This window comes from Dermacentor silvarum, chromosome 6 (genome assembly GCF_013339745.2).
Source record: "Dermacentor silvarum isolate Dsil-2018 chromosome 6, BIME_Dsil_1.4, whole genome shotgun sequence".
Taxonomy (NCBI): Eukaryota; Metazoa; Arthropoda; class Arachnida; order Ixodida; family Ixodidae; genus Dermacentor; species Dermacentor silvarum.
Window position 1 is genome coordinate 109064821 of NC_051159.1, and position 144179 is coordinate 109208999.

Sequence of the window (144179 nt, forward strand, 5' to 3'; positions counted from 1 at the left end):
TGCTGAGTGACAAGGAAGAGCCGCCGCAGACAATGGGGCGCCGCTGCGTTGACTGACAGACGACCCGGCGTGGCGCTCTCGGCGGAGGCCGCCCGCTGGCGGCCCCGAATGCCACGTCTTTCTTATACCTGCGCGCGTCTCGAGCGAGAAAGAGTTGCGTGCAGCGGAGCACGTGCCAACGCGCTCTAAATAATGTGTGCCAGCAATAGTGACAACGAATGTGTCTGCGCTCATTTTCGCTCCAGCGCACGTATACGGCTCAGCAGGTCATTGGAAATTGAAACATTTCTACGCATGGTCTACTTAAGCTGTTGGGCGATATGCTGTTAAGCGATTGTGCGCAGCATTGCAGGTATCAGAGCAACGTAAACAAATGTGGGCTAGTAAGTGAACCAACGGGCATGTCTGAGCTGATGTACGCACCTATCTATGTAAATACTGCCTCATGTACTCACATATCTACGTAAACTGCATAAGGCTTAACGAGCAAATCGAGAATGTATGTTTTTGGGTGGCCCATGGTAGTATGTCATGGCTCAGTTACGCTGATTAGGTTCACTCATTGCACAACCATGTTCAACAACCATGTTTTCGCTTGTAGCAAATTCACGACTATTAAGCTGTATCAAAGCATCCATTCAGAATTATCCAGCGCGAAAGACAGAATCGTAAAGCAGGCCGAATTTCGTCACTGACACTGCGTGCACTTTCGGCCGAATGGTGCATTTCGTGTCTCTGTGTGCGGTACTGCCACGCTTACGTGTAGGACAGTTAGTTTTCCCAAACTGTAAGGACCGCGGATAGTGCGCAAGGAAGAGCCACGCGTTCTCTTCATATTTCTCCGAAAGACTGTACTGATCGATTTGTTGTGACATATTCATAACACGGAAATAGACGCTCAGGCGGAGCAATTGCCGGCCAAGTGTGTACGCGGCTAACCGCGGCTATAGCAACATCACTAACAACCACGCAACGCTAGCGTTTGATATTTTGCACTTTTGGTTAATATAAACAGCTAACTACAACACGATAATATATGTCTTTTACGTATAAACAAGTGACTAGGCTTTTAAAAACGGATATTAGTACCTATACCAGCTGACCCGTACAGCATTTGTGTACCAACCTTGCAGATCATTACTAGGACCGGAGAGTCAACAAAATGTGAACTCGATATCTTTATTTGTCCTACACGTTACGTTGTTCTTGTTGCTGAAATCGTTTTGTTATTTCAGTACAAGGGGAGCAGAAGAGGGGATTCATGACTTTAATACCTGCAAAAATATTAAAATGTCACCTACTTCATTGCCGTACCTTGCTGAAGTTGATAATAAGGAGGTAGTTTTTTTTAAAACCGGATCCACTGAAGACACCCAGACACCGTGGAACAATGTGTCCGCTATGTCTAGAAGAAATCGGAGTGGGCCTGCAGGACTAACTGCGCTGTCTAGCAACAAACAGACAGACAAAAAGAAGATTAAATGTTTACTTACAAGAATCCTCTGAACCAGGAATCCAACCCGTCATAAGTGATGGCTTAAGTCTACAACTTCTGCATGTTGTGGTCGAGTCCTTCTACCTTTTGTTGTCATTGAAACCAATAAGGAAGCTAAAAGGAAAAAAAGAATACTGTGCAAAACTTTGTTAGTTCCCGCATAGTTACAGGAAAACGTTTCTCTCACTTTTCTGTCACCTGTGGCTTGGTACAACTGTGAATGGCCGTAAGAATTCATAGTAGACGACGGTGATCACCTTCGTTCTATCGCATTGGCCGTTAAGTATTCATTGACATAAAGGCCTTCTTTCTTCGCCAAACCAACAATTAATAACCGAAATGCGCCCTTGAGCAGCAGTTCTGGAGCAAATTTCCCTTGAATTGTCGTAAATGCGATTATGTTTCGGTCGTATTGTAGACGGACCGAGAGAAGCTTCATTGGCTGTTAGTCGTAGTTTGACTTGGGGAAAAAGACATTTGTAGGGCAAAACAGCTTATTGCCAAGGTAACCGCTACCAATCACTTAAAATATCCAAATCTCGAGGCCAACTCCGATTTCCCCGTTCAAGTAGATGTATAACGACATAATTGCTTTTATGAGGCAACCGCTGGACCGATTTGAATCACATTCGTTACATTTTAGAGAGAAAGGTAACCTCTGGCAATTCCAGGAAGCCGGGTATTGATTTAAGAGATCGAATGTTCTGAAAAAAATTACCGAAAATTGATAAGGGCATAAAAAATAGGAGCATGATGATTATAAATCAGTAAATCTGCACCAAAAACTTACATCGCAGTGCTGTAAACTGCATCTGTTATAAAATACGTTGGCGGAGACTCCCTCCTTTCTTACGTCTCGCTTGCGGGCTCTACTTTGGCAACTCTGACGAAGCTGAATAAACGATGTAGCCGCGGTATCGTGAAAGCAATTGGCTCGAAGTTTATGGCTGAGGGATAGAAAATTTCTTAACGTTAAGGACGTATCCAGGAATTCTTTGAGGGCACATTAGCAGTGCGCGTCTTGCTAAACACGACACAACTTGTTCGCGTGAGCCTTGCTTTTTGGCACGCCAATATTCTGCATAAGAATGGGTATCAAAGAGCTTTGGAAAACCATTCGGAGTACTCTATACATGGAATAAGAAAGAACTTGCGTGTTTTAGTTAAACGTCTATTTCTCGTCGCTTTCCCTTTCCTGTGTATATGTTTTCAAATCAAATAATAATTATTTGTATGCGTTCCTCAGAGGTGGGCTTCCTTGATGTGTACGCTCGCAGTAATTGCAGGTGTTAATTGTAGGCGTATCGTACATGCGTGAAGAATATGAACAATTGTTTGTTCAATGTACACCAGGAACTTCAGTGTTTCAAGAGCAAAAGAAAGCCTTGGTTGGGAACCACGATAGCAACGCAGGAAATATCTCAGAATGAAACTCTTTCACAGCATGCTCCACTCTCGAACAGGTATAAACCCCGGGAAATATTTTTTCAAGCATGATTACGTTTCACAACGACTTGACCATGAAAATAAAGTTAAAGAAATAGCCTGCAATACTGAAGCGTTTAAAATGTCCCGTTTTCCCAGAACCATAAGCCAGTGGAACAAGTTACCATCGATTCTCTCAAACGATGTATTTTCCAACTCTATACGCCCACGGAAGTAAGATAGTATTTTTGTGTGTAGGTGTGAGTAAGAAAGTGTTCCGGGGACATGTTTTGGTTTGCCTGCTTTGTTTATTGGTTCTTTGTTTCCTTCCTACCCCCCCCCCCCCCCCCCCCCCCCCGCTGTAATGCCTACGGGCGCTGTGGGTATTGTGATAAATAAATAAACAGTTTCGTTGTCTCCTCGATTCGACTCCCGTTTATAGTGATACTTATCGGTCCTCTGTGCAATGCGATCTGATGCGGTGTGTCGTGCTGAACTTTATCTCCCTTGTTATCATTGCACCCTTCCTCCTGTTTAATTAAGCGAGTGGGCGTGGTGTCCTTTCCAGACAACTGCTAGCATATTTTTCTTTATCCTTCGTGCGGTGTTTATCTTTTTCGTGTGTAACAATAATAACAATAGCAATATTAAATGATCTGCATCAGTACGCGCTACAGCGCAATACGCTGGCATCGGCGCTGGCAGGCATTCGGAAGGAAGTCACGATCGCTATGTTCTGTTTGGGCCGCAGTACACGGTTACTACGCAACAGCAGGACAGCTACAAGCGCTGATATGGACTATTTACAAAGCACCGGACCAGACTCGAGACCTTAAGGAAACCACCGTGTCACGTAGTTGTTTTACATATACGCATCTCTCTCCTTGTCCTTCTCATCGCATTTCATCACTCTTCTTTGTCCCATTTCCTGTTTCCCCGGTGCGGAGTAGCTGGCCCGAACATACTAGCTCCGGCAGACCTCTCTATCTTTCCCATAGTAAGTTCTCCTCTTCGCCTTGTGATCTGTACCCACGTATGTCGCCATCGCGCTGTCGCAAAGAATGCACGACGAACGCGTTCACCTGCGCTCGAGTGAACATCCTGCGAGGTTGCCGGGTACCCGCACCTCCCGCAACACTGCTCGCAAGTTCACGCGGGTCGCGCATACACGTAGGAAGGCGGTCGACCGGCCGGGCGGAGGTCCACCTCCAGGAGGTCCCGCCGCGTGGCATGGTTTCTCGCGCGGCCCCCTCGTGGTGCACCTCGGGCGCGTCTCCTTTCTTGACGGGCCGACCTCGTCGAGCCCGCTGGCCCTCGCTGGTCTCGTCACGCGCGGTGGGGCCACTTGCGAAAGCGCACCATCCGCGATGGGAAACGCCTGTCAGGGAGACGCGCAGCTACGCGGCTGACGTCAGCGCGAGCGCGGAAACCGTCCAGACACAAACGCACGAGGGATGGGGACGCGCGGCGTCTTTCTTTTTGTTTACTCTTGCGTTTTCTTCTTTTTGCCTTCTTTCTTTTTTTTTTCTCACTCGGGAATAGCGTGGGCGCTTGCGAGAGGCACGTTCGTGATGGTTGTGCTAGCCTAATGCACGGACCTCATCACCGCGGTCGAGTGTACGCGCGTGGCTCGCGTCGTTGCTAGTAACAGTAAATAGGAGGTACAGTTAGGGAGGGGAAAGAGCGTGAGGATGACGGCTCAGAGCTGACTCTAGCAGAGCGTGATTGTCGATGGCTTCGGTGGCTACCACTACGTGGTGCTTGAAACACCGGACGGTTAAGGCAGGTGTACCCTTCTAAGTCATTACAATATGCGCGGCAAATATGTCGGCATGTATCACGCTGCAGCCCGACTTAATACGGTTTTAGTTAAAGGAAAAAGCGGGTGCCGACCACAAACTTAAATGATTAAAAACGTGTCGGCTCCCGTGTGGTCACGTGTAGTCCCGTATTGATCCCGTATAGTCCGGTGTTTCTTTTGACTACGATTAATCCCGACCAGAAGAGTTTTCGTGATACACTTGCCTTCATTAATCCAATTTGATATTAACGCTACAGGGGGTAAAAAATCCATTTTTAATTAATCCAAATGCTGCCAACCCGGGATTGTATTGAGGAAGTTTTCAGCGTCTTTTTATTTTATTGAGACAAAAGTAAAAAGAGGTCGTGTTGTCGCTCTTTGCTGACAACGGCAAACAGCGAACCACGGTTCGCTTAAATGATAATATAGGATCAAAACAAAGTAAACATTGCGACATTATTGTCATTGGTACTTTTAGAACTGCGAAAGACTCGTATACCTCATAGAAAATGTACAAAATTCTACTGCACTCTCATTTAGATTACGGGGCGGGAGGCTGCAAAGATGTAGATCGAAGAGGGAGGTCAACCTGACGCCAACCTGAGTAATTTGCCACCCGGTTGTACATTGGGTGTAAGGGGACGTAGAGAGGGAGAACAAAGGAGAGATAGATTGGACGTTGCGAACACACATGACTGCGAACACACATGACGCATGACACACATGATAGCATGACTAGAGACGTCCACTCAGGCCGGTCTACACCAAAAACTGGAGTAGCGCTCGAATCATCAGCACTCAGGCCGGTCTACACCAAAAACTGGAGTAGCGCTCGAATCATCAGCTGATGTGACAACGGTCCTAGTGTCTTCGCCTCTTAACGCTTTCTGAAGTCCAGTCGATTTAACGCAACATTAAAATACGTCACATTGAAGGCAGAGGCATAAGAGTGAATTGCTAATAAAATAGGACACGACGCTATAATATGCACTTACGGGAATGGTGTTGAAAAGTTTTAATTTATTGTTACGGCACAACGAAAAAACATATCCAACTTTATTCGCGTACATTTACAATTGATACACAAGTCCATGCTGCCCCCGAAATATTGTGCCGGTTATACATTATTGGGGCGCTAGAATTGGGAATCAGTCTTCAGGCCGCAAATGTAAGGCTCATGAAGTGAGCTCGAGTTGTGGCTAAACTTGCACCAGCAAGTATACACTCGAATACTAAGCAGGCATCCTTAGCATGTTTCTTTTTCACAACTGCATAGAAACTAGTGATCAACAAAACAACCAGCGTTCGAAGTACACCTCTTTTTCTATTGTAAACACAAAAACTACCGCTCCCACCTTCCCGAACGTATTAGTAATTGAACAGGAAACGTAAATGTAAGCTCAATTCTTCTTATTAAGGGGTAGGCTGTCAGCGTTCGAGGTGATAGATTGGAAATGCACCTTAACCCTTCAACTTGCAAGTTATTTCATAAAGAAGTGCACAAAATTTACCATTTTTTATTCCGCCAAATTATTACTTATTATATCCGCACTCAGAAGTATATTGCCAAGTGTTATTTATCTTTTATATTCACACGAAATATTAATCAAAGACATCTGCTCTAAAAAAATACATTCCTTCAGCACACGTGTCAAGTTCGAGCATAATTAGCCGAAAGGATGATAAGGAAAGGAGTCGAAGAGCATCGAAGAATGTGTTCAGTGCCGAACCTCAAATGCACGAGGCGCATTGAGTTGACGAAAACGGCTTCTCTTTGGAAGCAAAGCAGGGCCGGTATTTTGTAGCGATGCCTTTAAAGTAATAATGCCTTTTCGCGCTTATCGCGCTTTGTCAGTGGTCTGAGCGACGGTCCGCTCGCGTTATCAACGGGATCAGCCGGCCGAGAGCGGTGGATGATAAGACTATTCTAAAATAAATCATAAGGCATCGCTACAAAATCGCGGCCCAGGAGAAGCTGCAGACCGGACAAGTACGGTTCGCCTTTGACGACAATAGTAAAAACAGCTAGGATCGTCCAGCTCACATTTGGTAAGTAAAAGGTTAGTAGCACATCCCTGGCAAACAGAATACTAGAACAAACGGGTAGTTTGTTACGGGGATACCGGGAGCAGGAACTCAAGTGACGGCACAAAGGGCTCCAAGACACTCCGCAGGGCCACTGAGTTCAAGGGACTATAACAGAAGTGTTGTGACGGTAGACGGTAAATCACCTGGGCAACCATGTTTTCCTCAGTTGAAATGAGAAAACACAAAATTATCAGGGAAGAAGTTTGGGCGTGTTGGTAGCAATCAGGCCTCGGAAAGTAAACCTAGTTTCGGTTTCAAGGCATATGCGCGCTCCTAGCGGTTGCCGGACATCCTAAGTTATTTTTCTTTTTGTGAATTTTAAATCGGGCGAAGCGCGGGAAGTGGTCGCCATCGTGCGTCCGTCGAGCTTGCCTCCACTCACCCTTGCCACTCGCTCAGCGATATCACAAGTCAGATCGCGCTTGGTCGTCTGCTTCGGTTGTCGTCCCAAGTGCGAAGATGGGAAAGATAAGACGGAGAAGCTTGATCAGGCGTGCAACGAACGGCAGACACAGGAAACCAAGTCGACCAAGCATTAGACGAAGATGGCTAAATTGGGGCATCCCATGTGTTGGGCGGCTCTGTGGTCTTCGAACACCGGCAATTCAAGTTCTGCGAAGTTTTTCAGGTTTCCTAATGACCACGGGTAAGCACAAGTATTTTACTCTTATTTTCCGAGCAGGTATTCATTTTGCATGAGCAAACCAGTTCTGTGCAAGCCTGAGTGGACTGACATAAGAGCAGTGTCGCTCGACTCATTCGTCATGACGGCAGCCCATCTGTTGCCGGTAAAATACTTGTAATGAAGGGCTTGAGTGCGTGTTTTTGGGCTATACATTTTGTTCACTCTTTGTCGATATGCACAGCCAAGGTTAAAAAAAAGAAAGGCGCAGCCGTGGTGGTTAATAATTTTCGCATTGGTTTGGATCTTCTGGAATCTGTTTTCACTCATTATGTACAAATTTCCATTGTGAATGAAAATTGCTTCTGTTGATTCTCACTTTTGCACTGCGTGGAGGTCAGTCTTTTTCCAGTACCGAATGTGTGAATAAAACCAAAAGCGTTCAACTTTTACTTGTGTTCAGTTTTGGCTGGCCGAGAAATCGGCTAGTCGGACTTTCAAAGCGACTACTTTCACGAAATGACGAAATGTGATATATTAACCACGAATATTGGTAATTAACAACGGTTCACTATATAAATATTCTTCATTATATTTGCTTGGCACTGGTGCGCACGAGCAATGTCCCAGTGGTTTAGAAAATGAAAGCGGCTTGCAAGGTAAACTTGGTTGGAAGAAAGCGGTTCCTAATACACCACACACTTCAGCGGGTTCTGCTCCGCGACTTGGCCAATGTCGCCGCACGGCCAGCGGACCTGCAAGAGAGCACGAACATAGTCCGCTTGCATGTGAAGTGGGAAAGGAGGGCTTCAGTGGCAACCCTCCTCCTCCCGGCTGCGCGCCCTCTCCCTCTACCTTTTGACCTCATCAGTGACATCATGGATGCATTGTTTTGTTTGTGAATTATTTCCGGTAGGATATCCGGCAGCCACCAGTTGTGGAAGCGGCGCTGCCGCCGCGTATAGGCTAGGGACTTTAGTATCGGCACGGGACCGAGCGTCCCATGGGAGGTATAGGGAGTTTCCGGTTCCTCATTCAATTGTAAACTGGCCGGATACATAGCGCTAGAACGACGCAAGGACGAAGAAGAAAACAGGACGAGCGCTAACAGCATAGGAGAGGCCCAAGGTACTAGAAATGCACTTTAGCAGGGAAGCAGTTTGAGCGTGTTGGTAGTCAAATCATGAACTGGGATACAAAGCGCTAGAACGACACAGGACGAGCGCTAAAGAAACAGCATAGGAAAGACCCAAGGTACTAGAAATGCACTTTAGCAGGGAAGGAGTTTGGGCGTGTTGGTAGCTCAATCGTAAACTGAGATACATAGCGCTAGAACGACACAAGGACGAAGAAGAACACAGGACGAGCGCTAACAGCATAGGAGAGGCCCAAGGTACTAGAAATGCACTTTAGCAGGGAAGAAGTTTGAGCGTGTTGGTAGTCCAATCATGAACTGGGATACAAAGCGCTAGAACGACACAGGACGAGCGCTAAAGAAACAGCATAGGAAAGGCCCAAGGTACTAGAAATGCACTTTAGCAGGGAAGGAGTTTGGGCGTGTTGGTAGCTCAATCGTAAACTGAGATACATAGCGCTAGAACGACACAAGGATGAAGAAGAACACAGGACGAGCGCTCGTCCTGTGTTCTTCTTCGCCCTTGCGTCGTTCTAGCGCTGTGTGTCCCAGTTTACAAATTTATCGACAGGATGCTATATTATGTAATTACGTGAACACGAGCATGTACAGGCGATAGTCGCAGAGAGGAATGACTGACAACCTGTCCTCATTGCATATTTTCGTCCGTGCCTCTGTTAGTAAAATACCATTTAAAATGGCGCCCTTGATGGAGGATTACAAGGAAGCAATTAGTCCAGACAAGCAATTCAAATGAATAGTATTCACAGCGGCGAACAACCGCGATTAAGTCTAGACAAGCGTAAGAGGGGAAACAGTAACAAAATATATAATTAGCATGAAAGAAAATTGGTATGACAGTGACTGTGCAGGAAGAAAAGGGCTGATGTAACTTGAACTAGCAGTCAAATTTCGTAATTATTCCTACGTCAACTTTGCACTGTGTAATTTTCACAGCATGGCACGGTACGCTAAGAGCGAAGGAAACAACCAAGATGCAATCCCCGGCAGGTTATTGTATATTGTGACGTAGCGTTAACACGACCTTTAATACGCCGCGAAGACGCGGCGGACCGATCACACTCAAGGTACAGATCAGTCTCAAGATGAGTCCCCACAAGCGATGAAGACGAAGAAGCCGATATGATGATGAACATGTGCAGCCAACGAAGAAGTGACTGAGAATTGCCCGAAATATCTTTGAATCACCTAATGATAAGGACGCGCTTCCACGTCAATTTCTTCCCATCGACACCTTCGACATCAACAGAACTGTGATATTATACCGAGCGCCGGCCGCGGTCCTTAGTCCTTCACCACATCTACGACACTACCCGTCGAAACTTTGCAATCAGGGAGACAATAGCTCACTTACAAGCAGGTCTGTTTAAGAAACCAAGGTACATCGACTAGCGGCGACCGATTACTGACCCCTTCACTCCCAATTCTAAACCTTTATAACTGGTTTATATACACTTTACTGAAGGTATACACTGTCCAAATAAATAAAAAAATATATTACGTCATGGCTACCACCACAGACAAGTGTTGTAGCTATATCCACTTCGTGGAGCGTACTTACAGTGCTACTCAGAGGGGCTATAGCTTGCTCTTTTCGGTGGTTGTTTGATGTCCCTTCCATTCTGCGTGTTACCCGTTGACGTGGAACTGTAACAAGTGAACATTGGACCTATGCCTTCAAATTCACAAGCTAAGAGTTGCGGCTGAAAAGGCCTTTAGCAGAGGCAGACAATTGCATCTGGCGAAATCGAGTGGGCACCAAGCGACCGGCTCACTCATTCGTTTTTCGCCTCACTAAATTTGCTGCAGCTGGTTTAAGCGCTCGAGTTTAAGAAAACAGTTTCTGGTCATATTTGCTAACGAAAAGGATACCAATGCAGTATCCATTGTCGCTGGTCACTTATTCGCGTAGATTAGGACAAAATGCTGCTCATCAAGAACAGTGTGGGGAACGCTAAGAAAGGCGTTCGAGTTTCTCAGAATACTCGGACACTTTTCACACCATGGAGCGTGGTGGTAATCAAGCTAATCATTCAACAAGTATTTGCCTGGCTCTAAATTTTACGCAGGGAGAGGTTGCAGATCAAGTAGCTGCAATCTTTAACGCGATAGCGTTAAGGGCCACAAGTCGCAGAAAATCCGGTGTCGGTGTTGGTGTCAGCGTCGGCGAAGTTTCCTTGAGCGAAAATTACATATACATATACACGAAAGCATAGACATTTATTTAGGTATATGTATATGCGATGCCTTGTTATATGACATGTGGTATATGCGGGTTATATTGCCACACCATTTTATCACTAAAGTTGCTCATACCTTGTTTTTCTTTTCCTAACCACCAGCAGCCGGCTACTCCTTCTTCGAATGATGTAGCGTATAGTTCCGGCATCACCGAACCCTTGATAGTATACTCCCTTATGACTTGTTTAAGAACTTAGAAAGGGATGTCATTGAAGCTCTGCTGCTTATGTTATGAATACAGTGCGAGCTGAGGGAGTCATTCCAGCCGAGTGGAAACATTCAGTAGATGCGCACATTCAGAAGCCAGGCAAATCACTAACCACAGCTTTGCACACACTCTGTCTCATTTCTCTGGCACCGACAATTCTCAAGCTTTTCTAGCGGATGTTTCGCAGAACCCTTTGCAAAAATCGCCGTGCGAGGAAATGAGGAAAGCGGGGAGCCTTGCGCGAGCCGCATGCCTTCAATTGCTGTGAATTTTCCGCATAACGCCGCAGAAACTGTACTATACCACGGCGCCTGCGGTCACCGCAACGTGATTTGAACCAGCTGGAAATTTTTTTCGCACCGACACTTCATCCCAGAACCTGCAATGCGGCTGCATGGTTTGACGTGTACGCAGACATGCCTGCAAGATCACGCGTTACATCTGTTGGTTACTGGAGAGAGAGAGAGAGAGAGAGAGAGAGAGAAAGAACTTTATTTGCACCCATGAGAGAGTATGGGTGATCGAGGTGAGACGCAGCTCCCTCTTTCACCGCCTACCTCCCCCCTAGACGTCGGCCAGAATCAGTTGGCTTCCGGCGGCGGCCTGGGCTTGACAGATGGCTTGTTTTTTGGCTTGTTCTTCCTGGCTATGAAGGGAGGATTCCCGTGACTCTTTGTTCCCATGTCATACTGGAAAAAAGTGTCCATTTCTGTGACGGTAGACATTCGTGGTTGATTCCGCTAGTACCGCATCGTTCACGCTCGCCGAATAAAAAAGCGCCAACAATGGGGAAATATCGCACGAAATTTTTTTCTCCGCGCAGTGCCCCTCGTCGTTCACAATTGACGCCACCGCACTTTCGCCTGCTTTCCCTTAGGCAGGGTTTCTCCCAGCTTTAAATGCGAAGCATTTCTTGGCTAACATATACCACTTTGAGAGTATCTATCTATCTATCTATCTATCTATCTATCTATCTATCTATCTATCTATCTATCTATCTATCTATCTATCTATCTATCTATCTATCTATCTATCTATCTATCTATCTATCTATCTAATCTATCTATCTATCTATCTATCTATCTATCTATCTATCTATCTATCTATCTATCTATCTATCTATCTATCTATCTATCTATCTATCTATCTATCTATCTATCTATCTATCTATCCGCCTACGTCTTGGTGCTCTCATGGTCGTTTCGTTTACTTGGTATGTACCCAAATTGGTATAGTATGACAAGAGTGCATGACGAACATAAATGATAGGTCATGACATGCGTGTCATGTAGGTCATTTAGCTGCCGGCTACGTCTTTCGCGCTCTCATGGTCGTTTCGTTAACTTGGTAGGCACCCCGCACACTGCTACGCATAACATCGATTCCCACATGGCGTGGGATCAGCCGACTTTTTTCCGAGGAGTGACGTTTTCCACTATACAGATTCTGTTCCAAGGAGCACAACCATCGATCCATCGAGATGTGAGAAGGGAAATGTTTCATGCCATTTTCCTTGTTTGCTCGGGATGACTCCTCTAATTGCTTTTTTTTTTCATGAGGCACCAATGCTTCAAGGCACGCAAACATAGACGCATACCTGTACACAAGCGCGCAAGCACGCACGCACATGCACGTGAAGCCTTCAACGAATGAAACACGATGCTTCGGACGCTCGATACGAGGTACACACTCCGATGCGGAGAAGCGGACGTGCCTCAGACGAAAGACGAAAAAAAAAAAAAAAAAAAAACGGAAGAGACACGCGAGTAGCCCAACAGTCCGAGCACCTTTCACTTAATCCTGGCACCAGTGAGAACATTCCCGGTAAACCAATATCGGGCGCATAATTTGTCCAAGACGCGCTTTCGAAGGTATCACATTTCGTGCGCTCACGATTGTTATACAGGCGCAAAAAAAAAGATCCGCAAACAAACGCAGCTGTAAGCGCAGAGCCACTGCGAAAACCGTGACGCGGGCATGCTAGACGCCACTTGCAATTACCGAGTCGGATGTTTACATTCGAGCGGAGCTGGCCGCCTCGTGTTTCTATTGGCAGCTGCAATGCGAATAACTTTTTTCGCGCGGCACGATTGGGTCCGCCAGATCCATTTGTCGCGAATCTTTGAGACTCTGCGGTGCCTATTTCTTGGTGCCTTGTGTGTCCTGCTATTCTTCGTTATTATGGAACTCGCGCAGCCTTCCATCCTGCTAAGACCAGCTGAGCGGCGTTCCGCCACATTTTACCGCTTCGCTCGACTTTGCCGCCAAGTGTAAAAGCGCGTCCTCTGTGTAGAACATTTAGCGATTGCTGAGCCGCTGTGCCATTTTTCAGAGGATGAGGGTGCGGTGGTTACATCGCAGTTGCTGAAATCGTCTAAAAGCGATGAGAGAATGCAGACATGCGTCTTGAATCACAAGTCACTCTGTTTATGTTTTTCTTTGAAACTACAGCAAACATTTCTCGATTTCGTTTGTTTTATAGGTGAACCCTAAATAGAAAGACCGTATCTTCAGTGCGGCGAGAAGGACTGAATTCGTAAGCTTATTTAGGAAGACCAAGGTGCATCCTAAAATCTATCCAATGTGGACTTCCCGCGCACGTCACAAAAGCTGAAAGTATGAGTTATTTATGAAATATCGCTACAAATACGAGAAACCAAAAAGAACTTCGGTAACAATTGAAACATCGGTATATACGCAGTGGACCATCCGTTATGATGGCTCTAACAATACCCAGGAGCGCCGCAAGAAAATGGCGGTGCCTGAAATGTAAAACATAAATCCGAGAAGGTAAACAAGCGCAAACCACGGGTTTTACAGCACATTGTGCAGCGTCTGCGAAAGTTGAAATCAATAGCCATATAGGGGAGGCGTGTCAATCTGCTCAGAGGAAGAAACAGAGCAAACTTCCCGAAATACATCGTCTGTGACCTGAGTACATAACCAACTCTAAGCAATATGGTGTCAATCGACTGTGGTCGAGCATCGCATGTCGTAGACTGCAGGCAGTGTTTCGACAATACGTCTTGTATATCATCTCGTTCGCTTGTCGCGACTACTTGCGCGCGGCCTGCTTATAGCTCGAACACCTTTGGGTACATGATCCGAAAGCAGCAACGCGAGCAAATAAAAAAGGCACAAGAGACATAATAACGAAAAGCATATCTCAGCACGTACGATTGAGCGACTTCCATTTTGGCGAGTCATTAGTTTCGTTGGCACCACCGGTACCCGACCATTGCCTCGAGGGCACCAAGTGCATAACTATACACCCCGAGAAAAGGGAGAAACGAAACCGCCGACTCTGCCACATAGAGCCGCGAGACCGCAATCAGCGTCGCAGAAGCACCACCACCACCGAACACGCGGAAAACCAGGTCACGAAAAATGAAAGCATGGCAAAGGAGACAATTTCAGCAGCAGCGCTCGCGAGGTCTCCCAGTGCAGTCCTGGCGGGTTGTCAGGACCAGGGGGAGGAAGTTGGAGGGGGGGGGGGGGGGGGGGGGGCGCGTCGTGGTCGGTAGGCTTATATGGGAGGCCGTCAACTATGCGGCACTGCATGCAACCGACCAGATATGGGGCGAGCGGCAACCTTGAGACGCAAGGCCGTCGTTTCTTGCCCGGCGCTGCGATTGCCCACCACAGGCACCACAGGGCGACCCCGATGCGCGTTTTTCTCTCTTTTTTCTTTTCTTTTTTTTCACCTCGCACCTTGTGCGCCACGAGAGAATATCGCGGTGCCAGCCAGAAAGGGCCACTGGCGGGTGCGAGTGGTGGACCCCGCAGAAGGACGCCGGCTGCCGTTCGTGACCTCGGTGCAGTGTAGCTATAGCTTTTACAGTGTTCGCGCCGCTTCGACCCTCCCCCTTTCACGCGCCTTTTTTTGCCTTCGAGTCCTTCCGAAATTGCCTACATGCTAAGCGCGCGCGCACGCGGAGACGAGTTGGCGGGCAGGTCGACGCCAGAATTGCCCCGGGACATGGATGCAGCCCGCTCGCGCGAGGCTGGCCGATCGCGATCGTGCCTCCCCGCCCACCTAGTGCAGCGCAAAAACAGCGACAATATTCACGTTCTGTGCCGCGTTCCGTGGAGACGTATAGGGTGCTCGCTATTTCTTGTCCTGCTCTCTTCTTGGTTTTGTTGTGTTTTATGTTCCTATACCTCTGAAAAGTGAACGCCGAGATTTCCTTCCTCGCATCTTATATTTTTCTCTAGTGTCTTATATCACTTCAAAGAGACATCGCAAAGTGTTGTAAACGCGCGTAGGAACGGCGCGTTTTCGTTTCGGGCGCTGAATCACTGGTATGGCGTTTTAGCAATCGCAAAGCGTGCCCCTCTTTTAAGTATTTATTATCTTCTCCGTGCTTTCTTCGGATCCAGATGGAAGTTTCCTATACGTGTTTCCTATCTTCTGCTGTCGCATGGTAAGATTGTAGACAATGTCGCATATATATATTTCCCTGACCAAGGCCGGACCCCGGCCGAAACGTTGGTAATAAAGTATCGTTTTTTTTCGTACGTGCGTCCTCAACCTCCAAGTTCCTGTTCAACTACCGGATCCCGGCATAACCTCACTTCATATATATATATATATATATATATATGCGGCTTGCGAATGACCATGGTCTCAACTGCTGTATCATTTTCTATTCTTCCCTGATTTACGCTGTCCGCGCAGGGCTTGGCAATTCTCTATCGCCTTTATCTCTTTAGAAGCAACATCCATCTCTTTAGGAATGTAACTCTTTTGAAGCAATGTACAGTTCTGAACCTCTTATCTCTAAATAGCGCTTTCGAGCGAGCACTGAAGTTATCATTGCATCGAGGCAGTAGCTGTGCAATCCCCGAGGAGCGCCGAAGATCATTATTCATGTGCAGCAAATGCTCAGGGGATACTTCGAGACATTGCGTTTAAGCGAATACCCAATTGTTACGTTCATCTTCCACATTCTTTGGATACATCGCGACTATGACGAAAGACACGAATACCGACTGTATACGATTGAATAATTTCGCTATTCTCACTATATGCTTTTCGTTTCTCGCAAACACGTTAGCGACGGGCCCCTCATTTCCGCCGGTTCTTCTTGAGCACCGAATCTGAAGCAGGCATTTGCTTGCCCCGACGAAACTAAAATTGTTTAATGTAGCTGAAGTCACCTGTTTCCTAGTGCCACGATTATAGGACACGAGTTGCAATAACAGAAGCAAGCTTTGAGCACCCAACGCGGAAGCAGGAAATTCAACGGTATCGCTGACAGCAACAAGTTGAAATATATATAATAAAACATGAGCTATATGACTATGCCCTGAGTTGCGACGTTCCGAATGCGTTAGAAAGTAGCATATCAGCTAGCAGGGGCATTTTTATGCTAACCAAAAAAGGTTGCCGTGTTTGGTGAGGCCTCCAATTTTTGTGTTCTTTGTTCTCGTGCTCACGCATGCTGTCCTTTGCTTTACAAACAAATTACGCAGTTTCAATGCACGTGTTGGAATCTATGGGAAGTGGTTATAATTAATTAGATACTATAAAACCTTATTCGACGCGTATACTTTCTTTATGTTAATGCAGTTTTCTTAATTCCGGTTAACTTCACTTTCACCTCACTTTATTACCTTAAAGGCCCCCAGGGTTGGGGGTATTACATAAGGGGTTTCAGTTAGCTACAGCGCTGTTCAGTTATCAGTCTGGTCATCTGGGCAACATAGAGATATAAAAAAAAATTAGTGGCCATTTAGAGGTAAATGCGAGAGAAATGCGTAAACATTACTCTCACCTCTTTGTGGTCCAGGATACGTGATTTAAACTGCGGTCACCATTGAAAAGTATTGTTCAGGAGCCCACTCGACACATGTCCAGCCTCTTGCGCAGCTCTTAGGCGCCCGTTGCTGTGCCGAGCGTCCTCGTTGGCGTAACCGAAAGAACGAGCACAGCGAAAGACGCAAGCGAATGCGGAGCGCAGCGGGGGATGAAAGACGCGAGGAGGAAAGCGGAGAGGAGGTTGCAGCGGAGCGAATGAGGCGGAAAGCGGAGGAGGTTATGGCGAAAGCGTGAGAAGGAAAGCGTAGTGCCGAGACGATGGCTACGAGATGGCGCCAGAGTAGCGCGCGTCGTCTGGTAGGACTGTCGCCGGCGGCTGCTGTGAATTGCAGCCACGCGCCACCACACGCGACGGCTCTGGCGATCTCCAGATTCGCGAGGCAGGCGCGCCACACTTCGCTCCGTTTGCGACGTGCCGCACGATAAAGATTGTGCGTGCCAGCCAATATATCACGAAATGAAAACCGGAAGAGCTGCGATCAAATTTCGCATGAGCGAGTATAGTAATCATCGGTGGATTTAAAAAATTAGTCATATCATAAAAAGCCAACAAGCAGTAACAGCGACGACAGCATAGGTGAAATTATCCGTAGTTCTTAAATGAATTAATGAAATGATAAATAAATGAAAGTGGATGAAAAAAGAACTGGCTGCAGGTGGGATACGAAGCGACGTCTTCGCATCACGCGTGCGATGCTCTTGGCAATTGAGCTAGCGCGACGCCGGTTTTCCGTTCGCTTTCCCGAGTATTTATGTTTACTTACTAGGACTAACCCTGGGAGTGTTAGTCAGCGCCACCACTTATTGCCTTGGCGGAGGATGTGGACCATCCTTTCTGCCGCAGGCGTCGCGTCATCGTGAACTTTTTCAGTGAAGGCAACTGGTCAATAAACCCGCACATGCTACCTGAAGGCATCAAAGCTCCCAGATTTGAGACCCTTGCCATGTAATGAACGAGAAGAAAGGAAACCGAAGGGCCAAATTTTTGTTAGTCATATCATAAGAAGCCATCAAGCAATGACACCAAGGACAGCATAAGGGAAATCATCCGTTCTTCTTAATTGGGTTAATGAAATGATAAATAAATAGAATTGAAAAAATGAATAAAATAAAGCCGGCAGATCCCAGGCCCTGTGGGAATTGATGTGATGCGAAGCAGTAAGCCGGGAGCCTACCAAGTTCACGAAACGACCATGAAAGCACCAAGACGTAGGCAGCTGTTTCATGACCTACATGACACGTATACCATGACATTCATGTCATGACCTATCATTTATGTTCGTCATACACTTGTCATACTATGCCAATATTGGTACCTGCCAAGTTAACGAAACGACCACGAGGGCACCAAGACATAGGCGGCTGTTACATAACCTACATGATACACATGTCATGACCATTCGTTTATGTTTTTCATACACTCTTGTCATACTATGCCAGTTTTGGTACATACTCGTATACTAAGTTAACGAAACGACCATGAAAGCACCAAGACGTAGGCGGCAAGATAGATAGATAGATAGATAGATAGATAGATAGATAGATAGATAGATAGATAGATAGATAGATAGATAGATAGATAGATAGATAGATAGATAGTACTCTCGAAGTGACAAGTATTCGCCAAGAAGTGCTTCGCATTTAAAAACTGGCCGCAGGTGGGATACGAACCCATGTCTTCGTATTACGCGAGCGATGCTCTTACCAATTGAGCTAGCATGGCACAGTGTTGCCATCCACTATCTGGAGTATATATATTTATCTAGTTGAAATAAACTTTGGACTTAGTTAGTGTTTATCTGCTAGAACTAAACTTGTCACTATCTTGGGGATCGGATCACACCTTTAGAATGCACATACCGACGGGAACGGTTTTAGAATGCTCAACCTTTTGATCGGTCCACATATTTAGACTTCACTATCTTCGGGATCTTGCCATGAAAGAGGCTAGAAACACGCATACCCAATACAGGATATTGGAGGTAACTCGCTAAGAAAGAACGTGATGTTTCAGTAGCTCCCCTAATAGAGAGATGCACCACAGGTCTTGACAAAGTCCATGCTGTTATACTCGCTACTTTGTCCGGATCAAAAGCTGAGGGAATGGCGCTCTCATAATGGGAAAGAGACCTTGAAAAAAATTGTCAGTTTCACTCGTAGGCGAAGCATTGAAAACAATAGCAATATTTATCTTTTCGCCTAATGCGCCTCCGACCACTGGTGTGATCTTCTTCAATGTTTAATGGCGGTGATGCGTTACACAAAGACAGCATCTAAACCTTCAGATGAAAAAAAAAAGCCGGCAGATCCCGTGCCATGTGAGAATCGATGTTATGCGAAGCAGTGTGCGGCGAGCCTACCAATTTAACGAAATGACCATGAGGACACCAAGACGTAGGCGGCTCTTTCATGACCTACATGACACGCATGTCATGAGCCCTCAGGAGTCCCTTTGGCTACATCTAAGAGACCTCTAGAGTCTGTAAAGGAGTACGTTTATCTGAGTCACTTACTCACAGGGGACCCTGATCACTAGAAAGAAATTTACAGAAGAATAAAATTGGGTTGGAGTGCATACGGCAGGCATTCCCAAATCTTGACTGGAAGCTTACTACTGTCGTTGAAAAGAAAAGTGTACAATAATTGCATTCTACTGGCGCTAACATATGGAGCAGAAACTTGGAGGTTAACAAAGAAGCTTGAGAACAAGTTAAGGACCGCACAAAGAGCGATGGAACGAAAAATCTTAGGACTAACATTAAGAGACAGAAAGATATCGGTGTGGATCAGTAAACAAACGGGGATAGCCGATATTCTAGTTGACATTAAGCGGAAGAAATGGAGCTGGGTAGGCCATGTAATGCGTAGGATGGATAACCGGTGGACCATTATGGTTACAGAATGGATACCAAGTGAAGGAAAGCGCAGTCGAGGTCTGCAGAAAACCAGATGGGATGATGAAGTTAGAAAATTTGCAGGTGCAAGTTGGAATATGCTAGCGCAAGACAGGGGTAATTGAAGATCACATGGAGAGGCCTTCGTCCTGCAGTGTACATAAAATATAGGCTGATGATGATTATTATGAAGAGACCTTAAGGCGAAAGCCATAGTCCTGGTCATGATTATGACTTCCACCACAATCCTTTAGTGTTTCCCTCTCTTAGTACCCACGTCCGAACCCATTTCAGTGGTTTTTCAGTATTAATCTTTTTTCGCTGAGTCATTGTCATTTTTGCTTAGTCATGCTCATGATTATGACTTCTATCATCACCCTTTAGTGTTTCCTTCACTTAGAGCCCACGTCCGAACTCATTCCAGTGGTTTTTAAGTATTAATCTTTTTTCGCTGAGTCATTGTCATTTTTGCTGAGTCATGCTCATGACTACGACTTCTACCACCATCCTTTAGTGTTGCCTTCACTTAGTGCCCACGTACGAACCCATTACAGTGGTTTTTGAGTGTTAATGTTTTTTCGCTGGGTCATTGTCATTTATGCTGAGTCATGCTCATGAATATGATTTTTACAATTATCCTTTAGTGTTTCCTTCACTTAGTACCCCCGTCCGAACCCATTTCAGTGGTTTTTGAGTGGTGATCTTCTTCGCTGGGTCATTGTCATGACCTTCATGACACGCATGTCGTGACATTCATGTCATGACATATCATTTATGTTCTTCATACACTCCTGTCATACTATGGCAATTTTGATAACTACCAAGTTAACGAAACGACCATGAGAGCACGAGGACGTAGGCGGCTGTTTCATGACCTACATGACACGCATGCCATGACATTCATGGCATATCATGTATATTCGTCATATACTCTTGTCATAGTATGGCAATTTTGGTACATACCAAGTTAACGAAACGACCATGAGAGCACAAAGACGTAGGCGGCTAGATAGATAGATACTGTCAAAGTAGCAAATGTTCGCCAAGAAATGCTTGGCTTATAAAACTCGCGCGCGACAGAGCGTGTGCCTCAAAGAGCTGGCGTTCGGCGAGGGAGAGAGAGAGAGAGACAGAGAAAGAATAAACTGAAAAAAAGAAAAAAAAACTTGTTTGGGCATGGCGCTCACCGACGAACGCGTCCGTTGGCGTAAGAAAGCGAGCGCAAGAACCAATGAAGGCAGTTCCCTTTAAAACGCATGAAAGAGACAAAGATACCAAACATGTTATTTAAGAGAATTATGCGCTTGAAGGCGTTTTTTTTTTTTTTTTGGCTGGAGTGAGAATAGTTAAGTAGCATTTGCCGTTTGGTTACGTAATTGTATCGACAACAGAGCTGGCAAGTGGCGCATTGCAGGACGATGTCTTATAGCGATGGCGTTGTTTACGTGAAACGGAAGTCTGCGGGCGGACTTCAAATAACACGTATTTCTCTATGTGCGCAGTTTAAATGCTAGAAAGGAAGATTGCATTGAAATTTTACTACAAATACATTTTACGTCAGCGATGTTTTTAGGCCCTTTTACAGGGCGGACTTCAACCTGGCGCTCTTTGGCCATAACACGTATTTTAAAAGAATTATGCTTGAAGGCTATGTGCGCCGTTTGGTTAGAGAACAGAGCTGGCAAGTGGCACATAAATGCTAGATGGCGTTGTTTAAAACGGAAGTCCGCGGGCTGATTCAAATAACACGATTTCTCTAGAGTTTAAATTGTCTTTAAATTATTAGGGTTGGCGTTAGATATACTATTGAAATAATCAGTTGGCCATAAGACGTTTTTATGAACAGCAATATAACGACACACATGCAATACATCGCTATTAAACAGCAGATAGCAAACAAAACAGTGCGCTGCTATTATCTACGCTGTACATGCAAAATCTGAGCCTCGGAAAGCCCGAAGCACAGACAGGTCTTTCTACTCAGGCAAACAAAGTTCTTATTCGCTCAGCAAAACTGGAGGCACGGTTAGGTACCGCGTAGACCAGCGGCGAAGAAACTCGGCTTCACCGAGCTTGAAGAGCTGTTCTTCAAGATGACCCCATATTATCACCCTTAGTTTGCGCACTCTGGGGTACATTGCTCTATTTGGCTGCCGGGATCGTTCTGCAATGTTGCGGAAGCACCACAAAACGTAGCTAACGCTGTAGTAGACGAGACTCGCAAACCGATCTCGCCGCCGTGGTGCCCGCACGATGGATATTCCAAATAATCTTCCAACCAGCTTCCAGAAGGTGCGCGCTACAACGCACTCCTTTACTACATGCGTGTTGGTCTCTGTTTGTGCGCAATGTATGCATAAATCATTCGCTACCATATTCCAGCGTTGAAGCCTGTCTCTTGTAGGTAGAATACCCCACTGATATTGCCAGTGAAAATCCTTCACTTTAGAAGGCAAATCAGGTGAAGAAACGGCTGTCCATGTGCTTGTAGTAGCTGTCCCTGAAGGCACAGCCGTCTCACACAACATTTCACAAAGCCTTGAAACTGGTGTCGTACGCCACTTTGTATTCCTTAATTGCACAGGCTGGCTCTGTAAGCGCGCAGCCGCCGCATACTGCGGTGCTGGCGTTACCGCTGTCGGAAGCAAGTTGCCTGAACTTTGTGGCATGAGCGTTCGACGGTAATGACCCAGCCAATAAAGGAAAAGTGGCCTACCTGGGTACTCATCATCAGCGCTATTGCTATGCGCTGCTATTATCTGCTGGCCTGAAAAGCCTCTGTTCTCGCTCTGGTTAATCTGATTATTTCAGTAGCATATCTAATGGGTCTTATGGCCAACCCTAACTTAATAATTTGAAGGTCATATTCTTCAGTCTTCCTTTCTACCATTTAAACTAACATATCCGAATGCGAGGCAAATACATGCCTGAAAGTGTGCTGTCCAAATGTTTGCTGCAACTGGTGATTGACCAGTTGCAGATTGAAACTCACTTTTGTAAAAAGAAAAAAGAAACATGCAGAAACCATCGACGATAATTGTCAATGTAAACGAACAGCCTAACGCTTTTAGAGAATTATTCTACTGATTAAAGGAAGGATTCGCTTAAAGGCGTATTTTTATTGTAGTGAGGGTATTTAGGTAGCATTTAATATTTCATTGCGAATTTCCGTAGAGAACCGAGCAGTTAACCAGGTAAATTTTGTAAGTGTCCACCTAGCGGACTGTCCATTTCGGCTGCAACTGAAGTGCTGATTGACTGTGCTGGGGCATATACGAGTAACACCGGGGCAGGCTGCCCCAGCCTGCCTCTTTCTCGCTCGTGCAGCTCCAGTTGACCAGCGTTAACCAGCCTTAACCAGTTAATCAGTCCACGTAGACGCTTACGTAATACTCCCCGAGCCCATCTGTAGCGTAAGTATGGGTCGACAGCATGTACGTTTTCAGAATTTTTAAACTTGGTGAAACCATGTTTCTTCGAGCCGGTGACTACGCGATACTCAACGCTCCCTGGAGGCAAAGTTTTCCTAATGCCAAGGTAATGCCTAAAACGTCTGCCTTCCTCAGTAACGAGTTTGTACTTTTGTGTCCCCTAGCGTCATGTATGAATCTGAGGCTGACAATGTTCGCGCACGTGCATTTTAACAGTGTTCAGAGTAGCAGTTGCCAGTGGGCACAAAACACCGCTTAATGTCCTGGTTTTCCTACTGGTTCGTTTATACCGAGTGTGCTGCAGTGTATTCACGATATGTTATAGTTATTGTATGCACCTGTATATATACATACCACTGTTGTACGTGTGCGTACGGGTGATAAAATTTTCTTTCAACTCACTTGCGCGAAAGCGAGAGCGTTTTTATGGCAGTGTAAGTCCAATCACCGATTACGAAAACGGACAAAAGAGCCAAAGAAATCTATTCGCTTTAAAACTTCTGCAGATCTAACGCACATGTGGGAATGTATCTCGAGCGAAACATGAGTGACGCGGTTAATTAAATGCGGTACAACTGAATGCGGTGCATACATTTCTGTTTTTCTTCATCCTTTGGAACGTGTAAAATAATGTAGTATTTATCCACTACACCGTTCGCAAGTTATGCCGAAATGCAAACATCAAATGAGGTGGACGCACAATATGAGACGTCGACGCAACGGTGTGCGAGTGAATGAACGAATGTTTTTCTTACCAAGCCCGACCTCCAACCAACCACTAAAACAGCTGAAAGGGAGAAAAAGCTATTCGCAATTCCTATTGTAAATTTCTATATTAATTTCTAAATTGCTATAATCAGACGCGAATATCGTTTAGAACCTACTCGATCTCACCAGCAGCTGTCTGCTGTCAACGTCTACCTGGATCATCATCAGCCTATTTTTATGCCCACTGCCGGACGAAGGCCTCTCCCTGCGATCTCCAAGTACCCTTGTCTTGCGCTAGCTGATTCCAACTTGCGCCTGCTAATTTCTTAATTTCTCCGCCCCACCTAATTTTCTACCATAGTCGACTGCGTATGCCTTCCCTTGGTACCCATTCTGTAACACAAATAGTCCCCCGGTTATCTACCCTACGTATTACATGGCCTGCCCAGCTACATTTTTTCGCTTAATGTCAATTAGAATATTGGCTATCCCCGTTTGCTCTCTGATCCACACCGCTCTCCATGTCTTTTAACGGTACGCCTAACATTTTTTGTTCCATCGCTCTTTGCGCGGTTGTTAACGTGCTCCCGAGCTTCTTTGTCAACCTACAAGTTCCTGCCCCATATGTTAACGGCGGAATTGAATAATTGTACACTTATCAACGAGAGGAGTAAGCACCCAGTCAAGATTTGGTATTGCCTGCCGTATACACTCCTCCCCATTTTCATTCTTGTGTAACTATCCTTCTCATGATCGAAGTCCCCTGTTAGTAGCTGACCTCGATAATCCTACTCCTGTACAGACTCTAGAGGGTGACTGGTGATCCTGAATTCTTGTTGCTTTGCCAGGCTATTGAACATTATATTTGCCTTCTACATAATAATCTTAAACCCCACTCTTACAGTTTCTTGGCTAAGGATATGAAACGATAAAAAAAAAAAAAACGATCTTCAGCTTGTCGCTTCCGAGGCTGATGCTCTGCGGATTGAGCCACGAACTTATCAGTGGTAGGCATCAAGTTAAGAAACCGTTTGGCCGTCAAATGTCCTGGCTGTTAGAGGGCCTTCCTCACTAATAATTATTTATTCGCCCTCGTGAAGTTTCTGTAACTGTAGTTACCGTTACATGTCAATGCATCGTTATGTGAACAAGCCGTTGACGGAACAAGCGCATGCACTAGTTGCTAAAGTTGCACAAAGTGCGAGCACGATTTGCACCTTTGGAATATACATGGTAACGTAAATGAAGGCGAATAAGCCAAACATTGTTGCATTCAAAGCTTAGCGAACACGAACGTTTTAAGCTTATTTTCTTGTAGACTTGTCCTATTTGCTCACGCCGAGAACACCCCGGGGACGACATATTAAACAGGCTGGTTGCATTTACGGTGGCCACGGCATCACTCAGTTTCTCCGCTCGACAACAGAACCAGGAACAGGAACCGTCTAGCGTACGTGAAATCGCTCAAAGGCCCGGCGGGGCGCCTCCTGACTACCAGCTCCAGTCACATGCGCAGTAGCGAGACAGCGCCGCTCTGAGTACTCCTGTGTTTCCGAGAACTGATTTCGCAAGAGAGGACCAGCTTGCCTGGAACAGTTCCTGGAGGCAGGCCTTATGGCGAAGGTGTGTTATGCGAAACTAAAAATTTCCCCTTAGCGTAAAACCCATCGTGTCCGTAAGACCGTTCCTTGTCTTCATCGACCTGTCTTCGTTTACCTTCGCCGGCAGCTCTCGGAGTAATGCGTTCTGTGCGTACGCCGCCCATGTGGGCACCATGTGCCCATCCGGGGCCGCGTTCGAGCTGTAAAGGAAGGGCCGCGGACGCCTGGCGGGGCTTCGGGATCAAAGCTTCCTCACAGGCGCGTTGACAAGCCACGAAGCGCTCCAAAGTGCAGGCGCGTTGAGCGGACGCGATGTTTGAAGTGGTCGAGCCAGTTGTCAACTGTCCCGGCGCGCGCGCGCGCGCGGCTGACCGCGAAGCCGATCGCGCGTGCTCGCTCTTCGAGGAAGCGAACGAACCACCGTGCGTCTCATCGGTAGCCCATGCATGGTCGTCGGCTGGTACATGCACCGCCGGGGGCAGACCCTCTCCGTTACGTCTCCAACCACCCCTATACAAGCGAAGTAACATCTCGCGACGTCGCCCGATCCAGCAGGCGCGCTTGAGTGACACGTTTTCCCCGGAAACATGCGTGGCGAGTATTGTAACACAGAAGCAACTACGACCCTCGAGTGATGGACGGCTCGCCGCAACAAGCACGCGCGGACGTCGCGACTTTAATTTTTATGGCGTTTCGCTTCTGCGCCGCAAGTAACGGCCTTGTATACAACCAGCTACGTCTTGTCTCACCAGCGTTTCGATGCGGACCTTGCGCAATTAGCGCGCGCTTCGGGTAAAAATACTGGCGAGCTTCCAACTGCTTTAACGCCGCAGGAAGTGCGGTCTGATAGCACGCTCCCGAAGAGTCACCGCGTGTCGTAAGCGCTTGCACAAAGTTCGAATATACTGAGCAATGTATATGATGTCGATATACAATGGGTTTTTATTGATATTCGTACCGTGAATCCTGCGACGCTGCTGCCGCAGCCCGACTCCACTTGGTAATAACCAACGCATGACGTCGAACAACAAAACCATCTCTCCTCCATAGTGCTCGAAGGTCGTGAGATGCGCGGGAAACACCGTGTTTTCGTGTCTTGGTAGTAACACCCCTTGATGACGAGAAGGTGTTCAGTGAGACAACGCTAACATCAGATGTGATGCGAAAGAAACAAACGCACGCATGCGCTCGCTTCATTAGAGTATTAGTAGGAAAGTACTAGGCGGCCATTATCGGCCGTCGTTATTGTTCGCCAGCAGTTTCTTTCCTCTTGAACAATTTATTTCGCACCCCTAGTTGCTCACTGACATGTCTATGGTCCCAGTTCATAATCGGCGATTCAGTGGCGGCGCTAAGTTAGAATAGGATTCGCGAAAATCTCCCAGCGTTCTAGCAATACATTCTCGGTTTCAGGTCGATTACAGAGATTTTTTCTTGGTCGGAACGACCGCGGTGGCTCTGATTTCCTGCTGATCAGAACATGGTCGCAGATTTAATTTATCTGTGCGGTGGCGGCATTCCGGTTGGGGTGCGAGTCAAGAATAATCGTTCACTTTGTTTTGGAGGCACATTGAAGCACTCCAAGTGAACCATATTAATCTTCTAGAGCCCTTCACTATCTATCTATCTATCTATCTATCTATCTATCTATCTATCTATCTATCTATCTATCTATCTATCTATCTATCTATCTATCTATCTATCTATCTATCTATCTATCTATCTATCTATCTATCTATCTATCTATCTATCTATCTATCTATCTATCTATCTATCTATCTATCTATCTATCTATCTATCTATCTATCTATCTATCTATCTATCTATCTATCTATCTATCTATCTATCTATCTATCTATCTATCTATCTATCTAGAACACCAAAAAGAAAGTTTGCGCAAACACAGATGAGCTTTTGCTTTCGAGCGCTACTCTTGGGCACCAGTTCCTGGGTTGAGCGTCGGCGTCCCTAGGCGTAACCGCGCGAACGCGCTCGTGCCACTGCTTGCGCGTTCGTCGTCTTCTACCGCAGCTGACTCCGATGCCACTCATCATGCCAGCGTTCCCATACTGCCCCTCTCTCTGCGAAGGCACTGACGACACTGGCCCACTACCAGTCGGCGCGGTGATTTCGGTCTGAAATTCCTTGCCTAATATATCGCGAAATGAAAACACGTGTACAGCTGTGCTAAAATTTCGCAATAGAGATTATCGTAATCGTCGGACAATATTTTGTTTTGTGTTTTAATTGGCCGTATGACACGACGGGTGACGAAAACATATATAAATAAATACTCCCCTCTTTTTTGCCCCTTCCTGCTCCCCCTCCCTCCACACACGCACGCACGCACGCACACACACACACACACACACACACACACACACACACACACACACACACACACACACACACACACACACACACACACACACACACACACACACACACACACACACACACACACACACACACACACACACACACACACACACACACACACACACACACACACACACACACACACACACACACTTTTTTTTCAATCACTTTAAGAAAGTAACTCCCATTCTCGGTGCGGTTTGCTAACTTTCAGTGTTTGTTCATATATGGTAGTCTCTGGTAAAATCAATCCGCTGAATACATCTGGTTACTTCCGGATGAGTTCGGCTGATTGATGTTTTAGAAGGCGTGAAACTTTAGTTCCTGGGATATTAGCCCTGGGAAACTAGCGTTTTCTTATACGTGTGTTCTGCAACACCTGCCGTCACTCTCAAAGTGGCAGCATCTTGCCACAGACTAATGGGAATACTTCTGAGGAACGCGGGCAATGCGGTACGTGTACTGCTGGTACGCTACATAAAAAAAGATAGTGCCTATTTGAAAAGCGTACAAATATGGGAGTAAGACAACATTATGAACGTTGGGAAAGCTTTCTCCAATGCAGGATATTTACAACCGGCGAACAGTCGAGATTCCAAGCGTCGACAGAGGGCCATTGGCAGCACGAGGCCCTTCTATAGCGACGGGAGCTGTGAACCGGGCGTCATCCTTCAAGAGCGGTAACCACCACTCGCTGTTCTGAAGAACAACTAATATGTACATGCCCAATCTCGTACACCTTAAGTTCCAACTGTAGACGAAAAGTTTCCGCAAATATTTTTCTCGTACTCAAATAGAATAACGTTCCGCATAATATCACAAAATATAAGAAACGTTGTTCCATATAGTTCGTATTATTTGAGTATTTTGACCGCTTGAGTTAGAGAAAATATATCATTTTTTTTTCAGTTATAGATGAACCTAGCTGGATCGAGATGAACGGTTTAGTGAGCGAGTAGCTTACTACTCGTACCATATGTCGTCTTTGGGCAACTTTCCTTGCTCACAATCGGAGCTCACTAAACGTTTCCGGTCAAGTGCTCTGGAACTGCGACAAAACTTACAATAGCCTATAACTCTACAAAACTCTACTGCTGGCACCAGTGTTGCTGCAAAATAAGATATTTTTATGAGTGAGTTTTACTGCTAAGTACAACTACAAAGCTACATACGTGAGTTGGACGCATGGAGCATTTGCCTTACACTTGAGAGAGAGAGAGAGAGAGATTTATTTACAGGAAGGCAGAGGGGTCGGCCTGAGCTGTAACCTGCTCTGGCCTGCTACTCTACACTGGGGAAAAGGGACGGGGAGAAAAAGGTCTGATGAATGATGATAAGAGGAGGTGGTGCGTATATACAAGTTCACAACGTTGTGGCATCTCTAAAGCCGTGCGTCCAGCCCAGTGGCTTCTAGAAAGGCTATAGCGCCACTGGTTATCAGGGCTGCGCTGTTTGCATTGGGTCAAGGACCTAAAGGAACTCGTCGGATAGGGGCCTCTTATCGACGTTTGCAGTGTAAGAGACCAGTTTCTGACGTTCTTGCGCGTACGCAGTACAAACGCAAAATATATGATCAATTGTTTCTGGTACCTGACAATTTGGGCCATTATCACTGCAATCTATGAGATGTATATAACGCTTGGTGAATGCGACACCAAGGCAAATCCTTCAGAAGCATTATTTAAAGTAGTTTTCGCTTCAGCGCCTGCCAGTTCGTTCCCTACCACGCCACAGCGTGAAGGTATCCACTGAAAGGTGATATTATGGCCATTTCTATTTTCATGGTCGAGATGCTCTGTAATTTTTATAGCCATTGAATAATACGGGCCCCGTCTGAGGACAGAGTTAATAGTTTGAAGAGCCGGCTTTTGAATCGCAGAGTATATCGTCCATGAGCGAGGATATTTCTCGGAGAGAAATCGAAGTGCCTCCCGGAAGGTAACAAGTTCTGCGGCAGTTGATGCTGGCCTATTGTCTAGTTGAAACCACCGTGCGATGATCAGGGCCATCGGTATACACGCGCACAGTATCTCCGTACTCTGCATAAATGTGAAACAGGGTAAGTTGCTTGAGGTCATTGGATGCAACGGATAACGTTTTGTAATCCAGAGATCTGCAGAGTAACGAATGGTTTAGGCAGGACCCACGGGGGTATTCTCGGAATACAGGCGGGATAAAATCTTGACGGTAGAATATTCTGATAAGGCGATAGGGCCCTTGAAAAGCTGCAACCTGGGTGGGTGGCAGGGAGCGACGACCAAGGATGGTGCCTGTGTCGGGTTAACACGCGAAGGTACATTCGAAGAAGCTCGCAGAGCAAGTATACAGCAATAGGACAAGCACGAGCTTCCGCTATTATTCCGTTGGTTCACGTGCATCGTGGGAGGCCCAAAAATGTGCGCAATGCTTGAGCTTGAATGCTCTCTAGCGTGCGCACACAGCTAAGTCCCATGCTTGAGAGCGCCGGTATGCTGTGCCGTATGTATACCCTATGCTTGGCACAACTGGAGTAATCATGACTCCGAGAGGCCCCATCTTGTTCCTGCAACGACGCGAAGGGCGTGAATGAAACTCCTCAGCTTTGACTTCATTGCGGCGGCGTGTCTTGACCGAGATATTCCCCGGCCTATGACTACGCCAAGGAATCTGCGATGTGTTACTGCAGGTATCGCTGTTTCATTAACAATTATGGGATACCTGGTCATTTGTCCCCACCGATTATTGGCTGAGACGACAGCGAAGGCCCTTTTGTGCTTTCTGAGAGCGTCTGGTTTGTACGAGCGCCTTTGACTCTGCAGAACGGTCCATGCACGTCTCCATACCCCCACCCCCACCCTCTCTCCCTTCTTTCTCTTCTCCTTCTCCCTTTCCCCCAGCGTAGGGTAGCCAACCGGACTCCTGACTGGTTAACATTCCCGCCTTCCTGGTCATTTGTTTCGGCATGTATGCAATCACGGAACATTTTTCTGTTGAGAGCTGAAGGCCTTGACGCCGCAGATACACTAGCTGTGATTGTTACTGCACGTTGAAGCCTAGCACGCATTTAGGGACGGGTGTGTCCAGACGCCCATATGCATATGTCGTCCGCATAAGCGCTAATCTTCACTCTTTTAGGATAATGGTTTTGCCGGGGTTGCCTTTTAATACGTGTACATTTTTTATTTAATAAACGTCTTTCTCTCTCTCTCTCTCACCCTGTTAGGAAGTTCAGATGCAAGGCCAATCAATGTAATATTGAAGAGAGTTGGACTGACAAATGCCCCTTGTGGAACATTTCTGTGAATATTGTACTGGCCGGTGTCGCCATCACTTGTCGACATGTACACGTTGCGGCCACTGAGATAGCTGAGAATCCTGGCCACCGATGTTTAAATCTTCCAGCCCATTAAAGATTGTATAATGGGGTATATTGTCGTATGCCCCCTTAATATCCAGCAACACCGCTCCAACTAACCGGCGGCGACTTTTTTTCCTGTTCAACAGTGGAGAGCAAGTCGACAACACCGTCAATAGAAGAACGGCCTTTTCTGAATCCACTCATAAAATCATGAAATCAATTATTGCTCTCTAGAAACCTCTACATCGTTGACAAAATCATTCTTTCCATTACTTTGCCGACGCAACTGGCCACGGTGGTCGGTCTGTAGGAGGAAAGCTCATTAGGGCTCTTCCCCGGTTTAAACAACATAGAATGCGACTTCATTTCCAACTATCTGGAACATTTCATGACTCTAACGTGGTATGGTATGGTATGGTATGGTATGGTATGATATGGTACGGTATGAAAAACTTTATTGAGGTCCTGCACTGCGTGTCTCAACACGCTCTGCAGATACGTCGTGCTTCTATGCCAAGATGACTGAGTGCAGCGTACGTGATTCTGTCAGGTCCTGGTGCCGATGAGCGTCGGGAAACAGAAATTGCCGCATCAAGCTCTTGCATCGTAAAAGGTGTTTCGAGTCGCTCATCAGGTGAGTGAGTGAGTGAGTGAGTGAGTGAGTGGAGGAGGAGGAGAGAAAGAGAAGGGAGGGATGTTAACCAGAAATGCGTCTGGTTGGCTACGCTACTCTGGGGTACGGGAAAGAGGGAAGAGAAAGATGAGCTACAGAGAGAAGGGGGGGGGGGGGAGGAAGGACACGGTGAGCTCGCGCACGCACGCGGAGCGCCTGAGCAATTCAAAGGCGTTCACATAGGCCAGTCGTCCTCAAGAAAGACAACAGTGCCTTAACAGCTTTGTGGGCCGACGAGCGATGGTAACGGTCTTCAAGGAGCACCTGCACGGACAACGGTAGATCGTCAAGTCGTCACAATGCGTTCGATAAAGTTCGTCTTTCCGACTGAAATCGATCGCAGTGACACAATAAATGTTCTATGTTCTCTTCGCTGCCGCAGACGTCGCACCTGCACTTTCGGTAATTCCAATCAAAGCACAGTACGCCTTCGTGAAAGCCACTCCCAACCACAGCCGGTATAGAAGCGATGCCTCACGTCGGTGAATCCCGGGTGGAGGTCGGAGTTGGAGCGAAGGGTTCAGTTCGTGTAGCCTGGTGCGCCTTATATTTGGGGTATTCCACTCTGTTAAAGAGAGCTTGCGTGCCAGGTGACGAAGCTGCCTTCCAGCGTCTGTCCTGGAAAGAGGAATGGGAACGCTGTGTTGTTCTTCATGTGACTCTCGGGCAGCTTTGTCAGCGAGATCGTTTCCACTGATCCTGCAATGGCCAGGTAGCCATTGGAAAATAATTTCGTGGCCTTTCTGTTTGAGGTCGTGGTGAAGTTTGTCAATTTCGTACGTTAGTTGTTCGTGAGCTCCACGTCGGAGAACTGCCTGCATACTTTGTAAAGCCGGTCTCGAGTCGGAGCACACGGTCCCTGTACCAGGACTCTCTGCGTCTATAAATTGAAGTGCACTGCGCAGAGCCGTGAGCTCTGCAGTTGTGGACGTCGTGACATGTGAGGTCTTGAATCGCATTGTTACTCCTCTCATCGGTATAAACACAGCACCACCAGAACTGGTCGATGTAGTCGATCCGTCCGTATAGACGTGCACGTGACTGCTGTATCTCTCGTACAACAGGAGTAAGCTCAATTGTTTTAGTGCAAACGGTGATAAATCTGACTTTTTCTGAAGTCCTGGAATTCTGAGTCGGACTTCAGGGCGGCACAAACACCATGGAGGAGACACCAGCCTGGCCGGAGGTGCGTACCCCGATGTAATCGAGGCACGATATGCACTGACAGTTGTGCTATACGACGTGCGGGGTCTTTCCACGGTGAGTGCGGCGAGGTGGTGGCAAGGAGTCCGGGCAATGTGGCTGACATGTGCACGCATTGCCTCGATGGCGATGTGCGTTGTGATTGAATAATATTGAGCAATAGCGATAGTTTCAGCCGTTGAGGCACTGCGTGGTACTCCAAGTCATATCCTAAGAGCTTGCGCCTGAATGCTCTGAATTGTACGCAAATCAGTTTTGCAGGTGTTGGATATAACAAGTAGGCTGTACCGGAGGAACCCAACAAACAACACCCTGTATAGCTGTAACATGGATTGTGTGGATATCCCCCAGTTCTTTCCTGCAAGGAACCTGAACAGATGACAAATAGCCATCAGGCGCTTTTTCACGCGGTTGACGTGAGGAGTCCAGGACAGATCTCTGTCAATCACAACTCCCAAGAACCTGTGACTCTTGCTGAACGATATCACTTGTCGGTTGATTGATATGCCGTATGCAGACATTGGCTTCCGCGTAAATGCCACCACTGCGCACTTTTCCCACGTCACCTCCAGTCCTTGTTTACGAAGGTAGCATGATGTCGATGAGGCCGCCTTCTGAAGCCGAGCGTGAAGCTGAATTCGTGTCACCCCCGACGTCCAGATACAGATGTCGTCGGCGCAGATAGAGAGTCGAACGGTGCTTGGCAGGTTCTCGATTAGTCCAATAAGGGTCAGATTAAAGATCGTCGGGCTTAGTACTCCGCCTTGAGGGACTCCGGGGCTACTGTAATACTGGGGTGTCGGGCCATCCCCGGTGAGCACGTAGAATGATCACATCTGTAGGTAGCTGCGAACCCAGAGGTATGTCTTGCCACCAAGTCCTATTACTTCTAGCGCTTTAAGGATGGCTTCATGGGTGACGTTGTCGTAAGCTCCTTTAACGTATAGAAACAAGGCTGCAGACAAGCGTTTACAGGCCTTCTGGAATTCGACATACGTTACCAAATCAACAACGTTGTCTATAGACGAAGGGCCGCGCCTGAATCCTGTTAACGTGCCTGGGTAAATTTCATCGTGCTCTAATTACCACTCCAGTCGCGTTAGAACCATCCGTTCCATTACTTTTCCTACACAACTTGCAAGCGCGATCGGACGGTATGACGAAATGTCCAAAGGCGACTTCCCAGCTTTGAGGAGCGGAATATGCGACTTGATTTCCATTCCTGGGGAACGGTGCCTGTCGGCCACGAGTCGTTGTACAGGAGCAAGAGTGTCACTCGAGCTCGTTCACCAAGGTAACACAAAGCGCGGTATGTAATGCCATCTGGTCCTGGGGCTGAGGAACGCCTGCATAAAGCGAGCGCAGCTTCAAGTTCGTCCAGAGAAAAAGGGCACTCCATACGGGGATCACGTGAGGATGGTGAGTGGTCAGGCGTCTGCGTTCCAGTGGAACTTGCTACACCTAGGGAGCCTATACATGCAAGCGCGCTTGCATGAAGGCTCCTTAGCTACACCGGCAATCCTCCTACAGAAGGATTCTGCGACTTCAATCTCGCTGCATTGTAGGTAAAGGGTCAGGAAATTAAATGGCTGGCGCTGTCCAGGGGTTGCACGGAGGCCCCGAACAGTTCTCCATATAAGAGACAAAGGCTTTCGGGGATTCAGAGACTCGCAGAAAGACGCCCATCGTTGTGAAGCCAGCTTATTCATTCGACGCTGTATTTTCTTCTGTGTGCGTCTGGCCAATCTCAAATCATGAATGAACTTTGTGCGCCTATATCTTCGTTCCGCGAAGTGCGCGAAGTTTCTCTAGCTCGATGTCGAATTCAGTGCGTTTGGAGCTTTTCGAAGTCGAGTGTGTGGCAACCTGTAAGGCACCTTTTATTGCGTCCCCTAGGCTGGATGTCATCTCGTCTCGACAGCGGTCTTCCAGGGTTGATTTAAATTTCGGCCAGTCGATGGATTGGACAGCACCGGAGCACTTGGAGCTAGTCAGCCCCTCAATCGTGAGATAAGTTGGGATGTGGTCGCTTCTCCGCGTGAGTGAGTGAGTGAGTAAACTTTATTGGAGTAAACTCGTCGCGCACCCGCCTAGTCCCACGTCGGGACCGGCAGGTCTAGTCCACCGGCCCGGTCGTGGGAACGCCGGACAGCCGGGATTTGCTTGTCTAGAGCAGGGCTACGCAGAAGAGAGTCCCACTCCTCCTTGCTGAAATTGGGATATCTCGACCCGCACTCCCAGAGCATGTGTGTTAGAGTGGAGGTCTCCCTGCAGGACGGGCCGGTGTCGTCGCGATATACGGCTGTACGTCGCCATACGGCACGACGGTACGTCGCGACGGGCAGGCGGTACGCGATATACGTCGAGATACGTCGCGATAAACCGTGTAGAACTGCCAGACACGGATATTGGTCTGTGAGAGTCAAATAGAAACGGCTTGCTCCCTATTCAACTTGGTGTGAGGGGGTGCAAAGACCCTTCTAGACATGTAGAAGTATTTCGTAACCTCCTTATGAGTAGCGGGAGCGTCCCTGTGGCCGTTGGGGGGAGGGGAGTCGGCGCTCCTTACAGAGGACGAGCGGTCGGTGAGGTCGCGCTGAGCCTCGTGAGCACTAATTGAGGTTCGGGGGAGCACCCTCGACCAACCCTACGGGAAACCAGTGAATTGAATGATGTGTGAGAGCATCCGGACTCGAGACGCTAAGAAGACGAGTAGCTTGTTTGGCGATGCGACCCTTCTGAAAAGCCCTAGCTGCCGTTTTGGAATTGGTATAGATCTCAGACCCCCGACTGTCAAGCAGGGCGAGGGCCATGGCGGCTTGCTTGGCGACTTCGGTGTCTGAGGTGTGAATCGAAGCGCTATTAGAAATCTTGCCTCTGGAGTCGACCACAACGACGGCAAAGGTCTTCCCATCGCTGTACTCCGCGGCGTGACGGGGGCGCGATGGTTACAAGAGATGAAGTCCCTGCATTCGACATGTCCGCAATAAGTTAACAGTAGTCATCTACCTTCAGTTCGGTCCGGCGTTGATATAAAGCCACGGCACGGAATGGGGGTGTTTGTTGTGGAGTTTATATATATATATATATATATATATATATTTCAACGCTCCAAGAGCACCTGCCTATAGTATATTATGAGACAAAATACTTCTTTTTCCTTTGCTAATTTACCTCTCAAAAATGTATGACCGGAAGTTTTCTGGGTTCATGGATACACTGCTGGCACAGCGCGGGTAAATGGGTCTATAGAAAAACAAACCGAGTGCAACACTGGATAGGTTTGGTTTGGTTTCCCTCTACAGATGGCGCATACCCACCTATCGCCAAGAGTCGGGTGGAATTAGAAAAAAAAATACATAATGTACTGAACATTTGGTAAGAAATCCGCATGTAAAAAAAAAAAAGAAAGAAACTTCTCAATGGCTAAGCAATCCGTCTGAAAGTGTCGAAGAGAGGAAGCTCTCAGACGACAAATCTTCGAAATGAAAAGATTCAGTCCAGGTTGTGGAAACGGCACTTCTAAAAAGTTTGTCATTTAATCTCCATGGGTTTCTCTCTCTTTCTCTGCCTTGCGCTCACCGGTTTTATGCAGTCCTGGCATCCCGCATTTGCCTTCCACAGAAGCTGCGCTCTACGTGACATGGGCGTCGTATTCCAAAAAAGTGATACTTCGAGATGTGTCTCAAGCTGTCTGCGCATTCTGGGCAGGTGTGAGGGTGTCATTGGTGCTTTCTACTGTTGATTCGGATCGTCTTCTCTGGTAAATGCATCGCGTCTAGTGTACAAGCAACATCTTTCCCGTTTATATCTGGTGTTAGCTTAATGCCCGACGTTGCAGAAATACCTGGCCAACGCAAAAAGTGACAAAAAATATATATACAACGTATGAAACGGGAAATGGGGTTGGCATCGTAGCTTCACTGACAGGTTGATTCATGTCCGCTGCGACGCGTTGGACACCCTACTGCAGCCCCGTTTCATACCTACACCTTCCTGCTGGTCCGTTATAGTCCGTCATTTCCTTAATTATGCTCAGAGTGCACTGAATGACGTCAAACTCACCAAGGATGCTCTAAATACGGGAGTCAACGATAGACAAGTTCGTTACAACGTTTTGTCGAAGCAATATATTTGGTCGAACCATTTTCGCGCAACGTAATGTTAATCCTCACCGGATACAATGTACCTACTATGACAATTGGTAGAAAATGGTTACGCAAGATGCAGCGTTATAAAACAACGCTGGGATCCTCGCATGCTGCATATCATACGTGCTTTGATCGCCGCGATAAGTTGACTGATAACGAATGTCTTCATATTTCCTCATTCTCAAAACACTGGAGAGGTCCTTTCTCATTGGCCCGATGCGATTTAGTTTGCGACTAACACTGCGTTTACGTTCCAGTGCTTTGAATGCTGATTTCACTTTATGAGTCATGCCCCTGCCTTATGTAGTTACGTTGCATTATTATTATAATCCCTAATGTGTAGAAGTGAAATGATCGCTGCCGCGAAGACTGTAATACTCTTATGAACAGGCAAATGTATGATTCAATAGGATTTTACGAAACCCTACTCCTTCCTTATTGGCATGTCCGACACACCGATCTGTGACTCGTGCAACTGTGATGAGACGATCTAGCACTTGTGTTTTTGTAATCTTTATGACATCGAACGCGACGTTCTTCAGATGCGTTAAACCGACAAGATAGCAGACTATTTTCAGAGACAAATATTCTTGGACCATGGCCCCACACGTCGCAGGCTTACAAAGCGACGCCGCCATTGCTACGATTCAGGAAATCGACTGGCCTCAGTGACCGATTATGAAGTGTTGGACAACCACACGTGTTCACACTGAGAGTACCTTCTTCCCTCTCGATCCCTTCTTTCTTTTCATCCCTTTAAGCCCATTCCCTCCATGTAGGGTAGCAAACCGGACGTGCGTCTGGTTGACCTCCCTGCCTTGCCTTTGTTCTTTTCCTCCTCCTCCTCCTCCATGATTCAATAAGCAATATACTCAATTCACTCGTTTCATTAAGGGCAAACAGCGCTAACACGGGAACACACAGGACATAGAATGCGTGTCCTCAGGAAGCGTATTGAGCAACGTCGCTCGTGAAATATTTAAGGCATATGCTATTCACCGTAGTGGGCGATGTGAATGAGCATGTCAGCTGTGCGCCTCTGCGTTAAAGAAACTCCATACCTGTACGACTAATGTAGTAGTGCGTAAACCATGTGCAATTTACATCTTTTTTATGATTAGAATTCTAACTTCTGTCTCTCGTTTCTTCTTCTGTTCGTGCCATCTTAAGGCTTTTAAACCAGCCTAATAAACTTTTCAGTTGGCCATGGCAGCGTCCTGTGTTTTGTTCTGTGCCTCATCATGGCACTGTCTGCTGTTAAAATATGTAGACGCAGGGATCAGATCATTAAGGGATGCGGCTTGCGCGAAAAAAAAAAATTGAATATAGAATCGAATCGTCTGCAGCCATCAAAAAAGTACAGCACTATATGGTGGTCGGACGCACTATAGTACACGTAGCACATTTGAAATCCAGACTGAGGAAAAATTCTTTCTTTTTTCTCACATGCTGCTTCCCGTACCCAGTAGTGACTGTATTGTCGTATGTATCAGTAGCTTCCTTACAAGTGCATTGTGCGTGCGGCAACGCGATAGCAGTACAGCGCAACAACAGTACATGGTAGATTTAACTTGCTCAAAGGAAGTGAATAAATGTGCTCCTGCATCTGTGGATGGATAGGGAGAAGTTATTGACAGCGAAGGTCGGGAAGTCATCCAGAGCAGCTTTAGCCTGCTTGAGCTTGCTTAAGCAGTACAGCCTGCATTCTAAGAGAGAGAGAGAGAGAGAGACGATAAGGGAAAGGCAGGAAGGTAAACCAGAGGGGAAGAACCGGTTTGCTACTCTACGCTGGGGAGAGAGGGGAGGGGGAGGTAAAGTGTAAGGAAAATAGAGATAGAGAAAGAAAGGGAGCACAGGTACACAATCACAGTCGATCACTGTCACCGCTTACAATCACTGCACAGTACACTAGCACTTGTAGCACTGTAAACATCAGTTCAGGCTACTGCGCTTTGACATGCTTAAGCACTCAGGCAGATGAAAAGGGAACGATAAGCGACCTCGAGCAATGCCATCAAGCTACCGCGGTGGGCACAGAAGTGTTGATTTGACGTGCGGCCGATTCCGTAGTGTCACCTATAGTCGGGTACAACTTAAGAAGACAGGAGAGGCCCCGCCCAGATGACCGAAGCGCAGCAGCCGATTGCTTCCGCGACTAAAGAAATAGTCCCGCTGACGCGACTCGGCCCAGCCCGAAGCGCGGGCGGCTGTGTTCTCTGTCGGCAGGGTCACCGGCCGTACGGTTCATTACGCCAATCTAGAGTATTGCGCGCTCATTGGTGGAGGCTCATGTGCATACGCCTTTGAGGTGCAAATACCGCTGCCTTCTAAAGTGGTACACGACTATAGACATTACGGCGCTTTAAAGCGACTTTGCGTCTGCACACACTGTGTCAGTTGTCTACTTGACAAATATGCACGATGTTTATGTTCCAGAAATAGCAGAAGCGTACCGTACCGTACCTTGAAATTTATCCAATTTGTCCGCAACCGCTGTCGTGTCTAGTAGTAGCGTTTTCTTGCCTTCTTATGTCGGCATTTTCCCTCTCTAGCCTTCCCCCCATGTATGGAATGCGTCGGTTCTACCCATTCTCTGCCTCCTCTCCCTACCTCCTCTCTACCATTCTATCGACCTTCCCTCTGTTCTGTTGTACGTTAGTACAATGATTGTAGCGATGCGATGGGAAGGTCCAAACTAACTTGTCGCGTCGCCCCTGCCATGTATATGCACGCTGTCCCCACGCTACGTGCAAGACAGCGACAGCAGCTGCAGCAGTAGAAACGTCGAAGGAAGAGGCAAGGAAACTTTAACTTAGAAGCCCCACGTTCCTCGTACCCTCACGCGACCGGCGATGCGATAGTGTCTTGTGCGCAGTGACTCTGCTCCTATCTCACCCCCAACTCGCTAAGGAATACTTCGTCTTTCATCGACTTTAACTGGAGGTTGAATCGCCTTCCAACTTTTTTTTATAGATAGACTTTAGCCGTGTTGCTCTCCCTCACCCCCCTCCCCCTCTAAAGCGGATCGCGTGACATCCAAAACTCAGCGCGCGGGTCACGCATGCGCCGTCAGTGACTAGGCCACGCATCAGCGCTGACATCGACGGCTGGACCACTCATCGAGTGTCCGTATAATTGCTATCGCAGTGAGTCCGCGCCAAGGATGCTTTGTGGCGATGGTGTTGGCCTGCTAAGCACGAGGTCGCGAGATCAAATCCAGGCCACGGCGGCCGTATTTCGATGGGGGCGAAATGCCAAAGCACCCGTGTACTTATATTTAGGTGCACGTTAAACAACCCCAGGTGGTCCAAATTATTCCGGAGTCTCCCACTACGGCATGCCTCATAATCAGATCGTGGTTTTGGCACGTAAAACCCCCATATGTGTTACGGCGAAGCTGTTTCTGCGGACCCTACATGTGCCGTCGGCGGTTCGCTAAAACTCACGTGACCTGGCGGGAGAGGAGATGAAAAGAACTCAACCCTGTGATAATGTTGTAAGTGGGTGCAGATGAAAAGGAGAACGGGGAGTGGGGTTGACGTAAGTCGTGCCGTCCATTACTCGCGTTGGAGGGGGAGAGCGTGAGGCGCGCCAGCCGATGGCGTTGTCCGAAAAAAGTAGGTCAACGGAGGAGGGGTGTGTGAGAGGGTTCGCGTTAGCGTTGGTTGTATAGTGCGGAACTCGCTAGGAACGCCGTCGACCGTGCACGCCGACGCGTCCCATCCCCCGCAACGCGTTTGTAACGCCGTCGCCCGTGGACGCCGATGCGTCCCATCCCCCGCAAGTAGCGCCGTTCACATCTTCGCTGTTCGACCATCTTCACGGAGTGGAAGGGGCGGTGATTTTTAAGTGCGAATGCACTTCTTAAGCGACCCCGAAAACTCCGCCGGCATCCGCGCTCCTCCTCCTCTCCCCTAGCAACGGCGCGAGGAGCGGAGAGGAGCGTCTGTAGCAACGGCACAGCGACGTCACGCCCCACGTGACTGCGCGCGCTCCGCCCTCCGCTCCGTGGCTGCGCGCGCCCCGCGCAGGCTCCGCACCGCTCTCCGCGCCGTGACGTCACGGCGCGTTGTGCAGCTGGCGCCTCCGCGCCGTGGCTGCGCGCGCCGCGCCGGCTCCTCGCACCCTCTCCGCGCCGTGACGTCACGGCGCCATGCAGCTGGTGTGCCTCTCCCCCCCGTTAGGTTTGCACTCACCCTCGGCCGCCGCCTCTCCCCTCGCGCTGACAGCTCCCTCCTCGCCCGGTAACAGCCCCTCGTGTGCGTACTCTCCCCACCGCTCACCCCCTCTCCAACCGCCTGGCGTGTTTCGCTCCGCGGTCAACGGTGGTTTCATAGACTTGGCGTTCAGTAGGAACTGTACGGTCCGCGCCGTCTTGCCGGATCCGCTCACCGTCCATTTCTCGGATCACAAAGCGCTGGTACTAACCGTGAGCTACAACGATAACACGAATAGGTGCTGATCTGTAGTGACGTGTGTAGTGTGTGTATGTGTGTGTGTGTGACGCACTCGCGAGGTGCATTAATGCATCATACGAAAAGCGTGAAGTGTAAAATAAATAAATAATGCTTCATATATAAATGTGTGTGTGTGTGTACAAATGCATCATGACAACAACACTTTAAATCATTAATTACACTTAATCATCATCATCAGTAAAAGTGCTTTGCACTTAAAAACGGCCAGACCTCCATGGGTCGGCTGGCGCGTGCTCTCTCGCTGCCGTCTCCTTCGCTCGGCTCTGCAGTTTAGTCGCGCGCGCCCCCTCATAGCATCACCCCGTGCTTCGCACTTCCTCATACTCCCCTTCGGGGAAATGCGGGTTTTTTTAAAGGATGTATTAAAACAAAATTACCTTGAAATCTCCTTTTCAACAAGAGTTGAAAGAAGCCTCCTTAGCGCCAACCTCGACCCCACGCGACCTTCTTTCTGTATCCATTAGTAGTAAACGTTTAAACAACACAAATTCAGGCATATATTCACCTTGCATTTTGGTATTAGCTTAAAGGATAACAAATAGAAGGCAAGAAAATTTAGAGCTGCATCTTAATGTTTTGGTTGCCCCTACTGTCAATTAAATATGCTGAAGGCATCTGCCGACTAACCAAAGCCACCACAGAGGCTTTTCACGATAGCGTATGTTAGCTGTGCCAGCCACACCTGGCTCCATGAACAGTCCCTAACGCTCCTCCTTGCTTTCAAATAAATTTAGGCCTTAGTAATACTTGGGCTTGTTTCGCGGAACCGAATTTCCGCCTTGCGTAATCACGTCGCAAGTACATCGTGTGTACCTGAAGTAGCATGTTAAGCGTGCCGCCATAGCATAGGGAGCCTACATGCAACGCCGTTTAACAGCGCTTGAATGCAGGCTCCCTACCATAGCAAACTTATCCAGTCATCATTAAATACCAACTGCAACAAAATGTTGTACCTCGTAAGAAGCCTAGTTTAAGATAGTGTAGATGTAGAAGAATCTCCATGCAAAATTCGACGTTCGAAATACGAGTGGATCGAAGCGTCAAGAAAAGCTCGCAGAAATACTCGTTTTAATGTGTTCGCATTAGGAGTGTCAAAGTGGAAAAAAGTGTATGTGTGAAGTGAGGGAAGTCGGTCACGTGGTAAAGGTACAGAAGGAGGGCATATCTTAGAAGAGTGTGGGCGATTGAGAAGCCAATCGGAGCTTGGAAGGAGGGAGAGAGATCAGCGCACCTGCGAATGGGCGACTGAGATAGGGAAAGTCGGAGCTGGGAAGGAGAGAGAGAGCAGCTCAGCTGTGAATGGGACAGTCAGAGCTGCGAAGTAGGGAGAGGAGAGAGAGCAGCTCAGCTGTGAATGGGTGCTCTAGAGAGGGAAAGTTGGAGCTCGGAGGGAGGGAGAGAGAGCAGCTGCGAATGGGCGCGCGAGAGAGGGAATGTCAAAGCTGGGAAGGAGGGAGAGAGGGCAGCGCAGCAGCGAATGAGTGCTCAAGAGAGGGATAATTGGAGCTGGGGAGGAGGGAAAGAGAATAGCGCATCTACGAATGGGCTCTCTAGAAGAGGTATGTCGGAGATGGAAAGAAGGGAGAGAGAGCAACGCAGCTGCGAATGTGCGCTTGAGAAATGGAAAGCCGGAGCTGGGAAGGAGGGAGAGAGAGCAGCGAAGCTTGGAATGGACGCTCGAGAGAGAGAGAGAAAATCGGAACTGGGAAGTAGGGAGTGAGAGCAGCGCGGCTGCGAATATGTGCTCGAGAAAGGGAGAGCCGGAGCTGGGAAGAGGGGACGGGGAGCAGCGAAGCTTAGAATGAATGCTTCAGAGAGGGAAAGTCGGAGCTGGGAAGTAGGGAGAGCAGGGCAGCTGGGAATTGACTCTTGAAAAAGGGAACGCTGGAGCAGGGAAGGAGGGAGAGAGAGCAGCGCAGCTGCGAATTGACGCTCTAGAAAGGGACATCTGGAGCTGGGAAGGAAGGAAAACGAGCAACGCAGCTGCGAATTGGCGCTCGATAAAGGGAATGTCGGAGCTGGGAAGGATGGAGAGAGCAGCGCAGGCGCGAATATGTGCTCGAGAAAGGGAAAGCCAGAGCTGGGAAGGAGGGAAGTAGAACAGCGCACCTGCGAATGGGCGTTTGAGAAAGGTAATGTCAAAGCTGGAAAAAAAGGGAGAGAGCGCAGCGCAGTTGTCCTCTCTCCCTCGTTTCCATCACAATTCCCAGGTGTAGCTAGTGACTATATATGCAAGGCATATCAACTTAGAACGAATGCTGAGGTCGACGGTGGTTTTGAGATATGCGCCGTGAAGCTTGCGATAAAAATGTACTGCTGTTCCACTTATTCTTTTAAGAAAGCGCTGTTTCATTCTTTGAAGCAAGAAGGTAACTAGAACGCCAATGCAATTTGTCGGACACGTTGAAAATTAATTTCTCGAAACTGGTGTATTCCTGAGAATACGTTCTAAGTGGATATGTCACTAGCTACAATTCTTCGATTGAAATATGTGCCGTAAAGTAATAATTAAAATTTATTTTGCGTAATTATGGTAAATATTCAATTAAGCATTTCAATTTCTCGCAGAAGAAATGGTCGGCTCATCGAGTAATTTAGATCAAGGGTTAAAACCCTTGATCTAAATGACACAGACAATTAAAAAAACAATGATTGTGCAGTACACCCTGTATAAAGCACAGTTTCACGCTATTGCGGTCAAACAACACCGAGCTATTTTTGAGTGCGAACGCTGCCACTCCAAGAAGTCTAGCTTCAACATCGTTGCACTATGTATGAAATGTAAATCGTACATCCGTCGGCCCGCCCGCCCGCCAGCAATAGGAGCTGGGGAGGAGGGAAAGAGAGCAGCTCAACTGCGAATGGGCTCTCTAGAAAGGGATTTGCCAGAGCTGGGAAGGAGGAAGAGAGAACAGCGCAGCGGCGAATGAGTGCTCGAAAGAGGAAAAATTGGAGCTGGGGAGGTGGGAAAGAGAGCAGCGCAGCTGCGAATGGGCCCTCGAGAAAGGGAATGTCCTAGCTGGGATAGAGGGAGCCACCCATTGCCGTAATGCCGTCGTTCGGTCACATACCGCCTTCGTCCTTCCATCGATGTCATTCGACGGAACGAATGACGTCGACCGAATGACATCGACAGAATATTCTATGGTAATCGTGCAGTCGTCATTCAATCGCGATGATGCCGCCGCCGTCATGCCATCGTTTTCATGGCGTCGTTGTCATGCATTTGCTGCTGTAACGTCGCCGTCATGTCCTCGTCGTCGTCGCAGCTTGCCATCCGGTCGTCGTATTATAGCCGTCGTCACGCCACCGTCGTCGTGCGCTCGTCATCCCATTGTCCTTCATGCAGTCGTCGTCACGCTGTCCTCGTTATAGCATCGTCATAATTTCAATATAGTTTGTTTATTTATTTATGAATACTGTTGACCCTAGGGTCGTCACAGGGTGGGTCAATAAACAGAAAATACACAATACAATACATGAATAAGAGGCAGTGCTTTAGCCGAACGTTCAATAATAGAAATCATAAACATATTTGAATGTTCAAATAGGAATATGGCTAATAATATAGCACAAGGCAGTTGAGTAAACACAAAACAATCCATATGTGACACCACAGAAGAGGAAAAAAAGTAAAGAAAAAAAACCGGCAGGTCCCACGCCCTGTGGGAATCGATGTTATGCGATGCAGAGTGCGGGGAGCCGACCAAGTTAACGAAAAGACCATGAGAGCACAAAGATGTAGGCGACTGATCCATGACCAACATGAGGCGCATGTCATGACATTCATGTCATGACCTATCATTTATGTCCGAACCCATTTCAGTGGCTTTTGAGTGTTAATCTCATTTCACTGCGTCATTGTCATTTTTTCTCAGTCATGCTCATGACTACGCCTTCTACCTTTAGTGTTTCCTTCACTTACTACCCATGTCCGAACCCATTTCAGTGGTTTTTGAGTGTTATTCATTTTCCGCTGAGTCACGGACATTTTTGCTGAGTCTTGCTCATGACTATGACTTCTACCATCATCCTTTAGTGTTTCCTTCACTTAGTATCCAAGTCCGAACCTATTTCTGTGGTTCTTGAGTGTTGATCTTTTTTCGCTGAGTCATTGTCATTTTTGCTTAGTCATGCTCGTGACTATGACTTCTCTCATCCTCCTTTAGTGTTTCCTTCACTTAGTGCCCACGTCTGAACCCAATATTCTAGTGGTTTTTGAGCGTTAATCCATTTATGCTGAGTCACGGACATTTTTACTGAGTCTTGCTCATGACTATGATTTATACCATCATCCTTTAGTGTTTCCGTCACTTAGTACCCAAGTCCGAACCAGTGGCGCACCGACAGGGGGTGTTTCGGGGTTTGTAACACCCCCCCCCCCCCCCCCCCCCCGTGAGGCCGACTTAACCCCTCCTTTTGTTTAACCTCTTTTCTTTCCTTGCGCATTTGAGTACCGCAACTAAGATGCAAGACTCGCAATCGTCTGCACACTCGCAAAAACGCATTTTTTGACAATTTCCCGTGAATAAATTGAAATTAGTGCTGTTTCGATGGTATTGGCAAACTGTCAACCCCCCCCCCCCCCCCCCTGGCAGAAAGCCTGGGTGAGCTGCTGGTCCGAACCCATCTCAGGGGTTCTTTAGTGTTAATCATTTTTCGCTGAGTCATTATCATTTTTGCTGAGTCATGCTCATGACTGTGACTTCTACCATCATCGTTTAGCGTCTCCAGCCCCATTTTCCCATGACGGTGTCAACTGCGCGTTGCCATTCCTCTTTCGAGAGCCGATGCAGCGAAAAAACGCGCAGCGCTTGCGCGTGACCTAACATTGATACAATGGAATTCATCTGATTTCACAAGTGCACGCTTTCATACCCTGGACTCTAATTTACAGCTCTGTATTCCGTCCGACCTTCCACGACGTTACTGCACACTTCTAGTGCGTCTATGGCTTGGAGTAGCATTTTCAAATGCGTACTGCTTTCTTATCGGAATGGCCAATAGCCCGCTTTGTGACTTCTGCGGGTGCAACGAAAAAAATCGCGCACCTTTGTGAGTGCCCTCGTTTCAACCCGCAGAGAGCAGCCCTCTCAGCCTCGATAGATACTGGACAAACGCCCAATAATGGAAAACAACATCCTTGGAAACTGGCCTACACAAACAACAGCGCGAGCCGCCCTGAAGGCACTGCTGCGTTACTTAAAAGACACCGGACTCGGTGACAAATTGTGACTCTACATTGTGTGACGTAGGATGGGACGTTGACAACACTGTGTGACGTAGGATGGGACGTTGACGCTATGCAACACTAGAACGCCTTCGCAGTCTGCGTGACAGTGCCCACAGAAACAGTTCTGTTTTGTGTGTGTGTGTGTGATCTTCTTTCCTTTTTTCCCTTTTTTATAATTATTTTTCTCTTTCTCTCATGTCGCATCGCTTTACCCCTCCCCCGGTACAGGGTAGCCAACCGGAGATAATCTCTGGTTAACCTCCCTGTCTTTCCTTTACCTTTCTCTCTCTCTCTTCACTTAGTGCCCACGTCCTAACCCATTCGAATAGTTTTTGCGTGTTAATAATTTTTCGCTGAGCCATTGTCATTTTTGCTGAGTCATGCTCATGACTATGACTTCTATCATCATCCTTTAGTGCTTCCTTCACTTAGTACCTATGTGCGAACCCATTCCAGTTACACACCAAGTTAACGAAGCGACCATGAGAGCACCAAGGCGTACGCGGCTGTTTCAAGACCTACATGACACACATATCATGATATTCATGTCATGACCCATCATTTGTGTTCGTCATACACTCTGTCATACTATGCCAATTTTTGTACCTACCAAGTTAACGAAACGACCATGATAGCACCAAGACGTAGGCGGCTAAGATAGATACTGTCAAAGTGGCAGATGTTCGCCAAGAAATGCTTCGTATTTTAAAAAATTTGCGCTGGCATGATATCGCAATGACCCGCGGAGCTGTGGAAGCTTGGCTTGGCTTCCGGTTAGCTCTATCTTGGCATTGCTTAACTTGTATCTTGGCTTTTACGTTAGCTTTAACTTGACTTTTCTCTTATCCCCGGTTTTTTTATTCTCTCTCTCTCTTTCTCTGTTTCTCTGTTTTTTTCTCTCTCTCTTTCTTTTCTCTCTATATCGCTCTCTCTCGCTCTCATTTTCTCTTTCTCTCGCCCATAGCAAGTTGCGTTACAATCATCGTTGCATTTCAACCATATGGTTGCCATAAATGCATGCTCTGCAAGCGTGGTTGTATAGCGCAGTTATGACGCTCGCCTTCGGACCGTGGGTACCCGGGTTCGAATGCCGCCTCGGGATGAAAGTTCATTTCGTTTTATTTATTTGTTTAGCTCGTTCTCTGTCAATCTGTCTTTCTTTCTCTCTCTGCACCTCCTCTCACCCTGTGCTCTGCTTTCACGCTCTCCCAGCTCGCCGTTGCTGCGAGACTAACGCGACCAACCTAGCAAGCCTTTAACAGCTCCGCTGCAAAAATTGGCCAAGCGTTCAAATGCACAGTGTTCGGAAAATAATGGAAAACGAGAGAAACAGTACCGTAACCTGTTGTAAATTAGTAGTACGAGGCATCCCTAAAGCCATAATTGCCGCAACGGAAATGAGATGAGAGCGACTCTTCAAACCGTTTGAATGAGACTGATTGAAGGACTGTGGCGGGTAGGGAGGGAATTCCATTTCTCTATTGCTTTAGGAAATAATGAATATTTAAAGCAATATTTTTGCTCTGTGATTGGTTCGAATTGCTCTTAACGGGAGCGTATAACGGTGTGAGCGTAACGCAGTTTTAAGTAAAGATCGGCATTCAAATTAAAAGGAATTACGGTGCAAATGATGCAAGAATTTTAGTCTCGCGATTCTTCTACGTTCAGCAAACTCAGGACGTTGTAGATCATCTAACGTATTAGTGACAGAACCTGCGCGTCTTCACTCAATAATGTTAATTTTCATTTTATTTTTCGCGCACCAGGCTGCGACAACCTGCAGCGCAGAATTTATTGCAATTTGGTCCTGGCAGCAGTCTACATTTTTTGTTACAACTTTTACAACTTTTTGTTATAGTATGTTCAAACATCTTACAAGTGCATGCGATGGAAATTGGGCTGTAGTTTTCAATTCTTGTGTTTATTTCCAGATTTAAAAGCAGGTACTACTCGAGCCAGTCATAGGGTTACGTCTGCTGCTGAAGCGATGCATTAAAAGTTACCAATAAGTACTTAGCGACCCATTCTGCGTAGCGCCGTAAAAATGCATTTGGAATGGAATTTGGGCCAGCAGATTTTTTCGTGTTTATGTCAAGAAGTAAAGGAAATATTCCTTGCTCAGTTATAACAACATCCCGCATATCTAATCCTCGTTCGCAACCTATTAAAGAGAGATTAGGAAGGGAACACTCTAAAGGAACAAAAACAGGGTGGAGGTACTGATTGCATTCGTTAGCGATTGCCAAGGCATCACTAATAGTACGTCCATCAACGTCGACGTAGTTCATATTTTCAAGCGATGGGGCATGGTGACGCCAAAATTGTTCTTCTTTCTGGAGTTTTATGTGCCAAAACCAATTCTGATTATGAGGCACGCCGTAGTGGAGGGCTCCGGATTAATTTTGACCACCTGGGGTTCTTTAAGGTGCACTACAACGCAAGCACACGGGCGTTTTTGCATTTCGCCTCCATCGAAATGCGACCGCCGCAGCCGGGATTCGATCCCACGATCTCGTGCTCAGCAGCGCAACGCCTTAGCTGACTGAGCCACCGCGCCAAAATTGTTGCGGGCAAGTCTCCATAAATTGGGTCAATTTCGTCGAAAAGTACCCTTCTTTAACAGACAATAGTTTCTTTTTGTGAAGGGACGAAAGGCACAACATTTTAGCAGCAACACCACCGCAGATAGTGATCATCAACGATGTCCCGGATAGTGATCTCGCTCTCGTTATGCCGTTTTCGTCATACCGCTTTCTTAGATCCATCGACGTCATTCTATCATCTTCACTGCGTCGTCGTCAGAAAATCGTCGTCATGCCGTCACAATGATGGGGGGGGGGTTAACAAGCGAGTGCCGTAGAAAAGTGGGCTGAAACAATGGATAGCGAAGGGAGGAAGTGGGGGGTAGGCAGTGGCAACGGCTTCTACCGTAGTGATGGCAATCGGTGCTGCTTGTCCTGGGCGTTGAGTTTACTTTGCGGACTCCTTTCCTGTTCATCCTGTTTAGGACGGAGGAAGCGAATTCACACTTCCCTCGATCTACGTCATTGGCCGTATTTCTTTGTGGTCTCTTCTAAGGGCGCGTTGTACAGTTGACAGTTTTGCTGCAGTGCTGTACGGTATACTGTTAAAATCAACCTCGCCGCTGTCTTGTAAGGCTTGAAGTTTGTCGCTGGTTGGTCTATGGAGCGTGTTGCTGCCAGACATGGTGCAAAGACGTGGTGTGTTGCTGCCAGACATGGTTGCGGGCAACGTGGTGGTTCGCTGATTCGGGCTCGATTGGATGTGCGCGCTCGAGAAGGAGTGCGGCTTTTAGCGGATGCTTGAAGTCTGGTTGGAGCGTGCGAGAGCGGCTTTGCGATCTCCGCTCTTGCTTCGCCTCTTCCCACTGCTTCGCGCTCTGGGTGAAATAATCCGGAGAGGTGCATACGGGGTCAGTTGCAATGTGGTCGGTTACCTTGCAGGAAGCGCAGAACTTGGATTCGCTTTTCGGGCAGTCTTCCGGGTGTTGCCTGCAAATGTTGCAGACGGATGTTTCCGCTGGACATACAGCTGCTTCGTAGACGGGGCGGTGGCAGCGAGGACGAACCGTGGCACCTGCTCATACTTTTCTACACGCCTCGGGAATCCCCATTACGTGACTAGCGGTGTTCGACGCGTCGAGGCAAAAGTGACGAGCGCTGTACCTCTAGAGCCCATAGGGCGAATATTCAGGTTGTCGACAACTAAAGCGTGCAGGGCTTCGATGAGCTTCTCGGTAGTGTCGTTTGGCTTGCGCTTGTGAATTACGCCGCGGGAGAGGCCTTCCGTGGATACATTATATGTGCGTACCGGTAGTAGTTATCCGGATTGCAGTGGCAGGAAGCTTAAGGAGTGCCGCGTGAGCCAAATCGCACGTCGTGACATTGATGGTGTTAGAAAATGGGCTGACATGCAAAATATGATGTTGAAATAGCTTGGCGTCCTTGACGTAGGAATTAATTAATACTAGCCTGCAAATCTCCGGAGTCAATGCGCGTAACGTTGCACCGTTCCGTTGATTGGAACCTTACGGTGTGGTTGCCGAGTGTTGTTCGGGTCTTTCGGCTTGTCGCGGGCCTGGGTCGGCCTGATTTTTTCAGTTTTACATGACGTTGCGTTCGACTAGTGAAGTTTTTTCCAGAGACCCTCCAAGTCATCTTCGGTAGGTTCACGGGTGTCCCGTGAGGTCTGTAGACCAATGTTTTCGCTCGTCCTGGTGGCTGATGGCTGGCTACGAGATTTGTTGTCGCTTCCCGCCGCCGGAACCAGATAAGGAGAGCGACATGTACCCCCCCATTCCCTGCGGAGAAAAATGGGAAGACGCCAATCGCGACGGAGCCGCTGTTAAAACGGCTGACGGAAATTTGAAAACAGGTGCCTTGAGTATTGATGACGTCATTTGCCTCGGTGTGCGCCGCAGGAGCAGCAGGGCCGTGCTCGGTGCTAAGCCTAACAAGGCGGCATCGCAGGGCGCCAGACGTAACATTCAAGAGTCAACAAAATTCGACAAGTGCTCGGATTCAAGCGAAACTTGACTCAAGTGACCGGATAAGCTTGATAAGATGCGCCTATAAAGTTGGTGGAATGTAGACGACTCCGTTCTTAGAGAAAGAAAATATACGGCGCTCGAGGTGCACTCACGCCGTCGCCACTGCCGCCACCTTGCCGTACTGTTCCGCTGAAGGCACATGCGCTGCTCACGCGTGGAGGGTTAGAAGGTCTCTAGAAACGCGGAGTGCGTTTGGCTGCAAAAACGACGAAGTGAAGTCAACACTACGCTAAATCGCCTCGGTGGCGGGGCAAGGGCAGCGTTCTGCCTTCCGCTGCTGGCATGAGCTTTATGCGCACGCACACTATGAGCACCCCAGCGTCCTTGCTGATCTGCTGTATGTACTCTGCAGTCTTAAGTAAAGGACAAGGTAACGTTATATAATATTTCGCTGGGCGCTGACCAATGCCGGTGGTTTCTCGCCGGTCTCATATTGTGCAGCATCGAAGTGCGACGCCTGCATCGCCATTGGCGGCGCTTATCCCGTCAGCGTGGTGAGACACCTGGTAGCTGACAAGGTGCTGTTGCTTCTGCCCAGCAGCAGTTGCCTTGTGTGCTATGTCGCGCAGGTAGGTCACATCATCGTATCGTTAGAACACCGCGTCGGAGGAGTTCAAGTACACGGTAAATCTTGCTAAAGCTGTCAGTGCTTCGCCCTTTTTACAAAATTGCAATATGATATATATATATATATATATATATACTATATATATATATATATATATGTGTGTGTGTGTGTGTGTGTGTGTGTGTGTGTGTGTGTGTGTGTGTGTGTGTGTCAGTGTGTGTGTGTGTGTGACGCGAGCAGGAGGTTTCGAACGTAGAACAACATGGTCGCCCGAACACTGCCTTTAATCTTCCTCTTCCTCTCCTTTTCACGCTATTGCACCGCACCATCCTTGTGCGCTACGTCACACACACACACACACACACACACACACACACACACACACACACACACACACACACACACACACACACACACACACACACACACACACACACGTATATATATGTGTATATACTAATATATACATATATATATATACATATATATATATATATATATATATTTGCTTATCAAGAAACATAGCTATATTGCAGTCCAGCAATATCGTATTGCAATAATTTATTAATACAGCTCAAATAATTGCACTGCCTCTTTTAGGGCTACGCTGGTCATAAAGAAGGCAGATGGTAATAGTTGCCTGTGTTGTCGGGAGTTGGACTTTCCCCGAGGAGTTTATCTCCCGACAAGCCGGTCAGTCGACGGGGCAACTTCAAGTATAAAGAATTCACGACGCGTTCGGAGACACCTGATTCTAAACCTTGGCCTCAGTAGTCTGGGCTAGTTGGTGTGCCACGTTGAGAAAGTGAGCTGCGCTGTAAGGAAGAGTGCATGCATGTTTCAACTGGACGACACACAGCACCGCGTGTTGGGGCACTGCGTGTGTATATCCGTGCCCTTCTGGCAATACTCTGTTTCCTCTATACCGCCTCGGCATGTTTGAACAAGCAGCCTTTGTATACAGGCAAGATTCTAGAACGTCTTCCTTCTAACCTTTATTTTGACCTTTCCACTTGTCCTCTAGATGTCGGGCAATCAACCAGATGAGACATTGGTAAACTTCTATCTATCTATCTATCTATCTATCTATCTATCTATCTATCTATCTATCTATCTATCTATCTATCTATCTATCTATCTATCTATCTATCTATCTATCTATCTATCTATCTATCTATCTATCTAAACTAACGAACTAACTAACACCAGGTGCGCTGTTTATTGGCACACAATGCTCTGAAGGCACTGTAACGTTTCTTTAAAGATCGACCGGGCCTGTGGGATCGCCTTTTAGCACACTACATTTGCCATGTGCATGCATGCGCTCAAAAAAATAATCGCTCTCATATTTATATTCCCTCCTACTTCTTTCTCTTTGTAGGGTAGCCGACCGGATAGTTTCTTCCTGATAAACCCCCTACCTTCGTCTCTTCACATTCTCTCCCTCTCTCGCTTGGAGCGTGTGTTTCCCCTTAGCTATAGTTTCGAGCTCGCTGTGGTGGCAATGCACGATTCCAAGTAGGGCTTGCGCAGTGGGCCTCACACACGTACTCTGCAGGTTCCGGCAGCTGTCCATCCCCAAAGCGGTATACCGCTGGGCCGCCGCCCTCTGCGGGCGCCGCTCGTGGATGCCACGCCGCGGGCGACCGGCTTGGCACGCAAGCGGCCACTTGTGCACCGAAGGAAGCCGGCGACGAGCGCAGTTGGCGCCAGCAGAGCGCGCGGGGCTCGAGAAGGACACGTACTGCGTACTATACTACAGCTGGCGCACGAAGCTCCTCGCCGTAGAGACCGGGGCGCGGAGGAGCCACGTGGCGCGCTTTGCGGGGATGATGCTGGCTGGCCGCGCGCAGCTTGCTTGCCTGCTGGCTGGGTCACGCAGTGGCCCGCGGACCACGTCTGTGACAAGAGCGTTCGGGGCGCCAGGGCAGTGAAAAGTGAATGTAGTGGTGGGGCTGCAGCTAGCGCCGAGCAAGAAATACGCCCCGGTGTAGTAGGGTTTCCAATTCGATTCCCTCGTGATGCTCTGCACATGTGGATCGCATCTGATAGCGAAGCAAAGGGCCGGGAACAAAAAAGGGTCGTTGCCTCGAGCGCACCACTTGTTCACGCGCGCATAACTGCACCCGGGGATGAAACGCAAGCAAGTTGTGGGGTTGAACTCGCTCGATATACGGCTGGCACACACGAGCTCCAACCGCTATACAAATGCCGCAGCATTTTGAACAGGTGTATATGGCTCACGTACGAGTAAATAATGCGCTTCAACTGCAAAGACGCCCGTGGGCTTGCATTGTAGTGCACGTTAAAGAACCCCAGGTGGTCAAAATTAATGCGGAGCCCTCCACTACGGCGTGCCTCATAATCAGAACTGGTTTTGGCACGTAAAACCCCAGAAAGAAGTATCTACCATAAACATATAGCTTTTGCGCTAAGGTCACCGCACTACAGGAACCGCAAGAACGCTTGCGTTCTTTCTTCGTTTTCGAAATGATCGACAACCTTGACCCCTGGATTTGCGTGAAACTGTGCGCCTTGGCTCTTTTACCACTGCAGTCTCCTGGGAGATCTATACTCAGCGAATACTCTGCCTGCACGGTAATATTCTTTGACCGTGCGGGTTGACAGAAAATACCACCCATTGGACAGTAAAGTTTTGCCCAACTGAATGTGCCTGACGACTTCATAGTTGTAGAGGCAACGCAAACGGTGAGCAGTCGGAAAATGGTTTTGACGTAGACTTGGAACAAATGCGAATGCGCGTGCGTTCTGCGAGGTGACGCACCTCCGCAATGCGTCAGCTGAACATGAGCGCCTGGTTACGCCTTCGCAAGCAGAACCTCGCCGAAGGGGTTCGCGATCGACAGCGCATCGGGGTGCTAACGCATGTTTGCACTGTACTCATTTCTTGAACTTTCTCGGTTTTTTTTTTCTTCTTTTTGTTGAAGTGTCAGCGGGCAATGAGACAACAGAAGAATATCTGTTTCTACCCGAGCACGTTGGGCAAAGTAGCGAGACATGCTGGTTTTACGTGGATTCATGGAGAACATGTTTTATTATCAGTTTTTTTTTTTTCGTGTTTGAGTTGCTGCGCTAATCGTAAGACTCCGGAAAGATGATAAGACTTTAGCGCTTTCTCCACTGTTGACGACCTTATATTGGCGGTGTCGTTGCTCGGGGCGTCGGTATTGTACTCTGGGATTGGGCTTGTATTCAATGAGGACAAGCTCGGAAAAATGCGATGTACGAGCTTGACTGAGAAGAAAATGGCATTAAGATCAGCAAAATGTACTTAAATCATGGCTTGACGTCTGACACACACACGTGCTTGAAATGGCGCGTCACTATACCTCATTAATATTCTCGCGTTTACACGTACACAGAGCCACAGATAACTTACTTTTTGAGACAATAACGCCTCTTTGGACGGTCGGTCAATGTGAAAAAAAAAAGACGAAAAAAAGAAAAAAAAAAAGGCGTCTTCACGCGACGTGCCGTCGCGAAGACTGCACGTGATGGTGAATTTCTAGTGCCGGGGTCTGACTGACGTTTACAGCGAGAACACTTCGGTTTGGTTAGGGTAAATAGATACGCAGGTATTTTAGAACGTGCGTCGTTTGTCTCTAGCCGCTTAACAACTACGAATTAATCGGCACCAACCTACTGCCCAGCTGTGTTTTTCACCACCACTGTGTGGGGAAGCCCTATTCAATGACAAAACGTAGTCTTTAGCTCAAAATATAACTGTCTTCTGGCAAAATTTAAGACTTGCAGGGTTGATGCTGGTGGCACAATTGTATTTGTTATGAAAATTGCTATGGAAGGTCGAGCTCGCCGCGTCGCCGTTAAGTGTGACTTGTCAAACTCACGGGTTTGTGTTCTGTTTTGCCTCGCTGTCAGCGTCCTCTTGTCCGCCCGTCTCGGGCGGTACCTTCTGAACGGTGACGGACATTCCTGAAAGGAGGCACCTGAGCGGAGCAGTTGACGGCATGTTTTGCAAGGCCAGATCCGCCTGCAACCAGCACCTCCTCCTCCTCTTGCTTCTACATAAAAATTATTTAGCGTACACACAAATTAGCCATGCTGTGAACCCCCTGCATGGCTAATCTGTCTTAGGAAAATGTGTCATAATGGAAAAAACTATAATAGGGGATGAACACCACATAGAAACCAACGAAAGAGAGCACACACGAGGACAGTATAATAGCCCCTTCCCCCCTATCAACAAAGTATGTACAAATTTTCGCCTAACCTTGTTTGCTTAATTAATCATCTACAGTTTATTTCGCTTGACCACTGCCTCTGAACATCCCCACAGTGAGATAAATCCGTAGCATTGCCAGACAGGATGTTCAATTGTAACCACAACAGTGAAGTGCACATAATCATATCGACTGTTGCAAGCTTCATTTTCTTTCCTTTCGGAATGCTGGTAGCCCAGCTTATCGCAGTCGCGATAGGTGTTGATTGCCCAATGTCCACTGCGAGTTGAATGCGATTATCCACGCACGCACGTACAGGCTGGGTCCAAAGTTTGCGGTATGTTTGATCTGAGAAAAAGCTGAATATTTCCCGAGCCTGCAGGCACGCAGCCTAAGTTTCAAATGTGCTTCGGGTATCAGTCTATACTACCAACATTGTGTTGCCCTGTTTTTATGGCTGTAAGCTAAAAATGGGCTGATATACTCGACGCACGCATGCACAGCATGGTGGGGGCAGTAATTGTGCGGTATTCTGCGTGTCCCACGACCTCCGAAGGACTCTGAACTGCGTTGAAGGTTCGATTCATCTTTCTTCTGGGATCGCGCGAGACATCTACCAGAGTTAAAAGAAAAATCTCGTCGGATCCCTTCGGTGATTCGCGGTGCCATCGTATAATACAACGGCTTTTTCCACTGTTCATCCGCTTGGGACTGACACAGCGTGAGAGCCCGACCGGAGAACGTGGGAACTCGAAGTGAACATATCAAAAGAAACGTAAAAGAGAAATAGAGTGTCAGCTTGATCTTAAATGAAAGGAAAAGCGAAAAGCTGCGCATTCGTATACGCGAAATAACGGGCGTTATGAAAAGAGAGAGAGAACCGATATAGGGCACAGCAGACGGGTAAAGAATAAAGCAAGAACATGGAACTAAAATTGGATCGAACGTTAACCTCGCTGTATACGAGTGGTGGCCCGCGCGGCGCCCGCAACTGCGAGCTGTTGCGCAGCGTGGGGGCCCCTCAGCGGGTATAGTTCACTTGCCGCTCGAAACCTGCGGCTCGATCGTGCGGGCGGCGCAAGTGCAACGCCAGTTGGCCGCCTCTCTCCTCCCCCGCCGACGGGCTCGGGTCGCGGTCAGCGAGCGCCGACGAGTTGGAGGAGGAGGAGAGGGAGGAACAATGGGGGCCTAGCCGCGGCTCCTTTGCGCGCACACTGACTCCGACACCAGGCACGCCGCTCTCTCGTATGAGCTCGATTCGCAGCCTTGTAAACAAGCTCGGCGTGCGCTCGGCGCTGGAACGGAGACGGGCGCAATACTTTGCCGGCAGGCACAGGCAAAAGAGCACGCGCGGTGGGCGAAGCACACGCACCTCTGCGTGTGTCGAGTCGATCGTGTTTACACCGGTGCTAATGGGAGGGGAGGGGAAGGGAGGTAGCGGGGGTACCGCAATCGGCACGTCTCGCCATCGACTAACTCTCCTGGAAACACGCGCTGAATGATGAGACCGCGCACAAGGAAAACGCTAAAAGGGTTGCGATTGGCGGCTTTATATAAGGGCTGGACTCGCTGCAGGATGGAGTGAATTGTGACGTTCTGAAATATATATATATATATATATATATATATATATATATATATATGTTTAACAATCAATAAGGATGCCACTAATTGTACTTTATACATGGTACAATTACTAACAGCGTTGGGTAGTGTGCGTTTGTGACTTGAAACTGTGGCGTCCATCTTTTCGTTCGCTTTTACAGTTAAGCAGCAAGGGCGACTATATAGAAGCGCTCGAAAACCAACACCATATGCCGGTTTTCGTGGTGTCCTAAATAAGCTAGCTAATTCGACAAGTTTATATTTAGAGGGAATGAAGCAATGAAGGGTTTGGACCAATTATGGACTAAGTCAACATTGCTAAACCGCCTTTCATGGCCTATTTTTAGGCGTTACAAGAAACACTTACGAAGTTTCTCCGCTGCCTTTGAATAACCAAACCTCGTAGAAATGTCTTATTTGTTGGCAATGGGGCGATATTATGGTTGACGTCTACAGAAAATTTGAAGTGTGTAGGTTAATTACGCTCTGAGTGGAAACTTACCTACATAAGCATTCGAGATGTTTACATGCGTATATTACGATCCGCGCAAAACTTTCGTCCGATGTCCTGAACAAAAGCTGAACGTGCCGTGCCGCAAAGTAGAGATTTTGGGCGAATGTGAAGCATTTTAAGCTTGATGCGTCAGTAAAGTGCCAATGTGTCGGATAATTACATCATTTAGAAAGAAAATCTTAAATCACTGTTCAAATGCGTCATACGGCCGTTATCTGCTATTCTTGCCAATGTGCTGAAAGAACTCTACGTCACAGTTTCCACTTGAAGAAAACTGGGCGCGTATAAATTCTTATGCCTGACAAAAAATTTTGCTTTGCTGGCTTATTAAGAATCGTTGCAAATAATGATTCAAGCATTGTTGTTTGTTTCGGCTGTTGAAAGCGTGCATGTAATCATCTTAAGTAGAAATAAACACGAAAGCTAAGTTGACAGTCAATTCGGAACACAACGGCAGACAATCGGTACCTTGAGGTGGAGGCCGGATAATTGCATGGGAACTCCTGTTTTGTCTACCGCAGTCGTTTCGTGCGATATTTGCGAATGACGATATTTCTCTTCGTTCCTGGGCCTTACGTTTTTAATCTTGCCAGAAATCATCGTACCAAAAACACATGGTGGCGAGAAATATCCTTAAGTATGATTGTGCTTCTTTTTTTTTTTTTTTGCTACATCTGCAGATTGGCAGGAACACGTACACGTTGATGCGGTATTCTTTCCATTGACGGTTTCTTCCCGTCCAAGTGTCTCCTGTTCACCTGAGCCGGTTGCAGCAAATTTATGCACGTTTCCAAACGTTAAGGCCACCTCTGACAGACTGGAAACAGCTGGGAAAATTGGGAAGGGCAGTTTTGCGTCTGCCGCGAAACGCGAATCTGATATCTTCCGGCAGATGGCGTTCGGCCGAGAGTCCGCTTGTATAGCCATACACTTGAAGAACGAGCATTCAGAGCGACAAGTAATCGCCTTGTGCGGAAAATGCATAAGTAAAATTTATTGAACTTTATAGGACTTTCCTCCTACAGAGTGCACATATGGCCAAAAAAAAAGTAATAAATACAGACACGCGAAAGGGCACTATCTTGAAAGCTTTCAATTAAGCAAGCGTTGCCCCAGAAATGTAATGTGAAATGTCTTAGCGGGTTGAGACTTGCATTGCTATTGTCCTGTTACGACTTACGATGAGTAATTCAAGGCACGAGCATGCATAGCTTCAAAATTAGCACTAATGAAGTTAATGTTCACGAATCTGGAGGGAAAAAACCGCATATTTATATGTTTAACTGATATTCCCGTAAGGAAGCACAAACATTCGACAGACTCCGATCATGCCTAACTGATTCAAAGGTGATTCAAAGTTCGACGTAACAGCGTAGTCTTGCAACAAATGTCGCGACTCTCGAAGTGACATTTACTGGCAAGAAATGGCTGCGGAAGTGCTTCGAAAAGAAGATATAATACATAAAAACAAACATTAATCTGAAATTGGGTGCCTACAAGCAACGCCTTTACAACGTCAACCCTGGCTTCGACCTTTTAATGATATTCCGTTAATTTAGCTGAATGAACTGGAGGGCTGACGCAAGATCCGACTACTGTCGCATGTCCCTCGCAATGCTTTAGCGCCAGCACAGCTACACAGATGGCACTGTAACACCTTATTCATTCTCTACAGTCAAGTTGAAGTAGTTTGTAAGCAAACTGGCTTAGCGCAGACAAAATAAGTTGACAACTTCGTTGACGCTGCTCGTCATTGCTGTTAGCCGTGTTTATAAGTATTCTGCGCGAAGTAATCATAGAAGAGTGGGTAAATTCATTAATCCTGCATTCAAACATAATTTAATCCTTTAGAATCAGTCTGAAAATATTTTCTCCCTAACGAAATGTAGCGGCAGTGCCGCCGCATCTTCACGACGTCGCATTGCAAAGCTTGTCTATAGAAGTAAGGCATTTATCAACCGGAGTTACTACTTCGTTGATGCTGAGCCACACGGCATTTTTCATTCCCACGGAGCTGGCTGTACAACGCACTGCTTTCTCATATGCATACGTCTTAAAGCAGCTCGCGAACTCCTCGATATTTTTGACGGGAACACGTGAAGCGTGCTATGTTTGAGGTTTCTACACGCTGATGACGAATGAAGCCTGCTGTTTCTGAGGTTTCCCCACGCTAACGATGAACTTAGCAACAACTTATACTGTGTTCATACCGAGGTCTGCGGCACAGCGCTATACTGAAGGGGCTGCCTTCTCACTGCCTTGTATAGGGCAATGTACACGCTACTGTTTCAGCACAGAGCAACCTTTCAGAGGAGCTCCCGATTCCTTTCTTTAGAGACATGCAGCTCACTATGTTCTATCTGGACATCGCAGTGGGCAGTGCAGACCGCTATGCACTTACGATCCATCATGCGAGTTCCGCATGAGGTTTTACAGCGAAGCTGTCTTTGGCAGGGTTCTACGCATTTTTCGTGTCCGTCAACAGATCTGCGTGTGCAAAAACTCAGCTCCCGAATTTGATGCAAAATCGCTTCATTCTATGCAAAATCTTATACGTCTGATCACTTGGATATGCATTTTTTTGTAGATTAATTATCAATAAGCATCATTTTCAAAATCAGTGGACTCTCAGGTAGATAAGGGTTTCTCAAAGATTTGTCGCTGTGCGACATGCGTCGGCCATGTGTACGCTCGCACCGCCCTCCCTTTGTCGTCGTTTCAAGCGCTCGCGTGCCTAGTTCCTTTCCGCTCTCCCGGCGTGGCGGTCCCGTCGCGCGTGTCTAGTTTCCTCCGGCTCCCCGAGGTGGCGGCAGTCTTCCGCGCGAATGTATGCCGCCGATCAAGACCGCTGATCAAAATGAATGCGTGTGTGCGTGCGCGTGTTTTCTTCGGAATGACGGCCGTGGCCGCTCAAGAGAAATAAAACTTGCTCCCACCTTTGATATAAATCTCTGTGTCACCTCTATGTCATGTGCTAAACTGCTTCGCTGGTAATCCACCTTCACAGCAATGGCATGGTGCGTGATTTTCACAGGTGCGATTGCGAATGTCTGCACCGCATCCGTCAGAACGTTGCTAACACAAAAAGTGCTTAAAAGTTAGCAGTCGGGATCGTCATTGTGCCCTGCGTGCAACGCACGGATCGACAAAAATAATTTAATGTTCTCATGCAACCGCTTTCATTCATCGATCGCCGTCAGGTGTAATCGATCTCAAACGTTCTACCTTGCAAGTTCTCTGTATGAAAATTTTCCGCTACACTACTTGGGATCGAGAGGAAAGGAAACATACGTGGGCTAGCTCTAGCATACTTTGAGCTCGGGAACGTCTGCAACTGCAACAGTGCGCATTGACGTACTTGCACTGATAAATCTGCCCTCTTTCTGTCGTCACTCATAGGCATCCGTGCTTTGTCAATAAGGACCACAATCTAGGCAAATATCAGCCACAAGACATGTGCCACAGCTTTTGAGCTGCATGCAATGCGAGTAGCCTTCGCTTATACATTGCAGCAGCCAGCTCGCGAATGGGCTAGCTTCAGTGGTTTACGGATTTCTCGGCAATGTCCGAGATCACCGCATCACACTACCTAACAATTAAAGGTTAATTGCAGTTAATTAACTGATTACTTACAATGTCTTAAGGGTCGAGTCACATTGTTATGATGCAATGGCTGCCTGTCTATTCTGACACATTCGGCATAGTGAGAGCTGACCCTGCTGCCAGAACTGCTCACAGTGACTCAACCGAGCTGATACTACGTCATCTTCACCAAGTGACACGGTGGCTTTTGGATCAACTGTTTCGCAGCTCTCGAAGCGCAGCCGCGGTGTGACGCAATGCGGCAATCCGGGCCCCGTAAGCGTTTCGACTCCAACTGATTTTCACATGCCACGTGCTCTCGGTAAGCGTGATTGCACGTGTGCGCATCGCGATCGCTTGAATGACCCATACATGAGTCGTTCTTTTTTTTTTTTTTTGAATTCCTTTGTACAGCCGACACCACCTAGATATCACAAGGCCTGTTCATTCTTATCCATGACATCATGGTACCTGGCCCGAAATTTCCATTGCCAAGGCTGGCGTGACGACAGCGATGATGTCAAAATCACTGTTGCTTACTCGTGAGCATCCCCATAAGATTCTATGGCAGTCGGGCCAGGTAGCATGGCGTCATGGGTCGGAGTGAACAGGCCTTGTGCTATCTAGGTGGTGTTGGTATACAGCACGCCCTTGTGTCCAACTTTCAATTTTTACGACAAGTTAATTAGGCCACGTTGTTTGCATCTGCACACTTTCCGCAACCTCAACGGCTGTTCCGCGTCTGGCCCTTAGAAGCCGTTCTTAACCTTCTCGTGAGGCCATGGTCCCAACAAGATGTACTTTCTATAAGTTCTGAATGTGCACAATCGGGCATGTTGTGTAGATAAAACGTGTGTCGCGTGCGTCAGTCCATGTGTCATCGCATTCATTCGGAATAGCATGCCAGACGCTCCAGAGCGCTCCAGGTTTTTTTTTTCTTCTTTTTTATATATATCTAGTGCCGTCATGCTTTTCGAAAAACTAGGAGCCGCGCCACCTGCGTCTGACGTCATTTATGTCCTTTCTGAGAGACCTTCTTAAACGTCGTCATCACCATAAGTCACTTGACGATTCCTTCGATTCGTACTTTTATATTGTGTCTGCCATCTACGTCGGTGCGTCATCAACACTTCCAAGCAAGCCATATCGACAGAAATGCGATCGGAACTCGCGTGCTTTCACCTGTTAGAGGAGGAGGAGGAGGAGGAGGAGGAGGAGGAGGAAAAACATTTATTAAGAGAAAAAAAAAACAAGCAGGCGTCTTCCTGCTTGTGTTGGGAGGTGCCCTCAGTCCAGGGCTCCTGCGGCTCTTGCTGTCTCCCGGGCCCGCCGCACCAGTTGTTGCTGGTCACGAGGGTCCGAACTAGTCAGCACGGCCTCCCACTGCTCGGGTATGGGGTTGGGCTGTTAGAATTTATTCGCCGTCATCAATTGGCTCTCTTGGCAACAGCGAGACGACACACTTTTAATTTTCACTCTTTTCTTTCATTCCTTGCTCCTCTAACAGCGTAGTTGCAACTTATCTCGCAGGTTAGGAAATAGTCAGATGGGCCCAGGAAATAGTTATCCTTTCCTTTACAAAAGTTCGATCTTGTATCCTGCTTAGTTGGGTCGAGCACGATGTGCCTTTGGAATTTCTGTCATTTCTGATTGCCTAATTGCAGATTCGCCGGTGTCGGCAGCCGTCACGAGAGGACTTCTGGTTAGCTGAAAGGCACGATTAAAGGGGTTCATCGGAAGCCATGTTTTGCTCTTGTTTACTTACGTAGCGCCTCTGTAAAACCTGCCAATGGATTCAGCACCGTTCGGCGTATCCAAAGGTTAAGCTTAATCGGGTTGGCACGCATTATTCCAGCGCTACACAAGAAAGAACTGCTACAGACAGGGAAGACATGTAGACGCAAAATGGTGGCGCTCGCTCGCATGTTGTCCTTGTCTCTGTCAGTTCTACCTTGTGGCGCTCTAGAACAATGCGTACCGACGAGAAACAACTAGCCAAACTTGTCATTCCTTGCATCATAAGTAGGTTGCGCTTATCGTGAGGCTATACTGCATGTCGGTCAAGTAATTACAACGGACTCCGGTCACAACAGTGTGGACGGGGAAATCAAGAATAGGTTGTACAGCATTTGGCAGGCTAGTCCTGCTCGATGAAAAGCCACTCTCCTATATCCGTGCAAAAGGCTGCTCAAAACCAGCGTACTTTGACGCTGTTATTACCAAGTTGTGGTCTGGTCACTAAAAAAAAAAAAAAATCACCGACGATTACGATATTCACTAATGCGAAAATTGAGCGCAGCTCTATACGTGTTTTCATGTTGCGCTATATTGGCAGGCGCGGACAATCTGTCTCGTGCGGCACGTTGCAAACGGAGCGAAGTGTGGCGCGACTGCCTTGCTAATCGGGAGATGGCGAGAGGGAGCGCGTGGGTGACGCGTGGGCGCCAGTGTTGCCAGGTTTGGCTATGTATAGCCAAATTGGGCTACAGGAAAAAAAATTGGCGTTGACGTGGACGAGTTGGCTATATGGCTACATTTGGGCTACTGAAAATCTGCGTCTTGGCTTTGTCTGGGCTGTAAGTGGCGCCCAATTCACGCTCCAGAGGTGGCTCTGATCGGGTTGAAGCAAATCTCGAAGGCTGTGTTTTAGCTGGCTGAGCTGGCCGCCAGGCTGTGCGTGTGTGCGTGTGCAAAATGACCCCCCCCCCCCCCCCTCCATTTCCTTTCCCTCTCTGCGCCGTTGTCTGAGCCGGTGGCTTTGATCTGTGATGCACTTATACCCCGCTTGACCGTTATGCACCCGATCCCCGGGCATCGGGATGAACCTGGGAGTAGTGGGTTTTTCACAGTACATACAGTACCCCGTGTTCGTGGTCGAGGCTTGCCCCGTCGTGCTAGAGCACTGTTATACAAGTTAAGGGTTGGGTCTGTGTTGGTGCGCGAACGCCTATACCGACAAGGACGCGTGGACAGCCCGTCGTGCACGTTTTGTGGCTCCTGTGAGACACTTGAACATCTCGTTTTAGAGTGTCCCGCATTCGTTGCACAGCGCGCATTACTAATTAAGGAGTATAGACTTCTGGGGCTGCAATGTGCGACCCTTGACGATCGCCTATTTCTAAGGGGGAGCGCTGCTCGACGTGACCAGGCCCATCGAGCCCTGCTAACTTTTCTGAAGGACACTGACTTGGCCTCCCGTTTATAGACATTATTTGTATTTTTGTTTTGTTCTGTCTGTGTCTCCGTCATTTCTTTATTTCCTCTTTTCTTTCCTCATATTTTCATTTCCTCTATTCCCTCCTCCTATAGGAGTAGGCAGGCGTTGTGCCCCTCTCGGTGGCAGTTGTCAGCTTGCTCCCTCCTTAATCCCTTTATGTCCTTGTGTATATATGTGTACAAATCAAATAATAATAATAATAATAATAATAATAATAATAATAATAATAATAATAATAATAATAATAATAATAATAATAATAATAATAATAATAATGTACTAACATGGGTATGCTCAGGAAGGGAGAGCAATAACATAGGGTCGGGGCCGTCGAGCAATCGTGGCGCCGACATGAAAGAAGGGAAGCACGGGTGAATGACACGCTCCAGTGTGTTCATGGCCATGTCTTCTGGGTGAAGTATCACGCCAGGCACAGCTTTCGACCTACTGCACGTTTCTCGCGCGAAGCTTTATTGCCATTTTCCTTCTCCTGCTAGATGAATTTTTGTTCGTGCTTACATTCGAGATTCATTTCGATAGGTTGGATGTAAGATCGGATCCACCTCAGAGAGGAGTATCCAAACATGGGGAAGTGCGCCAAGCATACGAGAACGTATAAAAAAGAATGGGAGCAAGACCCCGAGCCAAAGGTGGCTTCTGTAGCGTTTACTTCTAGATGGTTTGCCCGTAACGTCACGGATGCAGATACTCATTATGCTAATATCAAAACGTGTTTGCCACGATGACATCAGTGCACCACGTCACATGAACTTCACCCACCGTGTTAGCTTAGCTTGTGAGGTGTCGCGCTGCTGGCTCGAGGACGCGGGTTTGATTCCCGGCCGCGGCGGCCGCATTTCGATCAAGGCGAAATGCAGGAACACGCGTGTACTTTGATTTAGGTGTATGTTAAAGAACCCGAGGTGGCCAAAATTAATCCGGAGTCCCCCACTGCGTCATGCCTCCCAGTCATATCGTGGTTTTGGCACGTAAAACGCCAGCAATTATTAGAGAGATTTAGAATAGGGGCCTCAAACGTTTTGGGGCACCAATGAAATAACGGCGAAGCCACTGCGCATGCGCGAGACGCATATACTGCCTTTGGGTTTTGCGTCGGGCACGCTATTTCATCGATTTAGCGGGAGCCCCAAAAGCTGCCCCAAAAGCTTTCGTCAACAAGCATGACGGCGCCCATTGAAGCGACGGCTCTAACCTAGCACCAAACTGGGCTCGATTCGTGATAACGCGTGAAATTCGTAAGCTAGGAGAAGTGACTGCGGTTATCGCTTTCTGTCAGCTAACATGTGTGATGAATATTGATTCAGTAGACGCCACTGATTCCGAATTCATTTGTCGATTTCATGGCTCGTAGGCCTATCACGGATTGAATTTGCTAAACTAAGCGCAACAAGTTGCTTGCTGTGCTTGCTGCTAATAGAATAAGTTCTAAATTGTAATTAAGCGCGAAAGCCCGAAAATCTAAATTCTTATCATCAAGTGGTATATTTCACTTTGTTATTTATAACAGCTTTTCTTTGACGCCGCAGTGACGCAGCAAGCGCAACACGCTATCCGCAGATGCAGAACGCCTAGGTATTCTAAAAACTCTTCAAGCCTGCATGCCCCAACGCTAACACCCGCAAAGCTCTTTGGGGCCCAAAACTTTGGGGGACCCTATTCTGAAACTTTATTAGCACATCAATGTGTTTTTTTTTACATTAACCGGTTATCACAGCATAATCACTGTTATCAATTTGTTGTTTACCTGTGCCCGCTGCGCGCCATCGTGGCTTTTACCATTTCGAGCGAGTTACGTTCGGGACGTGCTCGTCGCCGAAAACGACTGCGCGCTTATTACTCTGATGTGCTGTTTTGCGCAGTAATTTTTTAAAGCTTCGCTTACACCGATTCAGACAGTGAGTGGCATTTGTTGTCTGTCAATTTATTTTAACGCATGTTCTTGGCGTGCTGGAGACCCAAGATGGCGGCCAGGTTGATGTAAATGGACAGTATATAGAGCATGTACCAGCTAAGCGAGGCCAAGCTAAGTGAAAAAAAAAGAGAAAACAAGACAAAACGATGAGACAAATAACACGAGATATAATAGCATGAAAGACTTGTTTTAGCTCATGAAAAAGAGAAGCCGTGAGCACGTCGCCGTCGCAGATCGCTGGACAGCTGAACTCTACGCCGTAGGCAGAGATGACGTGAGATCGATAATGCTAAACATTATTTTGCGTTCATGACAGCTAAAAAACAGAGTTCGTAGTTAGTTATGACTATCTGTCATAAAATAAAAGCACTGATTTCGACCTCTGCAGCGATTCGCTGGAACGTAAGAGCTTCCGGGGGTGCAAGGATGATGTCGCTGTTGTTGATGTCAACGGCCGACCATCACAGCGGCACGGACATTTTGTTACGACGGGTTGTGCAAAAAATGATTGCCGTAGTCGAATGTGAAAATGTATACACAAATAAAATTGAAAATAAAAATGGGTATATTTGGCTACGAATTTTTTTGCACTTTTTCGTGTTTGGCTACATTTGGGCTACAACTTCTCTAGCTTTTGGCTACGCCACCTCGTTGGACCTGGCAACACTGGTGGGCGCTATTCACAGCAGCCGCCGCAGACAGGCCTCCGCTCATGCAGCGCTTTGTTTCCATGCCGACGACGTGCGCTACCTAGACGTCGTATCGTAGCCATCGTCGCCGCACAGTCTGTCTTGCACGGCACTACGCTTTTCTTCTCACGCTTTCGTTCCACCAACGACGAGAGTGGCCCTTCGTCACGGGGAAGTGGTGCCACCAGTGTGAGCGGCGACAACGCTTAGGGAGCGTCACATCGAGCCTAATCCTGGGAAGGTATTCTGTAAGTGTCCATCTATAGTGGATATGTCTATTTCATCTGGTGTTGAAGTTATGATTGTCTTGGTTGTGTTGCACGTCCGCAGCAATCAGGCGCCACAGCCAAACAGCCCTCCAGTAGCAGAAGAAATGAACATGTCCACTAGGTGGAGTCTTACAGAAAACCTCCCCTGAAACTCCTAGTGTTTTTTATAAAATGCGCACGCGGTGGACTAAACAGGGGTCGGCTTTCGCGCCACCCTAACGTGGCAAACCTATCGTCGCTGCTGGCTGACGCCAGTGTTGCCAGACTAGGCCATTTGTAGCCAAACTGGGCTACTGAAATTTTCGTTTGGCTGTGTTTTAGATGAGTTGGCTATGTGGTTCTTTTTGGGCTACATTTTTATGTGGATCAGGACTCGTAAAAAAGCGTGTCTCAAGATTAGCGGTACATTCGACCAGCTGTTGGTGCAACCTTTTTTGTTTGTTTCCACATCTGCGTCCATGGCGCGGCGCGATGTACCGGGGTTTGTTAGAGTTGCTGTATTATACAGTAGCTCTAGGTATTGTGCTAGGACCTAATTTCTACGTCCGCCCGCCGCAAAGGGAAGAGCACCATACGATCATCATCATCATCATCATCATCATCATCATCATCATCATCATGTTGGCTAGAAATGCTGCGTGCGGTTAGCCACGGGGCAACCATGGCGAATGATTTGCATCAGATATTTTTTCTTCGTGTGTTTTACCTCTTGTATTCAACCCCTTTGCTTGGGCGTGTGCTTGATCCTAGCATATGTGATATTTTTTTACTTTCTCTGTTGTGTGCTAGTCTAGTCAAAGACCTGGTTTGGCCCTGTATTTGATGACTTCAGTTTTGATTTATTTCATTTTAGTTTAGTTTAGTTTAGATTTAGTTCAGTGAGCCGCTGCCTCCTAGTTTTTGCGGAAATATGTGTGCACTCAGTACTCAGGAGCACCGACCACCGTTCCCCTCGTCAGCAAGTGGCTCAGCTGTAGTTATCTGATGCAAGAGTAAGCACTCTTGCAAAAAAAAAAGGGATGTTACTAGTTTGTTTCCATAACTCATTTTCTTGCTGTTTTACGCTAGCAGAACTTATGGCTACATTTTGGCTACAAACTACCGAGGCCCGACTGCATGGTTGGCTGCACTTGGGCTATAATTTCCATCTGTTTTGGCTATGTCACTCTGTGCCATCTGGCAACACTGGCTCAGCCTGACGCGCACGCTGCGCCGGACTATAAAGTGGTTTTCATACCGCAATTCGACGTCAATGAAGCCGAGCGTTAGTTGCCACTGCTAACATGAATAGTCTTGAAAGGCCTCCATGGTTGCACTGGTTAGTCTGCAAATTTAGTCTGCATTTCTAGTTAGTATTTTAGGCAAACTTGACATATAGGTTTGATGATAAAATGGTTAACCTCCCTGCCTTTCCTCTCTCGCTCTCTCTCTCTCTTCTTTTATCTTTCTTCACATTCTTTAAGCTGACACCTATATGCAACGTAAATATATGCATCAAACTGTTGCTGAATCATCATTAAATATTATTCACCACATAAACATATGCAAACACTACAAGCAAAGGAGGTCTTGCCATTGTCTCCTAGAAGAGACACCATGCCAACCCGCTTGCAGAGAAGAAACAAGAAAATCACCACCCCTTCCACTCTGTGAAGATGGTCGAACAGCGAACCCGTCTAGTGCAGCACGTTGCAAACAGAGCAAAGTATGGCGCGAATGCCTCGCTAATCGGGAGATCGTGAGAGGCAGCGCGCGGGTGACGCGTTGGCGCGCTTCATAGCAGCCGCCGTAGACAGACCTCCGCTCATGCAGCGCTTTGTTTCCATATATGGTATCGGTGGCGTCTATAGACGACGCGCGCTGCTCTGGCGGATCTCGTAGCCATCGTTGCCGCAGAGCCCGTCTTGCGCGGCACTACGCCTTTCTTCTCCCGCTTTCGCCATACCCTCCTCCTCAGCTTTCCGCCTCATGGTTCAGCTGCACCCTCCTCCTACACCTTCCTCCTCACGCTCTCTTCGCTATCACCCTCTTTCATCCCCCGCTGAGCTCCGAGTTCACTCTTTCATCCTTCGCTGTGCTCGTTCGCTCGGTTACGCCGACGCTCACCGCAGGAGCTCATTCGGCGGATTCCACGCGTATGTGTGAATCGGCGATAAGCGAAATGTCCTTTGGTGCTGCTGTTGTTGTTTCCCATCGAACCTATGGGAGCTTTGGTGTATACTACGTCTGCATACTGCTTGCGCATACTGTACACTTCATTTCTACGTCGCTCAACTTTCCTCGCTTAATACACGCTCTGGGTCGGTATAACGCGAAGCTATTTCAATATGTTTTTATTCCAAATCCGCCATTAGCCCTCAGTAATGGTCAGAATGGTTCGGGTTCAGCCCATATGGGTAGGCGCGACGCCCATATGGGCAGAGCCCGCGACATTTCGACCTATCACGGACAGCTAATGGCCGATTTGGTATAAAAACACTGGAATATCACGGACGGCTAATGACCGATTTGGTATAAAAACAGACAGGAATAATTTCACATTATACCGGCCCTGGTCCTATTTCATTCACTTCTTTCTACACAAATAGCTGCTTCCGTTGCCGACTTCTCCACTACTACGTAACCGAAATCTTCATACCCAATATGAGGGACTGGCCATGGATGTTAACGTATTCAGTGGTCCAAGTTCTATTCGCACACGAAGCGAGTGGCCCATGCCCAACTGCGCGTACCTAGTTGCTGGAGTTGTCAATTCGGGCGGATACCCATGCAGTGGCGCATGCGCAGTAACCCAAGTTCTTCTATAATCGGTCTGGCAGCAGCACCCATGGAGCACCCGCAAAGTGAGAATCAGAGACAAAGAAAACTTCCGCTTAAAGGAAAGGTCAGAAGGGAAAAAAGGTCAGGTCTCATAGTGAAAAGTATACGCAGGGAGCAACATATTAGGACAGCCCAAAGTATTTTTCTGAAATTACGTGAGGCTGGACTGTTAACGCACCCGCCGCAGGAGCTAAATGAGCACAAAGACACGGGTTCGATTCCCGGGCGCTGCTGCCGCTAACCATTGAAAGATGACTGCAAAAGTGCTCTAAGCTATATGATGGGTCCCCAAAAAGCTGAAGTGACACTTGAGGTTGCCGTGTGGTCCGAGGTGTGCAGAGGCGAACACACGAGAATGGTACACAGATGAGATAATCCGCGCATACAGATAGAAACGGGGAAATAGGGCTTCACTATGCAGAACGCACAAAGGTGATGGTGATACACGTATAAGAAAAAGCACGAGCACGGGCATAGAAAAGGTGAAAGCGGGCTTCCTACACAACGCTTCCGTGTGCTGCACACAGTGTCACAGAGCACTTTTACTGTCCGCATAATGTAAAGCATATCAGTGCGACCCCTGGTGCGCGTTGGGGATGTCTATTTCTTAAATTAAATGTTCTTAGGCTACGCACAAATGCGGCAGCTTGGTTGCTAACATAAGGATCGCCGGAAAGCTCTTTCTTTCCCGTCACGTTATCGTCTGTTTAATTTTTCTACTGATAACGGATATCATTCGGAAGGGGAAACTGTCAAGTGGTTAAGTACAGCTAGCTAGAGAACCGTAATACTCAATGAACTCATTAGACTCAATCAAAACCTCAATTAGACTTCATTAGACCCTCCTATAAACTTCATTGTCGTTTCTGGGATGTTTAAATACCGACAAAAGCGGCTGTACAGTTTCCCTTAACACATCTGTGATTGATAACTGGTGCTACGTAAAAGGAAACAAGTTTTCGGCTTGTAAATTAAGAACAAGTGTTCAGCTATATCTCTAACGCAGCTTGCTTTTATGCAGAATGTTATGAGAGCCCTAGATATTGAAGGACTTGATCTGGTGTTGGGATCAGATAGGCAGTACACGGCGAAAATGAATATCTGTCAACCCTGAGACAGTCTCGAAGGAGTGTGTTTTTTTATTTTTTATTTTTTGAAAGATTTGTTGCAAGGCATATGCGGGGAATGAATTAAAATTAAAAAAAATGGCTTTCAACTTTGCATTGGGCAGGAATTGTAGCAACGTCTCTGCGAACGTATTCTTCGTCGCCCAATCAGTGTTTTCAGGTACATTTGGCTTCAGACCAGCCTTTATTAATATCTTCAGCGATATCATCCGCATTCCAGCGCACTGCCAAAGCAGGTGTCGTCGTGAACCTTGACACTAAACCAGTCATGTGCTTGAACTAATGAGTCATCGCGAATCCATATTCTGCATTCATTAGACCTTGAACACGTGCACCTTTCTGCATCTTTCGCTGCGAGCACTGCGTTATTTGTGCTTAGTAACGCTTAGTCATGTATAGTGTGAAGAAAAAAAAAACAAGAGAAGAAAGGGAAACGAGGTAGAATGAAAGACAGTGCGGAATGCGTGTTCTAAGTGACGCTGAAAGGGACCTTTCTGGAAACAAGCTTTGAACCCCCGAAGATGATAATAACAGAGAAGGAGAAGCGAACCCGCCGTGGTGTCTTCGCGGCTATGGTGTTGCGCTGCTAAGCACGAGGTCGCGGGATCGAATCCCGGCCGAGGCGGCCGCATTTCGATACGGGCAAAAACGTCCGTGTGCCGTGCATTGGGAGCATGTTAATGAGCACCAGATGGTCAAAATTGATCCGGAGTAACCCCACTACGGCTGCCTCATACTCATTTCGCGGTTTTGGCACGTACAAACCCCTAATTAATCTTTTTTTAAAGGAAAATCAATGGCATAGTACTTGGTTTCATTTATTTGCTATGGTGTTCGAAATGGTGACGAGGAATATGTCGCTGGCTTCTCCACAACGTTCAATTTAAAATGGTTGTATGACTGAAAGGATGATGTGAGAGGGAGTGAATCGTTATCGTTATTAAGCAATTCGGCAGCACACGTGGGGCAGTAATTTATTATTATTATTATTATTATTATTATTATTATTATTATTATTATTATTATTATTATTATTATTATTATTATTATTATTGCTGTTGTTGTTGCTTCTTTGTTTGTTGATACTGTTACCTGTTGCTGTTATTGCTCCATTGATAGCACCACCAGTACAATTTGCGCATTGTTCTTAGTATATGCGAAACACACGTGCATAACTGCGAAACTTAAAAATGAGGAACGTGAAAGGGAGAGAGAGCCTCGAGCTGCCACGAAGAACGTAGTCGCCGTAGCGCGCGCCCTTTCTTTCAGCATTCGTGTTCGTGTGAGACGCGCCGCTGCAAATGCCTGGTGTCTCAGCACAGCAGCCGCATTGTCGCCATGGCCTTACACGCACGGACGACGGCACTGAATTCATAACGCGATGCGCCTGCGTCACACAGCCCTTACGGCTTCTTTTAGACGTCGCATGTGGAGCTGGCTCGGGCGAGATGCCGCACTGAGACTGCGCCGGCGAAAGGCGTCCCTCGCGGCGGACCAGCGCGGCGGCGACTGAAAAAAAAAACGCGCGTCAAGGCGCCGCTCGACATTTCGCTGCGCAGCTTTCTTCGCTCACTGCAGCGGCACGCGATCGCTCTCTGCGGTGAGGCTGTTGACTCGGAAACCCCTCGGGAGACATGCGTCGAAATGCGTGCCAGTGCGCGCGCGCGCGCGCTTCAGAGAGAAAGAGAGAGAGAGAGAGGTTGTTTCGCAGGGACCTGCCATTTACAATGCGCGTCGGTCGGCGCAACGGTGGAGTAAATTCACTGCTCGGCAGCGTCCAGAAGGCCGACCAGGTTATGTTATTGCGAGAGTCGAGAGACTCAAACGCTGTCTGTGATCCCTTTAACATGCGAAGCATTTCTTGAACATTTGACCCCTTCGAGAGCATCTATCTACCTATCTATCTATCTATCTATCTATCTATCTATCTATCTATCTATCTATCTATCTATCTATCTATCTATCTATCTATCTATCTATCTATCTATCTATCTATCTATCTATCTATAGCCAGCCGCCTACGTCTTGGTGCTCGCACGGTCGTTTCGTTAACTTGGTATGTACCAAAACTGGCATAGTATGACAAGACTGTACTACGAACGTAAATTATTGGTCATGACACGAATGTCATGACATGCGTGTCACGTAGGTCATGAAACAGCCGCCTGCGTTTTGATGCTCTCATTGTCGTTTCGTTAACTTGGTAGGTAGGTTATAAATCGATGTTATGCGAAGCACTGCGCAGGGAGCACACTGCTTCGTATACCATCGATTCCCACAGAGCGTCGGATCTGCAGTCTTTTTTTTTTTTTTTATGTGGATCATCCCAGACTTTTCCTACCGGGGCCGCTGCTACTGCTGTCTTGTTGTAATGGAAACGCGCGCCGGTTTCCATTAGGACAAAGACGCAGGAATAAAACAGGCGGATAATTAGTCAGCCTTGTTACTTTCTTTCGTGCCGGACTTCTCCGTACGCCGTACACTTCTCCTCACTATTCTTCCCTCGAGAAACATCGAACATCGCCTTCGCCCTAGTGACGTCACAGCCTCGACATCTGACAGTCTGCGTTCGCGCGAACGGCTGTTTGCATTTCAGCGTGGCTTGTAAACGATGTGGTGCATAAAAACCCCAGCTGTCCCAACTGCCTCTCTACATATGCGGACCTATCTCATTGCCTTTTCTACTGCCCGGCTGCTCAGCAATCGGATTCCTATTCTCCCCCTTCCCTTTCCATCACCACCTGGCTCGACTGGCTTGGCGCTGAAGGGGAAGAAGAACAGCGTAGACTTGCCGCCCAGGCGGTTGATATATGCTCGACCTGTAATTTTTGGGCTGAAAAAATGTCTTATACTACGACTACACCTATACTACTACTACTAGTGCGTAAACATTCTGGGACGTTGGTGTTGAGACATGTGCCGCGAATAAGCGTAAACATTGCATGAGGTGGCGCGTTGCATAGGATGACAGTAAACACAACTGTACGCATCGCATTTAGTTTTAGACGAAGGTTTCACTACGCGTAGATTCCAAAAATACGTTAAATTTGCATGTTCATATATATTTGCCTGAGCTTACGAAGATCCCCTGGGGCGCTTCGTGTATGCACGGAGTACGGAGCCTGCATGCAAGCGTGCATGTAGGCTCCCTAGCAGAGAGGAGGATCTTCTGTGAGTCCTCGGATAAGGTGGGTGCGGGCTTGGGTGGGGAGGAGTGGTAAAGTGCGTGCGTCTTTATTGAGGAGTTAAATGACAGACGCACAATTAGCCTTGAACGGCCTTGAAAATAGCCTTGAACGGAAAAACAGAGAATATTTCCGTCACGGCGAGTTAAGAGAATTGGGAAAATTTTTAACAGAATGCATTTTAAACAACACTACAATAGCAATCATCATCATCATCAGCCTATATAAAATATACAATAGCAACACTAGCTATACAAAACAACACAACACCAGCTATGCAACATAGCATGAGACTGAATTTTACAAGATTAACATTTGCTAAGATAACGAAACAGGATGTACATTATATACTCAGAGCCATACACGAAGGCAGAATAATAATCACATCAGATACATTACAAGCTACCAACGTATGGGCTGAGTTCTTTCTTACTGAAATTATCGACATTTTTGTATTTGTTCAAAGTGTATGGTAGGTTATGTATTAGCGACTGACGCTTATAGAGTGTTCTGAAGAATGGAATTGACCATATCTCAGGATTTCTTGTGTTCGCATTAATGCGATGACGCTTTAAGAAGGCTAATTGTTTTATGTAGTTCCAAGCTAATTCTGACATAGATGGCCTAATGGATGGTCAAAACACCTAATTGAATACGCTAATTAACTTTTTAATTAATTATTTTACGGCACATCTTTCAATCTTCGAATTATAGCCTCTGAGTTTGCAAGGCGTATCCACTTGGAACGAATTCTCAGGACTGAATCAGTTTCGAGATATTAATTTTCAAAATATCCGACGAAATGCGTGGGTGTTCCAGTTAACTTTTTGAGGAAAACGCTGTTTTATGCTTTGAACAACAAAAGTAACTGGCCTTAGCGCTAAAATAATACAATGGTATCGACACTGGTAATAGTGCAATCACAAAAGCGGTAACATGGAAATGGTTTGAGGAGTGGTTCTTTGTATAATTTATTTTTCCTTACGCGGAAACAATGTTTGTTTTTGTGGAAAAAAAATAGCGTAGCTTGCACTGCCGGCGCAATGCTAAAGAGACAGCGGAGCTGATGGGCACCTAGCTAGTCCTGGCTTTTGGGCTAGGCTAAGCACTACCAATTCATCCCCAGCATTTCCCGTAATTTATTTATAATTGATTGATTATCGATTAGCTATTGATTGGCTTTCCATTGTCTATCGCAAGATATTGGCCATGTATTTGGGTTAGGCTAAGCACTACCAAGTCACCCACAAAATTTTCCGGAAGAAGAAGAAGAACAAAACTTTATTTGCACAAAAGACTTCGTTGCCCCTAGAACGGGGCAGTTTGCGTGGTCGGGCCCCTATTCCAAGGCACCGCTGGCCCACGCCATCCTTTCTGCTCTCCTGACCAGCCTGAGCTGGTCCCCGAGGGCAGAGCTGGACAGCAATGCCTCCCACCTCTCTCTCGTGTTATTCTCATCTTGCTCTTCTGTGTGAGCCGTGCATTCCCATGTGATGTGATAGAGCGTCGGTGTGCTCCCACACCACGGGCATATGTCTTTGTAGGCTGTTGGGTAGTGTATAGGCAGTCTATGGAGGTTTGTATAGGTATTCGTTTGTAGCCTACGTAATGTCGCAGAGTCCACGGCTGAAAGGTTCTTGTGCGGTGCTGGGTAGAGTCTTCTCAATTCCCTGTAGTATTGCAAGATTGATTTATAACTGGGATCGATGGGTGTCGGGTCCTCTACGATGTTGCAAGAGGCAGCTCGGTAATTAGTGAAACCTCGAGCCACCTCATCTGCATAGCGGTTCCCAGTAACACCATCGTGTCCCGGGGCCCAGGTTATTGTTTGGGTATACCTGACGTTGAATTCTCTGCTGATCTCGGTGAGTATCCGGTGTGCCTTCGCACCGACCTTTCCCCTCTGATAGTTCCTGCATGCGGCCTGAGAATCTGTAATTATTGTCAGTGGAGCGTTGCGCTCCATGCCTTCCCTTATAGCTAAGGCAATGGCTATCTCTTCTGCTTCTATAATGGTCGCTCGGGAAACCGAAGCACAGGCCGTGATTTTACCTTTTCGGTTCACGACAACTGCCACCATATTCTTTGCGTTGACCCGATATGGTGAAGCATCCGTGAATCTTGCAGTGTCCATGTACTTAGTTATTTTGTCTATGTATTCAGCTCTAGCCTTTCTCCTTCCTGCGTGTAATGTAGGATCCATGTTTTGCGGTATTGGTGAAACGCCATACAAATTTCTGATCTGGCAGAGTAGCTCTTTAGTGCTTTGGTATGCTTGTATGCAATCTCCAAGGCCGACTCTACGAAGAAGAGCTCTTCCGGCTGGCGTTTGCGCCAATCGACTCCTCTGCGCTATGAGTTGGGCCTCAGCCAGCTCATCAAATCTATTGTGGAGGCCGAGGGCTAGAAGCTTCTCATTTGAAGTGTTGCGTGGCAGCCGCAATTTATTGGTTATTGATCGATTATCGACTAGCTATTGATTGGCTATCAATTGCCTATCGATGACTGACTAAGTTTAAGTAGTCCCCACCATTCTTAGCTAGACTTATCCAGGCTCAGCTTCGCTAGTTCACAGGTGTATGTGTCATTGCGCTTGGATCCTTTCTACACTGCTACCAGGATCGGCACCCTTTTTTGGATTCAGCAGACACATTGCGCCCGGCTGAAACAGCTCGGCTGTTAAAATGAGAACATCATCTGTTTTAATATTTTCTTCGATAAGATATACAGTCATCCGATTAGATATACAGTCAAGAGAGCGGTGTGAATCAGAGAACGGGGATAACCGATATTTTAGTTGACATAAGCGGAAAAAATGAAGCTGGGCAGGCCAAGTAATGCGTAGGATGGATAACCGATGGACCATTAGAGCTACAGAATGTATACGAAGAGAAGGGAAGCGCAGTCGAGGACGGCAGAAAACTAGGTGGGGAGATGAAGTTAGAAAATGCGCAGGCGCAAATTGGAATCACCTATTGCAAGACAGGGTTAATGGGAGATCGCAGGGAGAGGCCTTCGTCCTGCAGTGGACATAAATATAGGCTGATGATGATGATGACAGTCATTTTGCACGTGTCACTTCAGCTTGGCACAGAATGCATTGAACCATGCAATCCATAACAGTTGCGTGTGCTCGAAGGCCTACCTAGGTTCTTTAATCAGTGGGCCCGAGTTGGCCCCGGGCCCGTGGCTTCAAGCCCGAGTCCGGCCCGGGCCCGCGGCCTCAAGCCCGAGCCCGGCCCGGGCCCGTGGCTTTAAGCCCGGGCCCGGCCCGAGCCCGCCAAAAAAACGCTTCGAACGGCCCGGCCCGGCCCGCGGGCCGGGCCGGGCCCGGGCTTTCGGGCCGGCCCGGGCCCGTGCAGAGCTCTAGGGTCGACTAAGAACAGCTCCGCTGTTAATTTTCTTAATCTTCTACCTTATGTCCAAAGAAATTCTATGAAAAGCGTGTTACAAACTTGTTTCATCCTGTTCTTTTGTGCAAACAATCTTGTGTATTCTACTCACCTGCTTGGACGTTTTATCCGCACTATTTTATGAATAAATAAAATAAATAAGTAAAACAAAAATAAATTCCGTTGATCTACCTGAACCCTTGTAAAGTATGGAAGAAAAAGATTTAACCCGCCTTTTCTATCTTTACAGATAAAAACTAATCGTAGAGTAACCAATTGTATTATTTCGTTGCAACAGCCAAGTAAGTGATGTTATTTTTCTCCTGATCTATTATATTCCGACTTCACACACACACACACACACACACACACACACACACACACACACACACACACACACACACACACACACACACACACACACACAAAAAAAATAATAATAATGATGCTGCGCGTGTTGTATAAGCAATAGAGAATACTGAATTTGACCATGAAGCTCCCTATCCCTGTTCGTTTCGTTGCAGTAAGTCCATGGACATTAGTAAAATGTGCCGCAGCGTTAGATTTTATAAATCCTTCCTTTTTCTTGGGTTAAGCACTACAGGAAAGCTTGATGACCTTTCACGTGATTTTTTTTTCCGTAGTGAAATAGACTGACCTCCGAAGCTCTTATGTGTCCTGCATATACCTCCTTCTGAGAAAAAAGCAAAATATTTAGTCTTCCTGTATGGTAGCAGAGGCGATTTTAATAAGTAGCAATAGCTCGAAAAGTACAATTTCCCTAACCCAATTTTTCGAACTGCAATTTTTCCAATGAGAGCGCGCGCAGAAACGCTAGCATGAAATGACTGCTGAACTTACTTAAAGGAAATTTGTCGAAATTCTGCCGAGAACTTGAAGCAGGCTTTTAATTAAGACGCATTTTTTACAAAGGTTTCAGAGCATTGGCGAATAATAAAACTAAACGTAAAATTTGGCAGTTTCGCCTTGACATTACCACCGACAGCTTTGGCAGCGATAACAAGTTTAAGCGTTGCACTTAAACTGATCAGACGGTGTTTAAACTATACGCGGGTGCACCAAGTTGGCGCGACGCCGCACGGAAGGCAACTTTTGCTGTGCAGCAGGAACATCACCCTGGCACCTACCAGGCCTCTCAAAACGCTGGTGTGGCACGGCAGGCGCCGCACCTCCTGCGTTATACCAGGCCTGTGGTCGGTTTTTTTGTCTTCTTGAAGAATTATAAGAGGCACGGTGTTTATATTTCGTTGAAGCAGGAAGCAAGTGCTGAGTGACGAACAATAAATATTTAATTTGCGTAGTTTAATTACAGCCTCTGTGGAAAATTATTTATTCGAGCATTTCAGGATTTATTACTGCTATTAGTCTCGATGTCGCCGAGAGTCCTAAAACAAATGTACAAGATACCAAGTTCAAATTTGGCAAAAAAAATTGGGGGCATGTCAAAAGTAATGTGTGGCAAAACATTCACGTTCCTGGCTTATCAAAAGCGTTGCAAATACTTACTGGACTCTCGTTCTTTCCCTCTTCCTGTGCGTAAGTACAAGGTTTGCAGTTGGTTTCCCCTGTGTCCTCGGTGAAATAAGCAAGGCACCTTGTTTCTATTTGGCGAAAATAAGAGACACGTTATGGGTAATGTGTAGACAATTGGGTTAATTGCGGCCTCTGCGATCAATTACGTTTGCAGGTGCTCTGGAGCGTTATGAGTGTGTCTTACGAGCCGTGCAGAATTGAGCCCGCTGCTCTGGCAAAACTGTAAACGTCCCCGTGATCAAGTTTAGCGAAAATGTGGAAAGCGCTATAACAAATTTGCGTGCCAATTAAGTTAAATGCGTGTCGATAAAATGCAGTCCTTGTAAACAGTTTCTTAAACAAGTATTCAAACGTTTCATAAACTGGTTATAAACTATATTGAACTCTACGTTACACTAAGTTTGTATTTGATGGGAATGGAGGCCATGTTAAGTCTAACGTGCGGTGAAACTTTAGCGTCCCTGGCCTAAATATTAGCGTCGCAAATAATTATTGAACCCCTGTTTATTTTTTCAATGTTTTTATGCGTTGTACGAGGTTCGTACTATAGGGTTCCCCGGTGAACTAAACAACACACTTTGGTTATATTTGCCTAAACTTATGAGCAGGTCATGGGCAATGTGTAGGCAAAGTATAGAGTGTGTGGGGTAGTTGCGGTCTTAGCAGTAGACTACGGATGCAAGTGACCCGGTGCGTTATAACTGGTGTTTTAACAGCCAGCTACACCAGCAGCAACCACTGTCACCATAATCGGTGAGAGCTCACAATGAAAGCTAGCTTTAAAACATTCTTGGGTGTACGCAACTCAGCGCAACTCCAGTTCTATCAATCTGAGCAAGTCTATTCAAGCGCTTCCCTGTATCTGAGCTTAGTACTAATATGCGCGTCGCTCCTGTGTGCAGCGTCGGCTCTACCCACGTGGGCGTCCAGCTGCGCATTCCGACGGCCTGTTCATGCTGGCGCTTCGGGGCTGTGATGCAGGCTACGTTGCTGGCTGTTCTGTGACTGACATTAGTTTCTGACCACGCCACCACGGGCCGCGACCGTAGCACGAAAAACGTTGCCGAAGTACGCTCAAGAGGTTCCCTGTAAAAAAAGAAGGACGTACATGAAATATGTGACAGCTAATTATAAGTTATGAAATGTTAGAGAGAGAAAGTGTTGGCTAGATAAACGATGCTGAAGCCTCATCATTTCTGTGATGTATTCAACTTGCTTTCAACCCGCGGCTGTAGCCCCGTGTCTATGGCGTTGCGCTGCTGAGCTCCAGGTCACAGGTTCAGTTAATTGTCCTTAAAGAGCCCCGGAGGGAGTGTTACATAAGAGGTGGATTTTACATATGTTCTACACCATCTAAACATAATTAGCTATATGCAAAGTGATCAGTCACACCCTGTTAGAACGAAGACGGGCCACCGACGGCAACACTGTGAGCAGGAAACCGTGCCAGTCTTAAGCAGTTCGAGGAATGAACGAGGCGGAAAAATGAACAGTTCGGGCATGCGGGCGTGTGACTTGCTGCAGATGACTGGCGCGGTGAGAGATGAGTGCTGCAGGAACGTTGTAGGGCGCATGATGAAGCGTGCCGAAGCAGAACTTGCGATAGCGCTCAAGATTAGCAGTGCGTCGGCGATTAGATAGATGTGTTAACCCGGATTCTGCTTCCTGTGCAGAAATACTGACGTCATCGATCCCAGCAGCGGCGGCAGCATTTCGATAGGGGCGAAATGCGAAAACACCTGTGTACACCTATCTACACCTGTGTAGATTTAGGTGCACGTTGAAGAACCCAAGGGGGTCCAAATTATTCCGGAGTCCCCCGCTATGGCGTACCTGATAATCAGATCGTAGTTTTAACACGTGGAACCCCATAATTTATTTATTTCATTTACTTAGGTGCATGTTAAACTATGAAGCCCGAGAATTGAAATCGAATTTCATTTTTTTCTGATATGGTCAGGATCCTTGTATACATGATATAGCATGTGGTGGAATCCAAAGTACAGGCACAGACTTTAGCACCTTCGGACTGTAGTCGTCTTTTATCTCTCAGATAAAGGACGACTCGTTTTATCTAGTCGCCCTTTATCTGACAGATAAAAGACAACTCGTTTTATCGAGTTCAGATACATAGCTTTGTGGAACCTTAAGTCGGCAGCCCGTTTAGCCAAATTATTACAATATATTTTCTTTTTGTTTTCGGTGGTCTAATTTTTCATTATTTGAAAATATTGCATTCAGACAATCTTGGCGGGCATCCAGTTTACATTCGTTTCTCATGTGTGTGATGTATTTCATCATGGTGAAGTTGATTTGTGATCAGTGTGTAATAATAAGTTGTGAGAAGCTCTGTAATATAGTCATATTTTCTTTTTCTGTCATTCAGTAAGATTACGTCCAAGCAACGTTCAGACAACGTTCAACCTTCCTGACCTGTCGGCAGCATGAAAATTGAAATGGCCTTGAAGTGTAAATTTTTCTTACGCTATTTTTTGAAATTCAGTTTGTGTAAATTATTGTTTTTATGTTGCCGAGGATGAGGCGGTTGCTGCGCTAAAATCCTCGGTTTCCAGGTTCGGTGAGTCGTTTTAGTAGAGCCACCGGGGTGGCGCAGTCAACTAAGGCGTTGCGCTGTTGAACACGAAATCGCGGGATCGAATCCCGGCCGCGGCGGCCGCATTTCGATAGAGGCTAAATGCAAAAACGCCCGTGTGCTTGCGTTGTAGTGCACGTTAAAGAACCCCAGGTGGCCAAATTAATCCGGAGCCCTCCACTACGGCGTGCCTCATAATCAGAACTGGTTTTGGCGCGTAAAACCCCAGAAAGAAGGCCCAGCTGGGCATTAAAGTCGAAATCAGCCGCGGAACCCCAATGGCAATGGCGTTGCGCTGCTAAGCTTATAGTCGCGGATTAGATCCCAGTCGCGGTGGCTGCATTCCAATGGAGGCGGAATAGAAAAACACTAATTTTTCGTGCATGGGGTGCACGTTAAATAACTCCAGGTGCTTAAAAATTAATTCGGAGCCCCAAGTTTCAGTACGTAAAACCGCAAAATTTAATTAATTAATAATTACCTACGATGCCAGAACTATTACAACTGATGTCGCGAGCGAAATTATGCAGTACCAACCACCTACGAGATTTGAGGAAAATAAACATTTGCTCAAATATTTGCCCGCTGTGAACCGTGTGAATATTCATGTAAAAAAAAAATAAACTATGTGGTGTTGCGGTCGCGAGATCATTTTTGGCAGTTACGCCATCGATGCTTTCGAAGTTGTCTGCACCAACCGCCTGATTTTTGGCGAATTTCCATTGAGGTTATGTGACATTCTTTTAGGTTCACCATCATCATTGTCATGTGCACCTCGTTTCGTTTGTGGTTTCGACGCTGTTGTCACGAGTATGACGGTGAAGAATTAAGCATAAACACATGACTATCTTGTAACGAACACGTTCTATGCGATGTACACGTTATCCCCGTACGCTGCAGTACTGCCTGCTTGTGGCCCCCAAGATATACGCACACTGTTAACGGATTTACACCCTTAAGGATCCTCAGGGGTGCGAATCAATCTATAAGTCACACCCTTACGGCCGTAAAGGCTGTAAGGGTGCAAATTATAGACAGAAACACCCTTAAAGGTGCACAATGGTTTACAGTGCACAGACGCACCGTTCGGTGAGTTTGTGTGCAACCCAAAACCTTGCTAAAATAATCCCAGGTAATAACGATTTTAAAGTCTGGGCGCTCTGCAAAACACCTCAAGTCCTACCGGCCAATATCACTACCATCAAATGTTATCAAGCTGATGGAACGAATGGTACTGTTTCGTGTAGATACCAGTCTTCATGAGCTGAAGTTCTTTCTTGATATTGTGAGCGGCTTTCGTCGTTGTCGTTCAGCCCTGGACAGCATTGCAGACCTTGTATCATCGCTTGAATTTGCTCGAGAGAACAAGTACTCCGCATACATGCTATTTTTGGGCATACATCAAGATTTCGACTCGGTTCCACATAGGGAGATTATTGTCGCACTTGAGACCGCTGGAATTTCGGGTCGTCTGCTTGTATTCGTGATTTTCTGTCAGAGCGCAGAATGAAAGCGCGCGTTATAAGAGCAATAAGTGAATCTCGCAATGTGATGCGTGGTGTCCCGCAAGGAAGTGTTTTATCGCCTCTTCTTTTGTAGCGTTAGCTACACTGGCCTAGCCAAGCCCGTTTCGCGCGGCACATCAAGAGCCGTGCTGCGCATGCGCAAAGATCAGTGATGTCACACGGCTTGCGCACCGGAGCCACCGCAGCCGGCACCTCTCGCGCACTCCGCCGCCGCCGCCGCGACTCACCGCCGCCGGTCTGCGCATTCCAGAGGAGTGACGTCGTAGCCGTGATAGACGCGCTGGCGCTGGCGCGCTCGCTGTGCAGTCGCCGTCTGACGCAGTGCTGGAGCCGCTGCGCTTCTGACTGGCGTTTGCCACTGTGGTATAGCCATGGAGAAGGAGAGCGCAAATGCTGCTCAACAGCGCAGAAGAACGGAGAAGCTTGACTCATCTGATCCCGAAGTAGTTGCCTGGCAATTAGCGGTTGAGCGTAGGAGGAATGAACAGAAGAAGGCTAAACGTGCTGCGGAGACACTGGAGCAAAGGGACGAACGTCTAGCAAAGCGGCGTCGCCGGGAGGCTGAGCGACGTGCCCGACCACCCCTGCAGCAACAACAAAACGCCGTCGATGACGTCAAGGCTCGCCGATCGACTGAATATACTGTGAAACTCAGCGAAAGCGCCAGTGCGACTCGGACCTTCAGCTGAACCTTTGCTAACGCTACGTATATCCTGGCATAGCCGAGCTAAGCCACACACAATTTCTTTAAGTGCGTTCTTGCTGGGCGTCCAAGCTGTTTGCCTCAGGAATGTGACTTCCCAATAGGCATAGCTGTCTATAGTGATGACATTGCTCTGTGGCCCTTCGAATCTTGGCCCACGCTTTCGTGCAAGCTTGCAGAGAGCTCTGAATGTGACAACAGATCACTTGGATGAATTTGGGTGCTCGTCGAACCATGAATCGACCGTACCTTGGTGAGACACCAGTCCGATGGGTACGACAGCACTGTTACCTGGGCGTCATTGTTGCTGATCGCCTCTCGTGGCGCCCTGTGGTTAAATCTGTACGGCGCAAATCGCAGTCCTTCCTCAAACATGTGGCCGCCTTGGCTACTAGGGGTACCGGCTGCGACCAAACGACAGCTCTACAGGTGTATCAATCATCTGTATTCTCTAATGATGTATGCGTCGCCATTCCTGAATGTGCCGCCTAGTTTGATGGCCCAACTGGAACGTGATCATTGGGTTGCCCTCAGGTCGAGTCATGCTTGGCTTAACTCGCGAGGCAGTCAGTTCCATTATTTACTGAAGCACATCAGTTGCCCCTGAAGCTGCAAGTGGATCACAGAGCTCTACGTAACATCGAGCGTCTGCCCCGCGCATCGGATGGCCAAACAATTCTTAATCGGCTGATTCAGCGCCTGTTCTCTCGCATTGGGAAAATGGCAGTATTGTTTAAAAGCATTGCTGGCAGTTCTGAAGGTGCTATTTCAGTTACACCTCTGGAACGTTTCAGCAAATGTCTATTCCCCGTTTACCTTGCATTTCCAGGGATACGCAAAACGTCTACATTGCCTGCTCCGGTGGGTGTTTCGCATACCGCATCCAGCCTCATCAACTGTGATTGCTGCTGCTCTGAAGTACTTGCAAGAGGAGTTGAGGACATTGAAGGTTGTCATCCTTACGGAGTCCCGCGCTGCGCTCAGCATACTACAGAGAAGTGACGCTGATGGCCCAGTTGTGCGTAGCATTATTGAGTCTGCCAGCAGAATTACATCTCGTGGCGTATCCCTCGTTGGCCAGTGGATACCTGCGCACGTAAGTATCGCCGGAAACGAAGAGACAGATCGAGTGCTCACTCGATCTCTCTCCGACATATCTTCTTGTGCTCACAGTGAATGTGACTGTACGGAAATTTTGTGTAAGCTTGACGATGATCGTCTGTTGATTCGAATATACCTATTCGAGCAGCAACCAGTCTAGCGTGTTACAAAAGTAGCCTTTCCTCTCCGTGTTCGTGGCCGAGGCTTGCCTCCTTGTGCTAGAGCTCTATCGCTCAAGTTAAGTGTTGGCTGTGCCCTGGTGTCTGAACGTTTATACCGGCAAGGACGTGTAGACAGTCCATCTTGTGCTGCTTGCGGTTCCTGTGAGACAATGGAGCAGGTTGTATTAGAGTGCCCTGTTTTCCTTTAGCAGCGCACGTCACTAGTAAGAGACTATAACTTACTTGGCCTGTAGTGTACGACCCTTGATCAGTGCCTGTATCCGAGTGGCTTTGCTTCTCGACGCTACCAGGCTCATCGCACCCTGCTTACTTTTCTACAAGAAACTGGCTTGGCTTCCCGTTTCTGGGAGTATGCAAGGGATGAAATATTTTTTGCTAACTTTCTTTTTGCATTTTTACCTTCTGTGATTAGTGCAACCTGCGTGCTTTTTTTTTTTTTTTTTTAAGGGCGAAAGCCTTATATGTCTCACGAGTCAGTCGACTTTGAACGAAAACGCGTCGACGGCACGAAAGGTACAAAAAAGCTACGAACACTCGACCTTTGGTGGGAGTCGAACCCACGACCTTTGGTGTTAATGAAAGCGAAGTTAATCAAGGCACAGATAAGTATAAGACAGTTAATTAATTAAGGCACTCGAACCCACGACTGCACGTATCAATCGAATCCTCGACCTTTGCTATTAAGAGGGATGACTAAGCGAAGTACACTAAGTGAATTAAGAGGGTGAGCAAGCGAATTCAGTGGGATGACTACGCGAAGTAGACCAAGCAAATTTAGGAAATGTGTACGTCTTGCGTCCGTCTTTAATGCATCGGCACTTGGGCTTTCACCTTCAAGTCATCTTAGGGATAACATAAGAGACCCTGTGATTTTTTCCTGTTCCTGCGTGTATGTTCTTGCTTTACTTTCGTATTCGCAGCCTGTCATCTTACTGTTTCCTTTCGTTTTTACTTCCCTTCTCCATTTCTTCAACTTCCTTTTCTATGCCCTCCTTCCTAAAGAGTAGGCAGGCTTTGTGCCCCTCTTGGTGGTGACAGTTGCCAGTCTGCTAAACAGTGTACACCCTTTATTTCTGTCGGTATTCTCATGAAAAAAAAAAGGAAAAGAAAAGCTTGCACATTAGCGCAGTGATTAGCGCGTGCGGCTTACAACTGCACATTGCTGTAGCGACAGGAGTTGAAATCGCGGTGGTCCGCAGCGTTTATTTTAAGCGCTCATTTAGCTTCCCTCTTCGCTTTTTGCCAGTATATACGTTCGCACGTAATACTTAGTGTGTTGCAACAACTTAGCTGTACTACCTCCCTTATAAAACCATTGAATATTGTGACCTCTTATATCAGCAGGTCTGTTTGCTATAGAGAGACATATATCGTCCGACTACAGATATTATGCAGCTATTATGCGTGATTTATTCTTTGGTTATACGCCGAACAAGCAGGCGCTCACTGGCACTACCGTGTATGGGTCAAATTGCCGTTTAATGCAAGCTGGTTTGCTGGGGCTTAGCTCGTTTGAAGCGCTAGCGAGATGATGGTGATTGGGGACAAGTTTTTCGCTTTCTTCGCCCTCTAGCGATGGCAAAGCTCAGTACGAGGAAGCGACCTGACCAACGGCAGAATAACGTCGTTCCCGACAATGGTATAGCGCGACGGAACGTAAGGACGGATGGGCGGACAACGCATACCCGGTTTCGAGCATTTCACTGCTGTCGCCGTGAAATTATGTCAGGCGTGGCTGTACAACGAGCAGACTCCTGGAGCGGTTTGCCTGGTGGCGTGCCTAGCGTGTTGCTCCGGGTAGATAGGGTTAAATAAGACGATGCGCTCAGTGCACGTCGAGTTTGTGGGTGCATTGAAATGGTCGAACACGCGCACGTGCATTGCATTACTATACCACTCGATTCCTGGCCGCCAGGTCTAGGTTGCGACAATGATTTTCCTACCGCGGCTCCCGAGGTCTGCACACTTGCGCTTGCAATTGCACACGCGTCCTGGTTCTATATTGCTGTCGCATTAAAAAGATTCCGGCAGAATTAACCCATCTTACGATGACTGTCGTCGGTGATGAGTTAGCATGGCACACAGCGCATGGCCACCGTCGAAACGAGTTATGTATGAGGCGTGCACTGCAGCGAGACTCCTCTTTCGCGCTTCCTTAATGACACTTGGCGCTATCTAGCGCCGCCGCGGCGACGTCTGTGCGTGGCCTCCGAAATGCACGGCATTCTGGTGCGTGCGAACGCTGAGAAACGCGTCATACGGCAACCTGATTTATCTCGCGCTTATTTCGGGACACGTTGCGCCACCTAGTGGAACTGCCGAGAAGTTCGCGCGTGGCTTCCTCCGAGTCGACAAGCGGGGCGTGCCGGTGTGTGCGAACGCTAAGAATTGTTCTCTCGCTTGCCGCGCATCCAGTGGCGCATACTCGGTGACCCAAGTAGGCGAGAGGATCATTGGTGAGCGGCCCGTACCCATTGCATTCATGGCGCAGCTCGCTAAAGCGTTAGCGTGAAATTTGTTCATTGAAAAGCGGCACACGACGTACTGACACAGACACGGTAACCCAAGTTGGCATCAAAGAGGCTCATTCAATAAGACCAGCACATACCGAATGGCAAATACCCAGTGCTTCAAGTCGACGCCAAAGAGTTTTCTTTTTCTTTTTTTGGACAGTGCTCCCGCGTTTACATTAACCCATGTAGGCGTGAAAGATGTTCGTTGAAGAGGAGCGGCACACTCGTTCACATTGCCACATATTCAGTGATCCAAGTTGGTCCGATGGTTGGTTTCGAACCCTGTTGCCTCAGCACATCAGCCCGATGCGCTAACCATTCGACCACTGACTACCCAGTGACCCAGGTAGGTGGGAAAACCGTTAGATACACACACACATAGATACATATATGTATACGTACAAACATACATACCAACATAGATAGATAGATAGATAGATAGATAGATAGATAGATAGATAGATAGATAGATAGATAGATAGATAGATAGATAGATAGATAGATAGATAGATAGCCCCCGGAAAGTGCCTGTAGGATCCTAACATTGCTAACGTATTATAAGTACACCTTCATGAGTATTATTGTCCTTTACGACTATTAGCGTAGATTATGCTTATGGAATTATGTCTGCGCGAGAGACAAGCACTTGAACCCGTGTGGTTGTTTCTGTGATGGAATTTACTCGAGCCCTTCACTTAGTTCACTGATTGAAATCAGAAAGCTAGTACTGATTGCTCCACGAGGAGCTTGTGCGAAACTTTCTTTCGTGACTTTTCAAATATGCATTAGAAGTGAGCGTTCACAAATATGCGACCTTTAGAGCACAGACGTCAGAATGAGCGCTTTTTTTTTTTACAATGACATTCTTTCGCGGGTATGCCGTAAATGACGTCGACCTAACGTGGCACTCTTCGAGCATGAAAAAAAAATAAGGCTAAAAAACCTACAATGACGCCATGTAGAAACGAGTTAATAGTAATCCCGTACTTGCTTTGTACAGTGTACGGTAGGACAAAGCAAACTAATATTACAAAATAATTGTAGAAGCGCAGTAGCAAGCACCTGGATCACAAGCGTCACCAAAACCATCACCAAAGCCCTTAACATGATAGGTTGTGCTAAGCGTCACCAAAGTCATCATCGCTGCGGCCAGTAGCGTTTCACAGCACAAATGATGTGATCACAACTGTGGAGAAGGGTTCAGCTTGAGACAGACAAGGTAATTCTAGAGTGTACTAGATTGGGGGAGTGGGTCCAACGAGGGCTCTGCGCTGAGACATTTTTTATTGAAAATCCAGGTAGCACCACCGTCACTTCCTTCCGAATGAGCGGCCCCGCTCGACGGCCGGACGCTTGTCGCGTCGGAGACCCTACCGCAGCTGCATGGAGCTTTGACAGGCGGATACTCGGTGGCGGTAACACTGAGATTATTCCCCACCGATCTATTGTAAATAAAATTGAAAAAGAGCGGCGGAAAGAGCGCAAACTACGCAACAACGACGGTGCATCGAACAGACGACAGCTAGCCCGCGAGCTCGCCTCAGCCAATGAGCGCTGCTGAAACAGCCGGAGCCAACGTTTATTGGTCAGAGTTTCAAAATAAGGCGATGGCAGCGCCGCCACATTTCCCGCGTTTTTGCAGCGTAAGCTGTTATGGGCTCATTCCAATAGCCGTTTCAGGTCGCGATGATGCCGCCGTCGCCGCCCCGTAGCCGCTATCACATGCGAAAAAAGTACCCGCTCTCAATGCCTCCTTTAGGAGGCATCCTAATGGTCGAACATCCTAATGATCCCGAGGCATCCAGGATCGAACCCAGGCCCGGTGCCCGGTGCGTGGGAGGCGGATACTGTACCACTGAGCCACGCAAGCGCTTGCTATCCAAGAGCGGGAAAGACGCTATATATTATAGCTATCGGCGATGAAACGCGTCGGCTTGCACGCGCGACGGCGTCCCAAGCAGGCCGCGTTGGGCGCGTTGCAATGGGAGCGAATGTGACAGCCGTAGTTGCATTGTCGGCCGCTTGGCTGGGCCGGACGGCGCTAGCCATCGGCGATGGAACGCGTCGGCTTGCACGCGCGACGGCGTCCCAAACGTGTTCCTGACGCATTCTCTTAAATTACTAGGAAATACTGTCGAAACGCTCGTCTAGCTTACGCTGTGACTGTACTGCGTGTGCCGCGCCGGCCTGTCATTTTTCTTTTTTTGCTTCAGCCTCGGCGCTTGCTAAGGCGTCCGCTGGACCCACTCCCCCATTCTAGTGCACTCTAGTAATTCCTTGTGGTCTCGGCGGTGTCACAAGATGGCGCAGCGTATCCGTAAAGATGCACGAGAGAAGAGCCCGATTGCCGCATGACGCGCTTCTCAGCGTTCGCGCGCACTGCATGGTGGGCCATGCATTTCGGATGCCACGCGCAGGCTTCGTGGCGGCGCAACTAGATGGCGTCGACTGTTCTTAGAGGGAAGCGCGAAAAAGTAGTCCCGCTGCAGTACATGCCTCACAGTACATGCCTCAGTACCGCTGCACTACATGCCTGCAGTACATGCCCCTTCCAAATTATTTCGTTCTTATAACGCACGCTGTAGAAGCTGACCACTTTGCTGATAACCACATTTAACGAGTGCGTCGGCCTGTTTTCAGATTAGAAGAGCGAGTTCGCACTCGTTGATGCTCTGAACAGCAACTAGGCAGAGTTGGCACTTTATGCTCCAACAAAGCGAGACTAACCTCCGTATTCAGAAATGCACGTTAACTTGAAACCAATGCCTGACTTTTTTTTTTCAACCTAACGCCTAACGTGAACGCGCCGAAGAAAACACAATGAGCGTCTTAGACGCGTTCACGCCAGACGTCATGTGTATCAGGTCAAGCTGGGGCTTCAAGCTAAGGTGCATTTCTGAACACGGGAGTAAGCGAGGCGCCAACTATCAGCAAGCGCAAGGCAAAGGTCGCTTCATCTGGGCTCGCCCAATCGTCTTTGCAGTGGCGCCGAACCGTGTATGACATTACACGGCCACACACCTCAAGCTTTGATGTTGTGCTCGGTGACACGACATTCGAGCAGGCGACTTTCTCGTGACGAGCCCGTCTGTGTTGTTTTCTTTTAACACGAAAGTGTTTTATGCCGGGGTCCACCAAGACTTCACTGACGTATTTCCGTCACGGAAATACGTCATAGAACATAACACAAAGAAAGAAACCAGAAGAAAAAGTTCCACAAACATGCAAAATTTGGAAATCGAACCCACGACCTCTCGGTCCGCGACGATAGATCGCCGAGCGTTTAACCCATTGCGCCACAAACGCATTTGCAAAGAGCTACACATACGCGCCTTATATATCTAACACTCCTCCGTGTACCCGCGCTCTTGCTCGGGGCGGTGCCGCCGCCTACGAGCAGAAAAAAGTTGTCGCAGTTTCACCCGAAAGGCGAAGCATCAATTGCGATAGCAACTTAGTAGAGATCTATACGGAGTAAGGATAGTAGTTTTATCCGCTGTACAAACTTGGACATGCAGCAGCACCGGCAACACACAACACTGTTGTCGACGCCGTCGGCGTTTTGCCCGCGTTCGCACAAAATGCGTGCGGCGTTGGTGACTGTTGCCGGAGCCTCTGATATAAATAGGCACTTGGTGCCGCAGCTAAACGTCGCCTCCCTTCTCTGCCCCCCCCCCCCCCCTCACGGCCTTTCGTGCGTCAGAAGAAGGCGCGTTTGCTCTACATATATGGTGATTGTAAAGGAGGAAAGAGACGCCTACTTCTGCAGCCCTTAAGGGAGCACGGCACAGAACGCGCGTTTGTTCTCCGCCGTGCGTTCACTCCCCGTGAAAGCGCGCGTCCCTCGCGCCCTTTCACTCGCACATACAGCGTTCGGCGGCACGCGGCGACGATTTCATCTCCATTGACGTCATACGGAACCTCACGGCAACGGCGACGCCGACGGCAGAAATCTGCTTTGGAGTGTCCATATAATTGCTATCGCAATAAAAGAGAAGTACTGCATTATGACACTAACGCGCACCGACAGTGAACGCTTCGGTGGTCTCAGCACTACGACGCCTCGATGCCAGCATTCGAAGGGACGCTGGCATCAAGAAGCACTACCAACGCCACCTAGGTGGCGTTCACCGTACTCAGCACAGCGGAGCGTGGCCTCCGCAATTAGCTCTGAAAATGTTTCTGAAGTTGATCGCGGAGGCTGCAATTACGACGCGCTGTACGCGCTGATTTGACTCGGTGACGATTCAGTTACGTGCTTTGTCTTGCGCGTTGTATTAGTGTGTCAGTTACGTGCTTCGTCTTTCGCGTTGTGCTAGCGTGTGCAGCTTCCATATGCACGACGGTTGCTCATGGTCATCGACGTTGGTAGTCGTGATGGAGGAGACGTGCCACCAGGCGTCAGCGTGGGTGCATCAACGCCTAAGGGCGCTTTAGCCACAAAACACCAATAGACATTATATATCAATGTGCAATAAACATTACACTACTTCTGTGAAGACACGTTTCACTTTCGTGTTCTATACCGATTCCTATATAAGAGGGATCAACCACATTTTTCCCTTTTTTTTCAGTCTGTTTTATAGTGACACAATATCGGACACGTCGCAATGCTGAGTGCACTTGTCATGCACATCATCAACGCGATGTGTGAGAAGTTTCCAAAACGCACAAAGGTCATCGTCTTGGCGTCAAAATCTCTTAAATTGTTAAACGGATCTTCGAGGGACTAGAATACATTTCTTTTTGTTTAAACGAAGTTGTGAAGCGAACGAGAACAGCTGGAATACACAAGTTTGTTTCGGAAGTATGCTGTGGTGCTGACGTACATTTGTGTGTCTCGCCCTTCCTTGTTTCTATTCGTACCTCACTGCAGCTCCCAGTTATCATGACTACGTACCAAATGGCTGAGATTTAGATGTCGTGGCTTATTCGCAGTACTGCGTGCTTTAAAACCCGGTTTCACATGCGCCCTGTGTCGCCTACTTCTCTTGAATGAAGGTTTAGCTCGGTAGCTCCTATCTAATTATGTGGGAACGGAGTAATGATTTTTCTATGCAAATGCTCAAACGATTGTGATGATGTTTTCTGGATTTAAAAGGAAAAAGGACGTTCGGCGATTCCTTCGACTTTGAACTGATTTACTCATTTACAGACCCCAATGTTGTTATTACTTGCCTACTTTTTCTACAATAATAGGGATTGTCCATTAGGTCATAATGACGAAGAATCCAGCCATGATAGGGTTGTTGATTGGAAAGGGACAGGGGTGAGTGTGTGTGGGGGTGGGGGGGGGAGGGGGGGCTATAGCCGAATAATAATGTGGTGACTCACATAGAACTCGCAAGAATGAAATACTTCAAGTAATATTTAACAATAAGTTTTGGGGCATTCGAGAAAGAACGTTGAGTGTCGGTTTGGTAAACGCTTTCTAACTTGCTTCCTTGGTGATATACACAACTTCCATTTTGTGTGGTATAGCAAAGCATTTTTGTGCCCTTCGTGAAGTTAGAAATACACACACAGAGACATGAACACTTTTAGATTCCTCATAGGTAGATTTATTTGGTTGAAATGGGCAGCTTTATGGAACCTATGTGCGTAGCTGTTTGGCCAGAGGTTTATGCGAACTGTTTTTCGAGGTGGTCCAACTTTTTATTATTTGAAAATATTTGTTTCAAGCAATCTTAGTGCATCATGCCAATTTTCGTTACTTTCTTGTCCCATCACGGTGACGTTACATTTTGGTCAGTGCAATAAGTTTCGAGAAGTCGTTTGAAACAGCCACATCTTCTCTTTCTATCACTCAGCAGGACAACGTCTAATCATCTACATGCCGGACGTTCCGGGAGCGTGGCACTCAATATGGCATAATTTTTAAAGCTTTCTCACGTCACCTTATTCTTGCTAGCCCGCTACATACGAGAGCTCTCCTAGGCTATAGATGTAGAAAAAGCCTTTGATTGCATCAAACACAGGGCCATATTCGATATCCTCTCGGAGATGGGATTGGGTAAGCGATTGCACAATATAGTCAAAACCTTTCTCGGTTGCCGTTCTGCTTGTCTCAGGTTAGGCGAACTCCAATCGACAACCCTGGAACTTGGGAACCGTGGGACACCACAAGGGTCTGTCCTATCTCCCATGTTATTTAATTTGGCAATGTCAAAAGTGGCTCGAGGTCTCGCGAAGATTGAGGGTATCCACTTTGCAATATATGCAGATGATGTAACAATCTGTAGTGCTGAAGGTAATATGGGACAAACAGAGACCAAACTACAGGAAAGCATTTATGTGGTGGAAACAATACTTGAGGGTATGGGACTGAACTGCTCTGCTAAAAAATCAGAACTATTTAGGCGCAAGCCGAACGACTATATCCCTGAGGAAGAACCCCACATTGACATATACGCCAAGAATGGAGAACCTGATTGGAGACTATTAGAGTGCTAGGACTTCTCCTGGAAGCGAATGGATCTAATTGCAGGATGATACAACATATCTCTAACAAGTCAGAAGAAGTCATTAGGCTTCTGCGTAGAATTACCAACAAGCATAAGGGGACAGGAGTTCCATAAGATTGGTACATGCATTCGCCTTTTGCCACTTCTCGTACGTGGCAGGCATGTCACAATGGACACAGGCTGATAAGAACAAGCTAAACGCTTTAATCAGACGACTTATGAAGACTATGCTAGGACTTCCCATCAGCACGGCCAATGATAGATTATTGCGCCTAGGGCTGCATAACACACTAGAAGAGATAGCTGAGGCTCAGAAGGTGGCCCACCAGGAGAGACTAATGGGGACACGACCTGGGAGGGCGCTCCTTGAATAAATAGTCATAGAAATTAACAACCAAACCAACAAAGGAGAATTATTAACAGAATTGCACGCGGGACTACGAGAAACAATTAAGACGACCCCGTCCCTTGGAACATGCACCCGACACATAACCTCGAGAGATGGAGGGCAAGGGGCAAGGCACTCCTTCAAGACATAGATCAACATAAGCAGCAGACGGTGTTTGTTGACGCCGCCTGGGTTGAATATAAGGATGCGTATACCTCAGTTGTTGTAGACACTCAAGGTAACATACGGGATGCCATCACCGTCTATACCAAGCACCGAACAGTAGCAGAACAAGTAGCAATCGCCTTAGCCATCCGGGCAAATCGATGGACACATATTTACAGTGTATTCTAGAACATCCATACGCAACTTTACTAACGGATATGTGACACGGATAGCAACCAGGTTACTAGACAAGGCCAACAGTGAGAGGATCGAAATTCGCTGGTTTTCTGCACATCCGCTGGTTTCCGAGTTACGGAACTCGGAGAAACCCCAATGAGGTGGCAAATGAAGCAGCATGAGGACTTTCTAGCCGTGTTCTTCAAGACCGAGCAACTTACACTTTACCGGGGAACACAGGGATCAATTATTAACCTATAACGAAACCACGAAACATTATTAAGCAGAAGGGAATACCCAGTGCCACACGGTAAGCTTTGCAGAGCCCAAGCGGTCACATTACGTTTGCTACAGACAAGGACATACCCAAGTCCAGATTTTATTAACAGGATCTATCCGGAGAGGGAAATTCAAACCATTTGTACTAAGTGCAATGGCATCATTACTCTTGACCACATGCTTTGGCAGTGCCCCACGGTCTTCGCAGAGTGTGACAAGGAACAAGAATGGTGGCGGCAAATGCTACACAGTGAATCACTCTCTGACCAATTACGGGCAATCCAGAAGGCCCGCGATGTGGTTGAAGGGCTCGGCCTGACAGTCCCAACGTGGGAGCGGCCCGCGTCAACCTAGGCTTGACCTTCAGGACCGAATAAAGTTCTTCATGCCATACCATACGTCATTTTTAAAATTCGGCGTTTCTGTAAATAAAGCTTAGGCCGTCATTGATCAGGCAGTCGTTGTGTTAAAGGCTTTTGCTTTCCAGGCTCTATGAGTCGGTCCGTAAATCCAAAGTAGGTAACTGCCATCTACAATGTTTTGAAGGGATGAAAGCATGATGGGACTGTCAGATAGTAAATGGCCTTGCCTAAATTGAGACATCAAAAATGTACATTTGCCGCCTGAAAGCGAGGCTTTCTTTTTGAAAACCTGGAACTTGTGGAGCAGAATTTATCTGTTCAGTGTGCTCGCCCAGCAACTGGAGTCCCTCTGCAATAATCGCGGTTTTCCTGCAGCGAAAATATTTGGAACAGTCCTCGTTTTCGCCGGTTATTCCGCATCGATACTTCAAAAGTGCTGCCTTCCCTTATATATGAACGAAAACAAATACTTGACAATTACGAAAAATGAACTCTCGAATCGAATACGGATTGATTAGAAAGACTAATCGACTCCTATTTAAAATTTCGAACATTCGCACACACACCGACGCAAAAATAATCAAATCTTGACGGACAAAGCGGGGTTTTGTGTGAGCCCCTTATTAAAACAATAAAAATATGCGGATCCCACGCACTGTGGGAATCGATGTAAGCGATGCTTTGTATGCTGTTTCCTTTGACTGACGATAATTATGGTGCTGCTTGTCGCTTATGGTCGTGGTGCTCACGACGCGAGTCGTCTTTCATGGCCGCCACGCGTCGTCGCCTTGCCTCACGTCTACGAGCCAGCATAGCATTCTCGGTCTGCACCACATTTCGCTGCGTAGCGAACTCGCTCCTGTCCGCGCGACGCTTCTTTCGGGCCTGGGTGTCCTCGAAGCCGAGTGCACGCTTTGGAGCCACTTTTGCTGGCGCCTGCTTATGTGCTTCTTCTGCATACGTGGCCAGCACGCTGTCGAGACGCCAGCTACAAGCGCTCTCTTCAGGCTATGGACGATTGTAACGTTTGCACAATCACAGCCCAGTACGCGACCTCCACAGCCCAGCACCTGCATTTATGTCGCATAGGAAAGCAAGCACAGCACGCGACATACGCACAAACTTGTGACACGCGGCCGCGGCGGCGCCTGGCCGGGATGCGCGGAGGCGAGCGCCGTCTGGTGGTGTTGCAAGAAACTCAGCGGCACGCGCGGCAAGACCATCACAGCAGCAGCGCCCGGAAATTCGAAGGAGAGGCAAAGAAAGCTTCGCTTTAAAATTAAACTGGAACTCCAGGCGCTTTACAACCACACTCTCCCTCTCTCTCAGGCGCATTTTCGCTGTCGCCGTCTCCGTGTTCACGTCGCTACAGCGATACTAAAATGCTCTCTCAAAGAACCCGAACGACTTGAACTCTGCGAAAGTACACTGGTTTACAGTTGATGCATACGTATGCTGGTATATTATTATTATTATGAATTATTTTGAAAACATGTTCACAAATAGACAAACAAGAAGAGAAGGGAAGCAGCAAGCTGGCGATTGCCAATGGCAGAGCCACAACGCCTGCCCATACTCTTCAGGAAAGAGGGGTCGGAAGCATAGATATTTAAGATTAGGTGAAGGAACGAGCAATGAGAGAACAAGGGGACAGATCACAAAGACTCAAGTAATTGCGATTAGGATACCTGGTAACAGGGGAAAAAACAGTACAGTAACTGCGCTGGTCCCACTATTCTATAGTGCTTGTAATGAAATAAGAAATCACTCATTCTTACAGATGCATCTTGATACGGACAACGTGGTTTCTCTTCTATGAAACAGAACCAGATGGGTAAGTGACATAAGTTTCTCACAGGAAAGTTATTCAGATCCGGCAAGCATTATAATTGTCCGCGCGTTGGACCGAACCTATTTGAGCGCTCACTTTTCAAGTGCTATGGCAGACTCTTTTCAGAGTGAGTGAAGCGAAAGATGATTGTATCGAGAGGAAGATACAGGCAAAAGAGCATAGAAACGAAGAAAATTATAACTGGGCAGAAAAAAAAGTAAGGGCCATATAGGTGGCACGCAGATGTAGAAGGACGCCGGTGAAGGTTGGTAATATATGCGCAAGAATACAGTATACCGAGTGGCGTAAACATTCGGTTGAAGAAAGAAGCTATAGAATGTCTAGGGAAGGCCCAAACTCCTACCGAGCATATAGCGGGAGACTTCCATGTCGTCTGCAGTGTAGACTGGACACGCGGAAAGAATGCGCTCTATTGTTTCGGTAACGCGACAGGTGCGGCGGACAGGGCTCAAAGGCAGCCCCGAGATAAAGGCGAGCCAGCTGCAGGGCACCAAGTAGGAAACGCGAGAGGAGCGAGACCGTTCCAGGTTCAACTGAAAGGTGGACTGGTGTGTGTTGCGCGCGCTGGGTGAATCATGCCTAGAAACGATCAAAGCCGTGACTAAAGGCCATGCCAGACGAGCGCTGGTTCTTTCCTCTCTGCCGTATTTACCCCCCCCCCAGTCAAGTATTGCTCCAGCAATATCTCACCGCTGAAAATCGCAAAAGAAAAAGAACGAACGAGAAAGAAACGAAAGAGAAGCAGTGAGGTATTGAAGTACGTTATGGCACAGCAATTCCAGAGTTGGGGTTCTTTGCGACGTTCTATAGGTTTTTCACTAATCAGTGTCAACAGCCTGACACCTCGTCTGCTATCAGCGTGTCTTATTTAACTATACTTGTCGCAAACACACCGTACGACAGTTTGCAGCTTCCTCAAATCTTTGTAATGTTAAGTTGATTGATAAGCTGCAGTTTTTGTAGCGAGCGTGTTACGGTGCTGAATATGGTGTTTGCTCAAACTTGCTCATTTCTTCTGGGTGGCCATTCTTCATAGCTAACTGAAACTATGAGCAAGAGCATACACTGTGACAGAATTTAATTATATAAATAAAGGACCCAATCTATCTGGAATTATTCGAACGTCTCCGACGCGAAGTAACTTTCTAGCATCGCTTGTAACTGAGAGTGGCGTTTACGAACGCGATTTCTTTCCCTGTTGAAATGGCCGATAGTGCGACTACGCGGCGCTTGTGGATGTCGGCAAACCGTCAAGCACCTTTTGTGTACCTGTACTCGATACGACGTCCACTGTCTCTCTCTCTCTCTCTCCAGACCGCGTTTTTCGAGTAAAAAATGCTGGTACCGTGGCCACATCCATCGCTGATGCAAAACGCTATTCGCACACTAGTGCAGTTTTTGATGCCCGCCTGCCTGAGTCATCGTTTATAATCCTGCTCTGCGTGCATAATCCTCTTTATGTGAAGTGCGTTTTCTCTTCTCTATTCTCCCCTTTCCGTTACCCTCAGTGTAGGGTAGCAAACAGGACACTCATATGGTAGACCTCACTGCCTTTTCTGTTCCCGCTTTTTTTCTTTCTATCATTCTCTTATAGGATCAAAGCCCTCCTTGAGCCAGGCAAGTACAAAAGCAATACACCTTGACGTCACTATATACCCTGACATCACTATACATAGAAGACGAAGCCGAAGGACCAGCGCATTTTGTTCCAAGTGAAAAGGCCACCCATGCCGAAATGCCCGAGTAGCTGGTTTTGGCTTTAAGTGCGAGGCACCTACATAAGTGGTGTGTCACGAGGTTTTCGTGACAATACTTTGTTATTACCGGCAGACAAGTGTTACGTTGCAGTGCGATAAGCCAAAGCCTCCTCGCCATTAATAAATGTACATGATATTGACAATTCGCTTGCCTCTTTCTCTTCACTATCACTATCTCTCTCTCTCTCTCTATCGAGTTTTATAAGCTGAACCTCTGAGCGCAGTAAGAAGAGCGATATGGTGCGGTGCAATCCTTCCGAGAAAAAAAAAAAAACTCGAAGTTTCGCCAGAAAGGCGAAGCATCGATTGCGATAGCAAATTAGTAGAGAGCTATGCGAAGCAAGGATAGTAGTTTAATGGGTCGTATGAAGTTGTAAACATTCGCTTACTAACTAAATAGACAAGTATGGTGTCACGCGCGCACAGGTAAACATGACCACATCTTATTGAATGACCGCGGAAAGTCGCTGTGAAAATGCCGGAGTGAGAAAGCGCGCCAGCAGCAGCGGTCAAATTGACCTTCGCGCTGTCTCTCGTCTCGCTTCAACGCGAACTAAACGTCGAAAGCACAGCGCTTACGAAGCTACCCGCACTGGGCGAATGCACGTTGACTCCATCGCAGATCGCTTTGAAGATGAGGCCCGCGCGGGCGGGCACTTCGCCCACGTCGCACATTGCTTTCCAGATACGAGCGCGCGGCCGCGCTGGGAGGAGCAGCCGACGGAGAACGCACCCCTCCCCCCCCCCCTCCCATCCCCCCATCACTACCTCTCCGTCGCCTCGCCCCCGGGCCTTGCGCGCGACAGACCGCTCGCTTCCGGCCTGGCTTCTTCCCTCGCATGCGCTACACTGACCCGCGATTGCCGGCTCACCCTCGTACGCTTTCACTCGCACACACAGCGTCCGGCGCGCAGCGACGATTTTATCGACGTTGGGCTATATACGGAACCTCACGGCGACGGCAGAAATGCTCTTGGAATGCCCATATGATTTCTGTCGCAGTAACACCAGCAAAGTCAGTTTTATTGCGATGATTCGTCAAGGAAAACATGCTTTGCCAATCGTAGAGCAATGAAAGTTACTGCAAAAAATATTTGTTGCATTCTTCGTGAGAAATTTCTTTGGACAGTGCAAAAATAAAGAAAGCTGCACATGTGTCGTGCTGTCTGGTCAGAAAACGAAGGAAGCCATGAAAAAATACGAGCATCAGAATGCATCACTGTGCCAGTTGTCACCCAGCTTGAAGTGCATCACTTTAGAATGACCGATCATGGTCCCAGCACGTACGATGGTAACACGAGACAAATTGAATAGTTTAAAGGCGGAAAGTCCGAACACTTTTTCTTTCTGAAATCAGACAATGCTATGTTGAGCATGAACATGGATCGTGAGTATTTCAAGAGCCACACATATAGGCAAGCAAATATACAGAAAGGGAGTCCAGGTAAATGAGTGCAAACAAAAACGCAGGAGCGCTTTTGTGGTTTCTTTGTTATTTTGCAAACTTCCAGGCAAGTTGACATGAATACTTCATAAGCAACACAATTGCACCCAAGAGCTACTATTCTTAAATTTTTATCAGAAGTTATTATTTAGTTTTGATACGTTTTTAGAATATAGCGTCATAATTGAAGTAGTTTCATTTCAAAATATCCCTGGAGGACTGACTATAGGCCTACGGCTAGAATTCTTAAACGAAATGAAGATCCTAAATAAAATTTGGTGGTTTTCTAGCGTGCGTCCGGTATAACTTGCCATTCTTATAGTTTCGTTTTGAGGAACCTGCATGTTCTGCATTTGTGCTTCGAGGCCATTTTTACTGGCCCTTTTGGTGTGTTGCTTTTTTTTTAGTACAATCGGACCCATTTATAACGAGCATGCTATGCTGAAAAAAAATTGTTTTTTATATCAGGTAACTTAATATACCCAAACTCGCATATAACGAACCTGAAATGTTGTGAGGCGCTCGTTGTATACGAAGTTATTATCGTCAGTGTGAAAAAGAAGCAATAAAAAGATTATTGAAGACAAAATTAGGCACTAGTTTCTCAGTGTCAGGATGGCGTTCTCAATGCACGAGGTTTTGTAGACATGCTCCAGTCCACTTACCTTTATGGCTTTGCTTAGTTGACTTCGCAAAATTTGATGAGGTTCGTTGCACTTAAAAGTAAAGGTTAAAGTATAGGGCCTGTTGTGGCAGATTTTCGATTTAGGCCGTCAATTTTTTCATAATGTTGTTGAAAATCGCAAATTCTCAGAAAAAGAAACTGTCAAGTTTACAACTCCGTAACTCAGCAGTGAAAAGCAATATCGCAATTCTATAAATTGCATCCAATAGTTCATCTAAAGCGTACAAAATTGATGTATTTTACAAGGCTCTCAAATACACCACTAATATGTGAGTAAGACTTTTACAAAATCCTTGTAAACATTGTAACAAATTCATGTGGAAATATAAACTGATATAGCAAGTTTATCCGCGTTGGATGCTCTGGCGGATGCACTTTAGAGAACGGCGATATCTGTTTTTGGTGCGGAGCTACCAATTTGTAAACTTTGTGCTTGCATTTTTTTTCAAACATTCCAATTTTTGAAAATTTCTTTGAAAAAAATCAGGATTGATATCAAAATGTAGCTTCCAGCAGTCAATAGAATTTCACTTTCTCTCTATGATGTGGCAAGTTTCATTAAATTCGGCCGAGTGGTTATCTCAGAAAAGTAATTCTGCGTTCTGCATGTATTTGAATAGGCGGCATCGGAGTTAAGCCCGACCTAAAGCTTCCTCTTAAGATCTAATGTGCCATATAATGCTAATTTCCACTAGAATAGCGTATATGATCACACACCCGGGCCTAAATTTAATGAGTACAGCCGTGCGCAGGTTCAAGTCAACGGACACTTACGGTCACGCTCTTTCGGCTGCCACGTGAGGTGTGTTACAGCATTTAGTTGACAGCACTGATCCTGAATATGCGTTGGAGAATCCCGCCACTCCATGATAATCAGTGAAGCATGGCCTGCTCACATGATCAGAGAGAGAGAGAGAGAGAGAGAAAGAAAGACAAGGAGGTTAGCCAGTGTGAATACCGGCTTGCTACCCTGCACTGGGGAAAGGGGCAAAGGGAATAAAAGATGATAGAAGGAAAAAAACAACAACATTGAAGTAAGAAAATTTGCGCAATAACGCGACCCTACGCGCTACAACGTTCAAAGCCGGTCGCACAATTCACAAGCCTTTAAAAACTTCAGCAGAGCCCTTAAGGCCTTGAGTGCCGAAGTCCGTCTACACCAGTGTCCTAAAACTTTTTCTTCCGTGAGGGGGCGATTGTCCAGTTTTTCAAGCGCAGTCGCGAGCACTTTTCTTGCCATATTGTAGCGGGGACAGTCACAGAGTAGGTGCTTGATTGTCTCCTCGCGGCCACAGTTGTCGCAAGCAGGGCTGTCAGCCATTCCAATGCGGAAGGAATAGGCGTTCGTGAATGCGACGCCGAGCCACAGGCGGCACAGAAGTGTTGCTTCCGCTCGTGGTAACCCTGGTGGAAGACGGAGTTGCAGATATGGATCCAATCTGTGGAGGCGTGCGTTGCTGAAGTCACTGGTGTTCCACAGAGTCTGCGTAAGCTCGCGTGCGAGGGAAGGAAGTTTTGTGGCTGCGTCTGTTCTCGACAGTGGTATGGATACAATAGGGGCACCATCGTGGGCCGATCGGGCAGCGTCATCCGCACTGTGATTTCCCGAAATTCCGCAGTGACCTGGTATCCACTGGTAGATGATGTTGTGCCCCTTGTCGGTTGCGTTATGGTGAAGTAGTCGGATGTCTGCTACTAATTGTGCGTTAGGTCCGTGGTTGAAAGGGGACAGCAGGCACTGGAGAGCTGCCTTCGAGTCACAAAAGATGGACCATGACTGTGACGATTTGGGACCAATAAATTCTAGAGCAGCACGGATAGCTGCGAGTTCTGCAGCCGTCGATGATGTAATGTGAGACGTCTTGAATTGGATGGTGACAGATTTTACGGGAATTACCACTGCTCCAGCTGAACTTTTGGAGGAGACAGAACCGTCCGTGTAAACGTGGGTGCGTTCTCTGTGCTTTTCATGCATGAATGAAAGCACGGTTTGTTTGAGGGCGAATGACGACATGTCCGTTTTCTTTCTGATACCGGGAATTACAAGAAGGGCTTGGATTGGATGCAGGCACCACAGTGGTAGAGATGGTCATCAGGTGGCCCGAAAAAGAGCTGGTGAAACCGCACGCTTTATTCACAAGCAGGCGAAGCACTGAACTTCACTGGAAGTTTCACTGATTAGAAGCGCTCAATAAATTCGTGGTAAGCACAGCTCCGAAGATATTTGAAAACATCAAATGTGAACCTCTGCCGCTGGACAAGCTCGGACCCACCTTCGATTACTGTACCGAAAGGGAAGAGACACGCAGATGCCTGCATTAGGGCAAGCGTTCAGCAAGTCATACAGATATTTCTAGCATTTAAAGCAAAAGTTAAAATGAAATGACTGATATTCATAAAACATGGATTTCAGTCCTAAGACGAAGATTACGAACTTTGGCAAATAAAGGTACGTCATGCTGGGGAAAATTTTGCGTTTTTGTTGTTCATTCGATATTTCGACAATCGGATAATTCGACAATTTTTCGGGATCCCACCAGTGTCGAATTAACGACCTTTTACTGTATTGCAGACAACATTCTGTCGAAATTCGTGAACTTTCCCAATACTAGAGCGGCCAGGTGACAAAGCCACAGCCTCGCAAAAAAAAAAAAAAAAAAAAGTGCTGCCGTCGGAATTGTGTGGATTGCACCTTCCGGAACGTTTCAAATTTACAATATCAGCGGGTTAAATTGCAGGTTACGTATCGGCCGTGGTGGCGTAGTGGCTGCGGCGTTTCGCTGTTAAGCCCAAGAGCGTGGGATCGAATCTCGACCGCGGCGGCCGCATTTCGATGGGGGTGAAATGCAAAAACGCCCGTGTACCGTGCATTGGGTGCTCGTTAAAGAACCCCAGGTAGTCAAAATTATTCCGGAGTCCCTCACTCCGGCGTGCCTCATAATCATATCCTGGTTTTGGCACCTAAAACCGCAGAATTTAATTTTTAATTACAGGTTACGTGTATTTGTCGCCTGGATTGCGTGTCTTACCGAAGTTGTATTTCCAAAATCAGGACGTTGTTGGAAAATACGATTAATAAGTCAAATTTGTCCACTTCCATCAGTCTACGTTTTCTTGCTAAGTGTTGATATGAAAAAACTCAATTTTTTTCTTTCTTATTTTGCAATATTCGTCTATAGATCATCCGCCTCATCAGCAGTAGTAGCCTATATTTGTGTCCACTGCAGGTAGAAGGCCTCTACCTGCGATCTCCCTGATCTCCCTGAGATCAGATAGAATTCGCTGAACAGTCAAAACGGACCAAGAAGAAGGAAGTAAAAGATTGAAATTATAACGTGGGAAAGGTTCAGGAAGCAATAAAAAAAAATGATCGCAGCATGAAATCAGTAAGAAGAAAACTTGGCCTAGGACAAGGGAGGATGTATGAACTGAAAGATAAACAGGGTAATGTCATGAGCAATTTCGATGATATAGTAAAGGCAGCGGAATAATTCTATACCGACCTGTAGAGTGCCCAGAGCAGCCAAGCTACTTTCATTCGAAGTAGTGATGAACAGGATACAGAGGCTCCTTCTATAACTAGCGATGAAGTTAGAAGGGCATTACAAGACGTGACCAGGGGAAAGGCTGTTGGAGAAGACACAATAACAACCGATTTAATCGAAGATAGAGGAGATATCATGCTTGAAAAGCTTGCGGCCCTTTATACGCAATTCCTTGCGACTTCACGTGTACCAGAGAGCTGCAAGAATGCAGACATTATACGAATGCATAAGAAGGGAGACGTTAAAGAATTGAAGAATTATAGGCCTATTAATTTGCTTTCATTTCAAAATTATTCACCAAGACGATTTCCAATAGAATCAGGGCAACACTTGACTTACATCAACCAATAGAACAGGCTGGCTTCAGGAAAGGATATTCTACGTTGCATCACATCCGTGTCATCAAACAAGTAATCGAGAAATCTGCGGAATACAATCAATCTCTCTATATGGCTTTCATCGATTATGAAAAGGCATTTAATTCAGTAGAGATACCAGCAGTCATAGAGGCATTGTGTGATCAAGGAGTACAGGAGGCATACGTGAATATCTTGGGAAATATCTACAAAGATTCCACAGCAATCTTGGTTCTCCATAAGAAAAGTAGAAAGAGGACGAGGAGGACGAAAGAGAAAGGCAGAAGGCAGGGAGGTTAACCAGAATAACGTCCGGTTGGCTACCCTACACCGGGGGAATGGGAAAAGGGAACACAAAGATGACAGGGAGAGAGAGGAGGGAAGGAAAGAAGGGAAATTAGTGGTGAGTTCGCTGACGCGTGTGGTATTGCACTAATAGTTACAGACGTTGACTCAAGCCCGTCGTCCTCAAGGAGCGCAAAAGTGCCTTCACTGATTTATGGGGGCGGTGTTCCAGCAGCACCTGCATGGAAAGCGTCCGATTGTCCAGTTTGTGCAACATTTGTGCAACACCAGAAGGCCTGTAAACGACTATCTGCTGCTCTGTTTCAAGAAAAGTAGAAAGTTACCTATCAAGAAAGGAGTCAGACAAGGAGATACAATCTCTCCAGTGCTATTCACTGCAAGCTTAGAAGAAGTAGTCAAGCTAGTAGACTGGGAAGGGTTGGGAGTGAGGATCAACAGCCAATATCCCAGGAACCTTCGGTTTGCAGATGACATTGTCCCGTTGAGCAACACTAGGGACGAATTACAACAAATTATTAAGGACCTTAACTGAGGAAGTGTAGGAGTGGGGTTGACGGTTATATGCAGAAGACAAAGGCAATGTTCAATAACATCGCAAGGGGACAAGTACTTCGACATACTCCCATTTCGCTTTGGCATTCGCTTGCCAAGGCAGCCCATGAGCATGCAGGCATGACATCGACTCTATGACTCCGGCGCAATGACGATGCATTGACGAAGAAGGAATGATATCGATGTACAGACAGGCGCGTATAACAACGACGATAGGATGACAAATGTTAACAAAGAAGCCCGAGAACAAGTTAAGGGCCGCGCGAAGAGTGATGGAACGAAATATGCTTGGCGTAACGTTAAGAGACAGCAAGAGAGCGGTGTGGATCAGAGAACAAACGGGGATAACCGATATTCGAGTTGACATTAAGCGGAAGGAATGGAGTTGCTCAGGCCATGTAATGCGTAGGGTGGATAACCGGTAGACCATTAGAGTTACAGAATGGATACCAAGAGAAGGGAAGCACAATCGAGGATGGCAGAAAATTAGGCGGGGTGATGAAATTAGGAAATTTGCAGGCGCAAGTTGGAACCAGCCAGCTCAAGACAGGGGTAATTGGAGATTGCATGAGATGCCTCCGTCCTGGGCAGTGGACATAAAAATAGGCTGATGATGAAACTACTTTCGAAAAGGGTAGCTGACCGCAGATGGCTTGCACGTAAATGCCTTAAGCGAGCCAGGGTACAACTTGTCGGCTACAAATCTGAGAAAAAGAAGGTCGCAGTTTCAAATATTATGTACAAAATGAACCATTGCATCTGATATCTCGTGCGCCGGTACTGCCTCGAAGGCCACGTATGCATGGACACGCATCGCCAAAAGGCCAATACGATTGGAATTGGTCTCTGCACAGGTAAAGGTGGCGATAGCAAGAAGCAAACGATCTACAAAAGGTGATTTGACGACCAGTCGCAGCGTACATGTGCTCAGTAGCTATTCAAGATAACGCAGGCATACTTCTTGTGGCGAAGTGTATATACTCGTACATAATGTTTTCACGAATTAGCGATACTCAGAGGGAGTGAAGGAAACAAGATGAACACGGCGAAACAGGAGGCAGGGGGCGCTAAACTTCCAACTCATTTACTTCCTGACATGTGAAAGTTTCGTAAAGACGAAGTGAACTTGGCTGCGAGCGCTCGCAAGGCGGGCGCGTGGAAAGAAGAGGTAGCAGAAGTAAACCAGGCGTTTTGGCGTACGGTCGGATCTCTGTTCCTTTACAACTTATATACTCAGTGCGAACAATAAAATCACTCACAGCTTATTGTACATGTGTCGGCAAACTAAGAAACATCAATATTTTACTTGAGTAAGCTTTAGATGGCGAACTTACACACATCTGCCCAAATCTAGCTATGGCTTCAACTTCCTTTATTTCACATGTCAGCTGATTATAATAACGTCCTATAAGCGCACATCTGTTAGGGGTGCAGTCACGGCTCTTGCCGTGAGAAGCAAGAAAGCCGCGTGCTCCGATTTCATTTTTTAACATTGTTGCTCTACTCGCGCAGCCTGTCGTTAAGACAGCGTCTTGTTTGTCCAACGTACTATTTGCCACAAAACAAAGGAATCCTATACACAACACATCTTGCACAACCTGCAGATGTGTTCAACAGATTTGTGTTATAGGACGTTATCATAATCAGCTAACATGTGAAATGAAAAAAAAAAAAAAACTGAAGCCATACCAAGATTTGCACAGTTGGGTGTAAGCTCGCCGTCTATAGCTTTGCCATGTAAAGAATTGGCATTTCTTAGTTCGCCGGCACGTGTAAAATGAGCTGTTTGTGCTGTTATTGTTTGCACTGCGTATGTAAGCTTCCACAGGTGTCACGAAACGGTCATAAAAATGTTATGGAACACCAGCTCACCCAAACTGCCACCCTTGTGTATATAAAAGTACGCGCGAGCTGACCTCATAGAACATAGTGTATATGATTCGACCGACCCATTGTTGGTTTCTTGTTGTTGGCCTAGAAAGCGCTGGAGAAGAAGTGCACAGGCCAATTCTGTTCCAAACAGTTTTTTTTTTTTTCGACGGCGGTTTGAGGTATACGCGGTAAACGGGTCCGTTAGTAGCTAAAACCCCTATATATAAAAAGTAGCGTCACGCTTTGAAGAATGCCGCCGCCTCCTCGCACACCCTGTCCGAGGCCGACGCCGCGTCGGTATTGGCCTAATGGCATCACGTGGACCGTCGAGCCCCCGGGCGCTGGCTGCGTTTGTTTACGATCACGCTCCATCGCCATTTTCGCCCGAGAAGCGTCTACCGACTGGCGAGGAGCACAACGATAGCGGTGAACACAGTCGGCGATCGTCGAATCTGATCAGCGGCGAAAGATAAACAAGTGCACGTGTTTCAAGCGGTGTAGGCGGCGCAACGGTCGAAAAAGGAGCGCGAAAGAGAGGAGAAACGAGGAGGAGAGAAGGCGGAGGAGGAGAGTGTCGCTACTTTTTATATATAGGGGCTTTATTAGTAGCCGCAGCTGAAGGCGACTATTAAGTTGTACCACAATCTATGGAATGTGTTGCTTCGTTTTACATCAGCCGAGATTCGCCTAAATCTACGCACTTCGTGATCAAGCCCACTCGAAAGTGACGAATCAATAACTCATGCGTGTCTCAATCCGTGGTTCATCTTAAGACGCTCGGATGCTTGCGTGCGTCCGCTACTCTTTCCCCTCTCTCTCTCTCGTTCCGTCGAACCAGGCGAATGTCCTTCCATTCTTTCTATATTCTTCCGAGCTAACACTTCATTCGCGTGTCCTCGCGCGGATAAAGTTGTCTCACAAAAGGTCGGCGGCGCGTCGTCATTCCGCGTGCCACCTGCTCACCGCAGCCGCCACCCTCGGCGGAGGGCTTTGACCCGCCGCAACCTTGCGAGCGCGCGGCTTCACAGCCAGCATGCGCGAAATGCCGCCACGCAAATCTGTCAGCATGTGTGCGTATGTGTGCATGCGCGCACAGCGGCACCGCAGTGCACTGAGAAAGAGAAAGAGAGAGAAGCCCCTCCCCCTACCCCCTCGGCTCCCCTCTCCCCCTTATTCATTTTCCCCCCCTATGCAATGAACGACAACTGTAGTTTGCCGCGGCTGTGTCGCGGGCACTGCTATCTCGAGGCGCCGCGCCGGGGTAGTTTGATACGACCTATCGCCTTTTCCCCCCTCGCGAAGGTGAAGCAACCGGCCATCCCTCGAAACCACGCGATGTTGGACGTGGCATTTCGGTCGCCGAGCGAGAGAAGTGGGGAGCGTATAAGAGAGTGTGCGCACTGTCGACCCGGAGATATTAAAACACCATATGGGACTCGCTCAATGTCACCGCTACATAGTCGACGAGGAGGAGGACTGTGCGCGCATTTGCGCATGCCGGCGGGTCGTTGTCGCGCGAGACATGTGCGCAGGACACAGGAGGCGACATTTCGAGCAGCTCACAGAAGCGTGCCACCTCTGACACGTCTGACGTGCCTTCGGTGGTAATGTCATAGTGCCAATGGCAAATGAGGCCCGAGAGGGAGACAGTCGAGATGCTCGACGCGGCATTTCGCGGATGCGTCATGGTGTATAGCGTCGTCCGTTTTTCTTACAGCATGATTAATTATCCTTTCTTTTCTTTTCTTTTTTTCTTAAAAAGATCGTGAAAGCCAGTCCCACAGCCGTGTACACGGGTACGTTTTCTTAAGCGAAGAATGCTGCCTCTAAATAATTCAATTCTAGGTATTTACCGGTTGAAACTATACTATCTGATTATGAAGCACGCCGTAGTGAGTAACTCCCGAATAATTTTAATAGCCCTGGGTTCTTTAACGTGCACCGAATGCACGGTTGTTTTTGCATTTCAGCCACATAGAAATGCGGCCGTCGTGGCCGGGATTCCATCTCGCGCCCTCGGGCTTAGTAGCTCAACTCCATTGCCACTACGCCACCACGTCGGGTGATGCTGCCTTTGCTTGAGAGCCTACGTGCCAGTGACTATAAAAAAGAACAGTGCATGCACTCCGGGCACTCGATTATGCAAGATCTAGTAAGTGGCCAGCAGCGATATGCGGTGTCTTAAGCGCCGGAGTGGCCGCGCCGATAGCCGGGCTTCGTCCGGTGATGTCAAGCACCCCTCTTCGTGACCTCTTCGGCGTCTGTGCTCAGACATAAAGGAACGCGTGCTTTCTCTCTTTCTTTTACTTCGATGGCAATCGTAAAATCGCGACACAGCCGCCCCTGAGCGTGTTTTGAGTAATCGGCGCGCTTAAAGGGTGTGGTATCAGGGCGAAAGTGGAAGGGGGAGACAGTTTAGAATAGCTGGCTAACGAAGGTCAGATTTAAGGGTCTCGGAAGAGCTGTAAACACCGAAAGAGGATTACTGCCAGTCCTAGAGCATGTCGGTAAACAAAGAGAGAGAGAGAGAGAGAGAGAGAACGTTACGGGCACGGCAGAAGCTACAGATTGTAAGAAACCAGCAGCCTCTGATAAAGAGCAGCTAGCTGCCGGTGCAGCCAATGAAGAAATGATGCGGAACGCGACCTATATATACAATATGAAGATATGTATCACAGAAATATTGTAGGAGGCAACGCGGAGGCAGTTGTCCAGAAGCTGAACCATGCGCATGGTTGTGGGATGGTACGCAGAATGGTGTTGCGGTATGTAGGAGGCAAAAGGGCTGATGGGCGTGAGGAAGTGTCTTCACTTGTGGAGATGGAAACTCCACCTGTTCTGCTCAAGAAACTAGGAACTCTGACGCCGTCCGGTGTACGTTGTGAACTAAACGTGACGGTTTCCGGCGGCTGCGGACACGTAGCCGTGGATAACCCACTCTGTTAGGATAGTTGGCTCTTCAGTTGCCAAACTTAACATTTTGTCGCAGTCAATAATTATAGAAAACAGCAGTGCCTTGATAATGGGTGGGCGCGAAAGCCTTCCCGGTAGTAGGTATTGGTTCGGAGCCGCAAAATAATTCGTAGCACATGACGTTACTCGATCAACGTGAGGCGTTCCTATCGATAAATTAGAGGAGGAAATGACGAGTGCCAGCTAACGTGCAAATGGTCAGGTATGCCTCACTCTGACGTTTGCTCCTGTTATGCTTGCGTTAACGTGGATGCATGCATGCACTTGTGCACATTGGCTGTCTTCGATGGTTAAGTGCCGCAACGTCAGCTTGAACCTTATGCTCTTTTCCGAGTCAGGGTGCAAGTTTATTTCAAGAACCGGAAAGTAGCTCGCTTCGTTTCTGCTTACCTTAGCTATCCACTGCGTGTGTGTGTGTGTGCGCGCGTATCACAGAAACGCACCCAAAATATACCATGATTGTACCCAACTATCCATGAAACGCACCCAAGCTAGACTCATAATTGCGCACGATATTCTTCGCACAGTAGTTCAACGGTGAGGTTTTGTTTGTGTGCGTGTCACTAACTAGAGCGAGGCCAAGTCTCCGTGAAAAGGAAAAAATAAAAATGAGCCTAGTCTGTGATATCGAACCGAGGGCACGTTCGCATAGCCCTTGGCGCCCGACTTGTTCTGTCTCGGAGCGTGCGCATCAAGAAAGGAATATTCGTGCATTGTACAAAGGCTTTCTGCATGTTGCCCCTATCGCGGTACAGTCACTCAAGCCTTGCGCTATCAGCGCAGTGCAATGCCCCGGGCAACAATTCCTTCTCGCAGTGCTATTCGCGATCCGAGCGGCTCACGCAGTCCGTGGTGTCTGCGCAACGTTGCTTCACGGTCGTCTGCTTTGCAAATGACGTGCACGTGGCCTCTCCAAATTCCGGTGGACTTGAGGGCAGCGGTTCTCACTAGTAACTATATATGTACGGCGCCCATCTTTACGCGTCACACGTTTCCACTTATTTTCGCGGGTCAGCGGCGCATGTCGGGTGATGAAAGATTCGTTGGCCGCGGGGTGCCTTTGTGGGCCACGAATCTTTTCGTGTAGCAAGTCGGCCACTTAACAGCGTCGCCCGAGCGCTCAGTTTGAAGTCCTTCCCTTGCACGTGCTCGCTCGTTCGATTAGACAAACAAAACATTGCAGTGCACTTGTTCTTTGCCAGACGAACCCTTTACCATACTTCTAAAAGCAGTTCCGCGAGTTTAGGTGGTAACGGGCCAATCAGTATGCGCGCAGCTCGATTAAGCCTTCGCGCAGAAAAAAAAATAAAACGGGAAGAGAGGAGTGCGGGGCGCTTTTCGTGAATTTGGCTGAGGCGCTGTTTTGCGAAATGCAACTACAGGTGGGACCTGGGTCCTTGGGCTACTCTGCCTTGCTACTTCAAAGCCTCAAAATTACCTTTTCCGTTCGACGTACCCACATTTGTGGTCCGATCTTACGGTTTACGCCTTGTGTACCACCATTTCAACACCATGGTGATCCTGTTTTATTTCAACTGTCATTCATCATATACCAGTTGATCTGCTTTTTGTTTGTCACCTATTATTTGCTCTTCTGTTTCTCTGCGGTGTTTCAGTGAATCCTTTCTCGCGAAACATTCATTAGCCCACGGTCATACCATAGCATTAATCTGCTAGCGTGTTTGTTGCAGCGGATCTTTGAGTTTGCCTTTCGAGCAATAAACAAAAAAAAGTTATTAAAGGAATTTCAAGGGACGCAAGAGAAGTACGTGTTTGTGTGAAAATTCACTGAAATCAAATTCGCTTACTGTTTTACTGCGATGAAATCAGGTATAATAACGTTAACTAGCACCCGCTGCGGTGGTTCAGTGTCTGTGATGTCCTGAGTCTGAGAACTAGGTTACAGGTTAGATTCCAGGTAACGGTGGCCACATTCTAATGGGGTCGTCATGTGCATGTAGCTGGGCGTCTTTCTTCTTCTTCTTTCTTTTTTGAGTGTGTATTGTTTAGGAGGTCAAGAGTGTGTCATGTAATCAGAGGGTTAGGGCTTCACTCCTGACTCGTATGTTGTTGTATGTTGTACGTTATCTTGTTGACGCAGAAACGTTTTCAGGCTGGGTCTCGTGCGTCTTGCTATCAACATTTGTGACTAAGTTTACGTAGCCACTGACACACATCAAAATCCGCGGGCAAGATGATAGATAGAAATGTATCACAACGTTTTCCGTGCCATTGTGACGAAGAAGTAAGGCGAAATTTTCCTAGATTTTCCTAGAGCTTCATGGTTACGCATTTTTGATTGTCATATCATGTCAAACGTGTCCCGTGTTACTTGTGTTCGCTGTTGCTTCATGTCTTCCCTGAATACTTCATTTTCTTTCCTTTCTAAATTAAATTATGGGGTTTTACGTGCCAAAATACCATCTGATTATGAGGCACGTCGTAGTGGGGGACTCTGGATTAAATTTGGACCACCTGGGGTTCTTTAACGTGCACTTAAATCTAAGCACACGAGTGTTTTCTGCGTTTCGACTTCATCGAAATGAAGCCGCCGTGGCCGGAATTCGATCCCGCGACCTGGTGTTCAGCAGCCCAACACCATAACCACTGAGCAACCACGGCCGGTGCTCTTTTTTTTTTAGGTAGAGGTGCTTTCTGTGGCTATATATCCTCCCACCAAAGCGTCTAGATAACATAGACATGCTACCGTTGCGTGTCATGACATCGATACCAGGCCTAGGTGGCTAGCTGTTTGGTGGAATTGTCTAATGAAATCGTTTGCCGGCCTCGTACTTGTTCAGAGCCTAAACAGCAACATGGCGATCGACACAATAACCTCTTCAGGAACCAAATAGTTATTTGTGTTCAAGATCTACTTTAAACACATAAATTGAGTATTCAGGGTCGTTAACGACATGCAGCAACAGAACACATTTAGAACCCTGAGCTTTCCTGCGAGTTTTGTTGCGTCCACAAGTATGGACTCCACGCTCGAACTATCAAAGACGCCTGAAATACGGAAGCGATATCATCCATATCACGCGAATTGCGCTTAGACAACAGCGAACTACTTCTAAAATCCGCCTAGTGTAAATGATTACTGTCAAAACAAGAAAAGAAGAGACCCCGCTACATGACAGCATAATAACGTCGCCGCAAACATGAGGTCGCATTTTTCGCTAACATGCCTGAGGAACACTAGAGGGACACTAAAGATGAACACCTAACTCAGTTTACACAGATAAATTATTCTTTTAAAACTCTAATCTCTATTTTCTTTCATTTCGCGGAAAGAGGTTGATTATGGGAACAGCAAAGGAAGGCTAGAACTTTGATTTTTTAAAGTTTCGCGCCAAAACACCTGCGCCTGTGCGTTATTATGACGTCACGGATTTCGAAGTATATTCTCGTACTTGGGTCATTGTGACGAAGAAAAAAAAAAGTTCCGGAAACTGGCTAGGTTCGTCAGAATACAATGTGGTCCATCTCTACCGATAAAAAGAAAAAAGAAGAAAAAAAAAACTAGCTAAGCCTGAGCCGGCACAGTGAAAATCCATGACATCATAGCGCACATGGTACCGGAACTTCAAGGCGGCTTCGCCACCATTCTTGTTAATGCGTGTTTATTTATTTATTTATTTAATTTTGCTTACTAAGCTTCTTCTCTCGGTTATAGTGGCGTGTGTCTTTTTTTTTCAGAAGGGCAATTTTCTACTACAGCTCATGTTCTTCTTCTCTTGAGTGTCTCTTTAATCAATATTAGAGCGCAGGTCCCATCAGAAATATCCTAAGGCGCGTTTTGAGGCATCACTATTTTTCTGAATGCTTCTTGTTCTAAGGCGTTTTCTTAACGCGTACAATTGGACATTAAGCGCCCTGAAGGGAAGACAACAAGACAGGTGGTATACAACAGGTATGGAGACCTGAAATGATCATCGAACAAGGGATGTTTCACGCTAGAGCTAGCGTTTCGACATGAAGCGTCGTTTTTGTTGGCATCAGTGTTCCCGAAAAGCACAGAGCATAATTACGAGGCGCTAAGTCATCACCCAAGGCGGTCGAAAATGGAAAGGCCAAAATCAGAAGCGTAACGATCGCGCCTATCATCCCAGTCAGAAAAGCGATTCGGCCCGAAAAGCAGCTCAAGCGATCGCGGGCGTCGTAAACGGTAAAAGCGGATCGCAGGCTGCTGCGACGTAGAAGCTCACCGTGCGTAAATCACCGCGAGAAATTCTTCAGCAGAAGGGCAAGCGAAGCAGACGCATTCATGGCGATGTGATATTTTGAAAGGTCTCATTATAATTACGAACAAGCAGCTCAAGACTGCCTTTCCTTTTTATGATATTATTATGCCAACATCAGTCTTCCAGTGTATAGGATATCCACATTGCTTCGGAGTGGGCAGCAATAAAATAAAGTTTGTCGAAGATAAACGCGTTTGCTGACATATCTTACTCCAGGGAACTATCAACATCATCGCATGAAGTCCTCCTTGAAGACAGTAAAAAAAAAAAAAAAAAAAACAGCTCTGAATTTAATTTTATTGATAATTTCTGCCCCCGATCGCACCTTCTCGCAGTCTCTAACCATCTTCATAGAAATTCTGCAGATTCGAGTAAACTCTGTGGAAACTACATTAATTAGACAAAGATTGCACTTCGAAATTATTGCGGCCATCGAGGGGTTCATTGGTCAGTGAACGCTTGTGTCTAACGAACAGAAATATCTGCATTAATGTTGTTTAAACGTTTTGATGACTCACACAGCCCTGGAGTGGTAAGTACTCCATTACACAATATGGCGTTCGGGCGGAGCGCGATCCCGTATGACACTTGAAGCACTAATAAGCTACTTTTCATAACCACCAGCTTCATCGTCGTAATCAACACAATCAACGACAATAACGATAATCGGTACGTTATCGATTGTCACTTGGCGTCGGACGGAAAGCGCTGATTACAGCGGGGGTTAAATACGGGGGCGTTGTGCTTTAAGCGCTAGCACTCGTTTCCCGGAAATGCATTGAAGGTAGTGGCGTAAAACAAACGGCATGCGAATTCGCTGTAGTAAACTCAGAATGGCGCTACGAACATGTGACAAGTTGGGGATTCTTCGAAGTCATTCTGTGTTGTTGATGTCCTTGTCCCGTTATTTCCTTCCCAGTGTAGGGTAGCAAACCAGACCTGTGTCTGGTCGATCTCCCGGCCTTTCATTATCTGAATTTCCTTCTCTCTTTTCTCACGCCGCGGTGTATAGTGCGTGGATCATACCTTCGGACCCAGCGGTGCGGCTACGCAATACACATTGACTCGTTTTGAGCTGCACTCTCGTGGGACATTCGGGTGGTCATCTCAGAGTGCCGCGGTATCGAGCTACAAAGGTCACGAGAAAGAAAAAAAAACACAGCTTTACAGCTAGCATAAACGGGCTTCACTGATGATGACGAAGCCCCATTATCACTGCCACAACTGATTATTCTCGTAATACAGCATCAAAGCTGTCTTTTTACGACCTTCGTAGCACTGCAAGAGAGGCACTGGACTAGGTCTGGTTAACCTCCCTGCCTTTCCTTCCCTCCTTCTCTCTCTCCCAAACGACCACCCGAATATGCCACCAGTGTCTCGCCAGCGCTAGCTACGCTGTAGCTAGAGTTACTGTACAGGCTCTAGCTGTAGTAACCCTAGCTGTAGGGCCAGTGTCTGTGGGCCAACTAGCGCGGCGCAGCCAGGCTAAACTGGCGTGCGGTGTCCCGCACTGCAGCAGTCGGCGGCACGCGTATTCGCTGCTGCAAGCGTGCGCCCGTACTCCGCCCGGCGCGTCCTTTGGCCGACGGGTCCGCTAGGCGAAGCCAAGCGAAGGGGGGCGACGGTATAACGCTGCGGTTCTTCGACGGCCACGTAGACGCGTGGGCATGAGCTGAGCGTGTGACTCACATCCACGCCGGCCTCGTTTACCTCCTGGACGTCGTGAAGACGGGCATTGGAAGAAAGAAAGAAAAATGTGAAGGAAGAGAAAAAGGAGTAGAAGACGTTCGAGGATGGCTGGAGCTGCAGGGTATCCGATTGCACGTAACCACCTAACGCGTGATGAAAAGACTGCGAGCGGATGTGTGCCTGCGCAAGATTTACGAGCGCGGACCATCGGAGCGGAGCTAACGCTTGGAGTGGCAAGTTTCCGCTGCGTTGGGGCAGATTGGTAGCGAAGGCAGGGCAGAGACTAGTTTCTGCACCGCCTCGGCGTAGTTGCCGAAGTTATGCCAACTATGCACACGCTAGAGAGACACGAAAGGAAACGTAAGATCACGCGTTTTCTTTCATTAACTGTGCGCGCCCGGTACTTCCTAATCACGAAAGGCTTGCGCGTTATCAGAGTGACACAGCATTCTCGGCAGGAAAGTAGCGAGCGCTGACTTTTCAAGAAAGGAAACGCAAGTAAGGCAGATGAAGATTATTGTTTGGGGACAAGATACGATACAAAGGGTGTAAACTTTCCTTAGAGTGTTGTTGTGCCCGATCAGAGCAAACCCGTTATGTTGGAGGATCCGAGAGCTTTCGTAAGTCGAGTGCATGACGACGTAAAAATTCATTTTTTTTTCTTCAAATTTCGCACGTGAATTACCCGCCTCTCTATCTCTGTCTCACATGTGCCTATCGATTTACGCAGTTCAGTCCTTTTTCAGTCATACACCAACTTTTCTAAGACCACGTGTCTCGTCGTGATGCGATGCCCCGCCATGACACGTACGCGCCGGCCCTCCTTGGCGATGCAGCCAAACGCCGAAAAGGACGCTCGGCGTGAACGCCAGCGCCGAAAACAAAACTGGCACGCTGCACGCGCCCGCTGTGCTGACTGGGACACGACTGTGAACGACGCTGCCAAAGCGAGCCGTTGCGCTTGTACCAACGAACCACCACAGCGAGAGCAGCAGCAGCGCAGCAACCGAAAGATAGCCAAGCGCCCAGCGTGTCGAGACGTCCCCTCCCAGCGCCGAGGTACGCGGGTCCGTGACGTGGCGCGTCGGTTTGCGGTTCCAACAACGCTGAGCTCGAGGTCTCCGCAACCCACCGACGTAGTACGCCGCCGTCATCGTCCTATTGCTTTGTTCTTTTCTGTTCGGCGTAACCGCCGCCTCGTGCCCCTGTCACTGCGCCCAGTTGTAACGAGAGCGAGCGCTGACGAATCGGCTTTGTTCGAGCGCTTCCATGCCACGTCGTTCTCACTGTCTCTCTCCATGGGTCGCCAGTTTCCAACGCGCATCTCTCCCTCTCCGTGGTTCTCTCTCTCTCTTTCTTTTTTTTTTTTTTTTTACGGTTTTCGAAATTCTCACTTTCCTTGGGCCATCGGCCATGTCGTCAGATCACCGAAGGCCGTCGCGCTCGGCGAACCCTTTAGAGAGACACCCGGGAATTCATCGTGGTGTCTTACTTTACTGGGAACACTGAGTTCTGACGTGTTGATGTGTATTTCTTCAGCGATGGAACCACGTGGTCCGCGGCAGGGAATTCGCTAACACTCATTCCCCCAACGCGCACGAAGACAAAGTATAGGATCATGACGCACGCAGGCCGCTGTGGGCCCCTGTTCCTCCAGGGTTTTCATGTTTCAGTTTCGGCGATATACTTTCGAGTGACGAGAATATTATTACGATGGGGCGCGTTTATTCAAATATGAATATGAATTGATACAAAATGTTCCCGCGCCGATACCAAGCCGCTCCTAAGACAAGCGCACATCATCCTTCTCTTCTTCTGTTCTTGATGTCGCTCTATAGCGTAACAATAATATTAGGCATGATGCAAACATTTTCAAAACGCCAGCCGCTGTACAGTGATATTCGACGTCACCGCACTAGCGGCTGCCCATGCCTGTCCTTGGAACCGACACTGAATGGTCTTGCACATAGTGGTGACAGAAAGTGGGCCACAATACAAATAATTTTCGTCACATACTGATTTGCTGGTTTCGCCAATGGGAACGAAGCAAAAGATGTACCCGTACTAGGCCCAGGTTTAGCCATATATTGAAGGTTTTGATCTCCCGTAAACAAATCAAGAGCAAAGAGACAAGTCGCAGAGGTTTCTTGCAGAACCAAAGTTCAGGATGGCCCAACGACTCCCAACCACAGACCAATAAAGACGCACTCATGACATTCCATGAAATTTGCACACATTACAAACACCAACGCCTAAGGTATCCCCCTCTCTCTGTGTCGAGCACGCGCCAGAGAGAAATATTGTGGCGCCAACTACAAACTCGCACTTTTCTTACCCCACGCACTTTGCACTTATTCTTTCCCGTCACATACCCGACACCCGAGTGTCGCTTCTGCCCTGTCCAGACAGCAGATCTCTCCCATATCATGTGGAAATGCCCCATCAAATATCCCCCCCCCCCCCCCCCGCAACCTCAAACCATTAAGTAGTAGCGAGGAGCTGTGGGAGACTGCCCTGCGCAGCTCCGATCACAACCTGCAGGACTGAGTCCTGAGGTGGGCTGAGGAGGTAGCGGAGTCCTACCACGGCTGGTAGGCGGACGTCTGGCAGCACAAGGTGCTAAGACTGGAGCACACAGGCCTCCCTCTCTCTCGCCCCCGGCCCCTCCCCTTTCTTAATAGGAAAATAAAAGTTCATTCATTCATTAGGATGACCATACCAGCGCATTATTTGCTTCAGCACATTTTTTTCCCCTTCTCTCCTCGCAATATTCTTGTTGTAAATAAATACTAATTAATTGAATGTTGATTGGTTGATACGTGCAACATGACTGTGCGTACGTATTTAGTAATGCGCAGATAAATTACCTAGCACAGACATAGTGTATCAAGTGGCCCAACGAGCCTACTTTTTGTACAGATGCAAGTTTACCAACGCTCTGGAGCATCGGGGCCCGTCGCCTCCAACCAGACTTGTACGTAACGAATTACACGTAATTATGCACTTGCAATGAATAACATTTTTTCTTAGTTTTGTATTTGATCGATTACTTTTTGTACTCGCTAAAGCTCATTGTAATTCAATTACTTTTTTTAAGCAATCACTTACAAGTAACCAGTTAAATTACTGACGAGACAAGCTGTAACCGGCGACGCAGCTTTGAGTACTCAGTTAAAGGGAAAATGAGACATCCACCCAAATGTAGCAATTGCTACAAAGGAAACAAAGGGTTTCCTCGCGAATGCGCATGTCCAGGCAGGCAAACCCGACGCTCACTATTTGTTTCCTCATATGAATGGCAGGTCGAGCGGCCTGTATTGTCGGCACCGCATTCTGCATCTCGCGAGGGTTTCGCTTTCTATATGGCGCAATTATCACCATGTCAGATCGCTTACGTTCATTGAGTTTAGAGTTCACTTTTTCCGTTGTCATTGCTTAGTTCAGCACCTCTGTTCGTTAATTTCCCCGTCCGGTGTTCGCAAGTCATACAGCAGAGCCCTTGCCTCTAGCGCGCACATCGAGCGTGTTTTCATTGTAGCTGTTGATGTCCTCACAAGAAAACGAGGGGAGGTGACTGACAAAAATATTGAGAAAAACAATCGTTAGTGAATACAAGTTCCATGCAAAGGGCACGCTAAAAGAGCCAGGCCAGCTCGTTCTATGTATTGTATATATTGTCCAATGTTAATAATAATTGGGAGGAAAATAACCTAAATGTAGTTGATTAATTTTTACTAACTTCTTAGTTACTTTCGTGGGCAGCAATTTATTACTGTAAACAGATAGTTTTTTTATTATGCAATTCTAATTGTAACCGGTCACTTTGTATCCTGTAATGTGTTAACCTAGAAACAGTTCTGTCTTTCGCGCCGTTCCCCAGTTCAAGATGTCAAACCAACTAGCCGACACGTCCACTTTATTAGACTTGTAATGTGTACAACACTACCTCCAACCAGCGTGGCATGGTATTATGATCTAATCATCCTTTTCAGAGAGAAAGAGAGAGAGATAAGCCGGATGGGAAAGGCAGGGAGGCCCTTTTCAGTTATATCGCACTGCCTGATCAGCTTGCGAAGACAGCAAACAGGGATCGATCCCTTCGCAAATATCTGATGCAGCTAGAAAACTTCGCGTGCGAGCACGAGATATTACGTTATCCGTGTGAAACACGCCAAGTTTTCCAACACAACCGACTGATCCACCTTCGCGCCCTGCAGACTCCATCAGTGCGATGTAAGCCTGTTTTGTTGGCTCTAGTATAGCTGTGTTCAAGAAGTATGTTGCCTTACGGTATTGGAATGGGCTGGCAACGCTATACGTGTGATAATTGTGACCGCGAAGGGACTCTTGGGTACATTATTAGGGACTACCCTCGATATTGTGTACAGAAACGATCACATGTGATTTCACTGGTTCGTGTTGATGACGGATCACTTTTGGACCGAAGCATTTTTCGGAATGTCGACCTCACCATCTGTGGGAGCGTAGGGCGGCGAAGTCATTGTTACGATGCCTCAGCGCAACTGACTCGCACGAACGGCTTTAGCGCTGACAGGTATTAACTGTGATCGCGTGCTGTGAACGTGTGCTATCAAAGGCTCTGATCATGCGCATGGTCCCTCTCTCTCTTTGTTTCCTTCTTTCCAGCACCCCTTCCCCCGTCCCACAATGTAGGGTAACAAACCAGAGTTTCGATCTCTTCTGGTTAACATTCCTGGTTTTGTTCTTTCTATCCTCTTTCTCTTTCATTAACTGCAACTTTTCTTTTTTTTTCAACATCGCGCTTTGGTGCGCCATCCTAGGGCCTTTCTATCCCCAATCCTGTTCCCTATAACGAGTAGCATGTAAGCACCTACATATGCGTCAGCAGAATGTTATGCATTTAAGTAAAAAGAAACTTTCTCTCTTTGTCATATATATATATATATATATATATATATAATTAATCATATCATAAGAAGCCAACAAACATTGACACCAAGAACAACATAGGGGAAATTACTTGCACACACTAATTGAATTAAAGAAATGATAAATTAATGGAAATGAAAACGGATGAAAAAACAACTGTCCGCAGGTGGGGAACGAACCCACGTCTTCGCATTACGCGTGCGATGCTCTCACCATTGAGCTACCGCGGAACCGTTTTCCCATCCGCTTTCTGGGGTATTTATGTTTTACAACTAGAACTAACTCTGGGAGTGTTAGCCAGCGCCACCACTCACAAGCCTAGGCATATTCACGTCCGTCCGCTTATTTTTTTTTTTTTTTTTTGCAATTAACTTTATTCTGTCTCAATGCCTCAGCTCACACAAATGTAAAATTGGCTTGGTAGCAGAAACCAAATGCTTCCACCTGCTCCGCCTGCTCCCCAAACCAAATCTAAACTCTCTCTCACTCTCCGAATGCGTGAAAATGCAGAAAGCACGTGAACGTAAGTGGGCTTACCATAGACAATTTCTTCTACAGCGTCTATCCGAAGTTTTCTACGCTATTTTAATGTCAATTGTAAGAAAATAAACCAGTTTTAACATTATACTGCTTAGTTGTGTTTTTAGGACTCCCCATGGCTCTTAGTTTCTCCCGGATCTTACTTTTCATTTTGACCGTAGTTCTTTGAAAATAACTTATGTCCGATTATTCTGCATGGCATTATTCTACGTCTTCATGCATGTTGTTGTGCTCCCACGGTGTCTCTATCTCTAGCACGCTGCGCTGATAGGGAAAACAAATTGCCAAAATACAGTGGAACGCCTTCATAACGAAGTCCTCGCGACCTCTGAAATCCTTCGTTTTAACAGGTGACTTTGTTGTAAAGATCGCGCAACACACCGCACCCCTCGCAGTAGAGCATTTGAAGCACGTTCGACAATGGAAAACCTTGATTTTTACATGAATTAAAGAGATACTTAGTGAAATAAGTCGCAAAAATAAGTCACTAATAAGTCACGCGCACGTTACGTCCAACGCAACGTGCGACTGCAACCGAGGCCAAGGTTCAGTGAATATTCCGTGGTGGAACGTAGCAGCTACGCAAGATAAAACTGCAGATCATCGCATGCCACTCTTGCCTCCCCTTGCCATCAAAATTCTTGGTTTGTTTGCATACTCTTCACCACTGTTGTCTTCATCGTCATTCGCGTGCTTTCCGTCCTAGGTGGCCTAGAAGACGTCGTCGGCTACGATTACATCATCACGTCGTCATCAACTGCGACGTATTCGTCACTCGTTTCACCCGCTGCTGTGTTACAACAAGCACCGTACAAGTTGTGCTATTCCTGGAGCACTGCAGCAGGACTTATCACTTGCTGACATCAGCACGTTCTCTAAGTACGTCGCGGTAGCATGCTGTTAGTGCTAACGAAGAGCGTAGATCATTGGCGTCTGCGGAGGGCAGTGGCGGCATCGCTACGTGGCGTTCGATTGTAAGCAATAACCCGGCTGTCGGGGACGCCGAAATTCCTTTGTCGTCCAGGCAAATCTGTTGTAGTAGTCCTCGTTGTAGAAGCTTTAACAATGCATATAAAAGATAGGAATTTGACTGGCACATAAGTCATCTTCATTATACAGGCCATTTCGTTTTAGAGGTGTTCGGTGTAGAGGCGTTCGACTGTACATGCTTGTCGTCATGACCTCGATTTTCGCCGTAGCAAGAGAGTGCTGTTGCGTGATTACGACTGACTGATATGTTTCGTATGGTTGAGTTTCTTATTGTGTCTCTGAGGATATCGAGACGTTAGTCGCGTGTTCATTTACTACAGATAAAAGAAGTTCATGCTAGGAACGTCCTTTTATTTTTGTAGCAACCAACTGCGTCCACTTTTCGTGTCAACACGTGTCAACCTTGCTTTTGCGGTCGCTCTATCCAAACTTCAATTCCTCTAGCGCATTGGTCGCTGTGAACGAAAGCTGAAAGTCTGACTTAAGTCATGTATATAGGGCACACTTTCCAAGTTGAAAAACATGTGCTGGCAGCTGAAAAGAGAGGCTACGTGACGGGTGTCACCATCGTTGTTGGCCAAGTGTGACTGCGTGCGTGAGCGGAAAAGGGACGACGCATTGGAAGGCACGCTTCGACGCTTCGACGGCATGGCTGCGGGTTGTGACGATCACCATGTTCCGAGTTGGATCCAACTGTCATTAGCAAAATGTTGAGAAAAAAACAGGCTGAATGGAGATCATGATATAATTATCAGATTCGGCAATTCGACGGCATTTAGGACGTGTGCGGTTTATCGGAAACGTGGTTATTTGGTTATTACTTGACTGACTTTTGGCCAACACTGAATTTAGTTAGACTTATGACAATGATGAAGAAGATGACGATTATGATGCAAGTGTTAATAGCACTAAGGCATTAAAAACATCCACTCATCTGACAAGTGGCAAGCATCAGCACAGCCTTGAAAAACATAGGTAAAAGGTAAGTTTGCTGTCTCACTCAGTGGAGCTGCAAATCTACAGTCATGAATGTAGGTGAAGACCCTTTCAAAATGCCTAATGCGTCTCCCGTCGTCCCTCAGCGCTTCGAGAAATAGTTCCCTTGCAAGTGCCACCGGCTCGAGGAGGAGGCAATGACCAGTCATAATCACCAGGCGTGGACACGAAAGACGCAGTTCGCAGCACAAATAAAATGGATTAAGAGACAGATTTCCCTGATCTCGCCAAACAAGCTGCTCGCTGACGCTTGCCTCTTCTCCGTTGTGTTTGAGTTAACGAGAAGGTAAATAATGAAAGGTACAAATAGTCCGGTTGATCGCTTGAAAGACACCTTTATGACTTGCACCTTACCAACAAAAAGCTCTTCCAGCAGAGGGAGGAGTTTCACGACTAAAAGAAATGCCCGATAATGGTGAAGATGGGGACACCGACCGCGGCGACAAAAAATGTGACGATAAATATCAGACAAGGTGGTCCGTTAGCGCATATAGAGACGCTCACGTGCCTCTGCATTCTTGAGCCGTCACCGCCTGCGTAGTTTCTGAGCCAGCCGTGCCGTACCTGGTTTTATAAGTATCAATGGTTGGGAGTCGAAGTTTCGAATCAACGTTTCGTACCCCGATTGTATGCTATCACATCTCTATCCTTTTTTTTTTTTGCCTTTTTCTCTCACCGTAACCCGTCAATATACATCTTTGTCACCCATTTCTTAACAACTCGCATGAGAGTAGTTGGAGTTTCAAGCCTACCTCTCTCTTGTCTGGCAAAATAAACGTTCTCTCTATTCTCGAACGAAGCCAAGGTCAAGCCAATCTGGGTTTTTTTTTTTTTCGAACGCGGAAAAAAAATACACGAAGCTATGGTCAACAAAGCAGACGAAAGATGGTCTTGCACAAAGGTGCGCAGAATATGGCGTGAGAAGTATAATGAAGTGGTCAGAACATACACGGAAATTAGAATAATATAGTGTTTGTTTATTCCCGATGCACATCGGCACGAAAGAACTGCGGAGTAAACGCGAAAAACGACGCAACTCCAGGAACAGGAACAGAGAAGTGCATTGAAGACCGAAGAACGAACGACATTTCTGAGGAAAGTACATCGCTCCTTACTACTGCGCGTATGACTGCTTTTTTTTTTCCCCTCCAGTTTCATGCTTCCGCATAGCTGCTTCACTTTTTCGTGCATAAATTGAGCTTAGGCCGCGCATCGCAACCGAATGGACTGGCGATCTGGTGCCAGAAGCTCAAGAAAAGAAGATAACCAAGTGCAGGTTAACATTTGAACGCACGTGGGCCCATGACGGTAATGGCAGCCCCTCTGTCAATACCAACGTGCTGATGTTAATACTGTCTCAGCCAACATGCACTGGGGCGTGGAGTTGGGGTCAAGGCCTCCTACTGGATCCGCCAGGGTCTTCCCAACATGGGTCGCCTCGCTGCACAGCTCCCTGACACATCCAAGACCAAGCACACATTCATTATATGCGCGCATAACAAGAAATGCAAAGCTTCTATTTCCACAGGAAGCTGATTGTGAATGCTACATCCCGCGATAAAGGAGTCTTCTGCTCTAACCATTGCCTAATTGAGAAGGGTGGGATGCACTATGTGTTTCCTTAAAAGCTTCGCAAAATTGGCACCGCGGCCGAGTTCACTTCGCTTAAGCACTGCAGGTATATGAAGATGCGACTAATTGCCCGTATAATTCAAAAGCAAATATAATATTCGGGAAATAGTAGTTCAAGTATATTTCCAGTAATTTACCTGAATTCTGATTCATTCTGTTTTCCCTAACTTTCGAATATAGGAAGGACACTGGGAAAACCAGACGCCGAGGCGCGAAGTAGATGTGCAAGTAATATTTGATGAGTTCGGGAGGTCCAGCAAACATTTCGGAAGCATGCACTTTTTTTTTTCAAAACAAGATCTTACTTAGCTATAAATGTTTTACACGTCTGCTTGCATCCCCACTCGACGATTTCTTCATTTTCTTTATGTATATGTGCGTTCGTGCGTTGGTGAAATGTGTTAACGGCAGGAAGCCTCTAGACTGATCAATCTTGTCTTTTAGTTTGGCATGGTGATAAAAAAAGAGAGACGATGACATTATTGGACGCAACCTCTCACCACGCAGAGGCTTTAATAACGTTCTGATGTCAGAGACTTCTGGTATTGGGTCGAACGGCATGGCACTGCCAAGACCGGACACTCAAAACAAGAACTTCCAGGTATGCCATGCACCTGAGCAAGTCCATAGCAAGTCGTACATATCCGCATTTAGTATCAAGGTCGTACACCGCATTGGCAGGTGGTGCCGTCCTTGAAGAACCCTTCCGTTTGCAGGTGACAGCAGGAGTGAGGGCAACGCCAACTTGAGTCCTCCTCAGGAGAACCACGCTTCAAACCACCGAGGTTGTGGAGGAGCGAGCAGACAGAGGTGGATAAAAGCAGGTGTCCCGTAGGAGGAAACCTTCATAAACTAGATTTAGATAAAGGTTCAGATGCACGAAGTGTCGGCGTTTATAACACATAGAACTTATTTTGATCGCGCTGTGCGTTAGTTTCTTAGTTAGCTCCACCCAATTTTCTGAGCAAGATCAGTGATATATAATCAATCAATCAGTCAATCAATTAATCATTCAATCATTCAATCAATCAATCAATTTATATGCCCGGGAATAGTCTGCTGGTCTTGGTAGTGGGACGCTTGAATCAACTAATATTCTGAACATAGCTGAACAAGCACCGGTCTCATAGCATTCGGTAAGCTGCTTCGAACAATACAACCTCGACAAAGTCAGAGCAAGATAGGCAGCCACTAGCAAGATATCAAGCAAAAGTGTTTTAAAACATGTCTTGGAACACAAAGCTTGGTTAGAGTTGTTACGTGTCGTATAAACATAAATGCAGACATCAATAAACAAGAACAAACAATTACGAATTTAAATGAGCGTTGTTTAACGTAATAGATACTAAAAGAACATTAATGAAATTTTCTGTAAATAGGCTTATGAAATGAAACTGAGTAATGTCTGAAATGGGCTAACGTTTGTGAAATACGTAAATTTGGAGGGAGTTTTCTTTTGCAATCCCGAAGAGTTATGGTGAAGTGATTATTGATATCCGGTGGACCATTAGGGTTACAGAATGGATACCAAGAGAAGGGAAGGGCAGTCGAGGTCGGCAGAAAACCAGATGGGATGAGGTAGTTAGGAAATTTGCAGGCGCAAGTTGGAATACGCTAGCGCAAGACAGGGGTAATTGGAGATCGCAGGGAGAGCCTTCGTCCTGCAGTGGACATCAAATATAGGATGATGATGATGATGATGATGATGATTAATGAGCCACTAGTGTTTATATTAAAGGGTACAAACACCCCAGTAATGTTTCTCGATTTAGTATCTCATCAGAATCACTGAAAAAATTTAGAAACAGGAACTCCGATTCCAAAGCACCCCTGGACATACTAATGCAATGCTATTTTCATGGAGACAACTCCTCGTTTTGCTACGAAAGTTAGAAAAATGATTGGCCCTTGCCTCCTGTTCTAGCTATCAAATCCGTTTGCAATGAATCCCTTCCCGTTTGCAAGATCCGTTTGCAATGAAGTCTGAGCCCGGCCCGGGCCCGGGTCAAAAAGCACATGCCGTGCCCGAGCCCGGCCCGTGCCCGTGAAAAAACTGCCCTACCCGGCCCGGCTCGTGGGCCGGGCCGGGCCCGGGCTTTCGGGTAAGCCCGAGCCCGTGCAGTGCTCTAGTGGAGATAGAATGACTGTGAACAAGCAAAATAATAATAATAATAATAATAATAATAATAATAATAATAATAATAATAATAATAATAATAATAATAATAATAATAATAATAATAATAATAATGAAAATCTTGCGCGTGCTACTAGGAAATTATAAAAAGCGCGTTTGTCAGCATGAACGTTTATTATTTCTTCAAATCAATATGCCCACCGAGACTTGGCGGTAAAGCGAAATTATAATCCTAAAGTAGTTATTTCGCTGCTTTTACGGATGTTATCCCAGAGCTTCAACAGAACTAATTAAAATAACTAGACATATTTGAAAAAGCAAGCCAAATTATTGGAATGTAGTTTTTCAGCCTACGCCCACTACTGTTACATATCCTTGCAATTTTATTTATTTATTTATTTATTTATTTATTTATTTATTTATTTATTTATTTATTTATTTATTTATTTATTTCAATTTTAATTCCAATATTGATGTAATTCTTTATTATCTGGCCCTGAACATGCTTACTGGTCGACAATCCGGCCCTCTGGCCAAAACATTCCGACGCCCCCGCTCTAAACGATTGTGAAAACTTTTGATTATTTCTATTTTTTCTTGTACATGATTCGCTCACCTAGCGTTTCTTTTTTTTTTCTTCTTCTTTATTTTTTTAGGGGGGGGGGGGGGGCTTTGTTTTATGTTTAGCTACTATTTTGGGACAGTGTGTTCATCAATAGCCAAATTCCCCACACTGTCGCAGGTAATAAAGAAGAGCAAAGCTTTTGTACTTCTGCATTCCAAATCAGCCAAGGCGCACATTCTGGACTTCGTGAAATTCCGCCGTAATGTTGAATTATGTAATGGCGACACCTTGAGTCAATCAGAGAGACCGTGGCAGAACCCTGGGCAAACCAGAGCACACAAGATGGCGAATTTGACAATATGGCCGAATTTCATACTGGGATTCCGCTTCAGGGAAGTAAGTGATTATTATTCTGGTATTGGTGCTAGTAACACCACCACCACCACCACCAACAACAACAACAACAACAACCAACAACAACAACAATAATAATAATAATAATAATAATAATAATAATAATAATAATAATAATAATAATAATAATAATAATAATAATAATAATAGCCTTTATTGCGAGTTCTTTGGTACATGAATTTTTTGTGAGGTCTGCCGAAGCCTTCCAAGGGCTTGTGTGGCAGAGACCTGACAGTCGCGGCAAAATCACTTTAACAGGTTCTCGAACATGACTAATGCTCCAAAATATAAACTAAAGCTCTTCCCCATTTTTAATAACATTTACAAACAAAATACCAAGAAAGCGCTAAACAGAGTGAAAAAAGGTGCTATATTGCATTGTCAAACAAAACACATCACACTATAACATGAATAGACACTCTATTTGCACATGTTCTAAAGAAAAACAGCGAGATAACATTGGTTTAAAGTCTAAATCAATCATAATACTCACACAGACACAAATAAAGGTTAGCTTCATACGAGTATATATATATATTTTTTTATGTCCCCTTTTTTAAGGCGTTCTTTAAGCCGGATAAACTTCGTTGCTCCAGTAATGAAGTGGGGAGTTCATTAAACAAATTCGGAATATAATACTTTCGTTGCCCTTTACCATAATTAGTTCTTGTCCGAGGAACAACATATCTGGAGGGATTGCGTAGATTCATGTGTTTTTTAGCAGGTACGCGAAAATTTTCATTCCAGAAATATCGCGGCACAACAACAGAAAGGAACACTGAATCAAAGTTCGGCATTTCCAGGGACCTGAACAAGTTAGCCGTATCAATGTTTGTGTTGTAGGCTACACTTTTTAGAATATTTTGTAATAGCCTGTTTACCTTGGATTTCCAAAAGCTACTGCAATTAAAGAAACAACAGATACCATATCTTATATGTGAATAGGCTAGCGCATGAACGATCATTTTCTTTATTTTAATAGGAGCATAGCTTCGGACGCGGTAAAGTAAGCACGCAGTTCGTCGAAGTTTTGCACAAATGGAAGCCATATGAACGTTCCATGATAAAGCATTATCAAAGTGAACTCCTAAATATTTAATACTATCAACATATTCAATCGGCGTACAGTCACAATTCAAACAATCGGAGCCATGCAAAATGACAGGCAACGTGGCATCAATAACTTTTAAGGGATTTCTAAAACAGACTAATTGCGTTTTTCGCGAGTTAACTCTTATTTGATTACTTTTACACCAGTCTATGACATTAATTGCGTCGATTTGAAGCAGATCAACAGCCTTTTCATATTCCATGTGTCTTGAGACGAGCAAAGTGTCGTCCGCGTATTGAAAAATAGTGCTTGTCCCAATTACCTGTCCCAAGTCACACACGTATAAGTTAAATAAAAGTGGTGACAGCACTGAACCCTGTGGCACTCCTGCTGTGAGGTACCGCAGTGTGCTGTGTACATCATGCAAACAAACAATTTGAGAGCGATTCAGAAGATAACTATTAAAAAAATCTAAAAAATGTCCCCGAAAGCCATAGTTGTAAAGTTTACTGCATAGAATACGGTGGTTAACTGAGTCAAATGCTTTTGATATATCCAAGAAGAGTCCACAAGCCACCTGGTTTTGTTCAAATGTTTCGTGTAAGATATCTGACAAAGTTTCAAAAAGATTCTGCGTACCGCTGCCTTGTACAAAGCCGTACTGCGAGGGCGATAAAATGCTGTGCTTACGAACAAAGCTGTCCATAGCCTCAAGAACATGCCTTTCAAGCAGTTGTGCTAAGAAAGGAAGTACGGATATGGGGCGGTAGTTTTCTGGTTTTGACGCATCTCCGCCCTTAAATATTGGAATAACACGTGCTCTCTTCATTTCATCGGGTACAACACACGTGTCTAGAATACTGTTCAAAATAAAAAGAATCGGCCTAGCTAGCACCGTGATATTACGTATTATATCTTCAGCTGATATTCCATCTAAGCCTTGAGCACGGCTCCTTCGTGACCGACAAAGCAATCGACGCAAGTCATCTTCAGCCATCGAAGGCAGAAGTGCTGAATCCGATACTGAACTGCTAGCTGCGAAAAGGTTCGGCAGATTAAGGGGCGTTCCCGTATCGGTTACCAATGAAGAAAATGAGACATTGAAATTATTAGCCACCGCTTGCGATGGAGGACCGAAACCTTTTAGTATCGGGTCTAAGTGGGAGCTGGACTTGATTCCCCTAAGCTCATTCACTAGAGACCACATCTTTGCTGGTTTATTTCGTGAAAAGGAAAATTGACTGCTAAAGTAGCTTCTCTTGGAACAGCGCATCATTGCTGTAACTTTGTTTCGTGCGTTTCGGTAAAGACTCTTCAAAGCCTCGTCTTCTGGATGCTTTCGACATCGTTTCCAGAGTTCGTCTTTCTCCTGAATGGCTTTCAATATTCGGTTATTTACCCAATGTAAATGTGTTTTTCGCTTATGTACCAAAACAGATCTTTTGCACTCTTGTTTCAGCTCAGTAAAAGTGTCTACAAACTTTTTATACGCACTGGTCGAACCACTATGCGCTAGCAGTGTATCCCAGTCATATTGGGAGACAAGTCTGTCAAATCTAGCATAATCAAATATTTCTTTATATTGGACATCCTTGCTTTTGACAGTATGAGCACCCGGAGATGAGATCTGGCAGCCGATATAGTAATGATCAGCCAGCTTTTTTGCTATTCGAATGGATTTAACGGTCAAAAAATCAATAATCAATCAATCAATAACGGTCAAAATAATAATAATAATAATAATAATAATAATAATAATAATAATAATAATAATAATAATAATAATAATAATAATAATAATAATAATAATAATAATAATAATAATAATAATAATAATACAATGTTGCAGCTTTACCTATACTGTGGAACAGTGAGTGCGGTAGCTTGCGAGTTACCTCAAGTAAGTCTCAGCGGTGCCCAGATCCACGACCGGGGACCCAGCCGTACTCCAACAACGACGATTCGAACTAAGAGTCGTTCGGAAATCAAGTATCTCCCTCTTTCGTTCTCTACCTCTCTCTCTCAATGTTTCGTGCAGTGGCCGCTCCAGAAAATGCTCGCGGTATCGCGCGGAAATGTTTCCTTGCGTGTTCATATATACGTATACATATAGGCTCACTACAGGGCCATTGGCCAAGAATCCCGCGGCAAGGGCTAATAAAAATTTGGCAGACTCAACTGCAGTTGACCTCTGCGTAATGCGAAACACTCATGCTTTGTAGAGAACGGTTGTACGCATAATGTAAATGTCATGTAAGACACGGTTATGTGGGGTTGTAGGCTGTAGTGTTTATATTGGTAATAAGGGTGTGTTCCAGTTCTGGCCAGCATCGGAGACTGTCTACGTAGGCAGCTAAGGAGACAGCCAAGACAGCTTCGAGGTCATGTAATGGAACGCGTTTCGAACCGTCTGGATGACGTATGAAAGACGCGTCTGCGACGAGACGCCACCTCGCGGCGACAAGAAAAAGTTGAGAAAAGCCCGCATTATTTCTGTATTTTAAGTCCTTGCGCCTGTGAACCCATGAAAAACATGATGTGACTTACATTAAGGGCGTAGGAAAGCACGTCTACGTTTTCTTGTGCGCAGATGACCTTACTGTCGGCTTTCCAAGCATCCTGCTCAGCCGCAATCTTGTTTGGACAGGAAAGTAGCCTGCATCGTTTCTGACTTCGATGCTGTCTTCGTGAAGCTGTCTACTTCGACGCCTTCGTGAGGATTGGAACGAGACTTAAGATGGCCGCTGTCCACTTAGCCGTCTACTTTGCCGTCTTAGTCGAGTATTGGAACACAGCCCAAGTAAGACCAAATATTTGCAATGGCAAGATATAAGATTTAAAGCAAACTAAAGCCTAGTGCCACGTACCAGTGGCCTCAGTGGCACATAATTTTGGACTGCACCATCACCGCGATCGGGCCACCTAAACGGCGAGACAGGCTCGGCTGTACTCGGATAAGAATGCTTCGCATCAATAGATCCTATAGATGAATGAATGAATACAACCTATCATTGCTGAAGGGCTAGCTGCCTGAAATGGGTATTGCGGTTGTTTGTCCGTGTTATGGAGGCGTTTGCACTCTGCTCAGGTCCGGTCAGTTCAATCCAAGATAATAAGAAAAAAAAAGTTAACTGGAAGGACCACAATAGTGAAGGCGTTTTTATTACGAAGCAACATACAGTAATAGAGTAAAATATATAGCTTTCAACAAGAAGCGCATAAAACTGTCAAAACCCACCGCAGTGACTGATCAGGGGTGATGTCATTCTCCTGCTGAGCCCGAGGTCGCGGGTTCTTATTCCGGGCATCAGCGGCCGTATTCTGATAGGAGCCGAACGCAAAAGACCCTCCTGCGCGATGCGATATCGGTGCACGTTAAAAAGCCTCAAATGGTTGATCCAATTACTCCAACACGTTCCGCAGCCAACATTTAAAAAAATTATCTAAGTAATAGCACCACCAGTGCTTCATTTTCTTGAGGCAACAGACACGTTCCCCTTCATTTGCGACAAGTATAGTATCCCAGTAGTATACGCCATCCTCGAGCTGCTCAAGCAAAACATGTGAGGAACGCAATGCCTGAGTTGACGCACTTCTCGACGAAGCCGCGCTATTCCGAGAGCTTCTTTGTGAGCGTCAGGAAGCGGTTGGCGAGCGTGGGGTGGTAAATTTGCTTTTGAATCGATGTTTGTACGCAGGCAAGCACCACAGCTCTGCAGCCGACATGGCCGGATCTTCTTACCTAGCGCCATCTGGCTCGGCACAGGTAGCACGCGAGAATCAGAGGCGACAGTCGGATGAGGGAGCTCGAATGACGACGGTGCCGCTACCACGCCGGCAAAGTGAGCATGAGAATATATCCAGCGGCTCAGGTTGGTAGGCGCCGCCAGCCCCGTGGCGTAGGAGGCTCGATAGATACACTCCAAGTGCCTGGAGTTCGCAAACAATGCTTCGCATTAAAATGTCGAGAGAACCGCCAGACCACGGCGTACAAGCCTATTTCATAGCCATATAGTGACCTGTTTAAATCTAGGGGGTGCGCGAATATTCGAAACATTCGAATACCCTAATCGAATGATGTCCTAATCGATTCGGTCTTCGAATCCAATAGTCACTAATTTGAAAATGCGAATATTTTTCGAATACTTTTCGAATATTTCGAGACGTCGGCTGCGCCAAATGAAACGTAAAGTTGGAGCTAACGTACGGTAAGCTTTCACACACGCGGGCATATAACAGACATAAGACATGAGAACTTGCGTAGTGGAGCAGTCGGCGTTGCTTAGGTAGCCATACTTTACAGGCTATATATAGTGTTTATTCGCACTTTCTGAAGATTCCTGTGCAGGCGAAGAAGCTACTTGTTTGTTTCGAATGCTCCGTTCGTACTTTTAACAAATAACGCTGCATAACTTACTATGTAATGACAAGAACTTGCTCGCTTTCGGAATACCAGGCTGTGAACATCTCTTTATAATAACTGCGATAACGGCTGTTCATTATTCGAAAACTATTCGATATTCAATTCGATTCGCTTCCCTCAATATTTTCGATTCGTATTCGATTCGGTCTCAAAAATCCCCATTCGTACACCCCTGTTTATATCAGTACATTGCTCACTGAGTACGCAGAATATATGAGCTGCTTGGCGGCGGACGCTTTAGACTGGCTTTCTCATTTTTTTTTATTTGTGTTTATTCTTGCGAAATATTTCGGTGTGTGTTGTGCTTCGTGCCTGATGTGCTTGGGCAAGTATTTCGTTTTAGTCTCACCGAGAACAAAAACGAAAACGATGCCCTGGCTGTGCAGTTGCTTAGCGCGTCAATTTCCGGAACTGAAATTTCCACTGTCATTATACAGGGTGTCCCAACTATCATGCAGCAAGATTTAAAAACATGCAAATACCACGTAGCTGGACAGAACCAAGGTAATGTTTGACGTCGCTTTGAGATACTTAGAGTATTTCTTGCATTCCGTCTAATTAGACAATTAGTCGAAAATAATTAATCAGCTTCTCAAATATTATAATTAGATGAAAAGTGTCAACGAGAAAATTGTAGAGAAACATGAGAAACTAGCGATACAGCTTTCTGGTGCTCAATACGTGCTACATAAAAGTGTTTTTCCGAGTGTAAAAGAGGCCCGCGAATACACGCAAACTGCCTCGAGCGGCCAGTCGCGCGGCAGTTTTGCGTGTATTCGCGGGCATCTTTCACAGCTCGGAAAAAACACTTTTATGTAGCACGTATTGAGCACCAGAAAGCTGTATCGCTAGTTTCTCATGTTTCTCTACGATTTTCTCGTTGACACATTTCATCTAATTATATTATTTGAGAAGCTGATTAATTAATTACGACTAATTGTCTAATTAGGCGGAATGCAAAAAATACTCTAAGTATTTATGTTCTGCGAGAAATGTTATAAACCTCTTGCGAACGTTCCATATTACCATCGAATTGGCATGATGACGATAATTATAGGGAAGCTGTTACAACATCAACCTACACGACGAATACGCTAAACGACGCTGAATGCTTCCTGAAAGCCCATATAACCGCTGTGGGTGTAAAAACAGAGAACCTCGAAATCCTTTGGAGGGAAGTGGCTCTTATACGAGCGCAATACGTACTCGTGAATGCTCCCAGAATACGCGCGCGTTTTAATAAATCTAGGGACAAAAATAAAAAAGCGAGAGCACATGCCTTTAGTTGCACCTGAGCAAGCGCGACAGCTGTTGGCATTAGGGAGCAATGACTGCCTGCCAGCTGTTCGGGGTGCGAGTATAGCATTAGTCATGGACGAACGAATACGAGCGCACAGGAAAAAACAGGTGATTTACAGAAGACGAGCGCATTCAGTTTTTCATCGCTGATGCGCGGTGGTCCTTGTCTATACTGACGTGGCGGTTGTAAACGGTGTTCTATTTTGTAAACATTTAGCGGCCCTTATTTTCATTATCTAAACAAATTAAATTTGCACCGCTAGCCGCATTCCATATGCAGTCGATTTGGCAATTAAGCGGGCTTCACCCGACTGAATCATGGTTTATTCCAAATATCAAAACCTCGTTATAACGAAGTTGAAGGGGAACCAGAATTACTTCTTTATATTCAATACTTCGTTATATTTATTATTGCTTGCCCTGCAATTAGAATCCCCGTGAGGATTTAAAGAGAAGTTTCACTTACTTCGTTATAACCATTTTTATATACCGTTTCGCTATAACGAGGTTTCACTGTATTATTACTAGTGACAACTGATGTGCCATTGCATATGCGCGATTTGCAACCATGTACGCTTCAGCCAGCATAGGAATGCTAGTAAACGCATTTCCCTAAAGTATGCCCGGTTGGCTTCAATGGGCTTTGGGACTTTGCACATCGATAATTTTAAACGAAATATTGCGTTATAAGTGCAACAACTTGTGCCATGTGGACTAGGAAAACGCATGATTTTGCGATCTCTTTTGCTCTGGTACCTTGCATTAATGGCAATACTTCTCGCTTAGTCATCTGCTTTTCCTTTGCGTACACATGCAGGTGACACCTGTGGCTATAGCAACGATGTTTACAGCATTGGAAGCACGCCGATGCTATACTTCCTGACAGGTGCGCGTTATATTGTGTATATTGAAACCTCAGAAACGATTGCTATTTTGGGGGTCTATAAAACCGAAGAAAAAACCGTGCCCTTTTCATATCCTAGCTCCAGTCATAATACATTATTATGGAGCTCCAAATTAAGCAGCATTTGATAGACTATTGGGAGAATTCGTCTCCTTTGTTAACGACCGCTTGCGCTGGGAATGTTTCTGACGGCATTCGTTGATGTCGCAAGTTTGCAGCAACAATTAGGAGAGTAATCTGGATGGATCGTTCGATGCATGGCATTACGTGCCCACCCGTGATGGGCATTCAAACTTTGAAATACAACATAGATAAATCACATAATCATCCACAATCCCCTTTGTAGCTGTGTGCGGTGTTTTAATTTATTCCAATTCATGTGCCATGAAAAGAAGGCGTTGACAAGCCATGGTGAGACCAAAGGCAAGACTTGCTGATCAAGAGCGATAGTTCGAAGGAGTTGTGTGTGCGTTCTCATATTTTCGTGTTATTTCCGTATACTATTCGTGTGGAAAATATGTATACACGGTGGCAACATAAGAGTACAGTGCAAGCTCCGCCCACCTAACCGCACTGCATCTTTACTTTGTGCCCTGCGCGCTAAAATAATAAAAACAAAAGTTCCCGAGACAAGAGGACATTAAAAAGAAGTTTGCCTACGCCATGGAAATGATCGAGTGGAATAATTGGCTAGCACATTTATAACATATTTCTTTTCTTTGATGTGGAAAGCAGTGTATTAGCCACTGAGGTATATAGGTGGTTACTGACTATTGACTATTTTACGGAAGCGTCTAAGTGCTCCCGTTTTGTGTGGTTAACGCTGCCGTTTTCTATGTGTAATGACCAAACACAGTTTACTACAGTTGATTCGTATGCGTGAAATGGTTGTACGGATGCGTTTAGCGTTTCGTGATCGTAATATTTGACGACAATTTGATTTTCGATTCACGGGTGCCGCCATCTTGTTCCGTTACACAAACAATAGATTGGTTTTGTGCGCAGTGGCATCTAATTACCATCGTCATGAAGCATCGAATGCATCCGCACAGCCACTTTTGTGCAAGCTAACCAGCTGTGTATAGTGCCGTGTATTTCGTTGTTACAGATAGAAACCTGAGGCGTTAACAACTCATTATAGTGGCACTCGAACGCTTCGGTAGAGTATAATTTCCGCATTCTTTCTGAACGAATAACAAGCAAAAGGTATATACAGAATTATGAGATTATGTGCGGGATTTGTCAGCAAAGCTGCAATGTAAACACACACAGACACAGTACACACACACAGAGACACGCTCGCACACAGGAAAAGTATGCCAATTTGTTTAACATAACTTTCCTGCTTCTCCCTTTTTATGTGGTTTTAGTTACATATATTTTCTGTTGATGATTCCTTCCATCTTCTTTACAGAAAAAAAGAAATGTGCTACATTTTACTTCCTTATGGAAGTAATTTTCACGAATGCAGCTTTGATGGCGCACGAAGCAGTGAAATGCTGGGATGCAGTTGTGAGAGATCATAGAATACAGATAAAGCACGCTACGTAGAACGTATGAGATATGACAAGACACCCGGTTACAAGACATCTGGCAGAACGCCAGCCATCCGAATGTCCCGTCCACGAGTTTATATAGCCACGCGGCGAGTGGCATGACCAGACCGAAGAGCAACTCTATCTTTTTCATAAATTAAAATGAATTGGCTGGTGCTTACGAGTTATATCTGTCTATACTTACGTGGCTGAAGCTGCACGTACAGGTCAATTGAGGCTCTTAAAGAGACGAACAAATCTCATTTTGCTCACAGTATTGATGACAAATTTGGCACTTTACTGTATGGGGACAAATTATGTTAAAATGAACGAAAACTCTGTCTTTCAGCAGAAACGAGAAAAAGACATTTTTTAAGACCAAAGAATCTTCTTTTTTTCTTTTTTTTGCAAATGAAGTAATTTTTCTGCAGTAAAAATATAAGTTTTCTCTTTTTGTTTTTGTTTGTTGTGTTCTTTTTGGCATGTATTTTTACAATGTGTCGTGATGCGCGTGAGGCTTGAACTTTAGACGGAGAAATTAAGGATTTGCTGTGTACCATTCTGCAGCGGCTGCAGGTAGCTCAACCGGGCCAGTGGCTAGAACAATTGTGCAAGATATGCACGTTATAAAAATCCTCACGGCGATGCTTCTGTAACGTGAACCACTGCCCGCCAGGGTGCACAGTGAAGCGTGTGTGTACAAGTTGTGTCAAACAGCATACGCTATGCCATTAACTTAACTGTGTGGACCACAGCGAAACAAAAACGAAAACTGAGAAAACGAAACACAACCCGCGCTTGGACAAAGAAATGCCAAAGTCGCCAGTCGTTCTTCGAATGCTTCACGAACATTAAGGACGCGACAACGACAATACCGACATCATCATCAACATTATCATCAACAATAACAACGACGACGACGACAAGTTTTTACAGATGCCTGCGCTTTGCAGCCGCACTCGGGTTGATGTTCTAAAATCCACCACGGAATGTGGGGAGGACTGTACGTCAATATTGAAGTTACATAAGTGGTGTGCTCCAATTTTTAGACCTGAAAATATTGTTGCAATTTAAGCATGTTTGTTGGCAATACTCCCTGAAGTCTTCTAAGCTTGCGCTCAACTTCACGTAAAGCCGCTCAAAGATCCTACAGAGAATGGGTTGGCGCTATCTTCAATGAGGTCATCACCTTGCCAAAGCATGCCATCAGGTGATGGAAGGCAGTGCTCATGCACATGTGCCCAAGGCTAAGAGAATCCCGGTATCCCAGTCGTGTTGTAGTATGGGCCTGCAGGAAACTCACTTTATTTTCGGCACCGAACAAATTGGCCCGCATATGGCTAGCAGTCTCCAAAAGAATTGAGGCAATAGATTGCATAGATGACAAGTGTAGTGCAGTGACAAGCACACTACCTGCCAATTCATTCCTTGTACAACGTCGGCTGCTTTCAGGATGCCGATATATCCTGCGGTGGCGCCTACATTGGCCATACTGGAAGGTGTGTTAACAGCAGATTAGGTAAGCGCCGCATTTCTCTAAAGCAAAAGGACCATGCGCGTATGGTGGTGTACTGTCAACAGTGTGGATGTGCGCCTTTGTTAGAAAAGATTGAGATTATGCATCGTCACCATGACAAAAACAGCACGTGAAATCATCGAATCATTTCACATCGAATAACTTCCTCCGCGTCGGCCGGCCATCTTTGGCCCTTCGTGAAAAAGAAAATGCCTGTTTGCACCAACAATCACGTTGTTGATAAAACGGAGCATACTCTGTCGCGTTAATAGCTGCGTCTAGCTTATTAGAGCAAGGCAGTGCGCGTGGCTATCTACGGTCTGTTCATGCGTTTACCATTGCTCATGTTCACTGCTCATTTATGTTGTTCCTTTTCTTTCAAATAAACCTTCAGAATTGTTAACGCTCGTCCCGTCGGTTCTTCTTTCTCTGTATCGTGTAGTTCGAGCTGTTTTTGTAATATGTACAACATATGCCAACTAGCCCTGTTCTCACTTCTACTGAACAGCAACAACAAGTAAATCTTCAGTTGTCAATCGATTCTCTTCGTCGAAAATATCATTTATCCATACTTTTGTGTCGTCAGCATGTTTAGCAACACACTACCAAAGCGTCATAAAATTTTCGCAGTCGGAATGAGTTTCATTGAATGCACAAATGTGGACTCCACGCCTAAAACTTCAGACATAGTTTAGTTAATGTCTGTTTCAAGTACAATGTATAAGGGGATACCTAGGCACTTCAGAAACTTGCCTAACCTAAGCTTGTACATCTACAAACAACAAAAGAAGGGAACTTAATCACCGCGTTCGGTAGACGCTACAATGACGAAAACGGTGGTCCTCCCGGCCCCTTTTCTTCAGTATACATTTCGTCCTGATAAGCATCTTGAAACACATGTCAAATCGAAGGTGTGATAAAGTGTACGCACTATGCGTTTCATACCCGTTTATGAAAGTATAAGCAGAGCATATAAAGGGGCCTAGTTGGTCGTTGAGTTGCGCTGTGACAGGAACGGTGACACACGAATTTAGTGGGAAAACAAGGAACACACGACAAATCAAGTGCAATTGTTACGTGCTTCTTGTTTTCGGGTAACTCCGTGTGTCACCGTATGGTACCTAGTTACTTAAGTATTCAGGGTGTTTAATTGCAACCTAATTAAGCGTGTGCAAGTGTGGACGATGCTTCCGAATTGAAAATATTCTATCGGCGTCTCCGGAGCTATTGACGCACTGTCTGCCACCTTGACCGCACTCTGGATGCGACCGTTTCGAACGCCGCCTTTCCTTGCGACTGCCTGAACAAAATCATGTCTACATCCCCATTCCAACTGCTGCGAGTTATAAACGCCTTTACAGCAAGCGCATCCGTTTCATGTGGCACTGTGATGATTCCGCTATCCTGTGCATATATACTTGGTCATGCTGTTTACCCGGTGTTTTGATATCGTATCACGACGTGTCACAACCATGTGAGAGGTCGCTGCTACATGTGTAATCACGACAATGACAAACACGAAACAGAGGGAGCAAACTCTGCTAGATGGGCGTATAGAGTAGGTCCGGTAATTTAAGTTAAAATTGTGGAGTTTTACGTCCTAAAACAGCACAGTTCTTTATGGTGAACATCGTAGCGGAGGGTTGCGGATTAATTTTGTCCACCTGGGGTTCTTTTACCTGCACCCAAAGCACGGTAATATTGTGCCTGTCGGTCCTTCGGGACAAAGGATGCCTCCCCAACAGGCGTGCAGCTGTGGAGTGCTGTTCACGCTTCGTCGTTTCTCGAGGCCGGGGAGCATCACCGTCACGTGGGACTAACAGACGAGCAATTAGACCTCAGGCATCAGTGAGAAATCGGCCTCGTGCGTCGCTAAACTGGCAACGTCGCTCTCGGTGTGTTTCCGTGAAGCACCAGCACCCGCCCCGACTATGATGGGGCTCGGCGGTAGCTTCCGCGAAGGCCAGTCCCCTGATTGACAAGCTGACCGTCACGGAGAAGTCACTAATTCTTCCAAGATGCCAACGTCAAGCATTTCCGTGGGAACAGCTTCGACGTTTGGTTCCCAAGGTGCCACCCGTTGCCTGGTATGCGGGGGCGATCGAAGCCTGGCGGAACGGCGCCATATGATGGGCGGGATTTTGCAAACGGTCGACGTCTGTGAATGGCCGAGAAGAACGACAGTAAAATCCCTTGACGACTGAAAGAAGGAAATGAACTGATAAAAAGCGGTGCTTGTGTGTTGTGGAGATGCTCGGAGATGTAAACGCTAGGACATGCTAAGACGTTAGCATGTAGACGGCTCCAAGAATCATGGAGCCCTTCGTGTAAAATACCACGTACAGTTACATATAAAACCCTTTTCTGATCTCTCTGGACCGCCCCTTCTCCGGCACCTGGCACGGCACCATCCATGGAACCTTCGTGGCCGCTCGGACCTCGCAACAGTACACTAGCGTTTTTGCATTCCGCCGCCATCGAAATGAGACCGCCGCGTCCAGGAATCGAGCCCGCATCTTCGTTCTCAGCAGAGTAACGTCATATACTATGATGTCATATAACGTCATAGTTATGTGTGGGTTTGATGATGGTAATGTTACTGAAAACTGGAGCTCACATAACCCCGCAAAGGCACGCATTGAAATAGCGATCCTCCTCCAAAACAAAATAAGACATGAAACGCTGAAGAAATCGAGGTAATAAATCCTCATCAAAACAATAGCTGTAGCTGTTTTTAGGTCGAAGAAAGTCTTAGCAGCACCAACAGCATTATCTGTTTCTCACGCTCGCTCAGTAAGCCCTTCCACAGCGCCGCAACAATTCCACCTTCCGAGCAACAGTTTCACTACAAGGAGCCTGAAGTGGCAGGTGAGGGACCAAATGTCAGCGGATGTATGGGCCTTTCTTCGTACGGACTCCAGAAATAGCAATACGCCAAGATATTCGACAATAACGGTAGTGTATGCTTCAATACATAATGACATACCGCTAAATTCTGAAAGAGATTCCCGAAACAAAAATAAATATTCTAATTCTTCGCACTCCTAATTCTCACTTACATTGTACTGTGCGCGCTTTCCCCAAAAGCACGCGCGAGATACCTACTACGCAACTGCGTCTGCGAGCTATGCGAACCAACCAGCAAGAAAACAAAGCAAAACTTGGCCAAAGCGATCTTTATCCTCCTCCAGACAGCTTTCTGCAGCACGCGCCAGTGTCTCCAGCCTTTGAAATCTCAAGTAGCGTGACTTTGGCACCGCAGACGATTTTGAGCGTGTGCGGGCCATTGTTCTAGGAAAGCCAGCCAATACATCCTGCACGAGACTGACGAAGAGCTCGCATTGTTCGCTCGCTCCGAGGGGTTAC

At 46.7% G+C, this 144179-nt stretch overlaps 1 long non-coding RNA gene across 1 annotated transcript; it reads right to left on the reverse strand.

Moving 5' to 3' along the window:
* Positions 1–1586: 1586 nt before the first annotated feature.
* LOC125946385 (uncharacterized) lies at positions 1587–101571 on the reverse strand. The gene is made up of 3 exons (XR_007467534.1): positions 101455–101571; positions 10149–10234; positions 1587–1609 (listed from the first exon to the last, which is right to left on the reverse strand). It is a non-coding gene; the product is annotated as an uncharacterized LOC125946385 (long non-coding RNA).
* Positions 101572–144179: the final 42608 nt, after the last annotated feature.